This window comes from Nerophis lumbriciformis, linkage group LG10, assembly GCF_033978685.3.
Source record: "Nerophis lumbriciformis linkage group LG10, RoL_Nlum_v2.1, whole genome shotgun sequence".
Classification (NCBI taxonomy): Eukaryota; Metazoa; Chordata; class Actinopteri; order Syngnathiformes; family Syngnathidae; genus Nerophis; species Nerophis lumbriciformis.
In genome coordinates, this window is record NC_084557.2 from 36503854 (window position 1) to 36648032 (window position 144179).

The 144179-nt window shown below is 39.5% G+C and overlaps 4 protein-coding genes across 7 annotated transcripts in view; 2 read left to right on the forward strand and 2 right to left on the reverse strand.

Annotated features, from left to right (window-relative positions):
- Nucleotides 1-964: 964 nt before the first annotated feature.
- svip (small VCP interacting protein) lies at nucleotides 965-6818 on the forward strand. 2 transcript variants are annotated; one of them, XM_072913947.1, is made up of 5 exons: nucleotides 965-1079; nucleotides 1359-1422; nucleotides 1608-1658; nucleotides 5440-5486; nucleotides 5804-5898. In XM_072913947.1, the coding sequence occupies exons 1-5, from the start codon at nucleotides 1057-1059 to the stop codon at nucleotides 5883-5885; spliced, it is 267 nt and encodes an 88-aa protein (XP_072770048.1). In that variant the 5' UTR covers nucleotides 965-1056; the 3' UTR covers nucleotides 5886-5898. The 2 variants fall into 2 exon arrangements, with proteins under 2 accessions (XP_072770048.1, XP_061825666.1); XM_061969682.2 differs by lacking the exon at nucleotides 5440-5486 and adding an exon at nucleotides 6090-6818 and having other exon boundaries at nucleotides 986-1079; nucleotides 5804-5923.
- A 133-nt stretch (nucleotides 6819-6951) lies between these two features.
- Nucleotides 6952-73775, reverse strand: gas2a (growth arrest-specific 2a). Of its 2 annotated transcripts, none has more exons than XM_061969681.2 (8): nucleotides 73626-73775; nucleotides 60662-60823; nucleotides 57622-57749; nucleotides 39209-39350; nucleotides 25161-25224; nucleotides 22704-22902; nucleotides 22515-22622; nucleotides 6952-7812 (listed from the first exon to the last, which is right to left on the reverse strand). In XM_061969681.2, the coding sequence occupies exons 2-8, from the start codon at nucleotides 60804-60806 to the stop codon at nucleotides 7582-7584; spliced, it is 1017 nt and encodes a 338-aa protein (XP_061825665.1). In that variant the 5' UTR covers nucleotides 60807-60823; nucleotides 73626-73775; the 3' UTR covers nucleotides 6952-7581. The 2 variants fall into 2 exon arrangements, with proteins under 2 accessions (XP_061825665.1, XP_061825664.1); XM_061969680.2 differs by lacking the exon at nucleotides 73626-73775 and adding an exon at nucleotides 71409-71774.
- On the forward strand, nucleotides 72779-74903 carry fancf (FA complementation group F). Of its 2 annotated transcripts, none has more exons than XM_061969677.1 (3): nucleotides 72779-72810; nucleotides 73334-73453; nucleotides 73688-74903. In XM_061969677.1, the coding sequence occupies exons 1-3, from the start codon at nucleotides 72794-72796 to the stop codon at nucleotides 74766-74768; spliced, it is 1218 nt and encodes a 405-aa protein (XP_061825661.1). In that variant the 5' UTR covers nucleotides 72779-72793; the 3' UTR covers nucleotides 74769-74903. The 2 variants fall into 2 exon arrangements, with proteins under 2 accessions (XP_061825661.1, XP_061825663.1); XM_061969679.1 differs by having other exon boundaries at nucleotides 73691-74903.
- Nucleotides 74904-95151: 20248 nt separating this feature from the next.
- Nucleotides 95152-144179, reverse strand: part of slc17a6a (solute carrier family 17 member 6a) — a 51493-nt gene continuing 2465 nt past the window's right edge. The window contains exons 4-12 of the mRNA XM_061969684.2: nucleotides 135105-135219; nucleotides 129828-129915; nucleotides 129487-129573; nucleotides 120196-120338; nucleotides 119954-120103; nucleotides 116747-116879; nucleotides 116550-116660; nucleotides 116355-116482; nucleotides 95152-99466 (exon numbers count right to left, since the gene is read on the reverse strand). Coding sequence (XP_061825668.1) covers nucleotides 99137-99466; nucleotides 116355-116482; nucleotides 116550-116660; nucleotides 116747-116879; nucleotides 119954-120103; nucleotides 120196-120338; nucleotides 129487-129573; nucleotides 129828-129915; nucleotides 135105-135219 — 1285 coding nt within the window. The 3' untranslated portion in view covers nucleotides 95152-99136. The remainder of the gene's footprint in view (nucleotides 99467-116354; nucleotides 116483-116549; nucleotides 116661-116746; nucleotides 116880-119953; nucleotides 120104-120195; nucleotides 120339-129486; nucleotides 129574-129827; nucleotides 129916-135104; nucleotides 135220-144179) is intronic.

Consider the following 144179-nt stretch of genomic DNA (forward strand, 5'->3'; position numbering starts at 1 on the left):
AGCTCCCCCTGGTGTTGTGGTAATGGCGGTCATTTACGTTAAGGAAGTAGTTTGACATGTACTTTGGTATCAGGGAGGTGTAGCGGATTTTATAGACAAGGCTCAGTGCAAGTTGTTTTACTCTGTCCTCCACCCTGAGCCAGCCCACTTTGGAGAAGTGGGTAGGAGGTGGGATCTGGGGTGGAGGTCTAGAAGTAATCTGACTAGCTTGTTCTGGGATGTTTGGAGTTTAGATTTGAGGGTTTTGGAGGTGCTAGGGTACCAGGAGGTGCATGCGTAATCGAAAAAGGGTTGAACGAGAGTTCCCGCCAGAATCTTCATGGTGCTTTTGTTGACCAGAGAGGAGATTCTATAGAGAAATCTTGTTCGTTGGTTGACCTTTTTGATTACCTTGGTTGCCATTTTATCACAGGAAAGATTAGCCTCTAGAATGGAACCTAGGTAGGTGACCTCATCTTTCCTGGCGATAACAATGTCACCCACTTTTATAGTGAAGTCACTGACTTTCTTAAGGTTGATGTGGGACCCAAACAGGATGGATTCTGTTTTACCTAAGTGTATGGATAGCTTGTTGTCAGCTAGCCAGGTGCAAATTCTACAGAGTTCAGTAGTAGTAGTAGAAAATGGATGGGAAATACATAATAATTGGTTGAAGTAAGTTAGTTATATTTCATACGGTGAGATGAATACGATGATTGTTGCCACCAGGTGGTGCTACTACACAGGGGACTTCAAAAATGCATGTGCATGTGACCCCCTGAGTTGTGTTCAATACCAACTCGTTAAAACAACTGTTTAGTGGAAATACATTAACTATACACATTTTTTAAAGGAGAAATTAATGTACACTCTGGATATATTTTATAACACAAAATTAAAAGTGAATAACATTTTAAAGATTTCGGACATTTGCTATTCAAGCAAACGCGTTTTTGTTTTTTTCGCGTTCTTGAACGCCCCACAGTTTAACGTTCATCACTAACCAAAGCTAACTGGCACTGGGACGTATAACAGTTATCTTGGGTTTCTGGCGTTAAAAAAAAGATTGTTTGGCAAATGCCGGGGCGTCGAAACAAACGGTGTGAGGAGAATTTATTCACGATGCGGTTTCACTAGCCAGGCTAAGCTTCGTAGTTGTAGCTATTAGCTTGAATGCTAAAGTTGCCCGAAGCGAACGGTGACGCCATGCCAGAGGAGCCCTCCACTGCCTGTAGGAGTAGACGCTGCTTTTTCCTACTTCTCTTTTGACAACACCCGAACCCTGAACACTCAACCAACTTCTGTTTGTTAGCAATAGTTTAGTAAGAAAAAAAGACATTAAAACTAATTTGCTCCGTTGCTTTTTCACTGTTGTGAAGAATGGGGATGTGCTTACCGTGCCTTGGTGGAGCGGTCGAGGACGCTGTGGACACTCCAGATCCAGTATGTGACCATGGTTAAACTACACTACTTTTATCCACTTATTATGCATAAATAGTAGGGAATTGAGGTACGACACAGTCACGTTTTTGTTTGGCCTTAATTAAAATTGCTGGGCCCAGCTAAGTGGAATGCAAACTGCATTTTTGTTTACATTGTACATATTAAGAGTTGGGATTTCTTTCCAGGAGACGAGGAGGCGACAGTTGGCTGCAGCGGCAGAGAAGAGACAAACCGAGGTAAATCTTGTCGTAAAAGAAAAGAAAAACACAACAAACCGTGAACATAGCCCTACAATAACGGTATATACTACTAGCTTGATGGGCGGGGTCACGTCACTCTTCAGCGCCATGACAGCCAGTGTTTTTTACAGGTTTTTTTTTTTTTAATGTATAAACTTTTATTTACATTTGCATACAATCAAGAAATAATAATAATCAAAACAAGTACAGAAACAGTACAAAACTCAATAAAGTAACTAAAATAGAATGCAACATAGGGACGACGGAGAGTGGCCGTGCACAACCCGAGGGTCCCTGGTTCAATCCCCACCTAGTACCAACCTCGTTGTGTCCTGAGCAAGACACTTCACCCTTGCTCCTGATGGCTGCTGGTTAGCGCCTTGCATGGCAGCTCCCTCCATCAGTGTGTGAATGTTTGTGTGAATGGGTAAATGTGGAAGTAGTGTCAAAGCGCTTTGAGTACCTTGAAGGTAGAAAAGCGCTATACAAGTACAACCCATTTATCATTTATATATATATGTAACAAAATGTAAAGCCATAGGTTCTGTAAATAATCAAAATTTGAAACACAGCATTATAGTTTTCACAGCTATTTGGTTGTTAGAGGTGGAGAGCGTTTAAAAGTAGAGTTCTAATTCTTTTTTAGAATAACAAAAAACAGGTAGGGTATTGAGAAACTTACATACAACTTGGCCAATAGTATAATGAGGTTGCAAAGGTAAAATTCCTTTTCGATTTTTTTTTCATACAGTGTAAATCCAAATAGCACATCTTTTAAAACAAAGCACACATTGGTCATGAATATTGTCCAGGGGCCGTATTTATCAAGCGTCTTAGAGTGCCATTTTACACTTAAGTCCTGAGAATTTGCAAATTGTAATCCTACTCTCAAACTTAAGAATAAAAGCTATTTATCAACTTTCTTAAGTCTAAGAATCACTCCTACTCTCCACGTATTTAAGAGACCTTCAGAGGTGTCCTAAGTGGTTAGGAGTTGCCAGCGGGGGATGGCACTGAGGCGAGAGAGACGTGCGCGAACGTTCAGGGAGCGGAAGGATGTCCTGGCTTTGTTTGATGGCGAGCAGCTGATCAAACGGTATCGTTTAGACAGAGCGGGAATTATTTTTGTCACAGATTTAATAAGGGGCGTCATCTTATCAGCAACATCACGCAGCAGAGCTTTCACAGCAGAACTAAAGTTCATCACAATGCTTCGATATCTCGCCACTGGGAAAATGAATTGGAAAGAAAAGGAAACATTTATTTTTGATTCATTGCCAATATTGTTTGTTTGTTTTGTATTATTTAGTAGTTTATTGTCAAAATATACACTCCCATTGTCCACTTAAATATTTCTAAGATATTTCTTTATTCTTAGACAAGAGATTCCCTTCCGTGATTGGTCATTTCTATGGACACAGAAATTACGTCACCTAAAATTCCGTTTACGGCACATAGTAATGTCGTAATTCAGCTCTGAGTGTGACACTTAAGATTCAGTCCTACACTTCGCTGAAAGTGTGAGTAAGACGCTTGATAACTAACTTTTAAGTTCAGCTTTCAGCGAATAATTTCTTTACTCATAAGTCAACTCTTAGCAGACTTCTTAGGAGTAATTCTAAGACGCTTGTTAAATACGGCCCCAGGATGAAACCACAGATGCCCTGCCATAGTGATCGAGTGCTTTCACAAGTCAAAAACAGGTGGTAAACAGTCTCTGGATGTACTGTTCTTTATATAGCCAGTCATGTAAAACACTTGAATTGGATGCGTACAATTCCACAAATTATCCATACATATGTGAAATAAACAAGCACATAAGTTTGGACATCACTGAACACCATGGTAAGGTGTGTCCAAACTTCTGATTGGTACTGCATGTCTATATGAGGCATTGACGCTTAATGAACGTCTGTCTTGCAATACCTAAGAAAAAGCGAGAGGAATTCGTATTCATCGGTAATATTGAAAATAAAGATACTAAACTTCCTCAATAAAACTTAGCAAATTTAGAGTTGATTGTCAGTATCTCCTATAAGAGAGTACCGTATTTTTCGGACTATAAGTCACAGTTTTTTTCATAGTTTGGCCGGGGGTGCGACTTATACTCAGGAGCGACTTATGTGTGAAATTATTAACACATTACCGTAAAATATCAAATAATATTATTTAGCTCATTCACGTAAGAGACTAGACGTATAAGATGTCATGGGATTTAGCGATTAGGAGTGATAGATTGTTTGGTAAACGTATAGCATGTTCTATATGTTATAGTTATTTGAATGACTCTTACCATAATATGTTACGTTAACATACCAGGCACGTTCTCAGTTGGTTATTTATGCGTCATATAATGTACACTTATTCAGCCTGTTGTTCACTATTCTTTATTTATTTTAAATTGCCTTTCAAATGTCTATTCTTGGTGTTGGGTTTTATCAAATAAATTTCCCCAAAAAATGCGACTTATACTCCAGTGCGACTTATATATGTTTTTTTCCTTCTTTATTATGCATTTTCGGCCGGTGCGACTTATACTCCGGAGCAATTTATAGTCAGAAAAATACGGTATATTATTGGTAAGGCCTCGAGTAGTACAAATGCATTATTTGTAATACCATTAACCCTGAATATTAGGGCTGCAGCTAACAATTGTTTTAGTAATTTAATAACCTATGAATTAGTTTGTTTGGTTAATCAAGTAATTGGATAAAAAACACTATAGTCTCAAGGCGTATTTTAAGGAAAATAGTTAAAATCAACAAATATTTTCTGCTTACCAAAAACTTTTTTTTTTGCAAATAAATTCACATAATATTGAAATTGCTCTTTATACATTGTTTGCATTAAAAAAAATATATCCACTGTTTGCCGCCACACAGATCACAGCACACACACCAACGCTCTCGTGTGTGCTCTATTGCAGCGCCTGTGCAGAAACTGTTGCCGTATTTAAAGTACCGGGTAATTCATGCTGACTGGATTTTATCCATTTATACATTCATTAAGCAACAAAATATAAAGCAAAGCTTTGTTCTAACCAATTAATTGTTGCAGGGGTGCAGCCCTACTGAATTTAAGTTAACCCCATTTTTTAAGACCCGTTTTTGTGGAAAAAAGTAAAACATTTTAGATAAAATAAATGTTCTTTTTTTCATGTTTTAAATACCAGTTAAATCACATTGTCATCGTAGTTTAAGTTTATTATGTGGTTCACTTTGCAAGTGAACTCTTGTGAATTACACTAGCGAGCAGCACATAAACCTCTAGATCCCAAATACTGTAAAAGACAAAAACATTAACAACTTTATTTCAAATTCTTCTCCTGTCTTATATCTGGGTCGTACAGTAAATAATATTAATTTTAACATGTAGATCTCTGTTGCTGAAGGGTAGATCAGTCACTTAATATTCCTGGATGTTGACATGCTTTGCAGTCTTTTCTTCGAAATGCAGCAGCACTAAGTTTAAACTTTCTGTAAACTTCAGCTTTACAGATGCCATGTCAGCACTGCAGGTAGCTATTGTACATGGTATTTATTTGAATTTCCGCTTGGCTACTAATTAAGTATAACTGATTCTGATTTGTTATTTTTATTCTTGAGGTTGTCTACTCAAGTGGGCATTGAACCTGCAGCATCTATTAAAGTAGATGTAATAATTTAAGGTTTTTAAGTATCTATGAACATATTATGAGGGGTATAATTGTTTCTTAAAGTGAGCTGATACATTTTATTAATTTAAGGAGGTGCTTAGTGAGCAATGTTTTACTGTCCAGAAAAGCCGCTTGCGCATCCGTAAGAGCCACACAAAAGCTGTCGCAAGGTAAGTAGACACATAATTAAAATATTTCCTGGCCAGGTGACCCTTTGGATTGTGCCTTACCTCAACTACCACAACTTGCTGAGTCCCCTTTGAACCCAAAAAAATGTACTAGCACAAAGAAAACATGCTGGATTTTCTCCCACCCCCACATTCCATCACAACTGACTCACTGCCTTTTCTGGCAGTTACACCTGGCTGGCTGGTTGTGACGCACACCTTTTTTACTAAATACAAACAAGCACAATTGCATGTTCTTGTGCTGTGTAATCATGCAAAAAAGCAACACCTGCAGTTTTATATTCCATTCTCTTGATCAGACCGCACACAGGGGTGTCAAAAACCCGGCAGCTGTTGAAAGGAAAAGAAAAAAGCAAGAAGAGATTGAGAAACAGGAGATAAGTACGTCTGTGTCTGGCGGCGGAGGTGGCGGGTTGAGAGTAAGTACCGGTAGCTTCTACCTTTTATTTGCAATTTTTTGTTATTACAACATTAATGTGTAGTCATTTTGCCATTTTCTTCCATTTGTCTTTCTGATACTGACACAAAACTATCTGTACAGTTTGTATAGGATAAAAAACGTTTTTATTTATTTATGCTCTGCAGTGGCAGGTGGGCTGAAGACGGGCGAAAAAGGTCCAAAACAACACAAAAGGTTGCTGCAAGATGTTTTGAACTGCTGTCTGCATCATTATTATTTATGGTTTTTAGTTAGAGATAAGCAGCTTCAAGTGCCTAATGCTGATCAGATAGATGCAATTGGAGCAGGAGCACCCAAACTTGCAGCCTTGTTGCCAAGTTCTTTAAACTTGCTGCATGATTCCAGTGGGTCTCGGTATGTGCTATGAAGGCAAAAACTCCTCAACATCACAACACTTAGCATGTAGTACCTTGTAGTAGTAGTACACAAAGGTCATAATACTTCCATAAAGAGCATTATTGTATATTTTTGTGTTTTTCCCCCCTCAAATGTTGCCTCAGTAATGAAACGACAAGTTCCAATCGCATGATTCCCATCATCATTGTCCATCCTTTTACTTAGAGCACATTTTCACTTTGTTGCAGTGACTTTCATGTATGCAAACCACCTGCTTAATTTAAAATATGATCTGCATTGCCACATGTACACTTCTTTTTTATGCATGGCTGTGAGGGCACACTTGATTAATAAGAAAACAGCAATGTATCGGTTGGCATGAAGAGATGATGGTGATGAATTGAAGGATTTTTAATGAAGGTATTAACTTTTGACAACACTAAAGTGTACAGCTTTAACTTGATCTGTAACAATTATGCCAATATTATTTGCTGCAATAAATCACATTTCTGATATAACTTTTTTGTGAGATTTGTTGTACAATACTTAAAATACTGTAGAATAATTGATGTAATATGCAACTCATGCTAATTTTAAAATGTTTTGGTTTCACTTTTCAACTGTAAAAAATAGACAAAAAAATTTACGGACAAGGTTTCCAATATTTTATTTGTATTTAACACAAATCGAACCTCCTAAAAGTATGCATTTGTTGTCCTCAAACCCGTGAGGCAAATACTTTGGCAAAGCATGACAATGTTATTACTTATTTCGCCTGCAGGGGACAGCGAAGTAGAACAAATGAATAACCCCATAAAGAAACCCTGACTCCCATGATACATTTACATCCTTAACATGGGAACAGTATGTAAAATAAGTAATAACTGGTAAGATCAAAACGACTACAATTAATCCAAAAAGTTTCCAACCTGTAGAAATGAAATCAAAATGATAAAGTCTTGTCAGGACGCACTACTATAAACATTCTGGACTAGGCTTTGGAACTTTTTGACTTGCATCAATGGCAAACATATTTTGGTGTCCACAAGCATTAAACATCAAATAAGTGCTTTCCTGTAAAAGTGTAAAATTAAGTTTTACTAATAATAATAAAGATAAGCATACTGTAGTAATTAAAATTCTAAAGGTCCTACTAGAAAATAATGTACAAAATGTAAAAAAAAAAAAAAAAAGTTACAATTTTATGAATTACAATAAAGTAAAATGTAATTTCCATGTGTCACAAGTTGAGTCATATTGTAGTGATGACCTTCAAATCCGTCATGGCGACGTCTCCTGCGTGGGCTTTTTGCAACGATAGTTGGCCGCCACCACCAGGTAACTGTCAGGCGTCAGGTCCTTGATGTTGAGGCCTTTGCTGCCGACGGGGGACGTCTTCCCCTCCACGCGGGAGATTTGAAGCATACGGCAAGGGTCGTGCTTGAGTAGGTAGCTCTCGAACGTCTCCCAGCCTCCTCCTACGCGAACCATCACGTGCTTGTTGTGCAGCATCTGAACACACGCAAGCAGGATTTACACTTATAAACTTGAAGGAAGGACAGATGTCATTTGAGCTAGTCCTAAGCTTTGTGTGACCTTAAACAAGAATGGAATGTGAGTTTTAAAATCACATTGGATAGGAGAGCAGTTTATTGCCATTGCACTTAAAAAGTACAATACAATTACATTTTCAGCACAGACCTGTTCAAGAGCAGACATACACTATATTGCCAAATGATGAGAATCAGGTGTCCTAATCACTTGGTGTATAAAATCAAGCACTGAGGCATGGATACTGTTTCTACAAACATTTGTGAAAGAATGGGCCGCTCTCAGGAGCTCAGTGATTTCCAGCGTGGAACTGTCATAGGATGCCACCTGTGCAACAAATGCAGTCGTAAAATTTCTTTGCTCCTAAATATTCCAAAGTCAACTGTCGTCTTTATTATAAGAAAATGGAAGAGTTTGGGAACAACAGCAACTCAGCCACCAAGTGGTAGGCCACGTAAACTGACAGAGAGGGGTCAGCGGACGCTGAAGCGCATAGTGCAAAGAGGTTGCCGACTTTCTGCACAGTCAGTTGCTACCAAACAATCTGTCACTCCTAATCGCTAAATCCCATGAAATATTATACGTCTAGTCTCTTACGTGAATGAGCTAAATAATATTATTTGATATTTTACGCTAATGTGTTAATAATTTCACACATAAGTCGCTCCTGAGTATAAGTCGCACCCCTGGCCAAACTATGAAAAAAAACTGCGATTTATAGTCCGAAAAATGCGGTACTTTTATTTATCCCACAATGGAGAAATTACATTGTTGCAGTGCAGGTTTAAACCATTGTACATCGTTACAGGGGGTGTAGGTTGTGTTACACATTACACATTTGATTCAAACAACTGTATTATTGAACTTATACAGCAAATTGGTTTTGGTCATTGGTGACATTATCTTTTAATGAAGAAACAAAAACATTTGACAGATATTTTGCAGGTTTTGGACCACGTGGGTTAGATGCACCACTTTGATGCTAGAGATTACTGAATTGGGTTTTATGCAAAGTAAAAGCAGCAAAAAGCCCATACCAATAAATGCCACTGAACCCAGTAACTATCTCATGAGAATTCAGTAGGAAGTATGACGTACGGTAAGGTTATGTAGTATTAAGCGGGACTTAAGCTCAACAAACTCCACAAACATGTTGTTGAAACTATAACTTGACCCAAAAATGCAAAATGTTCCCATATGAAAGCAGTTGGTGTTAAGACGATGACATTTGCATTCGGGCAAGCGATAAAGTTTGCCATCAGAACCAGCAGAAAGAGTTATTTGTATTTTTTTTCCACAGAGTGAAATGTGCACAAACAAACTTGTGTCATCGTCCTAAAAGTGACTTTTCCTGGTCCTTTCTGGGCAGGCTAAGCATGTGCAAATAATCTCTCAAAAGAATGCAGCTGGTGAATTGGGACACAAATATAATGTAACTAGTAGTTTTACATTAAAAAAAAAACAACATTCTGCCAAGCAACAATCGACCACACTTTTGAATTTGACCCCCCCCCAAAATCAGTACCGTATTTTCCGCACTATAAGGCGCACCTAAAAACCACAAATTTTCTCAAAAGCTAACAGTGCGCCTTATAACCCGGTGCGCTTTATTACGATTCATTTTCATAAAGTTTCGATCTCGCAACTTCGGTAAACAGCCGCCATCTTTTTTCCCGGTAGAACAGGAAGCGCTTCTTCTTCTACGCAAGCAACCGCCAAGGTAAGCACCCGCCCCCATAGAACAGGAAGCGCTTCTTCTTCTACTGTAAGCTACCGCCCGCCCCCGGAAGAAGAAGAAAAAACGCGCGGATATCACCGTACGTTTCATTTCCTGTTTACATCTGTAAAGACCACAAAATGGCTCCTACTAAGCGAAAAGGATCCGGTTCATGAAAAGACGCAATCTCTCCATCCGCACACGGATTACTAACGTATTTCACAGCAACTGATATTCCTGTGAACCGCACTGTGGAACGGGAGCACGTACGGTGAATATTCGCACCACAGGGAATGAGAAGTCATCCTTCACTGTGGTTCTAGCTTGCCATGCTAACTTCCACCCATGGTGATATTCAAAAGCAAGACCTTGCCAAAAGAGACCTTTCCAGCCGGCGTCATCATAAAAGCTAACTCGAAGGGATGGATGGATGAAGAAAAGATGAGCGAGTGGTTAAGGGAAGTTTACGCGAAGAGGCCGGGTGGCTTTTTTCACACAGCTCCGAAGGCGAACACACCTTCACTAAGACGGGCAGACAGCGCCGGACGACATACGCCAACATTTGCCAGTGGATCGTAAATGCCTGGGCAGATATTTCGGTCACAACTGTGGTCCGAGCTTTCCGGAAGGCAGGATTCACAGAACTACTGGACAACAGCGACACTGACTCCGATGACTTCGACGAGACGGAACCGGCCATTTTGGATCCCACGCTTGCGCAACTTTTCAATTCGGACACCGAAGACGAAGAATTCGAAGGATTTACGAATGAAGAATAACTTCAGAAGGTGAGCGCTATGTTTATTTTGTGTGTTGTGACATTAACGTTCGAGCAACATTATGTTGCTATTGCTCTACACCATTTTGAATTTTACTATGTTTGTGATTGCACATTTGCGTACATTTTGGGACAGAGTTGTTAGAACGCTGGTTTTCAATATATTATTAAAGTTTGACTGAACTATCTGACTGTTTTTTTGACATTCCCTTTAGCGCAGCGTAGGCGCGGCTTATAATCCGGGGCGGCTTATTGGTGGACAAAGTTATGAAATATGTAATTCATTGAAGGTGCGGCTAATAATCCGGTGCGCCTTATAGTGCGGAAAATACGGTACATTTCTATTTAACAATGTTGATAAGAGGTGGGAATTTTTGGGTACCTCACGATTCAATCCGAATCTTAGGGTGACTATTCGATTCAAAATCGATTCTCTGGACAACATGATTCTTGATTCAAACTGATTCTTGCTTTGCTTGGTATAGTATTTATATTAAAACTTTTTCAAAACAGGTTACAAAACCTCTTTTTGGTTGCTGACGCATGACGTACACACGCAGCAAATAAGCCAGGATATAGTCAAAAATATATTTTGGAATAATTGATTCTTAAGTACTCCTCAGCCTTCCCGGTAAGGTCTATTCAGGTGTACTGGAGAGGAGGCTACGCCGGATAGTCGACCTGGGATTCAGTAGGACCAGTGTGGTTTTCGTCCTGGTCGTGGAACTGTGGACCAGCTTTATACTCTCGGCAGGGTCCTTGAGGGTGCATGGGAGTTTGCCCAACCAGTCTACATGTGCTTTGTGGACTTGGAGAAGGCATTCGATCGTGTCCCTCGGGAAGTTCTGTGGAGAGTGCTCAGAGAGTATGGGGTATCGGACTGTCTGATTTTGGCGGTCCGCTCCCTGTACGATCAGTGTCAGAGCTTGGTGCGCCATGCCGGCAGTAAGTCGGATACGTTTCCAGTGAGGGTTGGACTCCGCCAAGGCTGCCCTTTGTCACCGATTCTGTTCATAACTTTTATGGACAGAATTTCTAGGCGCAGTCAAGGCGTTGAGGGGATCCGGTTTGGTGGCTGCAGGATTAGGTCTCTGCTTTTTGCAGATGATGTGGTCCCGATGGCTTCATCTGGCCAGGATCTTCAGCTCTCACTGGATCGGTTTGCAACAGAGTGTGAAGCGACTGGGATGAGAATCAGCACCTCCAAGTCCGAGTCCATGGTTCTCGCCCGGAAAAGGATGGAGTGCCATCTCCGGGTTGGGGAGGAGACCCTGCCCTAAGTGGAGGAGTTCAAGTACCTTGGAGTCTTGTTCACGAGGGAGGGAAGAGTGGATCGTGAGATCGACAGGCGGATCGGTGCGGCGTCTTCAGTAATGCGGACGCTGTATCGATCCGTTGTGGTGAAGAAGGAGCTGAGCCCGAAGGCAAAGCTCTCAATTTACCGGTCGATCTACGTTCCCATCCTCACCTATGGTCATGAGCTTTGGGTTATGACCGAAAGGACAAGATCCCGGGTACAAGCGGCTGAAATGAGTTACCTCCGCCGGGTGGCGGGGCTCTCCCTTAGAGATAGGGTGAGAAGCTCTGCCATCCGGGAGGAGCTCAAAGTAAAGTCGCTGCTCCTCCACATCGAGAGGAGCCAGATGAGGTGGTTCGGGCATCTGGTCAGGATGCCACCCGAACGCCTCCCTAGGGAGGTGTTTAGGGCACGTCCAACCGGTAGGAGGCCACGGGGAAGACCCAGGACACGTTGGGAAGACTTTGTCTCCCGGCTGGCCTGGGAACGCCTCGGGATCCCCCGGGAAGAACTGGACGAAGTGGCTGGGGAGAGGAAAGTCTGGGCTTCCCTGCTTAGGCTGCTGCCCCCGCGAACCGACCTCGGATAAGCAGAAGAAGATGGATGGATGGATGGATTGATTCTTAAATACTTAAATTATGAATCGATTTAGAATTGGGATGAATAAGAATATATTTCTTTTAAGCACACCTAGAGTTGATTGCACCTATTGTCTAACTTTTTTGTAATGAATAACTTTTTTTAATGCGGATTGTGGTTTACTGTATTGTCCTTGGAAGACGAACTGAAGATTTAAAAAAATGCAGATAATGTACAAGCGAATACAATGCGGTTGGTCTCACTTTAAAAAAAAATTTTTTTTATAGTTTTTGTATAAAATAGGATACATTTCATTCAACATTCAATAACCAAAACTACTTTTAACTGCTTTATCAAGAGAAATTGCATACAGTTTTCCCGTCTTTGCGTCAACATTGTGATACTTGCCCACATCCGGGACACATTCTTACGCATGGCTACCATGGCAACCTGCTGAAAGAAATAGGAGGCTGACACGTTGTTCAAGGCCTTCAACATAAAAGTTTCTCACAATATAAGCATCAGCCAACAACCTCATCAACACATCATTATTACGGTGTAAGACAGAATTTCCTCCTCAGAATGAGGACTAAATGAACACTATAGAGCGCTGTGATGGTTAATTGGTTCCAAGATCCTGGATGTGGATTGTCACTTCAGTCTGAGATATTAGACTTCCTGCCCTGCAGCAAGCGGTGTAACATGCAACATTTATAAGCCTCTTAAAAGAATCCATCTAGAGGCCATAGGCAGGGCGGTGCTTCCAATCAGCTGCAACAGGCCTTCAGGCTGTGTGACTGTGGTTTTAATGGACAAGAATGTTTCAATCACGCTGCTTTGGGACACAACCCGTGCTGGAGAGACTTGGTCCCCAGCAAAATGGAGAACGATGGAAACCCGCGGGCGTGGAGTTGACAGCACCTCTCTTACAAACATGGTGGAGTCAGTGGAACAACAGCAATCTCATTTATTTAGTCCTAGAGCCTGACTATTGCGTCCTTCGCTTTTTAGGAAAAGCAGCTGCTGGCGTTTTTAATGAAAGCGTCTTTACTGAGTTGACGGACAGACAGAGGTCAAATGATGTAGCACACACACACTCTATTATCAAAAAATATATAATAAAGCTTACTTTTGACCGACTGGCACTATTAAAGAATTATATTAATTTCATAATGTGTTTTTTTGCAGTGGTGCAGAAATGCACTGCATTATACTGAGTACTGAGATGTGTTTCTAATATTTTGGACACTTTACTCAGCATCATGAGAGGAACAAACTGTAGGAAACATCTGGTTTTATATATATATATATATATATATATATAAAATGCAGTGTACTGTAAAGTTCAATACCTTGCCAGTTTACTTCCATTTGAGTCCGATTGTTTCATTTTGTAAATACTGACTACATAGATAGTATTGGAGATCAGAAAGGTAGTGATAATAATAACCCCGTTTGGGAAATTGTGTTAGATGTCAATATAAACGGAATACAATGATTTGCAAATCATTTTCAACCCATATTCAGTTGAATATGCTACAAAGACAACGTATTTGCTGTACAAACTGCTAAACATTTTTTTTTTTTTTTTGCAAATAATCATTAACTTTAGAATTTGATGCCAGCAACATGTGACAAAGAAGTTGGGAAAGGTGGCAATAAATACTGATAAAGTTGAGGAATGCTCATCAAACACTTATTTAGAACATCCCCTAAAAGTAGATTCCATGAAATGCTCAGTCATTCACAAACAAGGATGGGGCGAGGGTCACCACTTTGTCAACAAATGCGCGAGCAAATTGTTGAACAGTTTAAGAAAAACCTTTCTCAACCAGCTATTGCAAGGAATTTAGGGATTTCACCATCTACGGTCCGTAATATCATCAAAGGGTTCAGAGAATCTGGAGAAATCACTGCACGTAAGCAGCTAAGCCCGTGACATTCGATCCCTCAGGCTGTACTGCATCAACAAGCGACATCAGTGTGTAAAGGATATCACCACATGGGCTCAGGAACACTTCAGAAACCCACTGTCAGTATCTACAGTTGGTCGCTACATCTGTAAGTGCAAGTTAAAACTCTCCTATGCAAGGCGAAAACCGTTTATCAACAACACCCAGAAAAGCCGTCGGCTTCGCTGGGCCTGAGCTCATCTAAGCTGGTCTGTAAAGCACTTTGTATTACATGTATTTTATGTATGAAAAGCGCTTTATTAATAAAGATTGATTGATTGAGTACCCTAAAAAGAGTTAACCACTATTCTCAGGCTGTTAATCAAAACTTAGCATCATTATTTTTGAGGCTGCATGTTACAACTCTTGGATTGTGTACCTAATGATGTGACCAGTGAGTGGACACAGCAGTCCAAATGCATGTTTGTGAAAATCCTTTTGAGCTAAATTGATTTCAGAAATAATAAATATTCCTCTTACTGAACATGTAGTGTATACTGGTGCCTAGTGTGAGCGCAACACTCCTTGGCCTTGGTTGCCCAGCAACCAAACAAAGAGGACTGAGGTATTAAGTCATCCAAAAGGCTTTAGAAAATAATAAATAACAGCTTACGCAACATGTCGCGTTCCTCTGTAGAGATTTTTAGCAGATAAAATAATGGCTGTTTTATTTTCAGACCGACAGTATCTTTGATTCCATCCCAGTGTGATTGGGTTGTGTGTAGCTGCAATATAATATATTAACAGCAGAGGCCAACCAAGAGTGAATCGTCCCCTCTGTGGAGGCTCCATTGGTGTGAATTCAGCTTGTGGGTTGCCAAGTAACCAACATCCCATGAGGACCAACGATATATGAATCTAATTCTGTCCCAGCTGGAGAATGTATCTCCTCCTTCTACGCTCAGGGAAAGTTGAGTAACGTTCCCATCCAGACGGACAGAATCAATGAAAAGGCACAGAATCTGGTTCTTGATAACATATTTTGGAATAAGGAATAACTCGGTCATGAGATCAGATGATTATTACTTTTCCATAGTAGCTAATGAATCACATTATGCTAGGCGGGGGATGATGGGAAATGATCTGGTATTACATTTCCAGTAAAATATACGAACAAAGGACACAATGGTTGACTTCCATTCCTGACTGTGTTCTATCAGACAGCGAGAGACGTTTGCACAGTGCCTGTGTTTTCAAAAGGTGTAAATCTTTATTGTTTTACAGTTCTCTGTTATGCATTTTAAAATGTATGTCTTAACATATTACTTTTCTGTGACGTGCTGTTGACCTCTTGGCCAGGTCACCCTTGTGAATGAGATCTTGATCTCAATGGGTTTCTTATCTGGTTAAATAAAGGTTGTATTGTATATATATATATAGTATTATCTATGACATGAAGTCACCTGACACAACATTAACCCGTACAGATCCACATCAAGAGCTGTATTTAAGAAAAAAAAGACGACCAGATAGTTGGCAGAACTCTACGTTTTATTTTATGGTGCTTTGTTTCCGTTTATACAGGAGGGCTTCAACTAGGCAGTAACTATTCAACTGGCGGCCCGGGGGCCAAATCCAGCCTGGGTATAACTGTTATACTTCTCTGCTGGCCTAACATAACCAGGAATCATAATCAAAGATAAAAGTAATTTTTCATTTACTTTCCCTAAATATCTAAAAGTATTCATATTCTCTTCATGTCATATTATGCTCCTTCCAGTGCTGTGGTTTTTAGTTTTAGTTTGTATCCAATCAGAATTCAGATTATGTTGCCATGCTGTACCAAATCTGCCCGAGGCCTTCAGAATCAACACTAAGTGAACGGGCACAAACATTTGACAGACAGTTGCGATAGCCAATCAGATCACGAGTTGTTGTCAGTAAGGCCTTCTAGCTGGCCTAAGGCAAATAACACAAATATTGTGATGTTATGAGCTAGGTAACATAAGAACTCCATTACCCAGCATGCCACAGTAGTGAAGAGAATGCGCAGTAGCCCCGTTTAGGTTGTTGAATGTAGCCATGTTATTGACGAGCACGCTGTGGAGTAAACTTTAAGAAGTCAGCCAACACGCCTCGTCTGCATCTTTTATGATTAGACATATATTTGCAAGGCCATTTTCAAGAAGGATATTTAAAGAGAAACTACATCTTGTGAGACCATGTCGGCCAACCTCGGAAGCTAAAACTCAGCTGTCCCGGCGATGAAATGGGGAAATGCCCGCCACACAACGAGCGGCACCACTGGCTTATACAGTGTTGAATGGGTTCTACAAATTGTGAGTTCATATATTTAATTTTTTAATTTTTTCACGTTTAATATGTTTTTTGCAATTTTAATTTTGGCAGCACCACATAAGATATGTTTTAAAGGCCTACTGAAATGTGATTTTCTTATTCAAACAGGGATAGCAGGTCCATTCTATGTGTCATACTTGATCATTTCGCAATATTGCCATATTTTTGCTGAAAGGATTTAGTAGAGAACATCGATGATAAAGTTCGCAACTTTTGGTCGCTGATAAAAAAGCCTTGCCTGTACCGGAAGTAGCAGACGAGTAGCGTGACGTCACAGGTTGTGGAGCTCCTCACATCTGAACATTGTTTACAATCATGGCCACCAGCAGCGAGAACGATTCGGACCGAGAAAGCGACGATTTCCCCATGACTAAAGCAGTAAATAAACACAAGACATATATATATATATACTCTATTAGCCACAACACAACCAGGCTTGTATTTAATATGCCACAAATGAATCCCGCATAACAAACACCTCCCCCCTCCTGTCCATATAACCCGCCAATACAACTCAAACACCTGCACAACACACTCAATCCCACAGCCCAAAGTACCGTTCACCTCCCCAAAGTTCATACAGCACATATATTTCCCCAAAGTCCCCAAAGTTACGTACGTGACATGCACATAGCGGCACGCAGGTACGGGCAAGCGATCAAATGTTTGGAAGCCGCAACTGCATGCGTACTCACGGTACCGCGTCTGCGTATCCAACTCAAAGTCCTCCTGGTAAGAGTCTCTGTTGTCCCAGTTCTCCACAGGCCAATGGTAAAGCTTGACTGTCATCTTCCGGGAATGTAAACAATGAAACACCGGCTGTGTTATCCGGCACAACAGTCAGGGGGTGCATTCTACGGCGGGGGTGCGTTATATGGCACAACACCTGCCGCAATACACCGCTTCCCACCTACAGCTTTCTTCTTTGCTGTCTCCATTGTTCATTGAACAAATTGCAAAAGATTCACCAACACAGATGTCCAGAATACTGTGGAATTTTGCGATGAAAACAGACGACTTAATAGCTGGCCACCATGCTGTCCTCTACAATCCGTGACGTCACGTGCAGGTGTCATCATACCGAGACGTTTTCAGCAGGATATTTCGCGCGAAATTTAAAATAGCACTTTAGTAAGCTAACCCGGCCGTATTGGCATGTGTTGCAATGTTAAGATTTCATCATTGATATATAAACTATCAGACTGCGTGGTCGGTAGTAGTGGGTTTCTGTAGGCCTTTCATTGCTGATGCGGGTTTATTGATTTTTAAATGCGCCAGAAAGTAACCCGTTTTGTACACTGTTGATGTGGTTTAATGCGCAGTAAATGTGTTTCTGTATAGTATTTTTCCAACAATGATCATGTGGAGGTATAAATGATGGTATTTTGAGAGGTAATCATTGAAGTCGGACATCACTGAAGGCCTAGGTGGGAAACGCACGGCCCGCCACTGGTATAACACCATACTAGCCCCCGAGTTCAGTTCAAAACTTGGGACACAAACATTTTTGCAACACATTTCTAAAACACTAGAGTGCCCTGTTGTATAGAGTAACTTGGATCACTGTAAACACATTGGTAGATCATTGACATTTTAACCTTGCTAGCAAACAACACTGGGGTCCAAACTTGTGATTTACATAACTGAGGCGTTCCTCAAGGCACCCTTTTAAGTCCTCTCCTTATTTGACAGTTAAATGTTTTCATTGTATTGTGATTTATGTAACTATGTGTTGCTGTTGTTTGTTTACTGTAGATACAGTCAGTTTGTTCAACGTATTTAGTTATACTAGTAGTGTTCCTCCAGGTTTCATTTTTGGTTCTCTCTTTTTTAATCATTTGGGCTACTTAACTGGTGGCAAACAATTTTTTTGCAGAAGGTCCTTAAAACAACAGAGCATTCCTGTAACTCTGACAAAATAAATAGACCACTACTTTAGAGGACGCTGGTTCTTCGCCATGGTCCTCAGCTTTCTGGAAATGCCGGGAGGTTTATTTTTAATGGCATTATGAAAACCGGAAACTTTAAAACTGACTGTTGGAGTGCCTCTCTTCTCAAAAGTGAAGCAAACAAATATATACCTGTCAACATTTGCATTTGTAAATAAAGGATAATAAGGAAAAGTCTGGTCTTTCCTCAATAATTCCCACCTGCATCAAAATGCCTACTGAGTGCAACCATGTTTTAGTGGTGTGCTTTTACAAACCCTCGTTTCCATATGAGTTGGGAAATTGTGTTAGATGTAAATAAAAACGGAATACAATGATTTGCAAATCCTTTTCAACCCATATTCAATTGAATGCACTACAAAGACAACATATTTGATGTTCAAACTCATAAACTTCTTTTTTTTTTTGCAAATAATAATTAACTTAGAATTTCATGGCTGCAACACGTGCCAAAGTAGTTGGGAAAGGGCATGTTCACCACTGTGTTACATGGCCTTTCCTTTTAACAACACTCAGCAAATGTTTGGGAACTGAGGAGACACAGTGTTTAAGCTTCTCAGGTGGAATTATTTCCCATTCTTGTTTGATGTACAGCTTAAGTTGTTCAACAGTCCGGTAGTCTCCGTTGTGGTATTTTAGGCTTCATAATGCGCCACACATTTTCAATGGGAGACAGGTCTGGACTACAGGCAGGCCAGTCTAGTACCCGCACTCTTTTACTATGAAGCCACGTTGATGTAACACGTGGCTTGGCATTGTCTTGCTGAAATAAGCAGGGGCGTCCATGGTAACGTTGCTTAGATAAATAAATGATAAATGGGTTGTACTTGTATAGCGCTTTTCTACCTTCAAGGTACTCAAAGCGCTTTGACACTACTTCCACATTTACCCATTCACACACACATTCACACACTGATGGAGGGAGCTGCCATGCAAGGCGCTAACCAGCACCCATCAGGAGCAAGGGGTGAAGTGTCTTGCTCAGGACACAACGGACATGACGAGGTTGGTACTAGGTGGGGATTGAACCAGGGACCCTCGGGTTGCGCACGGCCACTCTCCCACTGCGCCACGCCGTCCCAGATGGCAACATATGTTGCTCCAAAACCTGTATGTACCTTTCAGCATTAATGGTGCCTTCACAGATGTGTAAGTTACCCATGTCTTGGGCACTAATACACCCCCATACCATCACAAATGCTGGCTTTTCAACTTTGCGCCTATAACAATCCGGATGGTTCTTTTCCTCTTTGGTCCGGAGGACACGACGTCCACAGTTTCCAAATACAATTTGAAATGTGGACTCGTCAGACCACAGAACACTTTTCCACTTTGTATCAGTCCATCTTAGATGAGCTCAGGCCCAGCGAAGCCGACGACGTTTCTGGGTGTTGTTGATAAACGGTTTTCGCCTTGCATAGGAGAGTTTTAACTTGCACTTACAGGTGTAGCGACCAACTGTAGTTACTGACAGTGGGCTTCTGAAGTGTTCCTGAGCCCATGTGGTGATATCCTTTACACACTGATGTCGCTTGTTGATGCAGACAGCCTGAGGGATCGAAGGTCACGGGCTTAGCTGCTTATGTGCAGTTCTCTGAACCCTTTGATGATATTACAGACCGTAGATGGTGAAATCCCTAAATTCCTTGCAATAGCTGGTTGAGAAAGGTTTTTCTTAAACTGTTCAACAATTTGCTCACGCATTTGTTGACAAAATGGTGACCCTCGCCCCGTCCTTGTTTGTGAATGACTGAGCATTTCATGGAATCTACTTTTATACCCAATCATGGCACCCACCTGTTCCCAATGTGCCTGTTCCCCTGTGGGATTTTCCAAATAAGTGTTTGATGAGCATTCCTCAACTTTATCAGTATTTATTGCCACCTTTCCCAACTTCTTTGTCACGTGTTGCTGGCATCAAATTCTAAAGTTAATAATTATTCGCCAAAAAAAATGTTTTTATCAGTTTGAACATCAAATATGTTGTCTTTGTAGCATATTCAACTGAATATGGGTTGAAAATGATTTGCAAATCATTGTACTCCGTTTTAATTTATATATAACACAATTTCCCAAGTCATATGGAAACGGGGTTTTTATTTTGAAGGCCTGACTTTACCAGTATATTACAGTGTGTTTCCCTAATGTTTACAAGCAGACCGGCAACTGCTGCTCCAAGATACGAGAGAATTATTTTCATTTCCTGTGTTTTTTAAATGGCAGATAAATATGGGGAAGCTATTAAAAAACAAGGGCAAAATATGTCAGCTTGCCATTGAAAAGGGAAGGGTTGACAGGTATGCAAGTGAGGGAGATGATACTGTAAATGTTTTCGTGTTTGGCTCTAGGGACACATACTACTGTTAAAACGTAATCAAAAAGGGAATTTTGCATAATACGGGACCTTTAAACCTGCTTAAAGATGAGTTTCTATTGTTATAATGTGGCACACTGAAATATATTTACTTGCATCCAGTCTTTTGTGTTGCATCTGCTCGCATATTAGTCTTTAAACATATTACAAAACCCAAAATCAGAGAAGTTGGCACTTTGTGTAAATCGTAAATAAAAACAGAATACATTAATTTGCAAATCCTTTTCAACTTATATTCAAGTCAATAGACTGCAAAGACAAGATATTTAATGTTTGAAGTGGAAAACGTTATTTTTTGCAAATATTAGCTCATTAGGAATTTGATGCCTGCAAAATGTGGTGAAAAAGCTGGCACAAGTGGCAAAAAAGACGGAGAAAGTTGAGGAACGCTCATCAAACACTTATTTGGAACATCCCACAGGTGTACAGGCTCATTGGGAACAGGTGGGTGCCATGGTTGGATATAAAAGCAGCTTCCATGAAATGCTCAGTCATTCACAAACAAGGATGGGGCGAGGGTCACCACGTTTTGAACAAATGCGTGAGCAAATTGTCAAACAGTTTAAGAATAACATTTCTCAACAAGCTATTGCAAGGTCCGTAATATCAAAAGGTTCAGAGAATCTGGAGAAATCACTGCGCGTAAGCGATCATATTATGGACCTTCGATCCCTTAAGCGGTACTGCATCAAAAAGCAACATCAGTGTGTAAAGGATATCACCACATGGGCTCAGGAATACTTCAGAAAATCACTGTCAGTAACTACAGTTTGTCGCTACATCTGTCATTGAAAGTTAAAACTACTATGCAAAGCAAAAGCCATTTGTCAACAACACCCAGAAATGCTGCCGGCTTCGCTGGGCCCGAGCTCATCTAAGATGGACTGATGCAAAGTGGAAAAGAGTTCTGTGGTCTGACGAGTCCACATTTCAAATTGTTTTTGGAAACTGTGGATGTCGTGTCCTCCAGAACAAAGAGTAAAAGAACCATCCGGACTGTTATAGGTGCAAAGTTGAAAAGCCAGCATCTGTGATGGTATGGGGTTACCCATGCCTAAGGCATGGGTAACTTACATATCTGTGAAGGCACCATTAATGCTGAAAGGTACATTCAGGTTTTGGAGCAACATATATTGCCATCCAAGCAACGTTATCATGGGCGCCCCTGCTTATTTCAGCAAGACAATGCCAAGCCACATGTTACAACAGTGTGGCTTCACAGTAAAAGAGTACGGGTACTAGACTGGCCTGCCTGTAGTCCAGACCTGTCTCCCATTGAAAATGTGTGGCGCAATATGAAACGACTGTTGAACAACTTAAGCTGTACATCAAGCAAGAATGGGAAAGAATTCCACCTGAAAAGCTTCAAAAATCGGTCTCCTCAGTTCCCAAACGTTTACTGAGTGTTGTTAAAAGGAAAGGCCATGTAACACAGTGGTAAAAATGCCCCTGTGCCAACTTTTTTGCAACGTGTGGCTGCCAATAAATTCAAAGTTAATGATTATTTGCAAAAAATAATTACGTTTCTCAGTTCGAACATTAAATATCTTGTGTTTGCAGTCTATTCATTTGAATATAAGTTGAAAAGGATTTGCAAATCATTGTATCCTGTTTTTATTTACGAATTACACAACGTGCCAACTTCACTGGTTTATACCAATTTGTAACGCTTATAAGACGCTGTTTAAGCTTCAACCAATGTGCTCAACATATACTCACGCGTATAAAAAGCATTTTCTCTCCAACACGATATCGACCCTGTGAGTGTCTCTCAACGTGGAATTGACTTGGACACCTGCAGGGTGGGTCGTCAGCGATGTTTCTTACCTGTAAGGCAAACACACGCACACACATACACTGTTATACATGTTTGCCCTCAGAGGTCAACGATCAGAAATGCTGACTTACAGCATCATCAAGCAGGTTCCCTGTGCTCTTCTTGCTCGACGTGACTTTAGCAGGTGTTGGGGACGGGGAAGGAGACCACGAGGGAGATGGAGGAAGGGGTTGAACGAGGGATGCGGGCGACGGAGGAGGTAGAGGTGCTTTTTCTTCCTGTTCAATCTCCTTTTCCAGTTTTATAAGGCCAGGAGGCTCCACGTTGTACCTGTAGGGGCAAATAGTCCTTACTGTAGTCAAAAGTTTACATACACTTGTAAAGAACATAATGTCATGGCTGTCTTGAGTTTCCAATTATTTCTACAACTCTTATTTTTTTGTGATAGAGTGATTGGAGTACATACTTGTTGGTCACAAAAAACATTCATGAATTTGGTTCTTTTATGAATTTATTATGGTTCTACTGAAAATGTGACCAAATCTGCTGGGTCAAAAGTATACATACAGCAATGTTAATATTTGGTTACCGTATTTTTCGGACTATAAGTCACTCCGGAGTATAAGTCGCACGGGCCGAAAAATGCATAATAAAGAATAAATGCGTTAAAATGTAATATCGGAAATTATCGGTATCTTTTTTTTTTGTTTTTTTTGTTGTTTTTTATTAAATCAACTTAAAAAACACAAGATACACTTACAATTAGTGCACCAACCCAAAAAACCTTCCTCCCCCATTTACACTTATTCACACTCATTCACACAAAAGGGTTGTTTCTTTCTGTTATTAATATTCTGGTTCCTACATTATATATCAATATATATCAATACAGTCTGCAAGGGATACAGTCCGTAAGCACACATGATTGTGCGTGCTGCTGGTCTACTAATAGTACTAACCTTTAACAGTTAATTTGACTAATTTTCATTAATTACTAGTTTCAATGTAACTGTTTTTATATTGTTTTACTTTCGTTTTTATTCAAGAAAATGTTTTTAATTTATTTATCTTATTTTATTGTATTAATTTTTTTTTAAAGTACCTTATCTTCACCATACCTGTTTGTCCAAATTAGGCATAATAATGTGTTAATTCCACGACGGTTGATATCGGTATCGGTTGATATCGGTATCGGTAATTAAAGAGTTGGACAATATCGGAATATCGTATATCGCCAAAAAGCCATTATCGGACATCCCTAATAAATAAGGAAAAAAACATATAAGTTGCACTGGAGTATAAGTCGCATTTTTGGGGGAAATGTATTTGATAAAACCCAACACCAAGATTAGACATTTGAAAGGCAATTTAAAATAAATAAAGAATAGTGAACAACAGGCTGAATAAGTGTACTTTATATGACGTATAAATAACCAACTGAGAACGTACCTGGTATGTTAACGTAACATATTATGGTAAGAGTCATTCAAATAACTATAACATATAGAACATGCTATACATTTACCAAACAATCTGTCACTCCTAATCGCTAAATCCCATGAAATCTTATACGTCTAGTCTCTTGCGTGAATGAGCTAAATATTATTATTTTATGGTAATGTGTTAATAATTTCACACATAAGTCGCTCCTGAGTATAAGTCGCACCCCCGGCCAAACTAAGAAAAAAACTGCGACTTATAGTCCGAAAAATACGGTACATGTCCCTTGGCAAGTTTCACTGCAATAAGGCTCTTTTGGTAGCCATCCACAAGCTTCTGGTTGAATTTTTGACCACTCCTCTTGACAAAATTGGTGCAGTTCAGCTAAATGTGTTGGTTTTCTGACATGAACTTGTTTCTTCAGCATTGTCCACATGTTCTCACTGGGGTTTAAGTCAGGACATTGGGAAGGCTATTCTAAAACCTTAATTTTAGAATGGCCTCCCAAAGTCTTGACTTAAACAAAGTCAGGACTTTGGGAAGGCTATTCTAAAACCTTAAATTTAGAATGGCCTTCCTAAAGTCTTGACTTAAACATGTGAACAATGCTGAAGAAACAAGTCCATGTCAGAAAACCAACAAATTTAGCTGAACTGCACCAATTTTGTCAAGAGGAGTGGTCAAAAATGCAACCAGAAGCTTGTGGATGGCTACCAAAAGCGCCTTATTGCAGTGAAACTTGCCAAGGGACATGTAACCAAATATTAACATTGCCGTATGTATACTTTTGACCCAGCAGATTTGGTCACATTTTCAGTAGATCTATAATAAATTCATAAAAGAACCAAACTTCATGAATGTTTTTTGTGACCAACAAGTATGTGCTCCAATCACTCAATCACAAAAAAATAAGAGTTGTAGAAATGATTGGAAACTCAAGACAGTCATGACATTATGTTCTTTACAAGTGTATGTAAGCTTTTGACCACGACTGTAAAAAGTACTGTATTCACAACATGCAAAAATACATTTACCAAATACATTTTGAGCCGTATTAAAAATGTGACCTTTATAACTACCGTAGTTTAATATGTGTACTTTTACTGTGAATGTGTATAAGTGTACCAATTGTGCATATTCACAATTACCTGGATGCTATCCGTCCCAACTGTAACAGGCAGAGACAAACTTCTCGTGGTTGCTTGTGAAGAACTTCAGAAGAACAAAAAAAAAACTGTTAAAAAGCCATGAGATAAAAAAAATAAAAATTTACAGCATGTTAACATGCTCACAAGACTAATGGTAACATATGATGCTATATATGTGCTAACATGCTAACAGTTGATCACTTGCACACAATCGAACACGTGGATGACAATGGTAAGACACTAAAAGTGTGTTGTTTTTAAGTTGTTTATGGGGCAGAACCAGCAGGAGTGGAATACAAATAGAAGTGGTAGTAGTACCCACAGCCCATTTGTTTAAAGAGGACCTATGTCGAATTGTCTTTTCTGGCTTGTAAATGTTGTTTCAATGTTGCATATTAGTGTTACACAATGTCAAAGCCTTAAACTATAAGGTTCCTGCATTAGGGCATTGGCTCGCACGCAGTTTTGGATGCCTCTAGTTTGCCTCTCTTTTTGAATCTGGCTACATGGTGATGTAACAGCGAGGTGGACGTAGTTATTTGGACATGGCGAGGAGCTTCAGGCTCTGAGGAGTCACTCAAAAAAAGGTACATTATTGTCATCTAATCTTGGCATGTGCTTAATCAGTGTTTTTCAACCACTGTGAACAGAAACAGCGGGAGGCAGTGTGCAGGTAAAAAGGTGTCTTATGCTTAAACCAAAAATAAACAAAAGGTGATTGCCCCTAAGAAAAGGCATTAAAGCTTAGGGAAGGCTACGCAGAACGAAACTAAAACTGAACTGGCTACAAAGTAAACAAAAACAGAATACTGGACGACAGCAAAGACTTACTGTGGAGCAAAGACGGCGTCCACAATGTACATCCGAACATGACATGACGATCAACAATGTCCCCACAAAGAAGGATAAAAACAACTGAAATATTCTTGATTGCTAAAGCAAAGTAGATGCGGGAAATATTGCTCAAAGGAAGGAATGAAACTGCTACAGGAAAATACCAAAAAAGCGAAAAAGCCACCAAAATAGGAGCGCAAGACAAGAACTAAAACACTACACACAGGAAAACACCAAAACACTCCAAATAAGTCATGGTGTGATGTGACAGGTGGTGATAGTACACCTACTTTGAGACAAGAGCTATAGTGATGCATGCCTGGTTATGGTTTGAAGTCATATCCAACAATTGCGACAACGACTTCTTACTGTCAACTGAGTTTATGATTTCTGCTGGTGGTGTGCCTCCAGATTTTTTCAACGCAAAAAATGTGCCTCGGCTCAAAAAAGGTTGAAAAACACTGTGCTTAATAACACGGACGTGCGACACGCAGTGACATAAATGCTGGAATAGGCACTTCTTTTGATGCAGAGTCTCAATCGACTGGTGACTGTGCAGGTGTAGCTAATGTTGTGGGTGAATCTATATAACGTTTATGAAGTTTATTTTTGACCGTTTCTGGAAAAATAATAGCGGTGACGACTTCAATATATACATTTAAACAGCGTACATTTTCAAAATAAAAATTATGATATGGAGCGTGGTTTCGTTAATAATCTGGGAACGCCTCTACAAACGAACACCTTGCAGGCAGACTCAAAATATGAGTTATAGATATGACTGTGGAGCGAAATTTATACAGAATGTACCTCAAAGCATACCAAATACATATTACCCGGACCTGTGTTTTTCAACCTTTTTTGAGCGAAGGCACATTTTTTGCGTTGAAAAAATCCGGAGGCACACCACCAGCAGAAATCATTAAAAAACGAAACTCAGTAGACAGTAAAAGTCGTTGTCGCAATTGTTGGATATGACTTGGATGGATGGGATGGATGGATTTTAAAGCATAACCAACCATGCATCACTATAGCTCTTGTCTCAAAGTAGGTGTGCTGTCACCACCTGTCACATCACGCCCTGACTTATTTGGAGTTTTTTGCTGTTTTCCTGTGCGTAGTGTTTTAGTTCTTGTCTTGCGCTCCTATTTTGATGGCTTTTTCTTTTGTTTTGGTATTTTCCTGTAGCAGTTTCATTTGAGCAATATTTCCCGCATCTACTTTGTTTTAGCAATCAAGAATATTTCCGTTGTTTTTATCTTTCTTTGTGGGCACATTGTTGAGTGTCATGTCATGTTCGGATGTACATTGTAGACGCTGTCTTTGCTCCACAGTAAGTCTTTGCTGTCGTCCAGCATTCTGTTTTTGTTTACTTTGTAGCCAGTTCAGTTTTAGTCTCGTTCTGCATAGCCACCACTAAGCTTCAATTCCTTTTCTTAGGGACACTCACCTTTTGTTTGTTTTTGGTTTAAGCATTAGACCCCTTTTTACCTGCACACTGCCTCCCGCTGTTTCCCACATCTACAAAGCAATTAGCTACTGGCTGCCACCTACTGATATGGAAGAGTATTACTCTGGACAACACCGACACTCAACAACAACACATAATTGGCAGACTATAATTACTGGTTTGCAAAAAATATTTTTAACCCAAATAGGTGAAATTAGATCATCTCCCACGGCACACCAGACTGTATCTCACGGCACCGCGGCAGAGTGGTTGAAAAACACTGACCTGGACCACAAGGAAGTGTTTTAAAAGTAGATTTAAATCATCATAAGCCCCCTTTAAAGGGGAACTGAACTTTTTTGGAACGTGGCCCATCATTCACAATCCTTATGCAAGACAAGAACACGTTTTTCTTTTTTTATGCATTTTAAATATTAAATAAATGCAATCAAAGTCTGCTTACAACGGAGCCTAGAGGAATTACTCTATTCTGCATATAAAGTCCTTAAAAAACATCTAAACACTTCCATTGAGGTTTTATATACATGCTGTAAGTATATATGTAATTTAGTAACAGGCACATTAATAATAACATGTAATATTTACATATTTTTGTCATTTAAGTGTATGCGGCACATTTTAAAAATTCATCACGACGTTTGCTTTTTTTTTTTTAACATTACTGATTAAAACTTACTGCAGACTTCATGAGAGCCTACAAATATAATAAAACATCACTTACTGTACAATGTTTGCTGTCATTAGGATGCCGACTAATAGAATCTTGTTATATTTCCGTTTTAGATATAAAATGACTTAAAATCCTCACGAAGAAAAGGGGCGTGAAACAAAGCGTTTTTCCGTGTTGTTCTCGCCATTTCCGGATCTAATTTGGCTGTCAAAGTGTACCAAAATGTTGGATTACATCCTTGTCCTTCTATTGTCCAGGCGAGAGGCATGATTTATGATGTACAATAACTTTTTACGCGCAGAGGAAGCAGATTACCACTCAATGATGTAAACATAGGCACCAATGTTCCCTCTAATTTTTCATGTGTGTGAGCAAACGCAAAAACTCCCTGAGCATTCAGTGGAGCCCATGTGAGCAACATCAAACGTGCACACTGTGGCTACACCAGCAGCACACCTGTCCCAAACCTGACTAAATAACAAGTTAAATCTCCATCCATCCATCCATTTACTACCGCTTGTCCCTTTCGGGGTCGCGGGGGGTGCTGGAGCCTATCTCAGCTGCATTTGGGCGGAAGGCGGGGTACACCCTGGACAAGTCCCCACTTCATCACAGGGCCAACACAGATAGACAGACAACATTCTCTTATTATTATAATCAAATGACAGCAGTCATTTCCATGAGGTTATTTTCTAATATAAGTGTTCAGGCCCACTTACAATGACAATAACAACAAATATTGTTTTTCATGAACTGTGTACTTGTATTGTTTGTCTGGGTGGAGGTTCTGCTTTGGAAATAACTTGTACCCCTTTCAGACATTGCATTTAGTTCCCATTAAAACATTCACATGTTGCACAATGAGATGTAAGCAGGGGATCATGTGTACATTCCTGCAACTTCCTGTTTGTAAAAAATATTTTTTTTTTAGTATTTATTTAATATACTAACAGCATTTCATGATTAATATTTATAAATTAAGATTCCTAATAAATGACACTAGAATAAGCACACATTTGAACGGTAAATCATAGTGTAACGACCTGGAATTACACTTTATGTGTGGTGTTGGAGTTGTCCGACTTTTTGTGTGGCTGTAAACGCATCGCTGGCTAAGTGCCATATGTGCATGTGTTGGTGCAAGTGAGAAAGAGGGAGTGGCTGCTGTTGATATAACAAAGTTGCTTTTGGTCTGGTTTGTACTGCAGAAAATGACCAGTTTTGCTAGATATAATTTTTTTTACTAATGTTTTGGTGATGTGTTTATGGCCGACAATAAAGAGTTTTGATCAGTAAGGTGATCGATGGAATTCATGTCCTCAAAGCGTCTCGATAGACGTTACAATATTTGAACAATGATGACGAAAACGGTTTTCTCTGTCGTGTCCGTGTCGTGTCGAAAATTTTTATGCGCTTATTGTTTTATTTGATATTGTGCGTGGCATAGATTTGCCGTGCGCAGAGGACGCTTGAGCAGTGCGCAATTGCACTGGCGCGCACCTTAGAGGAAACATTGATAGGCACACACGCTCGGGAATACGGTGCGGCTATAAATAGTTTGTCTGTGTTAGCGCTTGTAATAACAATACTACTAATACTTGGTTAATATAACACTTATTGTTAATATTTTTTTTAATAATTTTGATAATAACACCACAAGGGGTCTGCTAATATCCAACATCAGTGATCATCTGCCAGTGTTTATGACAGAAACTACAAGAAGAGGAACATGGATGACAAAAAGACATTTTGAAGAATATGTACAGAACAAATATGACAGCTTTTAAGAATGATCTGAGAGATCAAAGTTGGGACACTGTATACAGTGAAAATTATGATGCATATGTTTTGTTTTGTTTTTTATACTCTCACAGTACTTTATGACAAACACTGTCCATTGAAACAACTTAGTAAGAAGCAAAAGAAAAACAATCAACCATGGATGACAAAAGGACGGAAAAATGCTTGCATAAAGAATAATACATTATATAGAACATTTATAACACAAACATCTACAGAGGCAGAAAACAAGTACAAAATGTATAAGAACAAGCTAACTAGCATACTACGAACACGTAGGAAAGAATATAACAGTCAATTATTAAACCAGAACAAAAACAACATGAATACAAACCCTATATTTGATTAAAAAATATTGTAAATCAACGACTTCAGTTCAGTTCCCGTTTGCTTCGAACATGCATACAATACAATGCATCACATATTTCCAGTTGTTTCATTACAGCACGTCCAAAAAGGAGTAGGAAGAAGCAGATCTTATTTAATCCTACCCCACCATAGCATACCATTAGCCTTGTTTTCTGTTTGTAACAGAACAGTGAATAAATAAATAATAAATAATATACCATAGTAAGTAATCAAATATTAAATACAAAATAATCATTATCTCAAAAAAAAAAAAAAGGTTCAAGATGTTCATCATAATTGGTCTTCTTTGTACTTTGTGAACACTTGTAGTTTGAACAGTCTATTAAACTGAATCATATTGGTGCTTTGTTTGATTTATTTGGTTAATCCATTCCATAATTTAATTCCACATACTGATATACTAAAGGTCTTAAGTGTTGTACGTGCAAACACATGTTTCAAATCAGATTTTCCTCTAAGGTTATATTTCTCCTCTTTTGTTGAGAAGAATTGTTGTACATTCTTGGGTAGCAGCCGGTTTCTTCTCAACAAAAGAGGAGAAATATAACCTCAGAGGAAAATCCAATTTAAAACATTTGTAATTGTATTGTATGCATGTTCAAAATAAACTGAACTGAACTGAATATTCAAGTCACGAAATGTAAATAGAATATTGTTGGCGGTTTTTGGATGGGTTTTATAGGCGGACTTTTATTTACGTTTATTTACGAGTTAAAATGCATTAAAAAAAATACATCTTTCATAATGATTGTGAACGATAGACAAAATTCCAAAAAGTGCAGATCCCCTTTAAGTCTTCCTTTCTGACCTTTGCGTTGTGTGTGTATGGACAAACAGTTGTACGAAGCGACAAACAAGCATGAATACAATTGATTTCAGCATTTGGAAGATACACTTCGGCTCACTTACCAAGCAAGAGCAGGAAGTACAGTAACCTTAAAAGGTCAAAAAGCAAAGCCCTTATTATACAAATGCCAACAATGTGATGAATCAATTAAAACGGATGGATGTGTCGTGTTTATTTCTTGTAACTATGTAATAAGTCCACAAAGATAGATTTAACATGCCCTAATCCAGGGTTGTCAAACATGCGGCCCACGAGATGAGTTTGCTAAGTGTAAAATTAAGCTGCACTTTTAAATGAAAGAAACTGCTGTTCTAAATGTGTCCATTGAATGTTGCAATGGCAATTCTGTTAGGCAAGCAAATAGTTTATATCGGGCGAGCAAGTATACCAAACAAGAAGTACACGGTAAAGCGGGGCTGTGACTCCTCCCCCTCAGCCCAACGTAAAACAAACAGGAGTAAAATAAACAATTGGTAATTCCATTTAAACTGCTGGATGAGACACTGCACTTTGATATAGTTCTGTGAAAAAAATTTTCTTCTGTGCAAATTTAAAGAAAGTCAACAATGGAAATAACAAATGAGGTAGTTGATACTTAGAAGGTTTTTTTAAAAAAATGTTATGCTTCATTTTGTTTTTTGTTCAATCATAGATGGGCTGTGATTTAAAGTTTAATTGGTTTGTAGAAACACTGAGATTAAGTCTAATTTCATTGTGTTCTTCATGGTGTTTTTGAAACTGTTGTTTTTCCCCAGAATTTTGTACTACCTTGAAGTGTTTTGTCCAGAGGATTATTTGTGATATGTACATTTTCAGAATGTCCTTGTTCTATTTTGGGCCGAAATAAAACAAAGAAAACAGTCTGACGTTGTTGTAGTTGTATTTTTAAGTTATTATGAATGAATGAATAAATGAATTAAATGAGTTTTTTTCGGTCATACAATCAACCATTCCGTGTGATCAATTCAACAGCACAGACCATACGCATCATATGGGGCGGTATAGCTCGGTTGGTAGAGTGGCCGTGCCAGCAACTTGAGGGTTACAGGTTGGATCCCCGCTTCTGCCATCCTAGTCACTGCCGTTGTGTCCTTGGGCAAGACGCTTTACCCACCTGCTCCCAGTGCCACCCACACTGGTTTAAATGTAACTTAGATATTGGGTTTCACTATGTAAAAGCGCTTTGAGTCACTAGAGAAAAGCGCTATATAAATATAATTCACTTCACTTCATCAACAATCATTCACATTTACACACAAAAAGTGAAGAAAAAGAATGACCGAAAAAGGAATAGGCTGAAGCCAAGGCTTATATTTGCCTGTCCTATACATTCACTGAAAATTAGATTGCTTGGAACATCAACGTTAAAAAAATCAATGGGATGAAAGTAATTGTTGCTATATTTTATAATTTTCTATTATTTCACCTTTGAATGTTCTCTTAAACCTTAAAGAACGACATGTCTTCAACTCATCACTGAGCTTGTTCCACCATTTAACTCCACCCAAATAAATTTGTATTTTATATTAATTCTTACTTTACCTTTTTCAAAAATCAATACACACCGTAAATGATAGTTTTCTCCTCTTAATTTTAATAAGCTGGAAGTCTGTTTCCATTGTCTTTAGAAACACAATATCTGAAAATTTTAACACATTAGAATTTATAAATAATGGATTGGTGTGTTCATAGTAGCACGCTTTGTGTATTATTCTAATTAACCTTTTTTGAAGTTTAATTATTGGGTCTATGTTTGTTTTACAAACATTTCCTCAAACATCAACACAATGTTAAATATGGGAAAATAAAAGAATAATATAACATATGCAGACATTTCTTATTCAGCATGTGTCTTACTTTATAAAGAATAGCAATGGATTTGGATATGTTCCCCTTTTTATAAGCAATATGCGGTTTCCAACATCATTTATGATCAATTATTATTCCCAAGAGTTTAGTTTCATATACTCTATCAATTGCCACTTGATTTAATTTGAATTTTGCTTCACAATTATGCTAGGATTTTACTCGTCCGGCCCACGTGGGAATAGATTTGCCTCCATGCGGCCCCTGAGCTAAAATGAGTTTGACACCCCTGCCCTAATCACTGGCAACCTATACGTAACCGTGGCATGTGACACACCTCACCGTGATTATACACACTACATCCGTTGCACGGCACTGACAGGGAAAAGGGGAAAAGCTTGGAGGAGAAGGAAAGAAAGAAACAGTTGTCAGCTGCTAAAGTGTTTTTGAAGGTGTTCATTGAGGAATGGCTTACTCAGTGTGAAAACATGGCCTTCAAAAATTATTTGCATAGCTTGAATCGCTTGGCGGTGGTCCACCACCATTTTTATGGGGGGAAAACAAATTCCATAACTATTCTTCATATTTCTGTTACTTCAAGACTCACATGGGGTGCATCTGACTGCAGTAAAAAGCATTTCATGGCTAACATCGACATACAGTAAGACAACACAAGCATGGAGAACAGTGCCTACTCTTGGCTGACAGAAACATTTGCAGCGTTGGCCTACTTTCCTCACACTCTCCTGCCCGGGATTTTGTTTTAATGTGCCACTGCTGAGAGAGCCAAGCATTCACACTCACGTTAGTATGCAGCCTGACTAAATATTTGTATCATTACTACTACCCCTGCCCAGTGTGGAAGCAAGGTACCGAACAACTTCACTACCGATTTTAATAAGGGTAATCAAGAACCCAAGAAATTTTGGCAAAGATTTAATTTCCCCCGAAAATCCCCTACTTGGTTGCGACGGAACGAGGACTGTTTGGCCTTGGCAGAGGTCTACATCGTTAGTACAGTAGTTTTACATTTAAGCGTGTTATCGCCAACATTTCTCAGTCAATGAGAAATCCGACAGACATCTGCATCTTATCTGGAATGTTCCATAGCGGGGGTCCGCAACCTGTGGCTCTAGAGTGGCTCCCTGGGCCTCTTTCAGAGATGTGTGAAAATGGAAAAAATATATTTTTTGTTTTAATATATTTTCTGTAGGAGAACAAACATGACACAAATCTTATTCATTGTTAGAAATCCCACTGTTTATACTAAATATGCTTCACTGATGAGAGTATTTGGCGAGTAGGGAGGATGTTTGATAAGAAATTATCGAGTTTGAGCCTATTATCGAATCCTCTTATCGAACCGATTCCTGATCGATTCTCTTATCGAGTCCAGATAGGTTGTTGTATATGGAAAAAAAAACACAATATTTGGTTTAACAAAAGCTCACTTTTATTATAAAAGAAAAAAAAAATCTAATAAATAAATAATTATTGACTGTTACCCCCCTAAAAAAAAAATTAAAAAAAAATAAATATTGACTGTTGTTACCCAAAGTATATTAAGTGGGATTTTTCAGAAAAACAAATATATACAGTAACACAAAAACAACCTGTCTCTGTGATCACTATAGGTGTATAAATAATAATATAGTGTTAAAGTAGAAGCATTTAAGTCCCATCTTAAAACTCATTTGTATACTCTAGCCTTTAAATAGCCCCCCTGTTAGACCAGTTGATCTGCCGTTTCTTTTCTTTTCTCCTCTGCTCCCCTTTTCCTTGAGGGGGGGGGGGGGGCACAGGTCCGGTGGCCATGGATGAAGTGCTGGCTGTCCAGAGTCGGGACCCAGGGTGGACCGCTCGCCTGTGCATCGGCTGGGAACATCTCTACGCTGCTGACCCGTCTCCGCTCGGGATGGTGTCCTGCTGGCCCCACTATGGACTGGACTCTTACTATTATGTTGGATCCACTATGGACTGGACTCTCACAATATTATGTCAGACCCACTCGACATCCATTGCTTTCGGTCTCCCCTAGAGGGGGGGGGGTTACCCACATATGCGGTCCTCTCCAAGGTTTCTCATAGTCATTCACATCGACGTCCCACTGGGGTGAGTTTTTCCTTGCCCGTATGTGGGCTTTGTACCGAGGATGTCGTTGTGGCTTGTGCAGCCCTTTGAGACACTTGTGATTTAGGGCTATATAAATAAAGATTGATTGATTGATAAAGATTGAAATAAAATCAGTCCCTTGGGCACAAAACTGAAAATAATACAGCTCTCCAAAAAGTGTACTTCTGCTGCTATTTGACATAACTGTTTGTTATGATGCTTTGACATTTTTGCACTTTATTTCTCTATTGAAAGAAAATTCTATGAAGAGAAAAGTTGTTTGCAAATGTGGTTACAATGCTAAAAAATAAAGTTAAAGCTAAAAAAAGAAATACACTTTATTGAGTTAACATTATTTCTTTATAGGGGGAAAGATGTGATGTTATGAGCTAGGGAATATAACAACTACACTACCCAGCATGCAACGGGAGTGACAAGCATGCGTGGTGGCCCCGAAAAGTGTTGTTGCATGTCGCCACCCGGCAGCTAAGAATGAGGTTATGAGCATGCTGTGAAAGTAAACGTGAAGAACTCAGCCAACACGCCTCGTCTGCATTATTTATAATTAGACAGACAACACATATACAGTGTGATTTTGTTTTGTTTACAAGGAAAGAAAAACAAAAGTTAAAAAAGGGAGATCATGTCATACAGTATATGTTGTATATATATGTATGTGCTGCGGTTGCTTTAAGAACGTTGCAACAGCTGCCGTAAAGGAGGTGCGTTGCTAGCCTGGTTGTTATGTTTCCGGTTGGTCGTAAAAGTGTTTGTCATGTGTTTGTACCCTGCTCAAATCTCTCAGTAAAGTTATTCATTGGATTATACCTTTTGTTTTGAACTTTATCACACCTTGGAGAGCTTTTTCCGGTCCATTTTTTTCCTGCTTTCGCTATCTGCACCTAATGACTGAGCTACGTGACGTAATTTCTTGTGATGTCACACAGAGCATTTCTGGTCGGGACAGGATTCGTTCCGAGGGATTTGAATAAAGAACCAACTCTTTTTCTTTACTATAGTGGGTCTCGATAACGGGTACCGGTTCTCAAAAAGGGATTTGAGTCCGAGGACTCGGTTCTTTTCTTATCGAACAACCGGGAAAACCGGTTTCGAGTATCATCCCTATTAGCGAGTACCGTTTTGTCCTGCTACGTTCAACGATCCTTGAACTCATCGTAGTTTGTTTAGATGTCCAACTTTCTCCGACATTGCCACAGAAAGACATGTTTTATGTCACTCCTCGTTGTCTCATTTTGTCCACCAAACGTTGTATGCTGTGCGTGAATGCACCAAAGTGAGCTTTGTTGATTTTATTGATTTGCCTGAGTGCTTATCGGGCATATTTGGTCAATTCATGACTGCAAGCTAATCGATGCTAACATGCTATTTAGGCTAGCTGCATGTACATATTGCATCATTATGCCTTGTTTGTGGGTATATTTGAGCTCATTTAATTTCCTTTACTTATGTCCTCTTGTGTATTTAGTTTATATTTGTATGTCTCATGACACATTATCTGTGTGCAATATTGGCTGCATTTGTCATAGTTGTTTGTGTGCCATGTTGTTCCAGACCACAGCAAACCTTACTCAGCTTGCAAAGATTGTAAAAAAACCATTAGAAGAACACAGCCTGCCGTTTCCTTAAACTTGGACACACACATCTATACCTTTGGCCATTCTAAGACAGTCATTTCCAGAAGTTATCTAATCCTGTGAGAAGCCTCCGTTTACTAATGATTTCCAATGTTGCAAAAATGTGTAGAATAAAAATTAAAATCCAACATTTCTGTCAACGAAGATTTGCGTCAGCCTTTGATAGTAGGCTAATATAGCTAATGTAGACACTTACATCATGTATCATAACACTTATATAAGACTTAGAATTTTTTGCGGCTCAAGACAGGTTTTTTTTTTGGTTTTTTTGGTCCAATATGGCTCTTTCAACATTTTGAGTTGCCGATCCCTGTTCTCTAGCATGCTGTTTTGTACCGTAAATGTTTTTCTATGGCATTTCTGCCTGGCAAGACCATCAGCATGATTTTAGAAATACAATGGTGCCTCAATTTACGAATATCTCAACATACCAGTATTTTGAGATACGAGATGTCTCTCTGCTTCTTGTTATGCTTTAAATTGCGAGCATGATTTAAGTAACGAACTTCCGAGCCACTAGCTGGCGTAGCCAATGCCACAATTAAAGGCTGTTAGATCTTACTTGCTCACAGGAGCGTAGAATCAAAATCCAACGTCACCACTACAGTGGTATGTTTACATCCACTAAGATACAAATTATTGCATGAATTTGATTGAAACACGCTTTTTAAAACACATGTTAAACCTTATTGAGGCTTTTTACTTTTTAAAGATGTGATTAACATATTTAAAACACATCTAGATCAGGGGTCTGCAACCCATGGCTCTGTAGCCGCATCGGCTCTTTCATGCCTTCACCCTGGCTTCCCTTTGCTTGTGTCAATAAATAATGGCTATTTCATTTTGATTGATTTTATTTTATTATTTAGTTTGTTTTAATAACAGTTATTTTGGAGAGTGATCTTGTAATATAAAAGTGCAACTTATTTTAATACAAACCCCGTTTCCATATGAGTTGGGAAATTGTGTTAGATGTAAATATAAACGGAATACAATGATTTGCAAATCCTTTTCAACCCATATTCAGTTGAATGCACTACAAAGACAAGATATTTGATGTTCAAACTCATAAACTTTTTTTTTTTTTGCAAATAATAATTAATTTGGAATTTCATGGCTGCAACACGTGCCAAAGTAGTTGGGAAAGGGCATGTTCACCACTGTGTTAAATCTCTGCACTGCTGACTTGTCTACACTCAAGATGATCCCCTGCTGGCCCCACTATGGACTGGACTCTCACATTATTAACCGTATCCACTCGGCATCCATTTGCGATCCCCTCCAAGATTTCTCGTTGTTCCCATTTGGTTGAGTTTTTTCTTGCCCTGATGTGGGATCGAAGCCGAGGATGTCGTTGTGGCTTGTGCAGCCCTTTGAGACACTCGTGATTAAGGGCTATATAAATGATAAATGGGTTATACTTGTATAGCGCTTTTCTACCTTCAAGGTACTCTTTGACAGTATTTCCACATTCACCCATTCACACACACATTCAAACACTGATGGCGGGAGCTGTCATGCAAGGCGCTAACCAGCACCCATCAGGACTAAGGGTGAAGTGTCTTGCCCAAGGACACAACGGACATGACTAGGATGGTAGAAGGTGGGGATTGAACCCCAGTAACCAGCAACCCTCCGATTGCTGGCACGGCCACTCTACCAACTTCGCCACGCTGTCCCCAATATATGAATAAACTTTGATTGATTGATTGAAATCTTCCAAGTTAGGTTTGTTGCTATGCAGGTGGAACGAACCATTTTGTATTTTTCAGAGGGAGATTTTGTTTCACCGATATGCTAAATTAATATGAATTTTTATGACATGTTTTGAATAAATTACACATTTAAACGCATGTGTTTTGGCCCCAACACAAAGTCCCCACTTCGACGCCATTGCTTGCTTGCATTAGCTTTCAGCTAAAGATACAAAAAAATAAAAATTCCAGCCATTGGAGCCAAACCTTTAGCAGTGGTCCAGCTACTGAGACTTGCTCCTCTGCCCACAACTGTGCTTAATACGCATGCCCGAAACTGTTCTGGGTGTCCCGGGGGTTCTGTTGCTCCGCTGCACTACGAATCAGCGATGTCCTCGCCGCTCTCGCTATTGATTAGTAACTCTCCCTGCAAATCCCTTTTTACTCGCTGCTATCTCAGTTTTCTTGACCAGCCTTCTCTCTTCTGTAACTTGACTCATTGTACACTTTGGATCTAATGGGACGGGAAAACGCCAATCAGAACAGACTAAAAAGGATTTCAAAGTTCTCTTCAGTCTGCTGAAAGGGGTAAATGCTGTACTGTACTTATTTGTATTGCTATTGTGTTGTTTTTCAAACATTTCTTATCTATAAGTTACGATTTTATTTTTAAAAGGCAAGTTACGTTTTAAAATGGTGCTGTTTTGGGAGGGCCAAGCACGGATTAAATTGATTAAGACTCATTCTAATGGGCGGGGGTGCTTTAAGAGACGCGTGGTACAGTACTCACCTAAACCCTCCGACTCAAACAAACACGTTTCCCCAACTCCAACCTCGCGACACCAGGACAGGAAGTTGGCTGTGTTGTCCCGTGCGAAGAAAGAGCCAGAGGGCGCACTGCGCCGGCATGGAATCCTTCTGTTAGGAAGAACCTGTGAGAAATGAGCATTATATGAAAAGCCATATCAAAATCTCATGTATCAAACATCACAATGCACAGCTTGCAGAACCAACATGAATATGTTCCAGAACCTTTATGTCCACCACTTCATTCTCCATTTGGTGAGAGGCTCTTGTTTCATCTCTGGGTTGTGTTGTACAGATCAATATTGGAGATGACGTCTCAGAATAGTAGGGCTACTTTACTGAGGCTCACTATAGTGATTAGGGATCAGATGACATACTCACAGCTTCCCACACCCTCTCCGCTCGGGAGATTTATGCGCCTAACTGTGTTTTTTATGCAGGATATGCGTGTGTCTCTGCTACGGGAAAGGTGAAATGAGCTCATTGGAGAAATACGCAGACTTTTGTGGGTATTTTTCTTTTCTTTCCAGAGCTCTCCTACTGGCAGTTTTTGTCTGGGGGTCCATACTGTCAATGAATGACTTTCCAGGAAAAATAACCTTGGCCACAATTCCATTAACTGTGCGATCTAACAATCAGTGTACTTCTTCCTGCTGTTACTTTCTGAATTAGCCAGACACTAGCAGGTTGCAGTAATGTGACCTCGAGACATTTCCGGTTCTGGCACTGAGGGACACGTATTCAATATAGTTCCATCTTAAAACTAATTTGTATACACTGGCCTTTAAATAGACCCTCCTTTTAGACCAGTTGATCTACCGTCTCTTTTCTGCTCTGACCCCCTCTCCTGCAAGGAGAGGTTATTAGGTGACCACAGATGATGCCCTAGCTGTTCAAAGTCGGGACCACTCATCTGTGCATCGGTTGGGGACGTCTCTGCGCTGCTGACTTTTCTCCACTCAAGATGATCCCCTGCTGGCCCCACTATGGACTGGACTATTATTTAGATCCACTCGACGTCCATCGCACCGTTCGCCCAGGGGTCGGGTCCCCACATCTGCGGTCCCCTTCAAGGTTTCTCATTGTATCCCATTGGGTTGAGTTTTTTCTTGCCCTGATGTGCGATCTGAGCCGAGGATGTTGTTGTGGCTTGTGCAGCCCTTTGAGACACTTGTGATTAAGGGCTATATAAATAAACTTTGATTGATTGATTGATTGAATATAGCTAGCGTACATTTGTACATCTGTTTCACCGCTTCACTTTCAGCTCGCGAAGCTAAGCTAGTCCAGGTCCGAAGCCCTCGCTCCGAAGAGAGCAAGAACTCGACTCGGTGAAAGAAATAACGTAAGTATGGCTTCCTGTTCTTCATGCACTCTTCTTATGGATAGTTCGTCCCTGCGAGAGGGCTGTGTCCACTAGTTAGAGCAGAGTAACTTCATAAAAAACTCACAACCCAGTGGGTTGTGAGTTTTTCCTTGCCCTTATGTGGGATCTGAACCGAGGATGTCGTTGTGGATTGTGCAGCCCTTTGAGACATTTGTGATTTAGGGCTATATAAATAAACATTGATTGATTGATTGATATCTTTAGACTCTGCGGACATGTTTGCTAGCGTTTGCCGTAGCAAGCTAACCAGCCCAGTTCGTAGCAACCTTAAACGGCCTACAAACTATGGTGATCTGGTTATGACACATAACAGATCCAGCCCTTTAGTTAGTCCTACACAATAATCTGTATTTCCGGGGGGACATGTTTGCTAGCATTTGCCGTAGCAAGCTAACCAGCCCAGTTTGTAGCAACCCTAAACGGCCTACAAACGCTAGTCCTACACAATAATCTGTATTTCCGGGGGGCCGAGCATCCAACATTGAAGCTAATCTTAAAGAGATGACTCGCAACAGGTCTAGTAAACACATACGACAGGCTATTCGCACCACTAGCTACTGGAACATAGTTGTACACATCAGCTCCAATGACACTAGGATGAGACAATCAGAGATTACAAAAAGGAACATAGCGAGGACTTGTAATCTCGCCAGAAAGATGACTTGGCATTGAGTACTTGTCTCGGGCCCCCTGCCTGTGAGAGGCAATGATTAGAGATATAGCAGATTAGTCTCGCTTAACAGGTGGCTGGCTAGTTTTTGTTGAGAACGTAAGGACTAACATTTATTGATAAATAGCCTTCCTTCTGAGGCAAACCGGGCTTGCAGCCTTCAAATAGACCCTTTTTAGACCAGTTGATCTACCGCTTCTCTTTTCTGCTCTTCCCTCCTCTCCTGCGTGGTGAGGTTATCAATTATTTATTTTTTTATTTTTTTTATGTTTTTTAAATATCGTGCTTTTTAAACAGCTCAACACAAAAAGGACAAACACGATTTAATGACAATTTAAAAAAAAAATGTGCCTGCTGTGTGTTGGTGTCTTGCCAGATTTTGTATTTTGTAGAAATACAATATTTGCATTTCTGCTTTAGGATTACTTGCATTCAGAGGAGGAGCTACACTTTCATTTTTAGATACCAGTTTCACTCATAAATAACACAAAATGTGGATATTCCTCAACTGATGTACAAGCATTTTTTTAGGTGGAAATATCACAGAATAACATTACAAAGAATCTCTAAAAATAAGGGATGGGTACGTTAACATTTTAATTGATACGGTACCGGTTTCCGGTACCTGGGAATCGATACAGGTACTCAACGGTACAAATGTTCGGTACTTTTGTGTGTGTTTATGTGGTAAAAAATGTGTATTTATGTCAAATTTGACAGTTGTGCGTCCTGGCAAATTTTACTCCAAAATACAGCCTGAAAGAACTTTAGATAAAACTATTACCAACTTGTGTGCATTTAAATGACATGCATTAGAGTAAAACATTTAAAATGTTCCCGGATTACATTCTGACAATAAATTTGCATTTGTGTACAAATATTGGAGACTTTTTTTAAAACAAGTTTAATTACGCAAATTTTAATTATACAAGCAAGTAATCACCTGTCATTAATCCAACTTCCAGACTGTGAGATATATATATATATATATATATATATATATATATATATATATATATATATATATATATATATATATATATATATATATATATATATATATATAAATAAATAAATAAATAAATAAATAAATAAATAGGGCTTCACGGTGGCAGAGGGGTTAGTGCATCTGCCTCACAATACGAAGGTCCTGAGTAGTCTTGGGTTCAATCCCGGGCTCGGGATCTTTCTGTGTGGAGTTTGCATGTTCTCCCCGTGACTGCGTGGGTTCCCTCCGGGTACTCCGGCTTCCTCCCACCTCCAAAGACATGCACCTGGGGATAGGTTGATTGGCAACACTAAATTGGCCCTAGTGTGTGGATGTGAGTGTGAATGTTGTCTGTCTATCTGTGTAGGCCCTGCGATGAGGTGGCGACTTGTCCAGGGTGTACCCCGCCTTCCGCCCGATTGTAGCTGAGATAGGCTCCAGTGCCCCCCGCGACCCCAAAAGGGAATAAGCGGTAGAAAATGGATGGATGGATGGAATAAATAAATAAATATATATATATATATATATATATATATATATATATATATATATATATATATATATATATATATATATATATATATATATATATATATATATACTCATTCATATACACATATAATCATTCATATACACATATAATCATTCATATATGTATATATGTATGTATATATACATATTATCTCACATATATACAAATACATATACATACAGTGCAGGCCAAAGGTTTGGACACACCTTCTCATTCAATGGGTTTTCTTTATTTTCATGACTATTTACATTGTAGATTGTCACTGAAGGCATCAAAACTATGAATGAACACATGTGGAGTTATGTACTCAACAAAAAAAGGTGAAATAACTGAAAACATGTTTTATGTTCTAGTTTCTTCAAAATAGCCACCCTTTACTCTGATTATTGCTTTGCACACTCTTGGCATTCTCTTGATGAGCTTCAAGAGGTAGTCACCTGAAATGGTTTTCACTTCACATGTGTCATAGTTTTGATGCCTTCAGTGACACTCTGCAATGTAAATAGTCATGAAAATAAAGAAAACGCATTGAAATGAGATAGTGTGTCCAAACTTTTGGCCTGTACTGTATATCCATCCATCCATCCATTTTCTACCGCTTGTCCCTTTCGGGGTCGCGGGGGGTGCCGGTACCTATCACAGCTGCACACGGGCGGAAGGCGGGGTACACCCTGGACAAGTCGCCACCTCATCACAGACAGACAGACAACATTCACACTCACATTCACACACTAGGGCCAATTTAGTGTTGCCAATATAAACTGTAATATATATACACACACAAATGTGTATGTATGTATACATATACATAAACACACGCACACACAGACATAGATTTACAGTAGTAATGTTTAGTTACATTTTGAAGTTGCTTCCCTGTGGTCCAGCAATGTTCACTTCCAACAATATTGAACAATATCAATAAACAGTAGGTCATTGTATTGGAGATGTATTCATTTAGTTTATAATTACTATTTTGCAAGGTTTTATTGATGCTAAACATTGCATTATACACCAACAACGCACAAATCCATTAAATGTTTAAGTTTATGAACAATCAAAAAAGTAAATAAATCATAAACAGGCGTTCAAATTGTATTAAAGGTTAATACAGACGTTGAAAAAGTGGTCACTGAAAACGTGATTGTGTTCAACTGGATGAGAATGACAGACATAACACAGCAGCAACCTTTTTCTGTTTTTTGTTTAACTTTTTTTTTAATCACTTTATGACGGACTATCTTAGGAACTCTGAAACCTTAAAGCCAAAATCCCTATTGGAATCATTTCCACAGGCGAGAACATTGCCTGCATTCACTCCACTTCCTGCTATGAATATTCTGGTTTTCCCCACCAGGCTTGAGCCCAGAGCGACAGTAACCCAGCAATTTGCTTATTTCAAAATAAAAGCGTCCAAGACATTTAGTGTCCGTTTAAGCGAGACCATTTAAACTAAAATAATGGTGGTGTGGCGGATAATTTTAGGATGACATTGTTTCTGTGACAGTAAGGGTACTTTTAGACTTTTGTTTCTCTTTAATTGCATGCACATACATATATATACGTTGTTAGATGATCCCCATTCACACAGAGCTGCAAAAACACCAGGCCAGCATCCACTGTTTACCATCTCTTTGCTCAGCTTATATCTGTGTTGAGAATTTGAGCTATGTAGTAATGTGTCTCCACTTGTATGTATATTTCACTTCGGGATTATCAAACAACCCTGTGTTCGGGAATTGGTTGATAAAAGTGACATACCTGTACTTGCACATGTCTACATCCTTCATTTTCAAAAAGATGTTCAGCAATGTTTTATTGCAAGTTTTTTGTCTCCTAAACACTGTTATTATATGAGTGAGCAGTTTAAGGAACTCTCGGTCAATCCTGTGTAAAGATATCCTAAACATTAGGAAGTAAACATACTAATTTTACAAAACTAGAACGGGACTCAACAAAATTTGTAAACCCCATTTGATCAGAATGTCAAAGTAATTATGTTAGGAATGATCACACATTGGCATCAAGATGATAAATGTACTGTATTTTCCTGACTATAAGGCGCACTAAAAATCTTTTTTTTTCTCAAAACTCGACAGTGCGCCTTATAACCCGGTGTGCCTATTGTACGGAATAATTGTGGTTTTGCTTACTGACCTTGAAGCTATTTTATTTGGTACATGGTGTAATGATAAGTGTGACCTGTAGATGGCAGTCAAACATAAGAGATACATGTAGACTTTAATATGATGGCAGTCACACATAAGAGACACATGTAGACTGCAATATGACTCAAGTAAACAACACCAACATTTTATATGTTCCATTGAAAATATAGAACATTACACACGGCGCTCAAAAATCTATCAAAATGTTTTAGTATGACTTTGGTAAGCTATGAAGCCACACCGCTTGATGGATTGTACTGTGCTTCAATATACGAGTATTATTATGGTGTGCCTATAAAGTAAGACATATTATCTGGCATTTTGTTTCGCAATATTATGCAAATGCAACTTTTCTTACCTTCTGGTACCTGCTGATCTGTATTTGGGATCTGCATAAATCCTGAAAAATTGTGCACATCCGCCTTTGTAGCCCGTGCCGACACCGTAGTCGATAAGCTTCTTCTTTTTCTCTATCTTCTTGTTATGAGACATTCATCCTCCGCTGTTGCCATTTCTAATATAAAGTAGTGTAAAGTTCTTACTTATACTGTATCTGCCATGAAAGCGCTAAAACATAGTGATTTTACATTATTCACCCAAGGAACTTTAGTTATTAGAGAGTTCCGGTCAGACGGTTTTTCACGGGACACATGATGATGAGATGCTGCTCCGTTATTGATTTAAGTAAAGTCTGAATGTCATTAAAACAGTTAGCTCCATCTTTTGACACTTCTTCCACTCCCGTCCTTGCACGCTACACCGCTACAACAAAGATGACGGGGAGAAGACGCTGCCGAAGGTGAGCCACGTAAATAAGACCGCCCACAAAAGGGCGCATCCTGAAGCGACTGTCAGTTAAGCGGCTTGAAGATGATCTGTAAAACATAATCTATGCAACATTTTGACCAAAGAACCACCATTACATGTTATGTAGACCACAAGGAAGTGCTTTCAATTTAGAAAACAAAAAACAAATATGACTCCTTTAATGCGCCCTAAAATCCCGTATGCCTTATATATGAAAAAAAATTGAAAATAGACCATTCATCGACAGTGCGCCTTATAATCAGGTGCGCCCTATGGTCCGGAAAATACGGGTAGAAACATTATTTATATATGGAGCAACCCAGACAACCATGTTGCAGTTAAAAACAAGACATAAACAGCATAAGTCAACACACACGTTCCACACCAAGTAACAAACCCCATGTGAACATTGTAAAAAAATGTCCAAGTACAATGCACATGTCAAAATTACATCTATTTAATGCCACTACAAAGCATGATGAGTAATATGCAAAACGCTCTCTTCCCACACTCGGCCATGTTTCGCAAATAATGGTTGTTTGATGTTTCTGATTGACTGCAAAACGTCGCGGAGGTCTGATGGTGGTGGGGGCGCTTAAATAACAAAGTTATGTGTTGTTCAGGCTTAGTTGCTATAGTGTACTCAAATTAAAGCTTGAGCAAACTGAAGTGTCGAATGATTTTCTGATAATATTATAAATCTTGCATTCTTTTTTCATGTGCACTTTATTGTAGTTTCAGTACAATCCCTGCCCTGCATGGCGGAGGGAAAAGGTGTCATGTACATGAATTTTCATGTTTGGCAAACGTCCCTCTTCAATTTGGTATGAAATCAGACTTAAATCACAGTGATCGCGCGTGTCAACGGCGGTGTAAACTTTATCAGCACGGCACACACACGCTCTCATAGTATTAAAGAGCACACTGAGTCAGAGTAAATAACAAAGATAAAGACTATTGTCTTAAAATTGTAACTAAGTTACTGTAACTTTCTTCATACAGTTCTGAAGTTATGGTGAGTTATCTATTTAACTTAAGTAGCTAAATTATCTAATGATATTACAGGCATGATTTTACATAACACATCTCATAAATGTGTACCATACCAAAATTAATAATAATAATAATAATAACACATTCACTAAATCGCAGATTTCTAGGGTTTTTTTCAGCACATTCTACGTATTTTCTAGCAAAAGAAAAGACTAAATGAACTAAAAAACCATCAATACTACACAAGTATTGGCCACTAGATGAGACTGAACCAATCAGAGTGCGCTGTTCAGTATCGTGGCCACTGATTGGCTCAGCTTCAGGTCGAATGACTTGACTAAACAAGTGTAAAAGGTGACTAAGTGGGTGTTATTTCATGTCTAGATGGTTCTTATAATGTTAAAAACAGTATTTGGAAGGTAGTAAACCGTTTTTTATGTTCTAGCTATGAAAATATTCGACTAATAATTCCTACTTCGTCGGAAATTAATTTATCACGTTCAGGCTTGGAACCATTTAACAGCTATAAACGAGTGTTTACCGTAATGATAATGTCAAAAGCCTTGCCCCTGGCAAACTCTTGTTGGCCTTGCCCCACAAGTCTTCTTTAATGTACAAACCCCGTTTCCATATGAGTTGGGAAATTGTGTTAGATGTAAATATAAACGGAATACAATGATTTGCAAATCATTTTCAACCCATATTCAGTTGAATATGCTACAAAAACAACATATTTGATGTTCAAACTGATAAAAAAAAATTTTTGTGAAAATAATCATTAACTTTAGCATTTGATGCCAGCAACACGTGACAAAGAAGTTGGGAAAGGTGGCAATAAATACTGATAAAGTTGAGGAATGCTCATCAAACACTTATTTGGAACATCCCACAGGTGAACAGGCAAATTGGAAACAAGTGGGTGCCATGATTGGGTATAAAAGTAGATTCCATGAAATGCTCAGTCATTCACAAACAAGGATGGGGCGAGGGTCACCACTTTGTCAACAAATGCATGAGCAAATTGTTGAACAGTTTAAGAAAAACCTTTCTCAACCAGCTATTGCAAGGAATTTAGGGATTTCACCATCTACGGTCCGTAACATCATCAAAGGGTTCAGAGAATCTGGAGAAATCACTGCATGTAAGCAGCTAAGCCCGTGACCTTCGATCTCTCAGGCTGTACTGCATCAACAAGCGACATCAGTGTGTAAAGGATATCACCACATGGGCTCAGGAACACTTCAGAAACCCACTGTCAGTAACTACAGTTGGTCGCTACATCTGTAAGTGCAAGTTAAAACTCTCCTATGCAAGGTGAAAACCGTTTATCAACAACACCCAGAAACGCCGTCGGCTTCGCTGGGCCTGAGCTCATCTAAGATGGACTGATACAAAGTGGAAAAGTGTTCTGTGGTCTGACGAGTCCACATTTCAAATTGTTTTTGGAAACTGTGGACGTCGTGTCCTCCGGACCAAAGAGGAAAAGAACCATCCGGATTGTTATAGGCGCAAAGTTGAAAAGCCAGCATCTGTGATGGTATGGGGGTGTATTAGTGCCCAAGACATGGGTAACTTACACATCTGTGAAGGCGCCATTAATGCTGAAAGGTACATACAGGTTTTGGAGCAACATATGTTGCCATCCAAGCAACGTTACCATGGACGCCCCTGCTTATTTCAGCAAGACAATGCCAAGCCACGTGTTACATCAACATGGCTTCATAGTAAAAGAGTGCGGGTACTAGACTGGCCTGCCTGTAGTCCAGACCTGTCTCCCATTGAAATTGTGTGGCGCATTATGAAGCCTTAAATACTACAACGGAGACCCCCGGACTGTTGAACAACTTAAGCTGTACATCAAGCAAGAATGGGAAATAATTCCACCTGAGAAGCTTAAAAAATGTGTCTCCTCAGTTCCCAAACATTTACTGAGTGTTGTTAAAAGGAAAGGCCATGTAACACGGTGGTGAACATGCCCTTTCCCAACTACTTTGGCACGTGTTGCAGCCATGAAATTCTAAGTTAATTATCAGTTGCAAAAAAATAAATTAAGTTTATGAGTTTGAACATCAAATATCTTGTCTTTGTAGTGTATTCAATTGAATATGGGTTGAAAAGGATTTGCAAATCATTGTATTCCGTTTATATTTACATCCAACACAATTTCCCAACTCATAAGGAAACGGGGTTTGTATAAGGAGGAACATGCATTATTTTAGACCTGCTTGTGGAGAGTGCCTTCAGATGACTTCTGCTATATAGATAAAAGAACAAGGGGGTAAATGACATTGACTATTTTTTATTTTATTTTACAAAAATGATCAATTAGAATAATACATAATGTTGGATGTAGAGAACATACAAACCCTTTATTTATTAAATCACAATTATTGAAATTCAACGATTTGGTGCATTTGCAAACAGCTCAAATGATGTACAAAGCAAACTCTAACCTGCTACCCAAGAATGTTAAAGTTAAAGTTAAAGTACCAATTATTGTCACACACACACACACTAGGTGTGGCGAAATTATTGTACAACAATTATTCTCAACAAAAGAAGAAACATATAACATTAGAGGAAAATGTAATTTAAAACATTTGTATGATCGTACAACACTTAAAACCTTTAACATATCAGTACGTGGAATTAAATTATGGAATGGATTAAGCAAATAAATCAAACAAAGCACCAATATGATTCAGTTTAAGAGACTGTTCCAAACTACAAGTGTTCACAAAGTACACAGAACAAGAATTATGATGAACATCTTGAACCCTTTTTTTTCTTAGTTTTTTTTATTGAGACAAAGATTATATATGTATTTAATATTTGTTTGCTTACATGTTATTTATTTATTATTTACTTGTTCACTGTTCTGTTACAGAGAACAAGGAAATTGGATAAAATAGCTATGGTATGAAAAGGGGTAGGATTAAATAAGCTCTGCTTCTTCCTACTCCTTTTCAGACGTGCTGTAATGAAACAACTGGAAATGTGTGATGAATTACATTGAATCGTATGCAGGTTCGAAATAAACTGAAACTGAACTGAACTGAATTTGACCCTTATGTTAAAACACAATACAAGTCCAAAATACAAAAAATAACAAGCAACAGTGTTTGGCACATGAAAGAAGATAGAAGATAATGGGACTGCACTATTCCTGATTAATTTGTGGAGGGAACGGTTTTATTTGAACAAAAAGAGAAAATACATTAAAAAAAACTAAAATAAATTAACATTTTCGTGCTTTTTTTGTTACTTTGGGATGTTGGAATTAGTTTGATTGTGACTCATACGGCAAAAATAGAAAATATTTTCATCTGGATTTGCATCGACTTTGAATATATTGCTTGTCACATGAACGTTTCTGAAAAAATTGTTTTTGCGTAACGGAGAACACAATCCCTCTTTGTGCCTTTGTGCAGGTAATAACTGCTGCATATTCCCAAGTCGTCTCCCTTTACATCTGTACGTACTCAACTCTCAGCCCCTCAGACGCCGATAAAATAGATGAGATAATGATGTGGTTGCACTGCACGGACCCCGTGGTGGTAATATGACAAGAAAGAAATATCATCCTCCTCTATCGTGATACAGAAGCAGGACACATGGGGAGGATGGCGAGACAGCAACCACAAAGCGTAGTTTATCATTTCTCCTCTGCTGGAATCACTTAGTCCCACATCCCCTAAGATTATTAGGCAGCTTGAACGCAGATGGACATATTGCTTTATTGCGGGAAGGTATAACGATTAGTCCGGCGTCCTTTTATGACTTGAATGAAACCTAAATATGTGCAGGAATAGCTGATGTCATTCTTTGTTCATGGCTCTCAGTGTGGAAGAGCACTTAACATGTTCCCTGTACGACAACAATATAATGCACACTTTTGTTCACTTAATCAAGGATGTCTGACACGACCTCCTGAGGACATTCCTGCTTTTCTGTTCGGACATGTTGGACGTGATCAATAGCCCTTCTATTCCTGGAGGCCCTGTGTCCTCCTACTCTCATTGACCTCAAGCATTTCCTCACATGTGTGCAAAATCAGGAGACCCACCGTCATCACCACAGCCGTGGACCACCGCAAACATCAACAACTTGCACCAAAGCGCCAACAAAGGAGTCTTGTGTTTCCCATTTGCACTTTAAACAGAAACTCGAGCAGATATTTTTTTTTCTTCCTCAAACAGAAGCATGTAATGAGCACCACATATCTGCTCAAATGTCACAACTAACTAGTTGAAACATGCAAAAGATAGCCTTTATAAAGAGGGCTTGCAGTATAGCCCCCTTTAAACCTGCCATGAAAAAGTGAAAAATATAGAGATTTTTTTATAATAATAATACAATAAATATATAATATTTCTAAAAATATAAAAATACGAATTATAGTAAACAATAAATTAAATAATTTTTTATTGAAGAAACATTAATAAAGTAATTAGATACTTCATTAGAAGCAGTGCTGCACCAGATGTTTTTTTCCCCCTAGAATGCTTATTATAGTTGTCTATTGTTAAATTCGTGTGTATAAAACAGTTACCTCATTGTCATTTTTGAGTGTTCTGTTCCTGCAGGCTGGCTGTGTAGGGTCATAGAGCCCTCAGTTTCTAGTTTTTCGTGCAAACAACCGAGTGCGTGTTAATTATAATAATTACAATGGAGCACTAAACATTGTGTGTATAGGAACAAGTAGCTGAGCAAATTTGACCCAAAAAAAACACAAATCGGTGCGATTAGTCGTTCCTCGCTACATCGCGCTTCTCTAAATCCCATTTTTTTTGTGTGTGGGGGGGGGGGGATTACAATATTTTACATGTTTTTGGCCAAAAGTACGTGTAAAATTAAGTTTTTGTCTTTCATCGCGCTACTCTATCTTCACCGCGACAATCAAGTTGACCAACATTTGACAGAACAACTTTTTGATGGACTTCATCTTCAACTCCTGCTTCATCAATAACACATCTCCACTTTGTTAAGCGCGGCACCTCAGACTAACTGAGACTGCTATGAACTATCAACAGCTGTCTGGCCAAAGTAGAGAGGAAGTATTTTGATGCGCTTCATCATCAACATCAATAACACTGCTTGGGCTTGAGCGATGTGGAATGCCCATAAAGAGACGCAATAATAACACAAAATGCTAATATAAAAGCTAACACGCTGGTGGTTTTAGCAGGTGGAAACCAGGATGTGACAAATAGTAGTGGCCGGGCGATGGCCGTAGCAATGGCATCATCCGGGCTTCCAGTAAATACAGTACTATCTACAATAGAACACACACAAGGCTACTGTATTGGAAACTAATGTAAAGGTTACTAAACAGGTATTATTTCAGGTTTAAAACTAATTTGGAAGGTCATAAACATTTTTTTATGCTCCAACTATAGAAATGATTGATTTATTAATAATCCTACTTCGTGGAAATCCATTATTGTTGTCATGTCTGGTCCCGATCAATTGCAATAAATAAGGGATGACTATGCTGATGTAGCTCTATAGTTGAGTGCCACTAATTGTTTTTCCATGTAAACAATGCTACAAAAATGGCTTAGGTGAAATTGAATAATGGGCAACATATTTTTTTCAAAGGATGTCGTGCTCACTTTTGTAAAGCGTGGTGTGTAATTTAGTACAATTTCCAGCTGAGTTTTCCAAGTGTGGAGCACAAAAGTGAGCAAAATGTGATCCTATATGCGTTAACATTGGGAGTTCGTTTAAAGGAGGATCAGTTCTTGTTCTGAACTATGATCTCCAGGAATGATTCTGTTTCATTTGGAGTGATCACATAGCCATGAAACGTTTAAAAAAAGACCTAATTTAATCGTAATTTAAGATCAATCTATAAAAAGAGCAACACATTAATAATATATAAGTGTAAAAAAAAAACAAGACATTTTTACTGTCAAACATCCTTAGTGTTGTTTTGTTTTCTTTTGTGCTTCAATGAATTGTCTTTGGGTATTTTGAAAAGCACCATATAAGCATACTTGCCAACCTTGAGACCTCCAAATTTGAGAGATTTGGGGGGCGGAGGGTTGAGGTGGGCGGGGTCAGGGTGGGCGGGGCCGGGGGCGGGGTTAAGGGGGGAGGAGTATATTTATAGCTAGAATTCACTGAAATTCAAGTATTTCTTATATATATATATATATATATATATATATATATATATATATATAAAATAAATACTTGACTTTCAGTGAATTCTAGCTATATATATGTATATATATATATATTTTTTTTTTTTTTTTGGATAACCTTATTAAGACATACACTCCGCTCCAAATTGACATTTGTTGAGCACTGTACGACGATCAGAAATGGAAAAATTCAACATCGACTACTCCACGAAGAACATTCCCATACCCGCGCAGAATGACTACAAGCTAAGGCTCATAGAAAAGACGGAACACTTCCTAAGAAGGATGCGGTGGAAAGCACATTTTTTCCTCCACCCTGAAACAAAAGGAATGCAAAAGGAAACTTACGGATTCAAATCTACCAAGAACCCACCCACAGTTGAGGAACTAAAGGATTTTGAGAACGACATGCTCAAAATGATACAATCAGTCAAATTCAAGCCAATCCGCAACCCACTCCTCACCAAGCTGAAAAATGACGAGGAGCGCATCAAGAAAGTAAACAACCTCATCATAGCTGCCGATAAAACCACAAACTTCTACAGAATGGACATACCAGAACACCACACCTTACTGGACAGAAGCATCACCAAATCATACAAAAAAGCGCAACCCAACACCTTACAGAACATCCACCTGGAAAATAAAAGGATCGCGGCTGAACTGGACATTGAGGACAGGGTGGACGCCACAGCCAACAAGGAAGCCTTCATCACATTGAAGGACCACAAACCCAACTTCGCAAATAACCCAACATGCCGACTAATAAACCCAACTAAATCTGAAATAGGAAAAATCAGCAAAATAATCCTGGACAGAGTCAACACAAAAATCAAGGACAAAACACCACTCAACCAATGGAGAAATACAGCAGCAGTAATCAAATGGTTCAACAACATCCAAGACAAACAACAGCACAACTTTATCTCCTTTGATATCGAGGAATTTTACCCTTCCATCACGCAAGACCTACTGACTCAAGCACTAGACTTCGCCTCAGACTACGACTCAATCACAGGCAACGAAAGAAACATCATCATCCACGCAAAAAACTCCATTCTCATCCACAACAGTACACCAAAAAAGAACAATGCAACATTTGACGTCACTATGGGAAGTTTTGACGGAGCAGAAACGTGTGAACTCGTTGGGAGTTTCCTCCTCTCCCAGCTCGCTAGCCTCAATCTGAACCTTGGTATTTACCGTGATGACGGACTGGCAGTGTGTCGCGCCTCGCCAAGGAGCAGCGAGAATACCAAGAAGCGCATATGCCAAATTTTCAAAGAGAACGGCCTACGGATCACGATTGAAGCCAACAAGCAAACCGTCAACTTCCTTGACGTCACTTTCAACCTGAGAAATAACAGCTACCAACCATTCACGAAACCCAACACAACACTCCAATACGTGCACCATGACAGCAACCACCCACCCACCACCACGAAAAGAATACCTACCGGAATCAATAAAAGGCTATCGATGCTGTCATCTAGCAAAGCTGAATTTGAACAAACAACCCCCCCGTACCAAAAAGCCCTTGATGAAAGCGGATACAATTTCACCCTCACCTATGAACCCACGCCAGGAAACCAGCCAAAAAAGAACAGAAAACGGAACGACATCATCTGGTACAACCCCCCATACAGCAAAAACGTCTCAACGAACATTGGACACAAATTCCTCAATCTGATTGACAAACACTTTCCCAAAGACAACATCCTAAGAAAAGTATTCAACAAGAACAACATTAAATTGAGCTACAGCTGCATGAACAATATACGACAAATCATCTCAAACCACAACAAAACAATTGCAAATGAGCCGTCGGCCCTCAGACAGAACGACTCCAAAACCAACAAAGGATGTAATTGTCGAAAGAAACCTGATTGCCCTCTCAACGGGGGGTGCTTACAAACATCAGTTGTCTACCAATCTAAGGTAATACGCAAGGACATTAACACATCCGACACATATGTAGGATTAACCGAGGGAGAATTCAAAACCAGATGGAACAATCACAAGGCTTCTTTCAGGAACAAAAACCTGCGAAATACCACAGAACTCAGCAAACACATTTGGGACCTCAAAGACAATAATGTTGAATATTCAATAACATGGCAAATTCTTGCATCCAGCACACCTTACAATAGTGGTAATAAAAGATGCAACCTATGCTTGAAAGAGAAACTGTTTATTATTTACCGTCCAGACCTGTCATCCCTCAACAAGCGCAGCGAAATTGTAACAGCATGCCGCCATAGACGGAAACACCTCCTAGGTAACACATGAGCCAATCACCACGCCCCTAGGCCAGCCTGTACCCACCCACTCTGTGCCCTATATAAACCATGGTATGCGAATGCTCCCATTAAAATCTCCTGACGATTGAGGGTACCCCCCCTCATGAAACAGGCCTGTAGAGATGAAATAGTCTTGTGATTTTTTTCCCACACATACATATATATATATATATATATATATATATATATATATATATATATATATATATATATATGTGTGTATTTTATTATATATATATATATATACATATAAATAAAATAAATACTTTAATTTTAGTGTTCATTTATTTACACATATACACACATAACACTCCTCTCTAGTCATTGTTGTATTTGAAAGTGCAATGCTTTGCAACCAGTAGCACAGTCTTTGAAGGAGCATAGGTATGGGCAGTGTAATATTCTGGGTTGGAGTCAATAACCAGGCGAGGTGCCAAAGTTACGTCTCTTTACTTCATACTTCAGAACCGACTCCCACCCTTGCCGTCAGGGTGCGCAATACAACGTAAACCATTGGCCAACCAAAGAAGTAACCACAAAACACTATAGTGTTCTGTGTTTACTTTTTGGTAGGCCAAGCTGACGTGTCGACAGGCTGTCCTCACTCAGGACCTGGAGGGGGCGTGCCTTAAGTCCGGCTGGAAATCGGGAGAAATTCGGGAGAATGGTTGTCCCGGGAGATTTTCGGGAGAGGCACTGAAATTCGGGAGTCTCCCGGAAAATTCGGGAGGGTTGGCAAGTATGCATATAAGTCCAAAATATTATGATCATTATAAGAAACTCATGTTGTCGTACAGATATTCAAGACCCTCTATTACGGTGGTCAGCAACCCGCGGCTCTCGGGCCGCTTGCGGCTCTTTAGCACCGCCCTAGTGGCTCCCTGGAGCTTTTTTAAAAAATTGAATAAGATGGGGGAAAATATATTTGTTGCTTTAATAATGTTTCTGTAGGAGGACAAACATGACACAAAACTTCCTTATTGTTAGAAAGCCCACTGTTTAATATGTTTGTGTGTATGCTTCACTGATGACAGTATTTGGTCAGCGCCGTTTGTCCTACTAATTTTGGCGGTCCTTGAACTCACCGTAGTTGGTTTGCGTGTACAACTTTCTCCGTCGCTGCCACAGAAAGACGTGTTTAATGCCAATCCTTCTTTGTCTCATTTTGTCCACCAAACATTGTATGCTGTGCGTGAATGCACAAAGGTGAGCTTTGTTGATGTTATTAACTTTTTGGAGTGCTAATAATCCACGCTAACATGCTATTTAGGCCAGCTGTGTGTACATATTGCATCATTATGCCTCGTTTGTAGGTATATTTGAGTTAATTTAATTTCCTTTACTTATGTCCTATGTGTATTTAATTTATTTTTGCCTGTCTCATGGCACATTATCCGTATGTAATATTGGCTGCATTTCTGATTTTGTGCCATTTTGTTCCAGACCACAGCAAACATTACCATGTTGTTCCAGACCACAGCAAACGTTACCCAGCTTGCAAAGATTGTAATAAATCCATTAGAAGAATACGGCCTGTCCTTTTCTTTAACTTGGGCACACACATCTATACCTTTGGCAGTTTAGAGCCAGTAATTTCCAGGAGTTATCTAACCCTCTGAGACACTTACTTAATGTGTTGCCTTCATTGTAACACTTATATAAGGCTTTTACCTTTTTGCGGCTCCAGACAGATTTGTTTTTTGTATTTTTGGTCCAATATGGCTCTTTCAACATGTTGGGTTGCTGACCCCTGGTCTATTGGGTTAGTTAGCTTATTGAGCATACGGACCAATGCTAAGAAACAAAAAAGGGCCCTGTGTTCATAAATGCTATTACCGGTATGTCACCTTTCACAGGGGAAGTAGGTTTCCATCTTTTAAGTGTCCCTGCCAGACGTATTTTTTCATTATCGCATGCCACAAGCTGCTGCCCACCTCCCCCATACCAATTTCCCAGTCTTTTTCCCACTGCAATGTTTAAATGCAGAGTTGTTGCAGCAGAGAGTACGGTTTAATTGACCTTCATTGTTTTCCTCTGCCGGATACCATATGGACATTTATTGAGCGTGAGGTTCAATATGAAAAGTCTCTATTGATCTAATTGAATGAAACCTAATATTAGCCTGTATCTGTCTTTGAACTAGATGGGAGTCAATAAAACCTGACTGCTGTCGTGCAGAAGCAATCTGTCCCCAGTCAATTAGATTAAAAAAGGAGTTGTACGTTCATGACAGTTGTTTGGGGGGTTGCTTTGTCTGCTAAACGAATGGCAAGGGTTTGCACGGCAGACAAAATGCATCATATATCTGGATTGCCACAAATGAATTGGTTTGAAAGTGATTTTGTGTCTTAGTCAATTTTGGCATTGCTGAATCATGTGATAGTCAAGGTGCACTACTGTACCTTTCTGTCATTGAGAGGCAGGTATCCACTGCTTTCCCTGAACTTCTCCTGTAGAGTCTCAGCCAGCTGGCACAGGAGGACGCCGTTGTCTAAGCGTTCCATGAAGCTCTCTGCGGTGATTTCCAGGCCTGACCAGGAGACGCATAAAGTAAAGAAAGGCGGACCATCCAACAGCGTAGGAAATTCACCATGAAAAATGTGACTAGCGATGAAATATCCAGTCCGTTCCCAATGGAAGCAGTGTGCGATGCGAGTAATGGCTCTCGAGACTATACACACCTGATGGAGCTTGGCTCGGGTTAATCTGCACATGTTCACTGTGTTTTTACATGAAGGCACCTTCAGGTGTTTCATTATGAGGTTGGCAAAGATGGACAGATCAAAGTGGGCATCTAAACCTGCACAGTTAAGCCTCATTATCCTGTACTGTAGATTGGCAATCAACATGTGGTTGCAAATTGACTGACTTCCAGACGTGCATTCTTTCCCAGTGAGATCATCGTGAAATAGGAGGTGGTGGCAAGGGGGTGTCTGTGGAATTTTTTTTTTTTTATCCTTTCTGTTTCTTATAGTGGGGATTTGGGGGTTCACAGCATTTAATGAGTTCCAAATGTTGTATCCACCCAGAAAAAGAGATTGCAGTCTTGAGAAATACTCAGCGAGCTCCTGACTTACAGTATATGCACATGCTCCCGTCAACTCCTGCTGTGAGAGGATATAATTTATCCCAGAGAGGTTGAGAAGAAGCATTTCATTTTGGCTCCTCAGTCTTATAAATGTCTCTGCCTCCCATCGCCACATGACTCATCAATATGACCGAGTGTCCTGCTCCCACTCAAACGCTAGATTTTTTTTTCCCTCACCACTACTCCAACCTAAATGCTGCTTAGCATAACAGCACCTCTTGGAGCTTTACATGCACTTAAGCTTCAGAAGGCAGCTTAAACTAATATCACTTATTTAATGGCAACACTGGGATGCCTTCAGCTGGTTCCAATGCACCTGCAGATACAAGGCAGGCAGCATTTTTGTCCCAAACAAACACACACACTCACACATTTCTACAATCTTCTAGTGAAATCAGAGAATTTCAAAAGGTACAGTACAGGCCAAAAGTTTGGACACACTGTCTCATTTCAATGTGTTTTCTTTATTTTCGTGACTATTTACATTGTAGATTGTCACTGGAGGCATCAAAACTATGACACCTGTGAAGAGAAAACCATTTCAGGTGACTACCTCTTGAAGCTCATCGAGAGAATGCCAAGAGTATGCACAGCAGTAATCAGAGCAAAGGGTGGCTATTTTGAAGAAACTAGAATATAAAACATGTTTTCAGTTATTTCACCTTTTTTTGTTAAGTACATAACTCCACATGTGTTCATTCATAGTTTTGATGCCTTCATTGACAATCTACAATATAAATAGTCATGAAAATAAAGAAAACCCATTGAATGAGGTCTGTCCAGACTTTTGGCCTGTACTGTATATTGATGCTGTGCCACTACACATCAGCATCCTTAAAAATTCTCACATTTCCCATCTCTTGTCTACAAGCGCTGCATATGAACAAGGAAAAAAAGCTTTAATGTAAAGTCCACATGCTGAACTCACTCAAAAAAGCTATACTGAGAGCCAGTATTTCAACAGAGGCAATGGGCATTGAATGTTGAATATTGTTACACATAGATTTGATATTAAAAGGGGACCTATCTTTTTTGATACTCGTGTTAAACAATGCCGAAGCGTCAATTCATAAGATTCAAGCATTTTGGCGTGAACTTGCAGGCAGTTTTGGAGGCCTCTTTTTGCAGGGTTTTGCAGTCTGGCTACGTTGTGACGTAACTGCGAGGTGGAAGCACCTATTTAGACATTAAGACTTAGACTTAGACTTCCTTTTAATGTCATTCAAATTTGAACTTTACAGTACAGATAAGAACGCAATTTTGTTGCATTAGCGCGTTCTAGTGCAGGATAAAAGAGCAATAAGGTGCAGATATAAATAGATTTACTGTACAGATACATATATTGCACTTTTGCATATGCATCCATTTATGGATATATGTTATATTGTCTTTATATTCCAGCAAGTTAATCAGTTTTTGGGAGGAATTATTATGATGCGTTCAAGAGTCTTTTGGCCTGAGGGAAGAAGCTGTTACAGAACCTGGAGGTTCTGCTACTGAGGCTGCGGAACCTCTTTCTAGAGTCCAGCAGTGAAAACAGTCCTTGGTGGGGGTGGGAGGAGTCTCTACAGATTTTCTGAGCCCTGGTCAGGCAGCGGCTTTTTTGCGATTTCCCAGATAGGAGGAAGAAGAGTCCTGATTAAGTAAAGCTCTCTGCTTCGGACTTTAAGGAAACATAATTAAAGATAAACTAAAGTATTATTCTCATCTAATCTTATCATTGCATGTGCATAATAACACCGACATGCAACATGTAGTGACAGTAATGTGCCTAAAAGAATCTGAATCGATTGCCGACCCTGAAGGTCTACTTATTGAATCTTTCTAATGTTTATGAAGTTTATTTTTGACCTTGTCTGGAAAAAAACGATAGCGCCTTCAAGATATAAGTGTACATTTTAAAACGATATATTATGATACTTTAGGAGAAAATGGTGTGTGGTTTCATTTGCAACCTGGGAACGCTTCCAGAATCGAACATCTTGCAGATTTAAAAAAAAAAAAACGGGTTATGAAAGTAATTGTGGCGCAAAATTTAAACCATAGCATATCCAATGCATATTATCTGGACCACAATTAAGTGTTTCAAATGTAGAATAAAATCGCCACAGGTCCCCTTTAAATTAGTGCCACTGAGTTATTCATGCATACATTTGTCAATGCCTTGCCGCTTAACAGGAGTGAACAGTAGAAAGTACAACACAAGAGCAAGAATGATTACTCCATTACTCCAAATTGATCCCCTGCAAATTAGCTCACATTAATACTACTGGTTAAAATGCTAATTTTACAGATTTTGATGAAAACCAATAACCGGTAAAAAAATAAAATGGTCAAAAATGTGAAGCACTCACCGAGCATACTAGTGAGCCACAGCCCAAGGTCTTCCTTCATGGGCAACAGGCTGGCTTCGTGTCGACTGGCCAGCCACTGGTGGTACTGCTGCATGTCTGTCAGGCCGGGGCTGCTTGGATGTTTGGGACTAAGGGAGCTGCACATGGTTCCCTATGGAAAACCTGAGGAAGAAAACACAATGGAAGTGCATGCTCCCAAAACAATAAATGCAATTTCCTAATTACTGTACAGTATGTATGAAGAGCAACGATAACACCCAAATTTTCCCCCAGGGATTAATAAAGTATTTCTGATTCTGATTCAGTTGGACTTATGTTGCACAAACAACACGGAAGAACAAATGGATCCTTCCAGTCAGTCCACCATGTGTACTTTAAGTCAATTCAACAAACTGAACAAGGCAGCAGACCTTGTTAATGCAGCCTGGTAAAGGAATACACTTCCAATCAATATTCACAGAACTATTTAACTTCTCCTCAGCGACTGTAATGTAATTTAATTGACTGGAGGAGGCGACTCTCACGGCTTTTCAATAATATCCAGCCTTGCCAAGTGTTGAGTATAACGTAAAAATCTTTCGCCCCTATTCACGCTGGGGCTTCAAGCTAGGAATTCCACCACTAAAACTCCTGGCCTGCATTTGAAGGCAACAGGGTTGTGCAGACGTTGCAAAGCAAATTCGCTGTTTGTTTATTTAAACTTTACCTGGTGTTAGGATTACTACACATTTGTACATGCTTGCATACTAATCACAGCATGTTGTGTATGAATACATTGCTACTATACAGTATATTAGCATAGTGCTGTTTTCCTTCGTGTGTATGTCTGTCTGAATTTGCCAACTCTCCTGGTCCTTTTCTTGCAGAGTGGTACAGCAGGTCCTTTTTGCCAAGGAAACGTGTAAGTGAAGATGCCCTGTGAGATTTTTTTAGCACCAGTTTTGCAGGGTGGCCATGCTAAGACTTTTCTGTTAATTAAAGCATGATTTTTGCTAGCTAGCTAGCATTCCTTGGTGCAATTTTGGAAGCTTCATCATACATTGGCTTGCATTGAATAATTATTTGTAAAATATTTAGGCCACGGTTTTTTATTTTAATTTTTTTTAATTTTTTTTAATCTGTCCTTTCTAATCCATTTTCTACCGCTTGTTACTCTCTGTGTCTCCTAGCCGCTCAGGCAATTTATATTGTCAAAAATGCATTTTCCCATCGATATTGTGACATCATCGGGCTTGGAATATATATGTATATACATATATATATATAAAATATATACAAAATCCGGCCCGCAGGAAGTCCCAAGTTTTTTATTATTATTTTTTTATATCTGTCCTTTTACCGCTTGTTACTCTCAGTGTCTGCTAGCCGCTCAGGCAATTCATATTGTCTAAATATGCATTTTCCCCATTGATAACGTGAGACACACAACAGCTAACACCACACAGTCTCTCACACACACACACTTTGGATTTGTCACACTCCATTTCCCTTGGTTTATTATATTATTATTTGTTTTGTATATATATATATATATATATATATATTAATATATATCCATCCATCCATTTTCTACCGCTTATTCCCTTTGGGGTCGCGGGGGGCGCTGGAGCCTATCTCAGCTACAATCGGGTGGAAGGCGGGGTACACCCTGGACAAGTCGCCACCTCATCGCAGGGCCAACACAGATAGACAGACAACATTCACACTCACATCCACACACTAGGGCCAATTTAGTGTTGCCAATCAACTTATCCCCAGGTGCATGTCTTTGGAAGTGGGAGGAAGCCGGAGTACCCGGAGGGAACCCACGCAGTCACGGGGAGGACATGCAAACTCCACACAGAAAGATCCCGAGCCCGGGATTGAACCCAAGACTACTCAGGACCTTCGTATTGTGAGGCAGATGCACTAACCCCTCTGCCACCGTGAAGCCCTATATATATATATATATATATATATATATATATATATATATTAGGGCTGCAAATCTTTGGGTCTCCCACGATTCAATTCAATATCGATTCTTGGGGTCACGATTCGATTCAAAATCTTTTCTTTTTTTTTCTCGATTCAACGCAATTCCCGATTCAAAACGATTCGCTATACATTCAACACATAGGATTTCAGCAGGATCTACCCCAGTCTGCTGACATGCAAAAAGAGTAGTAGATTTTTGTAAAAAGCTTTTATAATTGTAAAGGACAATGTTTTATCAACTGATTGCAATAATGTAAATGTGTTTTAACTATTAAATGAACCAAAAATATGACTTATTTTATCTTTGTGAAAATATTGGACACAGTGTGTTGTCAAGCTTATGAGATGCAATGCAAGTGTAAGCCACTGTGACACTACGGTTCTTTTTCTTTTCTTATATATATAAATGTCTAATGATAATGTCAATGAGGGATTTTTAATCACTGCTATGTTGAAATTGTAACTAATATTGATACTGTTGTTGATAATATTAATTTTTGTTTCACTACTTTTGGTTTGTTCTGTGTCGTGTTTGTGTCTCCTCTCAATTGCTCTGTTTATTGCAGTTCTGAGTGTTGCTGGGTCGGGTTTGGTTTTGGAATTGGATTGCATTGTTATGGTATTGCTGTGTATTGTTTTGTTGGATTGATTAATAAAAAATAAAAAGAATAAAAATGAATAAATAAATAAATAAATAAAAATCGATTTTTTAAAAATGAGAATCGATTCTGAATTGCACAACGGTGAGAATAGCGATTCGAATTCGAATAGATTTTTTCCCACACCCCTAATATATATATATATATATATATATATATATAGCCTGGCCCCCGCAAAAAATGTTTAACTGAAAGCGGCCCCCGAGACAAAAAGTTTGGGGACCCCTGAGTTAGGCTGTCAAATAACTAAACCTTTTTGGTATCTTTAAGCAATATTACATTTTACCACATTAGTAAATGCTCTAGTTAGTTTGATTTCACTCAAAAAACCAACATCCCATTGTGGTCTTCTTTCAAATAATTATTTCCTGCAGAATGGATGTCACTGTTCACTCTTTGCTCACACATACAGGTATTAACCTAGTAGGCAAATAGTATGCAAAGTTCATGAGGAAGCACATCATCCACCTAAGCTTGTTTGAAGAATGCTTTGGCTGAAAATGACCTCAAAATACAGAGGCTTTTAGTGACAAAATGTAAGGAATCTGACCTTTAAAGCAGTCTAACATTTCATGGTCATTCAGGATTTGGATGACACCGAATCACACTGCAGAGCAATAGTGGTCGACGAAGGTCATGTCGCCTTCCTGGAGACAAGCACAACCTGACCTGCCTTCACATCCTAGAGCAGCACACAGGCGTTACATTCCCACCAGCACTGACTGGCAGACAGAATGAAGGCATTGGGACAAGTTTTCATGTCTCACAGCCTCGCTCATACAAGAACATTCTTAGCACTTCTGTTTCATTTAACAACGGGGCAAGTGTCCTCTTATAAGTAAGCTTGTTTATTTTGCAAAGTAAGGCTGCAAAAATGCATCGAATAATTCCATTAGAAAAAAGCTTTGATTTGTATTGTGTTGCTTTAATGATTTGTTTAATGAGTTTAATTGATAAAAAATGATTAAATCCAGACAGCATGTACTGTAGGTTGCGCTGTGGCTGATGCGACCTTTGCATGTGTGGCAGGTACAGCGAAGTGCCAAGAAAGATAGCTCATAGAAGAGAGAGAAAGAGCGCAATGGGCCCAAAGAAGGCAAAATTAGCGGTCAAAGGTTTTGCAATCATTTAAAACTGAAAAAGACAGACATCATGGTGAAATGTGTCTACGAAGGTTCTCATTCATCCAGGTCATTGTCATCTAAAGGCATTCAATCGATCGCAACTGGACTGTTTGGTTTGTCTTAGAAAACGTTTCGCCGCTCATCCGAGTTGGCTTCTTCTTCAGTCTACTACCAGTCCAAAATAGTTGGTTAAGTGGGGGATTCCGATTATTTTGGACTGGTAGTAGTCGATCCACAGCGATGGTTCTGCCACACAATACCTCAATACTGACAAGGAAAAATTACACTTCAACGACTGTCGTTGGCTTTGACAGTTAGATTGCTCGATTGCATCAAAACTGTTGTTTTTCTCACTACGACAGGGCAAAAATATCCTTACCCAGGCACACCCTGTTGGTTTGTGAGTATACATATTTGGGGTTTTGGCATCAGCCGCTGGACGAGATCTGACCAATCTAAGTCTATGAGTACGAACTGAAGAAGCCTACTGGGATGAGCGGCGAAACGTCTTCTAAAACAAACCAAACAGTCCAGTTGTAATTGATTGAATGCCCTGAGATCATAGTGAAATGTTAGCACTGTCAAACTGAGCTGGCATTTCACGATATCGCTACGTACATAATGCAGAACATTACTAGAAAGCATTATGCATATTTAAGAGCAGCAGAAATAAGATAAAAGTGTATTTTGGCAGCCAATGCCATCTTATATTTTTGACTTGCACAACAATTTTTTTATTCAAACACATGTCAGGACATATTAGCATCTACAGTTTCTATGTTAAATGTGACAAGTTGTTTGTCCAAAAATCAAACACCACTCCTCTCAAATGCGCATGAGTTAAACACATTGTCACTCAATTTCTCAAAATGTATCAGAGTCTTTTTGTTTAGGTTGGTCTGTTATCTATTATGTATTACCTAGTTTAGGCTACACCATTTAAACATTTTTTTTTTAAATATAAATAAATGATAAATGGGTTGTACTTGTATAGCGCTTTTCTACCTTCAAGGTACTCAAAGCGCTTTGACACTACTTCCACATTTACCCATTCACACACACATTCACACACTGATGGAGGGAGCTGCCATGCAAGGCGCTAACCAGCACCCATCACGAGCAAGGGTGAAGTGTCTTGCTCAGGACACAACGGACATGACGAGGTTGGTACTAGGTGGGGATTGAACCAGGGACCCTCGGGTCGCGCACGGCCACTTTTCCACCGCGCCACGCCGTCCCCACTATAAGTAATATATAGTGATGCTAATTTGGTAAAAGTTCAATTTCAATGTTATGTGCATTTACAAGAAGAAAGAACGAAGGTCATCAGAAAATCTTCTTTTCTTTAAACTATTTTCCATAAAAGGAAGAATTAAGGCTCTAAAATGTGTTTTATTAGATTAGTCGAACAAATTCATTGATAGATTACTCAATTACTAAAATAATCGATAGCTGCAGCCCTATTAAAGTGGTGATTACATTGCTAAATGTGTACACGTTCATAATTAGTGCTGTCTAATGTAACAAGTTAACATGTGAATAATCACAAAACAATATAGAATTAATCGTGTATAAACACAGATTAATCACACTATTTATTATGACCTCAGATGCACTTAAATGGCACGTGGGTTGTTATACGGTCAGTGATGAGGTCAATGCATACGCCAGTGCAAAGATGAGTGAGAAGTCTGCGACCGGTGGCAAGTTTTAATTCAAAATACACCCTGACGGGACTTTCGCTTAAACCAAGCTCATTTGAATATATTGCAGCAGTGAATTCTCTTATCCAAGGACAACAAAATGAAAACACCATTGAAAAGCAATTATATTTTTAGGCAACCACTAGCAAGAACGCAACTATAATACAACAAGCAGTGGAAGACAGAGTATACTCGCGACAATGTTGTCAACAACAACAGCTTTTGTAGCATCTGTGATTAATCGTGATTAATTTAAATTCACAAGTGTGATTAATCAGATTCAAAAATGTATCGTTTGACAGCACAACTCATAATCCTTTGGAGTAATTTCCTTATTTTGTGCTTTTTTTAAATTTGGCCTGACTCTCAACTCTCCCTGTCCTTTTGCAGCTCTGTGAGGCAGAGGCCTCGGCTGCCAAAGAAACAGCACAGTGGGCCTAATCATATATGTAAACACTTGCATTTCAAAATGTGATACATTTCCAGAGAAATAAGGAATTTTCATTTGATCAATGTCCTACAGCAGGGGTGTCAAACTCATTTTAGCTCAGGGGCCGCATTGAGGGAAATTTGTGCACACCTGGGCCGGACTATTAAAATCATGGCATTAAAAAAAATAAAAATAAAGACAACTTCAGATTGTTTTCTTTGTCTTACTTTGGCCAAAAATAGAACAAACACATTCTGAAAATATGATAAAAATATAGAAAAAAAATACTGGCAGCTGTAAAGTTTAGATCCATGAAGGAAAGAAGAAAGTGAATGGATGTTTATAACTGAATACATATGCATTAAAATGTATTTTCTTTTGTATTATTTTTTTTAATGAATTAATTAAGTAACGGGCAGCACGGTGGAACAGGGGTTAGTGCATGTGCCTCACAATACGAAGGTCCTGAGTAGTCCTGGGTTCAATCCCGGGCTCGGGATATTTCTGTGTGGAGTTTGCATGTTCTCCCCGTGACTGCGTGGGTTCCCTCCGGGTACTCCGGCTTCCTCCCACCGCCAAAACCATGCACCTGGGGATAGGTTGATTGGCAACACTAAATTGGCCCTAGTGTGTGAATGTGAGTGTGAATGTTGTCTGTCTATCTGTGTTGGCACTGTGATGAGGTGGCGACTTGTCCAGGGTGTACCCCGCCGTCCGCCCAAATGCAGCTGAGATAGGCTCCAGCACCCCCCGCGGCCCCAAAAGGGACAAGCGGTAGAAAATGGATAGAGGGATGGATAATTAAGTAACGTTTATGACAACCTTTTTCCAAAACACAATATAGAATGTGAGATATAACAGGATAATGCATACATTTATCATTTGTTTTCAAATTGGTTACAAAAAAAATGTGACCCCAAAAATTTACTGTGGGACCCCATTTTTATGACTTGATGGGGTTCCTGGGACCCAATTTTGAAAATTCCTAGCGCCAACACTGATGGAGTATTGGTGCGTGCAAAACAGCAGCAGGCGGCTATGGCCTGCGTGCCGGTTCTAATACTAATCAAATATCATCCCAGGGGCCCATAGATAATCCATTCGCGGGCTGGATTCGGCCCACAGGCCTTGACTTTGACACACAGGTCCTACTGTGTCTTGCTGTTGCTATGAAGAAAGTAGAATAGGAAAACTGGTAGTTAAAAAAAAACACTCCAGATATGTAGCCTATACCGGGAGTTCAATCATAACCCACAATGTAAAATGCCACTGACCTTTCTGAGCAATATCACATCTTTTAATATTGTCCTTCATTCAATTTGTGTCCATAGATTTTGTTCAAAAGCTACATTGTCCTTGAGAAATGTGACTGAACATTCCACTTGTGGTTAACCCACATATTCCTCCAGATCTATCTGTAAAAGAAACAACCAATTGTTGATCTGACTCGGCACCTCACTGTTGCCTGACCTCCTCAAGTGCAGGTCAAAAAACATTCCCAACCTTGCCGCTCCTCTGGAGTTTTAGTATATGCATACATCCCCCTAAACCTGCCAGCTACAGATGTACTTCTCAACAGTCAGATTCCAGACACAGATGTTGACTCAGAGTTAGGAACAGAAGAACCTGCACAATAATAGTCAAGTATATAGAAAGAATACAAAACCAGTGAAGTTGGCATGTTGTGTAAATGGTAAATAAAAACAAAATACAATGATTTGCAAATCCTTTTCAACTTATATTCAATTGAATAGACTGCAAAGACAAGATACTTAACGTTCGAACAGGAAAACGTTGTTATTTTTTGAAAATATTAGCTCATTTGGAATGTGATGCCTGTAACGTGTTTCAAAAAAGCTGGCACAAGTGGCAAAAAAGACTGAGAAAGTTGAGGAATGCTCATCCAACACTTATTTGGAACATCCCACAGGTGAACAGGCTAATTGGGAACAGGTGGGTGCCATGATTGGGTATAAAATCAGCTTCCATGAAATGCTCAGTCATTCACACAAGGATGGGGTGAGGGTGACCACATTGTGAACAAATGCCTGAGCAAATTGTTCAAGAAAAACATTTCTCAATCAGTTATTGCAAGGAATTTAGGGATTTCACGATCTACGGTCCGTAATATCATCAAAAGGTTCAGAGAATCTGGAGAAATCACTGCACGTAAGCAGCGAGGCCGAACACCAACATTGAATGCCAGTGACCTTTGATCCCTCAGACTGTACTGCATCAAAAACCAACATCGTTGTGTAAAGGATATCACCACATGGAATCAGGAACACTTCAGAAAACCACTGTCAGTAACTACAGTCCGTTGCTACATCTGTAAGTGCAAGTTAAAACGGTAGGTACTATGCAAAGCCAAAGCCATTTATCAACAACACCCAGAAACACCGCCGGCTTCGCTGGGCCCGAGCTAATCAAAGATGGACTGATGCAAAGTGGAAAAGTGTTCTGTGGTCTGACGAGCCCACATTTCGAATAGGTTTTGGGAACTGTGGACGTCGTTGTCCTCCGGAACAAAGAGTAAAAGAACCATCCGGATTATTCTAGGCACAAAGTTCAAAAGCCAGCATCTGTGATGGTAGGAGGGTGTATGAGTGCCCAAGACATGGGTAACTTACACATCTATGAAGTAACCATTAATTCTGAAGGGTACATACAGGTTTTGGAGCAACATATGTTGCAATCCAAGCAATGTTATAATGCTTATTTCAGCTTGACAAAGCCAAGCCACGTGTTACAACAGCATGGCTTCAAAGTAAAAGAGTGCGGGTACTAGACTGGCCTGCCTGTAGTCCAGACCTGTCTCCCATTGAAAATGTGTGGCGCAATATGAAGCCTAAAATACCACAACGGAGACCCTGGACTTAAGCTGTACATCAAGCAAGAATGGGAAATAATTCCACCTGAAAAGCTTCAAAAATGTGTCTCCTCAGTTCCCAAACGTTTACTGAGTGTTGTTAAAAGGAAAGGCCATGTAACACTAACTTTTTTGCAATGTGTTGCTGCCATTCAATTCTAAGTTAATGAATATTTGCAAAAAAAATGTACGTTTCTCAGTTCGAACATTAAATATCTTGTCTTTGCAGTCTATTCAATTGAATATAAGTTGAAAAGGATTTGCAAATCATTGTATTCTGTTTTTATTTACGAATTACACAACGTACCAACTTTACTGGTTTTGGGTTTTGTATAAAAGTAAACATTGCTCAGATTGAAAGGCCACGTGACTGCCGTGAAGGCACCATAACATACCACGGCTGACTGCAGATTGCTGCGGGAAAGACGGGAATGGGAACTTCAGCAGCTGAATCACATCAATTTAGAAAACAAATCAAGGGTTGCCCTGTTGTCCTAACCAGCTCCGCATGTCACACAATCCGTTCCTTGCGCAACAGATCTGAACTGAAGATTTGTCCATTCAAACAGAAGTAAAAGTTGACTATGTTCACAGGTAAACATACTGCGTATCAGATTATATCACTTAAAGATTTGAACTGAAACTGAACAGAAATTACCACCATGAACGCAGTCATAAAAGCACATCTGTGATCTTGTGCAGCTTACCCTGGCCTTTAATAACCCATATGCCACATTAGTGTTGTCCCGATACCAAAATGTATTTCGATACTTTTCGGTACTTTTCTAAATAAAGGGGACCACAAAAAATGGCATTATTGGCTTTATTTTGACGGCAAATCTTACAGTAGATTAAACATGTGTTTCTTATTGCAATTTTGTTCATAAATAAAATAGTGAACATACAAGACAACTTGTCTTTTAGTAGTAGTAACCAAACAAAGGCTCCTAATTTAGCTGCTGACATATGCAGTAACATATTGTGTCATTTTCCATTCTATTATTTTGTCAAAATGATTAAGGACAAGTGGTAGAAAATGAATTATTAATCTACTTCTTCATTTACTTTTAATATATGGTTATTTTCTGTTTCAACATGTTCTATCTACACTTCTGTTAAAATTTAACAATCACTTATTCTTCTGTGTTTGGATACTTTACATTAGTTTTGGATGATACCACAAATTTGGGTATCAATCCGATACCAAGTCGTTACAGGATCATACATTGGTCATATTCAAAGTCCTCATGTGTCCAGGGACATATTTCCTGAGTTTATAAATAGAATAAACATTTTAAGAAAATGAAAGAAGATTTTGTGATGCTAAAAAATATCAATGTAATCAAAGTAGTATCGACTACGCTATTGTACTTGGTATCAATACATTTGATGTTAGGTGTAGATCCACCCATAATGACGCCGGTGAGCTACGGTGTGTAGTGAAGCATGTTTAGCTATTCCTCGTTCTGCAGGGATGATACTGACCGGTACTTTTTAGAGGCGGTACAGTACCGAATATGATTCATTAGTCTGGCGGTACTATACTAATACCGGTATACTGTACAACCCTATGCCACATACACTATCAACAAATAACACATCTTATGGATGCATTGTGACAGAAAACCGCACACACTCTTTGTTGTCATGCCTGAATGTGTTTAAATACATGAGTTTAGTTATTTTCTGCTATAGCTTATTATTAGATTATTGTTGTTGTAACGTTACATCTGAAAGCGGTCTATTCGTTTAACAGTGGGAGTAAATATTAAAAAAAAAAAAAATGCTAACCACAACTGGTGACTTGTGACACAAATCACACCCCATAATTGAAAACATCTCCTGAGTCACAAGTCACCATTTGCATCAATGTACACACCAACTGTCATCAAGTGACAATTTAGTTAGGCTTCTGCTCAGTTTACAGCAACTTCCAGGGAAACTGTACACAAAAGTCAAACAATTTTAAGGCAAATGTTGCTCACCCTCAGGGAACAGCTGCTGGGTGCACACCTTCTTCTCACTCCTTCCTCTGAGTTGCATGCAAAGTCCCACTTTTCATGCTTTTTCACTGCCTTGCATCCACCTACAGGGTGAACTGCACAACTCCCAGCTCCACACCACACGTTCTCATGATCTGGCTCCACACGCACTCCCAGCTGATGGGGAGGGAAGTTTGATCTCCCCACCTCCCTTCAACAATATATTGTTGACTCATTATGACATATTTGGACTACATCCAATAGAAACAGCTCGATACATTCGCCCATGCCCTTGTTACGTCCACCCTTCTGACAGACTACGTAAAATGTTATGTTGTAAGGTAGTTGTAAATAAGTTACAAACCCAATGTCACCATGAAGTGGAAATAACGTGAAATACAAGTAATATCCGAATCTGAAACGCTAACATCCTAAAACGCAACCCCATAGCCAAAGGGCCGCTTTTATTTTGAAGGGACGATGCGGAAGAGAGTTATTTTCTGTTCAGAACCATTTCCGGGTTCCAAGATGAGGAAACGTCAAGTTTTTTGTTTTGTTTTTTAACAACGAACATACAATTATAATGCACACAAAAGTCAAGGCACTTTCAACACAACCAACAATCTCCACATCAGATTGAGCACATCACAACATCTGCAAAACATGTCAAGAAAAGAAAACAAAAGCAAATACAGATAGAGTATTAAATATTAATGAATAATAATAATAAAAAATATGAAAATAAATAAATCACTTTAAATGTTTTTAACAAAGATATCAATTTAAGGGCTTTTGTAATCTTCTTAATCATCCTCCAAAATTTGATAACATCAAGTAATAATGAACAGAATTAGGATTGGGCATAGCTATTTAAATGATAAATACTTTTTAATTGGAAAACACCCTACAGCAGGGGTCGGGAACCTATTTGGCTGAGAGAGCCATGAAAGCCAAACATTTTAAAATGTATTTCCGTGAGAGCCACATCATATTTTTTAACACTGAATACAACTAAATGCGGGCAGCGCGGTGGCGGAGGGGATAGTGCATCTGCCTCACAATACGAAGGTCCGGGGTTCAATCCTGCGCTCGGGATCTTTCTGTGTGGAGTTTGCATGTTCTCTCCCTGACTGCGTGAGTTCCCTCCGGGTACTCCGGCTTCCTCCCACCTCCAAAGACATGCACCTGGGGATAGGTTGATTGGCAACACTAAATTGGCCTTAGTGTGAGAATGTGAGTGTGAATGTTGTCTGTCTGTGTTGGACCTGTGATGAGGTGGCGACTTGTCCAGGGTGTACCCCGCCTACCGCCCGACTGCAGCTGAGATAGGTTCCAGCGACCCCAGAAAGGGACAAGCGGTAGAAATGGATGGATGGATGGACAACTAAATGCATGCATTTTTTAAGTAAGACCAACATTTTTAGAGCATAATAAGTCTCTAATTATTTTTATAACATTGTTATTTCTTGAACAGGTGCGGTAGAAAACGGATGGATGGATTAAAATGCATGAGAATGTTTTATATTTTGAACGTTATTTTTAACATTGTGATTACCAGCGGAATTATTCATTACTTATCGTGTTTGTCAGCTAAGATTTATCTGAGAGCCAGATGCAGTCATCAAAAGAGCCACATCTGGCTCTCGAGCCATAGGTTCCCTACCCCTGCCCTACAGGAATGTGTGAACAATGTAGGGTATTAGAAACAGTAATCCATGTTTTTTTTTAAATATGTACAAAATATAATATAGAAAGACTGACTATGACTGAAAAACTGAGGGTACTGGGACGCTGAAGAGCATGATAAATCTTGCGGACACTGAAAATGGAAGGGAAATACTATGGGAATTTTTGAACAATACTGGACTCAATGAGAGATTGTAATTCAATTATAAAATGAAACTGAAGATGGCAGTAATGCAACACAGATGGATTCCAGCTGCCGTAAAACTGAAAAGAAGAAGAAGAGACAGGACGATAGTGGGCCATGACTGCGCACGCGCAGCTTCCCGAGCGGCACAAACAAAGGCGAACGTGGCAAATGGAACGTGAGTTTATGGTTTTTGCTCTCCTAACTCTAACGTATGAAGCATTTTTTCCTCATGTACATTGTATTCGTCACACATTGGAAGCGTTTTAAAGCGTGTGCTTGCTTCCGTTAACAACGGTTAGCCAAGGGCTAGCAAGCCGGCTATAGCCACCTAGCTAGCCAGCATGTACCTTCCACGGTGTTCGGGCGGTCGTCACAAGAGAACATTCTGCGTGTTGTTTGTCTTCTTCAGCAGGACTCATAGCACCGAGAGAGAGCGCCGCATGGAGGCGGTGCTGAAGAACTTATCGAGCACGGTCGAGTTGCTGGCGGCGGCGGCGAGGAGCGGTGACGTCATTCACTGGGACGCGCACACTCTCTCCCGCGCTTTTCACTGGGCCTGCTACTGCGAACACCTTTTTTCCAGGTATCACCACAACCCCAAAATAAGGGAGGTCATGGAGGTGCAATTACAGCGCACTAATAGCACTTTGCGAGCCGTCTACGGCGAATACGCTGATCTGTCCTTTCTGGACCTGTCCCAATGCCAGCACTTGTTACTAAAAGGGCTCTTAAACAACCCTAAACTTCCTCTCGCCATCATGAAGATACTTTTTGACACAAAAGCACCAGAACACGGTAAACCAGGAGACTATCCAGATGTCACCGGCCTTGGCAGCCACATCATTCAGTGCAAGTCTGCTGGCCAAATCTTAAATCTGCTCTCAGACCAGTCAGCTGTTGGAGCCGATGCAGAAGTGCAGGCGTCCATGTTGATGGAGAACCTGCACGCAATGCTTGGTTGCGGCGTCCATACTTGCTGGGCGCAGCGTTTTCTCGACTCGCTCCTCCAGGGATGCAAAGAAGCAGAACATTTATGTCTGGTCCTCTCTGCCGCTTTGCTGACAGGAGGAAACACACATGCACAGACTACCTCAGTGGATTTTCTCCTAGACTGGATCCAGCAAAAACACAGCTTGCTGCGACACATTTGCTTTAAGCTGCCCCTTTCGCTCGTTAAAGACCTGGCTAAAAGACACGTCAAGTTCAGAGACGCTTACTGCGCCGTTCTTAAAGAGCAGGCCGGTGGTATGGAGTACTGCATCAATGCTGGCGAATGGGTGCAACGCAGTGCAAATCCTAAAGTGTCTTTTCAGGAAGTTACTGAACACTTTGTGACGTTGCTTAAGGCATGTCCATCCTGGAGGAGCACTGTAGAAAAAGAGCTGAATGAATTGAAAATATCTGCTGGAGACTTTGATGTCAGAGGACTGAGTGTTTGGGGAGACCTGTTAGAAGAAATACACAAAGTTCAGTCAGATGCAGATGGATAATATTAAAATTTTCTACACATTGAGTCAATATTTTAATGCCTTTCTGTAGCAGAAAGTGACAAAATCTTATTAAATTAACACCAATGTACTCTATTAGTTCAAATGAAGGTGAAATAAACCTGTTTTTAAAATGTTTACAGGTCTCTGTCTGAAAATAAAATGAGGTATTTCTTCACATAAGACACTGGTGTCAAACTCAAGGCCCGGGGGCCAGATCTCGCACGCCACATCATTTTATTTGGCCCTCGAAAGCCTGGAAATGATATGCACCATTAAAGTACTTTATATTTTCTTACTAAATGTATTAGTTTCTTCAATTTTGACAGGAAACATGTATGGTATTTAAAAAAAAAAAAAAAAAAAAATTGTCATAAAAAGATGCAATCATGTGTGCTTACGGACTGTACCCCTGCTGACTGTATTGATATATAATGTAGGAACCAGAAATATTAATAACAGAAAGAAACAACCCTATTGTGCGAATGAGTGTAAATGGGGGAGGGAGGTTTTTTGGGTTGGTGCACTAATTGTAAGTGTATCTTGTGTTTTTTATGTTTTAATTAAAAAAAAAAATGTATATATATTTTTTATTTCTTGTGCGGCCCGGTGGTTGGGGACCACTGGTCTACATAACATGTAATGGTGGTTCTTTGGTCAAAATGTTGCATAGATTTTGTTTTACAGATCACCTTCAAGACGCTTTCTGACAGTCTTTTCCGGATGCGCAGTTTTGTGGGCGGTTTTATTGACATGGTTCACCTTCGGCAGCGTCTTCTCCCCGTCATCTTTGTTGTAGCGGTGTAGCGTACAAGGACGGGAGTGGAAGAAGTGTCCAAAGATGGAGCTAACGGTTTTAATGACATTCAGACTTTACTTAAATCAATAACGGAGCAGTATCTCCTCATCTGGAAACAACAACAAGGCCGGAATTGTGTCCCGTGAAAAAACGTCCGACCGGAACTCTAATAACTTAAGTTCCTTGGGTGAATAATATAAACTCACTACACTGGTATGTTTTAGCGCTTTCATGGTGAGATTACTGACAGATATAAGTAAGATTTTTATACTACTTTAAATTACAAATGGCAACAGCGGAGGATGAATGTCCCATAACAAGAAGACAAGAGAAAAAGAAGAAGCTTATCGACTACGGTTGTCGGTACAGACCACAAAGGCGGATGCGCGCAATTTTTCAGGATTTATGAAGATCCCAAATACAGATCAGCAGGTTCCAGAAGGTAAGCAAAGTTGCCTTTGCATAATATTGCGAAACAAAACGCCAGATAATGTTTTACCTTATACACACACCATAATAATACTTGTATGTTTAATGTGCCGACAATCCACCAAGTGGTGTGGCTTCATAGCTTACCAAAGTCGCACTAAAATGTTTTGATATATTTTTGACCGCCGTCTATAATGTTCTATATTTTCAATGGAACATAAAATGTTGGTGTTGTTTACTTGAGTCAAATTGCAGTCCTTACATATATCTTATGTGTGACTGCCATCTATAGGTCACACCTATCATTACACCATGTACCAAATAAGATTGCTTCGAGGTTGGTGAGCAAAACCAGAATTATTCCGTGCATTAGGCGCACCGGAATATAAGGTGCACTGTCGAGTTTTGAGGGGGGGGAAAGGATTTTAAGTGCGCTTTATAGTCCAGAAAATTCGGTGTATATAAAAAAATAATGGAGTATAAACATGTGTTTAAAATATTTTCCCTAAAATACGCCTTGAGTCTATAATTTGTTTTATCTGATTACTCATTACTACTACTCAAACAATTTAATTGATAGCTGCAGCCCTAATCCACAATACTATTACTGTATAGTGTTAAATGAATACACCTACATGTCAATTACAACTAAGCTCTTTATAAGGGCAGAATACATACATCCACATTTGTACAGCATCTCATTAGATTGTGCTTGTGTACCTAATGTCGTGACCGGTGACAAAGCTATATCTGCTCTAATCTTGTGATTTATTCAATTGCACAACGCCTGCGTAGGAGAGCCTAGATTGTAGCATCACATAGCCTCATTCTTCTTCCACACAAACTGCTGCTTCGTTTTTCCAAACAACTCACAGCTCTTGATTTATTACATCCTGAAATAAAAGGTGTCATACAAACCTGTGAAAACAAGGCTGTGTAAGGAATTACAATTTCCATTTGTTCACCACGTGTGCATTTTGATTGGCTGCTCAGTCAGCTGACCCGAATACCAAATCGCACATGGTATTCACTCTGTGGCTGGGGATCAATTAACCACATCCTGTGTGTTCAATCAAAGGCTGCACAATAACTGGTGTTTGGCACACAGCGTATTAGGGCCGCGCCGCCATGTGCATGCAAACACCAACATGTCCACGGCTGGTTTAACACGCCGTGAAAGCAATTCACGCGGTGACAGACAAGGGTCACTGAACAACGACCTGTGTGTACACAGCCAATTTATTTCCGAGGAGGGAAGAACATATGTGTGTGACAAGAAGGGACGCAGCCATGATTGAAGGGATCTCACCTGCTCCTCTGTTGTTTGGAACATGCAAATTCATCTTAACTGGATTTGTTGTTTTACCAAAACCTAGAACAAATATGATGCAGGGTTTCTAAGCACTCATCAACTTTTAGCCTTTGGGACTAAACAAAGATTTTTATTGTGAGCACTGTCTTTTTCACAGTCACACACATGCAGTATATGACGTCTGCCCTCAAGTTAGAAGCTCATCTGAAAAGCAACACAATATCTTTAGAGCCTTCCTTTCTATATGAATTCCAAACATGTTAAATCAGTGTTAACTAAAGTTACTTAACATGACTAAAACAGAAAAATGGTCAAAAAATAACCATGTGTCTATTTTCTAACTTATTTAGATTCGTTTTCAGTAATTGTTGACTTAAATTATATTTTATATATATCAGTCTATAGTTACACTGGAGATAAAAGTAACCTGTGATAAATATTGCATTCTAATAGTAATAGTACTGTGCTGTAAATGATTTTAAATGCCCCCTAACGGTAGATGTCAGTACTTGCATCCAAATAAATAAAAAAAATCTCCAAATTAAGTTAAAGTACCAATGATTGTCACACACACACTAGGTGTGGTGAAAGTTGTCCTCTGCATTTGACCCATCCCCTTGATCACCACCTGGGAGGTGAGGGGAGCAGTGGGCAGCAGCGGTGCCGCGCCCGGGAATCATTTTGGTGATTTAACCCCCAATTCCATTATATTATATTGTATTATAATTCAATTTTGTTGTTGCTGAATATTATTTAAAAATGGAAATTCGTGTGTTTTAATGCTATATTGTCAATGTTATTTTTTCTTTTTCTATTAATTAAGACATTTTATAACATTTTATTTACTTTTGGCTATTCCCTGTGGTGTTACATATTTAAATCTAATAGTCAAAGCATTGTATGTAAATTATTTTAAACGCCCCCTTTTTGTAAATGACACTACGTGCAATTCATTTACATAAGATTATTTAAAAATGGAAATTCATGTATTTGTTGTTGTTTTTTTTTTTACATGAATTAGGATATCTAATCACAATTGGTGACATACTTTTCATTGTAGTGATGATAAACAAACATGTACATTTTAGTCTACTATGTTAAAATAAAAAAGAGACTGTGGAGCTGCAGTAGTCATATAACCCCAAGAGGTGCAAAGTGTAGTAGAAAATAGAGATATTAATTTAACGATGTGTTTGTTATTGAGTTTGCAGTGGTGTGTCATGCATTTAGCTTTTCATTGCACCCAATGAGGCGTGGCGTTAGTGAGGGTCTTCCTAATCCACTTGTGTGTGTGTGTGTGTGTGTGTGTGTGTGTGTGTGGGGGGGTGGGGGGGGCAAGGGGCGTCTGTTGTACCTTCTCAAGAGTGTTGAAGGATAGCCTTCATTAAAAATCAGATCTAGCCCCCATCTGGTGGTTTGAATAGGGGTGTGGTGGTAATTGGGGGTGTGGGGGGTTAGAGCCCTCCCTTGGCACGTGCCTTAAGCCGCTCCAGCGTGGCCCTTGTCTAGCCCCAGCAGTGACGGATCACAGAGGCGGAGTGGAAAGGGGGGGATAGCGGTCCACGCTTCACACCTGTGTCCCACACGAGCTTCACATGCAGAGAGATGGTTTATTTTGGTCTTTTTTGACTGACTCATCTGTTTCACTTGCAGAAACACTGTTTTTGCAATATGTATAAATGCCCATAGTGGACTTCTTCTTTCTAGAGCTAGAAATTGTCATGGTTTAACAGAACATATATATTTTTTAAAAGCGTCTATTTTTCACGATTACAAATAATGTTGAATAAAAATAGCTTGTCAGGAGGAAGAATTTGTCTGGTGTTCAGGCTGTTACTCACCACGGTTTCATACACACATATACTGTACACAAAGAAAGGCAGTCCAAAAGATGATGTCGTTGTTATGATAGAATATGCACTCACTCACTAGATATGTGCACATGCACACATTTAATCGGATTAAAAGCCTAACCGGAATACAAAATACTTCTTGTGAACACGCCATTCGGAATATTCTGACCCGATCACACACGTTCGGATCAAAATGTAATTCCGATCAAGACGGGTGGTTTCTTAGTCATTCGGATTGTAGCGCATGAAAACACATCTTCCAAAATTCGGGTTATATTTGTCTTTACTGTGCATGTCAGCTATACTTTGGTGATGGAGAGGGAACTAAATTGAATAATATCGGAATTAAGTGATTGTCTTGCTGCTGTCTCCCTCCCCATTCAACATGTACAGAAGTAACGTTTTATACTGTTGTTTAGTTTGTTGCTTTAAAAAACCGAGACTAGCAAAAACAAAAGTATGGTCTGGAGTGTCATCTGTTTAAGTAACAATAAAAAAGGGATCCAGTTGTCGTCTTAACGAGCTGTTTTATTCACGACATTACAGCTACTCCAAGTGGGTGACATTGTTATCACCTAGGTTCCATTCTAGAGGCTAATCTTTCCTGTGATAAAATGGCAACCAAAGTAATCAGAAAGGTCAACCAACGAACGAGATTTCTCTACAGAATCTTCTCTCTGGTTAACAAAAGCACCTTGAAGATTCTAGCCGGAATTCTCGTTCAACCCTTTTTCGATTACGCATGCACCTCCTGGTATCCTAGCACCTCCAAAACCCTCAAATCTAGACTCCAAACATCCCAGAACAAGCTAGTCAGGTTACTTCTAGACCTCCACCCCAGATCACACCTCACTCCAACCCACTTCTCCAAAGTGGGCTGGCTCAGGGTGGAGGACAGAGTAAAACAACTTGCACTGAGCCTAGTCTATAAAATCCGCTACACCTCCCTGATACCGAAGTACATGTCAAACTACTTCCTTAACGTAAATGACCGCCATAACCACAACACCAGGGGGAGTTCCACAAACCACGTTAAATCCAGATCCCGATCTAACAAAGGTCTAAACTCATTCTCCTTCTATGCCACATCAATATGGAATGCACTCCCAACAGGCGTTAAAGAAAGTGCATCTCTATCCTCCTTCAAAACCGCACTAAAAGAACACCTCCAGGCAACTTCAACCCTTGACTAACACCCTCCCCCCTCCACATCCCACCTCCCCGGATTGTAAATAACCAAATGTAAATAATCAAATGTATTTCTAATGTATATACTTGTTCTTATGCTATCTGAACTCACTATGTTCTCTGCTCGCTGTACATATCCTACCAAGTCAGTCCTACACTGTTTCAATGCCCATTTCTCTGATGATGCAATTGTTGATGACTAAAGTGCTGATATCAACCAAACCCTCCTCACTCCACCCCCCGGATTGTAAATAATGTAAATAATTCAATGTATATACTCTGATGATTAACTTGTGTGATTACTGTATTATGATGATAGTATATATTTGTACCATGAATTGATTTACGTGGACCCCGACTTAAACAAGTTGAAAAACGTATTCGGGTGTTACCATTTAGTGGTCAATTGTACGGAATATGTACTGTACTGTGCAATCTACTAATGAAAGTTTCAATCAATCAATCAATCAATCAATCAATCAATGCTAACTGCTAGCCTCAAACACGTACACAAAAAGTCGTAATATGAAGACGCACTGCAACCCGTACATAATCACAACATAAAAAGCACAGAACTGCTCTATTACAAAAAGAGAGGTAAAACAAAAGTAGTGAACAGGAGAAAATGATAGACAAATATCGTGATAGCGTCGAACAAGCAGAAACCCACAATTCATGTTTGTTTACAGTGGAAGTCTACTGTTTCTTCAGCACCTGCAGTGAGCAAACCTGTCCAAAAGAATAACAACACACTTTTCCGTTTGTTAGGTTCTGCGCATGTCAAAGTAAAGTATTAAGATTTAAGGTGGGATGCAAGAAAATGCACGTCATAATCAGATCATTTTTTTCAGGGTCCATGTACACAGTGATATTCTAATCCAAATGATGATCAGATTAAATAAATGTTGTCCATGTACACGTGGCTAATGATAGCAAACTTAGTAACTAAACTTGGCTATATTGCTGTCATTACCTAACCACACAAAAAGCTCATGCATGCGTGTTATATTTGGTATAGTCACATGTGCTAAAACCCGTAAGAGGGGGAGATATAATGCTTGAAACTATAGGGCTGTCGAAAATAGCAAGTTAACTCTTGTGATTAATCACACTAAATTATCGCATTAATCACGCTAATTTTGACCGTACATGCTCCTTTACCTTAACCGCAAATGGTCACCTGAAAGACTGAGGGTTGTTATACAGTCAGTGAACAGGTCTTTGTTGCAAGATAAGTGCGAATGGTGTGCTCGCCGGAAAATTTCTCTTCCAAACACACAGACTCAACTTTGGCTAAAATTGTTTGCAAGTTTGGAACAAATAAACATAGTGCATCCAAGTGAAACAGTTAAAAATGTTCCTGTTATGACATTCTGACAATAAAATTGCATTTGTGTCCAAATATTAGGCTCTTTTTTTGAAGTTATTTTAAATAATACAAGTGAGTAATAACCTGTGATTAATCAGGGTTAATCCGAATTCAAAAGTTTGCTTAATCGTATTTAAAAAATAATCATTTGACAGCGCTTCTTATCAAAACACCTTGGAAAATTAGCGCCCTCTCGTTGCAAACTGCCCCTTTAACGCTACTCATGCAATTACTGTATATCATACAAAAAATTAAAATTTAGTTGATTTGAGTTAGAGTTTATTTGGAACATGCATGCATCCAACATGATACATCACAATTTCCAGTTTCTCTATTCAACATGTTCAAAAAGGAGTAGGAAGAAGCAGAGCTTATTTAATACTACCCCCTTTCCTTTACATAGCAGATGCTAAAACTTTTGTTGACTTCCTGTTCTCAATTTATTCACAATATACTCCATAAGTATTAACAATAACATAAATAATAATTAGTGAAGTATCTTATATTTCATATGGTGAGATGAGTAAGATTATCTAGAAATTTGATGGATGGATGAAATAAATTTAGAATGTTTTATCATGGTTCTTCTTCTTTCTACTTTGTAAACACTTTAAGTTTGAAGAGTTTCTTGAAGTGGATCATATTAGTACATTGTTTGATTTATTTGCTTAATTCATTCCATAATTTAATTCCACATACAGATATACTGAAGGTCTTAAGTGTTGTACGTGCGTACAAATGTTTTAAACTAAATTTTTCGAAGATTATATTTCTCCTCTTTTGTTGAGAAGAATTGTTGTATATTATTGGGTAGCAGATTATAGTTTGCTTTGTGTCTAATTTTAGCTGTTTGCAAATTCACTATGTCGTGGAATTTCAGTATTTTTGATTCAATAAATAAAGGGTTTGTATGTTTTCTATATCCAACATTATGTATTATTCTAACTACTTTTGTAATTATTTCCCCATATTTCTACGCAATATTTTCATGACGTAATAATAAATGAAATATAAATGCAACCTTTGTGTGTCATATTTTGCTGCTCGTCATGTTGTGTTAATTAAAGGCAATATTTTAAAGGTAAACAGTTGGACACATATAGTATTTTTTAACAATGAAGTGTTAAATAATGTCAGAGATTGTATTCTTAGAGTGCATATGTTTACCTAAAACAAAAATTCCTCTATTCTGTCAAGTCCCCTGATCCTTTTATCCACATTGTAATCAAAAGACTTTCACCGGTGCAAAGCGAATAATCTTGTCAAAATCTTATCAGCCTCTCTTCCCTTTGTCTGTGTGTGGGTGCATGTGTGTGTGCGTGTGTGTGCGTGTATGTGTGTGTGTGTTAGCAATAAGAAGATGTAGCGAGAGCAGAGCGATGGAGCCGTGGTCATGATAATGTGATGTGGGGGAGGGGAAGTGGAGCAACTTGTGATAGATGGATGGGCTCACGTGCAAACTACAGCATACGTGTCAGATCTGTGGAGGAAGGAAGGAAAAGAACATTGCATGGAATGCAAATGTAACTGTTGCATTGTGGGTATCAAGTTTTGGTATCTATTAATCTTTCAGTAGGAGCACAGATGAAATAAGATTTGCATATCATTCAAAATCTCTTTCTGGCTCAAATGAGCGTCATTAGGGAGAACAAATTTGCAAATGTTGAGCGCATGCATGACCGTGGAACACAAGCCGCTTTATTGATTTGGCCGCCAAGCAGCCATCACTGTTTTATTCATGCTTGGAGGTGGAGTAACACCACGTGTGATAGGGTCATGAAACATCAATTACTCCTATACTACATTTGGAATTTGGGCTTCTAATTACAGCCTTTAACGTGATGTTGGATTATTGGGAAATGAATGGCCATAGCAAGTGTGTAGAGGGGATACCATTTGGCAAGGAGAGCCCAAGCAGGGGGATAATTGCATGCAGGAAGGGTCCCAGGAGATGAGTGCAAGCCCGTCATCAAACACTCATTCTGCGGGGGCCTCATCCCATTACGGTCCCTCAGGAGCCAAAGTGCACCTGCCCCACAGACTGTCTCCCCCATCCTGTAGTCGCCCTCCGGCTCCTATTTGGCACCAGCAACACGAGCATGAAGCTGCACAAACCTCTCCAGGCTTCTATGAATGAACGTCTGGTCTGTGGATTCCACCCAATTACAGAGCAGCTTACTTATTAACCAGCCTGTCACTGGTGGGTGCAGCAGCCATGACCGCTCTGGCTGGCGTGGCAGGAGGGAAAACATGTTCCACATGACCGCTGACACAATTGGGGTTTCTGTCAAATTAACATGTACTCCGAGGAGGCGGGCAGCGGTGAGTGGTGATGGTTTTTACCCTCCTCCTCCTTTTCCTGAGATTTATTGTGATAACTTGCATGCTTGGAGCTGCTTCTGGTGATGGGACACTGCATTAAACACCAACATGATCTCAGCCATCCGTCCCTCCTGTCCTACTCATGCCTGTGAAGCTTAAGGAAAAAATGCTAGTTCCGTTCAGTTCAGTTCATTTTACTCCGGACATGCACACCAGATTACATTTGTGCACAAACTAAGGTTAACAGTTTAGTAATTAACTAGATTGTTCTGGGGGCATACTTGCCAACCCTCCCGATTTTTCCGGGAGACTCCCGAATTTCAGTGGCCCTCCCGGGGCAACCATTCTCCCGATTTTCACCCAGACAACAATATTAAGGGCATGCCGTGATGACGCTGCCTTTAGCGTCCTCTACAGCCTGTCGACGCGTCCGCTTTTTCACCATACAAACAGCGTGCCGGCCCAGTCACATGTTGTATGCGGCTTCTGCATACACACGAAAGTGACTGCAAGACATACTTGATCAACAGCCATACAGGTCACACTGAGGGTGGCCGTATAAACAACTTTAACACTGTTACAAATATGCGCCACACTGTGAACCCACACCAAACAAGAATGACAAACAGATTTCGGGAGAACATCCGCACCGTAACACAACAGAACAAATACCCAGAATCCCTTGCATCCCTAACTCTTCCGGGCTACAATATACACCCCCGCTACCACCAACCCCCCCCCCCCCCCCCCCCCACACCCCCTCTCACCCCCCAATCTCCTGAATTCGAAGGTCTCAAGGTTGGCAAGTATGTCTGGGGGACACAATGTTTTTTTTACTGTCCTACAGTAAGGACTTGTGCCAATCAGCGGTGTTCAAACGCCACACCACAATTTTTCAGAGTCCTGTATTTCAGCTGAAGTTATTTGTGGATTTTTTTTTTTTGCATCTCGAACAATTTTCCTGGCTGTTGTGGCTGAAATCTTTGCTGGTCTACCTGAATCCCTCATTTTCCACTTCTTAATCAGCGTTTGAACACTGCTGATTGGCATTCTCAATTCCTTGGATATCTTTTTATACCCCTTTCCTATTTTATGCAGTTCAATTACCTTTTCTCGCAGATCCTTTGACAATTGTTTTGCCTTCCCCATGACTCAGAATCCAGAAACATCTGTGCAGCACTGGATGAAAGATGCAATGGTCTGTCAGAAGCCCAGAAACTCACTGACCTTTTATACACACACATTAATTACAAACAAACAGGTCACAGGTGAGGATCGGAACCTTGATTAGCCATTCAAACCTGTTTGTGTCAACCTTTGTGCATGTTATCAGATCAAAGTCACTGGGGTATGTAAACTTTTGATCAGAGTCATTTGGGTACTTTCTTTTGTATTTTGATTTAAAAAGAGTAAACATGGTTGTTTGCCAATAAATAGCTTCTCACAACCATTAAGCATGAGTGGAAGAAGGGTTTTCGTGTTGTCATTCATATTCTTTGAAGAATGGCCAAGAAATCATAAATTCTCCCAGGGTATGTAAACTTATGAGCACAACTGTATATATGTATATATATATATATATATACATATATATATACATACATATACATACATATATATATATATATATATATATATATATATATATATATATATATATACATATATATATACATATACATATATATATACATATATATATATATGTGTTATCATTCATATTCTCTGAAGAATGGCCAAGAAATTTATAAATTCTCCCAGGGTATGTAAACTTATGAGCACAACTGTGTATGTATGTATATATATATATATATATATATATATATATATATATATACTAGAAGATGTTGTAGATCATGTTGACTTTTGGTCTTCCTAAATGTCAATCATTCTGGTGATGTTACGTAAGGACATTGTTGTAATTCTGTAGCACTTTGAGATTTGGATTCAAATGTAAAGTAGATTACAAATACAATCTATTATATATATATATATATATATATATATATATATATATATATATATATATATATATATATATATGTATGTGTCCTTATGTAACATCACCAGAATGATTGACAATTAGGAGGACCAATAGTCAACATGATCCACCAATAGTCAACATGATCCACCCATGATCTATTTTAGGGGGTGCTTGAGCCCCCCTAAAATAGGCCTTACAACGCCATTGCTTCTTCCACTCCCGTCCTTGCACGGCCCACAAAACGGCGTATCCTGAAGCGACTGTCAGAAAGCGGCTTGAAGATGATCTGTAAAACATAATCTATGCAACATTTTGACCAAAGAATCACCATTACATGTTATGTAGACCACAAGGAAGTGTTTTACATTTAGAAAAAAAAAAATAATAATAATATGACTCCTTTAATGGGCGTTATGTATGAAAAAAGATCGAAAATAAACCATTCATCGGCAGTGCGCCTTATAATCCGGTGCACCAAATACGGTAATCATGTCAATACAGTTGCTGACATTAGACATAAGCACTATTTAAGTAGCTACTATCTAAAAAAGAATGCTCGTCAAATATCCTTTGTATGATAGGAAAAGTGCTTTACTGTTTTTAAGAATGATATTGTAAAAACACTAGTTAAAAAAATCTTCTATAAAAAGGTGTGCTCTGCTGATTTTAGGGACTTATTGGGGGGAAAAACACACCGCTTTAGTCTAAAATCATCTAAGTGACAGGAGTGATTTGCTGTGTTAAGGATATTACTGTAAAAAAAAAACGCTCGTCAAAGATACTTTATATTAGTGGTGCCCAATCACCGGTCCGTGACGCAATGGCCACCAGGCCGCACAGAAACATTACAAAAGAGTGCAAAGCTGATTTTAGGACCTCCAATTGACAGGAGTACTTTGCTGTTTTTAGGAATGTACTGTAAAAAAAAAACCTAGTCAAAGATCCACAAGTTGGCAGAAGTGCATTGCTTTTTTTTTAGGAATTTACTGTAAAAACAAAGATCCTCAGGTTGACAGGAGCATGCTGCTATATGTAGGACTTTACTGTAACAAATCTTTCCAGAGATCCTCAATGTGTCAGGAGACAGCTGTTTGTAGGACTGTGTTGTAAAAAAACAAAAAAACTAGTCAAAGATCCTGAGGTTGACAGGAGTGTGCTGCTGTTTTTAGGAATTTAATGTAACAAAAACAAAAACGCTAATCAAAAATCCTCAAGTTCAAAGGAGCGTGCTGCTGTTTTTAGGACTTTACTGATTACTTTTAATGATCCTTGTACTGCACAAACACTAGTCAAAGACCCTCAAGTTGACATTAGTGCTCTGCTGTTTTAGACATTCATTGTAAACAAGCCAGTCCAAGATCCCCGAGTTGACAGGAGCACTTTGCTGTTTTAGGAATGTACCATATATATATAAAAAAAAAAAAAAAAAACCTAGTCAAAGATCCACAAGTTGGCATGAGTGCATTGGTTTTTTTTTTATAGGAATTTACTGTAAAAACAAAGATCCTCAGGTTGACAGAAGCATGCTGCTATATTTAGGACTTTACTGTAAAAAAGCTTTCCAGAGATCCTCAATGTGTCAAGAGACAGCTCTTTTTAGGAACGTGTTGTAAAAAACAAACAAAAACAAAAAAAAACTAGTCAAAGATCCTGAAGTTCACAGGCTGTGAATTGTTGAAGTGCTGCTGTTTTTAGGAATTTACTGTAAAAAAAAAAAAACGCTCATCAAAAATCCTCAAGTTCAAAGGAGCGTGCTGCTGTTTTTAGGACTTTACTGTTTACTTTTAATGATCCTTGTACTGCACAAACACTAGTCAAAGACCCTCAAGTTGATATTAGTGCTCTGCTGTTTTAGACATTCATTGTAAACAAGCCAGTCCAAGATCCCCGAGTTGACAGGAGCACTTTGCTGTTTTAGGAATGTACTATAAAAATGTTTTTTAAAAACCTAGTCAAAGATCCACAAGTTGGCACAAGTGCATTGCTTTTTTTTTTTTTTTAGGAATTTACTGTAAAAACAAAGATCCTCAGGTTGACAGCAGTGTGCTGCTACATTTAGGACTTTACTGTAAAATGGCTTTCCAGAGATTCTCAAGGTGTCAGGAGACAGCTGTTTTTAGTTTAAAAAAAAATAGTCAAAAATCCTGAAGTTGACGGGAGTGTGCTGCTGGTTTTAGGAATTAACTGTTTTTTTAAGGATCCTTATACTGTCAAAGACCCTCAAGTTGACGTTAGAATTTAATTGTAAACAAGCCAGTCAAAGATCCCCAAGTTGACCGGAGCGCTCTTCTGTTTAAAGAGTCTACTGTAAAAATCCTTGTCAAATATAACGTGTATGAAAGTAGTGATGTGCTGTTTTTAATAGAGATGTCCGATAATGGCTTTTTTGCCGATATCCGATATTCCGATATTGTCCAACTCTTAATTACCGATTCCGATATCAATCGATACCGATATATACAGTCGTGGAAATAACACATTATTATGCCTAATTTTGTTGTGATGCCCCACTGGATGCATTAAACAATGTAACAAGGTTTTCTAAAATAAATCAACTCAAGTTATGGAAAAAAATGCCAACATGGCACTGCCATATTTATTATTGAAGTCACAAAGTGCATTATTTTTTTTAACATGCCTCAAAACAGCAGCTTGGAATTTGGGACATGCTCTCCCTGAGAGAGCATGAGGAGATTGAGGTGGGCGGGGTTGGGGCGGGGGTGATGTGGGGGTATAGAGGTTAGCTGGGGGGTGTATATTGTAGCGTCCCGGAAGAGTTAGTGCTGCAAGGGGTTCTGGGTATTTGTTCTGTTGTGTTTTATGTTGTGTTTTGGTGCGGATGTTCTCCCGAAATGTGTTTGTCATTATTGTTTGGTGTGGGTTCACAGTGTGGCGCATATTTGTAACAGTGTTAAAGTTGTTTATACGGCCACCCTCAGTGTGACCTGTATGGCTTTTGACCAAGTATGACTTGCATTCACGTGTGTGTGTGAAAAGCTGTAGATATTATGTGACTGGGCTGGCACGCAAAGGCAGTGCCTTTAAGGTTTATTGGGGCTCTGTACTTCTCCCTACGTCCGTGTACAGCAGCGGCGTTTTAAAAAGTCATACATTTTACTTTTTGAAACCGATACTGATAATTTTGATACCGATAATTTCCGATATCACATTTTAAAGCATTTATCGGCAATCCCTAGTTTTTAAAGATCTATTTACTGCAAAAACGCTAGTCAAAGATCATCTATTTGACAGAAGTGAACGCTTGATTTTAAGAATCGGCTGCAAAAAAAGGTTAGTCGCTGTAAATCATTGAACTGAACTTGTGGGCTGTCCTGATGCCCCTCATGTGCTGGATTTGGCCCACAAACCACCAGGTGAATATATATATATATAACAGTGTGTGCAGCCAATCAATAATAAGGATCTTAAATACCTCTCTCTTTTCTCACAGTGTCAGCTGAAATGAATATTATTGTCCAAGCAAACATGTCATTGATAAATACAGCTCCTAATGTTTATTTTCCACCATATAAATCCCTGTGGCTGCAGGCTGGCTGGTGTGTATGGACGGCAGCCACGTTTTCTCTGAATTATTTACTGCCTCAGAGGCGTTGCAGTTAATGGTAGACTAGACCGTAGTGTGACACACAACACTGCGGAGTAGTACAACAACCATTTAGATATTAGTTCTGTTTAACATTCTCATGCAAACATGCTGCTCTCTGATCCATTCTCATTTTTATTTCTATTTATTATTTGACCTAATAAAAGCTGTCTATTGCTAATTAAATAAGGATCAAACAATTGCACTCATTATTACTAAAGAAATTATGTTTTATGTATCTTAACTATCAGATTTGTTATTCTTCGTTTACCAAAATGAGGAAATAATGGCGACAACAGCAACTTCATTTCCACGTGTATTGATACACTTCATTGTGTGTAATCTGCTGTCTGCACTGAGGAGGTATTGATTTCTCTCCTGTGACTGGATTTAATTTTGGAGCTGGCAGCGGGAATGTGCTGCATGTCGCACAAATTTAGCTCTGAGGTGTGGGGTAAAGCACGCTGAGGTGTGGAACACTTCACCGTATATCCACACTCACACACTTGAATATCTTTATCTTCAGTGCGCATCATTTAACTGTAAGGTACAATGAAATGATGTTAAATTCAAAGAACAACAGCAGTTTATTAATGAAAATGTATACTGTACATACCTTGGCAAAAACTATGGAATCACCAGCCTCGGAGGGTGTTCATTCAGTTGTTCCATTTTGTAGAAAAAAGCAGATAACAATTTAAGGAACACTAAAATAAATCAAGAATATAAATTAGGTAGTCCGTAACAGTTTCATTTCAGAAAAAATATGGAATCAACCAATTCTGAGGATATATTTATGGAATCACCTAGACAATTTTCATTTCCAAAGCTAACACTTGCATCACATTACATCTGTTCAATAGTCAGCAGTTCAAAAGGAGTGTTCACACTTTGGAGAGCTGTTGCACCAGGTGGGTTGACATGAATCATGCCTCCGACACAAGAGATGTCAATTGAAAGAAAGGAGAGGAATATCAAACTTCTTAAAGGCCTACTGAAATGCGATTTTCTTATTTAAATGGGGATAGCAGGTCCATTCTATGTGTCATACTTGATCATTTCGCGATATTGCCATATTTTTGCTGAAAGGATTTAGTAGAGAACATCGACGATAAAGTTCGCAACTTTTGGTCGCTCATAAAAAAGCCTTGCCTGTACCGGAAGTAGCAGACGAGTAGCGTGACGTCACAGGTTGTGGAGCTCCTCACATCCGCACATTGTTTACAATCATGGCCACCAGCAGCGAGAGCGATTCGGACCGAGAAAGCGACGATTTCCCCATTAATTTGAGCGAGGATGAAAGATTCGTGGATGAGGAAAGTGAGAGTGAAGGACTAGAGGGCAGTGGGAGCGATTCAGATAGGGAAGATGCTGTGAGAGGCGGATGTGACCTGATATTCAGCTGGGAATGACTAAAACAGTAAATAAACACAAGACATATATATACTCTATTAGCCACAACACAACCAGGCTTATATTTAATATGCCACAAATGAATCCCGCATAACAAACACCTCCCCCCTCCCATCTATATAACCCGCCAATACAACTCAAACACCTGCACAACACACTCAATCCCACAGCCCAAAGTATTGTTCACCTCCCCAAAGTTCATACAGCACATATATTTCCCCAAACTCCCCAAAGTTACATACGTAACATGCACATAGCGGCACGCACGGGCAAGCGATCAAATGTTTGGAAACCGCAGCTGCATGCGTACTCACGGTATCGTGTCTGCGTATCCAACTCAAAGTCCTCCTGGTAAGAGTCTCTGTTGTCCCAGTTCTCCACAGGCCAATGGTAAAGCTTGACTGTCATCTTTCGGGAATGTAAACAATGAAACACCGGCTGTGTTATCCGGCACAACAGTCAGGGGGTGCATTCTACGGCGGGGGTGCGTTATCCGGCACAACACCTGCCGCAATACACCGCTTCCCACCTACAGCTTTCTTCTTGGCTGTCTCCATTGTTCATTGAACAAATTGCAAAAGATTCACCAACACAGATGTCCAGAATACTGTGGAATTGTGCGATGAAAACAGACGACTTAATAGCTGGCCACTATGCTGTCCCAAAATGTCCTCCACAATCCGTGACGTCACGCGCTGACATCATCATACCGAGACGTTTTCAGCAGGATATTTCGCGCAAAATTTTAAATGGCACTTTAGTAAGCTAACCCGCCGGCCGTATTGGCATGTGTTGCAATGTTAAGATTTCATCATTGATATATAAACTATCAGACTGCGTGGTCGGTAGTAGTGGGTTTCAGTAGGCCTTTAAAGAAGGTAAATCATCCCGCAATGTTGCAAAATATGCCGATTGTTCACAGTCTAAAATCTCGACCAAGTACAAACAACATTAAGTTAAGTTAAAGTTCCAATGATTGTCACACACACACTAGGTGTGGTGAAATTTGTCCTCTCCATTTGACCCATCCCCTTGTTCACAACCCTGGGAGGTGAGGGGAGCAGTGGGTAGCAACGGTGGCCGCGCCCGGGAATCATTTTTGGTGATTTAACCCCCAATTCCAACCCTTGATGCTGAGTGCCAAGCAGGGAGGTAATGGGTCCCATTTTTATAGTCTTTAGTATGACTCGGCCGTGAACTCACGACCTACCGATCTCAGGCCGGACACTCTAACTACAAGGCCATTGAGTAGGTGGGAACATGGGAAGGTTGTAAAATACAAACATGTTGGTTAACCAAGGAAAACATCACAGCGTCAAGACAGGAAATGTAAAGCAATATGCCCTGAAAACTGATAATGCACAGCAAAACAAATGAAGAATAAGTGGGCGGAACCTGGAGTCACCGTGACCAAACTGTAAGAAACCGGCAAAAAGAAATGGGATTTAAAAACAGAAAAGCTTAACAAAAGCAATCATTTAGGTCTAAACATAAAAAACAAGGTTATAATGGGCTAAGGAAAAGCAATCGTGGACTATGAATGACTGGATGAAAGTCATATTCAGTGAGGAATCTGCATTGGGCAAAGTGATGACGCGGCAACTTTTGTTAGGTGAGATTTATGAAGACGACTGCCTGAAGAAAACATGCACATTTCCACAGTCATTGATGATTGTGGTGCAACAAAGTGGTGTGTTGTAGTGTTTCCAACACACCATACTCTTATTTCACTGTAATCTAAAAATGAAACTGTTACTGACTACCACAATTTATATTCTTGATTTATTTTAGTGGTTCTTAAAGCCAGGAAATTGCCATTTGAAATGACCACAGTTTTGTGTCATGTTGCTTTTCTACAAAATGACACTGAATAATGATCATGTTTGCCATGTTTGATGTTCTATCAACCACATTTTCTATCCATCCATCCACTTTCTACCGATTGTCCTCCTAATAATTTTTAGACTATTACCAAACAATATATGGATTTGTTTGCTACAATATTTGTCAAGTGATACCGAGAAATACTGAGAACTCTTACCCAAACATGATGCACACAACATTGCAGAGCAAGCACTTTGGAATCTACCGGAATGGTTACACAATGTAAGATTAGATTTAACACTGCGCAAGAAAACTCAAGGCAGAAAGACACCCCTCTTTAATTTTACAGGTGCTGCTGTTTTGGTTAGCGTGACAGTTTTGACTTTGTTTGCTATTTTCCTGTGTTTTGTATCATTTCCTGTCCTGGTGCTCCTATGTAGTTTCTACTTCCTGTTGGATTATTTGTTTTGCCGCACCTTCACTTTCTGTTGTATTTTATGCCAGCACAACTGTTTTTCATTAGTTCATCAGCGCAGTGGTGTCCAAAAAGTTTTCACTGAGGGCCACATCGCAGTTATGTTTGGCCCCCGAGGGCCGCTTCTAACGGTGAATACTATTATTACACCTTTTTTTTTTTGCATTTTATTAGTAGATTTTTTTTAAACTAAAATGTAAAAAAAATAAATGGTAAATTGCAATAATTTCACCTCAACATTTTGTGTATATTACTGTAAATGGAAAAACAGTACTGCTGTTTTTATGGTAAAAAAAAAAAAAAAAAAAAGCAGCTCAGTTGCCAGAATTTTACTGTAAAATGTACTCTTGTTTTTTTAATGTAAATAAATAAAACTGCAATTTAACATGAAAATTTGGGCACCCGAGCTGCCTGTTTGTTTGTTTTTAGCTGTAGATTTTCCTGTGTAAAGGTTTTGTTTGTTTTTTTACCAGCACTTTGCCTTCCTTTCTCTGCACACAGAGAAAGTAAAAAAATCTGTGTTTTAACATTAACATTTATGAAGTGGGATCCTACTTCGGTTCTTAAGTAACACTTAACACACAAACGACAAATATTTGGAACATGGCCTCTTTAATAATGTTTAGAAATTAAATGTTGCTCTGTAATTTCACAATTAAAACCAAGTTTTTATTGTAAAATTCAAAAAAAAAAATTTTACAGTAAATTAAAAAAAACTGCAATTTTACAGTAAAATTGTGGCACCTGAGCTGCCAGTTTGTTTTTGTTTTTTAACCGCAAATCAAGAACTGTAGATTTTTCAGTGTATTACTGTAAATGCCAAAACGGCACCACAGTTTAATACAGTAAAAAAAAAATCCTGTTTTTTTTCATTTAGAAAAAAATGCTGTAAATTTCACAATTTTACCATGAAATCTATTGCTACTTTTACATTTACCAATTTGATGGATAACTTGCTTCGAAGTAATTATTAGTAGTATTTATTTCTATTTAAAAAATGTTTTGAATGTTTGATAATATATTTTTGCATAATTAGACAATATTTAAGTTAACATAATTTGCCATTACATGGAGTAAATTTTTTTTCTCCCACAATAGAAAGAATACATTTAGTAAGAAACGTTACAGTACTTGTATTGATACATATTATTTCCAGGCTTTCGAGGGCCAAATAAAATGAAGTGGCGGGCCACATCTGGCCTCCGGGCTTTGAGTTTGACACCTGTGATCTAGTGTATTTAGTTTCCCCTGTTGTTCCTTGCCGGTACTGGATCAGTGTGCTTTGTACGTTGACAATGTTTGTCTTCTGTGCACTTCAATGCTCCACTAAATGTGTTTAGCCGTGCTTTGTTTTGTTTTTTTACCATCACTTTGCCTTCCTTTCTCTGCACCCTGGAGTCCAGATCAGAAAAGGTAACAATCTTTGTTTTAACAATAACATTTATGAACTGGGATCCTACTTCTGTTCTTAAGTGACACTTAACACACATCCGGCACGTGGCCTCTTTAATAATATTTAGAAATGAAATGTTGCTCTGTAATTTCACATTTGAAACCAAGTTTTTCCAATGAGTGGGCAGATAACGATCGGTGTTGGGATGAAAACTCCAGTCGTGCCATTAACATTGCTGTTCCTCTCTCCTTTTGACAATTACCAAGCTACCGAGTCCAATACTCTCCTTTGGGACCCCTGAGACCTCAGCTATTGATCTACTAATGAGAAACATGGAGAGAATGGAAAGTACAACACACTAATTGGAAAAAGGTCCTTAACTGGTTTAGGTGCTTAACACCTGAAGAATCATTAAACAGACCACAGAAGCATTTTTTATATAAATTGAGCATTTTTATAGCACTTTTTCAACATCAACATACCTCTTCGTTAAACACAATATTTGATCCATAAAACCACATTTATCTGTGTACATCGACTTCAGGCACCACGCCATCGTAATATATTTTGGTCATCTTAAACATTCTTAAATATTCATATATCTTAAACATCCTTCGTACAGCAAATAAGGGGTGGAGGCGTAGCAAATGGAAGAGCCTTTTTATGAGTGGAAACCGATCCATAAAAGTAGCGTGAAGCAAGAAACACCAAAAGGAGTTGTCCACACCACACACAGTACTGCATTCCCCACACGGTCAAAAGTCGTCACCAGTAGCACTAAAGCTGTATTCTTGGGGATACGGGTAAATGTTTTCAAAACACACATCTTGTCGTTGAGCATCACATGACTCCAAAACAATAACAACGGATAGATACAGCAAGCCGGGGTTACGTTACGAAAACAGAAGGTGATGGCGGGTAGCAGCCGTTACACAGGGTTTATTGCAGTGCACACCCAACTTCAATGATTCGTCTCAGATCGCCGTCTGATTCCGGGAAGTTTATTTTCTCGTCCACCAAGCGGGAGGCTCGACATCGATCAGAGCAAAGTCATGCAACGGACACACACAACGATCCCGAGGCTGCGTTCACACTTGCTGCACAGCAAACGCCACACGCGGAAAAAGCTGGAACTCAAATAATAGAAACCAAAATGTTACATTCTGGCTTGAACAGGTTTTGTGTTCTTTAGGCTTTCAAAAAGTACCGTTTCGGTAACACTTTAGTATGGGGAACATATTCTAAGTAACAAAGACTTAATTTAGAGTTATTTGGACACGAGGGGAACATATTTTAAGTAACAATAAAGACTTAATTTTTTATTAATTGGTTAGGGTTAGGGTTAGGGTTGGTAATGGTGAACATGTTCCCCATACTAAAGTGTTACCGGCTTACTGGTTGTATAATAAGGCCATGCAGAATAAGGCATTAATAAGTACTTAATAATGACTACCGTATTTTTCGGACTATAAGTCGCAATTTTTTTCATAGTTTGGCTGGGGGTGCGACTTATACTTAGGAGCGACTTATGTGTGAAATTATTAACACATTACCGTAAAATATTAAATAATATTATTTAGCTCATTCACGTAAGAGACTAGACGTATAAGATTTCATTGGATTTAGCGATTAGGAGTGACAGATTGTTTGGTAAACGTATAGCATGTTCTATATGTTATAGTTATTTGAATGACTCTTACCATAATATGTTATGTTAACATACCAGGCACCTTCTCAGTTGGTTATTTATGTGTCATATAACGTACACTTATTCAGCCTGTTGTTCACTATTCTTTATTTATTTTAAATTGCCTTTCAAATGTATGTTCTTGGTGTTGGGTTTTATCAAATAAATTTCCCCCAAAAATGCGACTTATACTCCAGTGCGACTTATATATGTTTTTTTCCTTCTTTATTATGCATTTTCGGCCGGTGCGACTTATTCTCCGGAGCGACTTATACTCCGAAAAATACGGTAATTAAGATCCAATATGTTACTAATTTGCATGTCAATAAGCAACTAATTAATGGTGAATATGTTCCCCATACTAAAGTGTTAATGGCTTACTGGTTGTATAATAAGGCCAGGCAGAATAAGGCATTAATAAGTACTTAATAATGACTACCGTATTTTCGGACTCTAAGTCGCAGTTTTTTTCATAGTTTGGCTGGGGGTGCGACTTATACTCAGGAGCGACTTATGTGTGAAATTATTAACACATTACCGTAAAATATTAAATAATATTATTTAGCTCATTCACGTAAGAGACTAGACGTATAAGATTTCATGGGATTTAGCGATTAGGAGTGACAGATTGTTTGGTAAACGTATAGCATGTTCTATATGTTATAGTTATTTGAATGACTCTTACCATAATATGTTACGTTAACATACCAGGCACCTTCTCAGTTGGTTATTTATGCCTCATATAACGTACACTTATTCAGCCTGTTGTTCACTATTCTTTATTTATTTTAAATTGCCTTTCAAATGTATGTTCTTGGTGTTGGGTTTTATCAAATACATTTCCCCCAAAAAAGCGACTTATACTCCAGTGCGACTTATATATGTTTTTTTCCTTCTTTATTATGCATTTTCGGCCAGTGCGACTTATACTCCGAAAAATACGGTAATTAAGATCCAATATGTTACTAATTTGCATGTTAATAAGCAACTAATTAATGGTGAATATGTTCCCCATACTAAAGTGTTAATGGCTTACTGGTTGTATAATAAGGCCATGCAGAATAAGGCATTAATAAGTACTTAATAATGACTAATTAAGAGCCAATATGTTACTAAATTGCATGTTAATAAGAAACTAATTAATGGTGAATATGTTCCCCATACTAAAGTGTTACCAAAGTTTCTCAAATATATGTTTAAAGAGCGCCTGGTCTGAGTCCCTTTTTGAATGAGCTAAGAACTAGCTTTAACCCAACCAAACATGACAAGTGTAAACGCACCCTAAGGTTCACTCGCCCTTAGGAGTATTACTCGCCTCGCTCTAGGACGAGGAAGAGACCTTTTTTTTTTTTTTTTTTGCAAGCAGACATCTCCCTGAAAAGGTACTGTCCATGAAAAATATGGCCTTTTTATATCAATGATAAACACAGATCAACGACCCAAATCCACAATAGTCTCACAGAAACAGTATACAGGTATATACAGTACATACAACACAATGTAATCTGCTTTTTTTTTTTTTTTTAAATACTTCAGTGCAATCGGAGAGAGAGAGACCTTGAGTGAGGGTCTACTGCAAGGTCATGTGGCTCATGTTGTTCAAGTAAACTGATGAGGTTTGGGTGCCTAAGAACCTTTGTACAACATTGGCCTGCATCTTGCTTTGCAACATCTCTAGTGCAGTGTTTTTCAACCACTGTGCCGCCGCACACTAGTGTGTCGTGAGATACAGTCTGGTGTGCCGTGGGAGATTATGTAATTTCACCTAATTGGGTTAAAAATATTTTTTTCAAACCAGTAATTATAATCCGCAAATGTGCCGTTATTGAGCGTATGTGCTGTCTAGAGCTCGGCAGAGTAACCATGTAATACTCTTCCATATCAGTAGGTGGCAGCCGGTAGCTAATTGCTTTGTAGATGTTTTGTCGTGATCACAATATGCAGAAGACAGCGGGAGGCAGTGTGCAGGTAAAAAGGTATCTAACGCTTAAACAAAAGGCGAATGCCGCTAAGAAAAGGCATTGAAGCTTAGGTATGGCTATGCAAAACGAAACTAAAACTGAACTGGCTGCAAAGTAAACAAAAACAGAATGCTGGACGACAGCAAAGACTTACAGCGTGTGGAGCAGATGGCGTCCATAAAGTACATCCGTACACGACATGACAATCAACAATGTCCCCACAAAGAAGGATAGTGTTCGCACAACTTAAATAGTCTTGATTGCGAAAACAAAGCAAGTGCAAGGAAGACATGAAACTACTACAGGAAAATACCAAAAAACAGGAAAAGCCACCAAAATAGGAGCGCAAGACAAGAACTAAAACACTACACACAGGAAAACACCAAACAACTCAAAATAAGTCACGGCGCGATGTGACAGGCGGTGACAGTACACCTACTTTGAGACAAGAGCTATAGTGATGCATGCTTGGTTAAGGTTTAAATTCATATCCAACACTTGCGAAAACGTCTTTTTAATTGTCAATATCGGCTGCTGAGTTGAATTTTTCAATGATTTCTGCTGGTGGTGTGCCTCGGGATTTTTTCAATGAAAAAAATATGCCTTGGCTCAGAAAAGGTTGAAAAACACTGCACTTCTGTGCGCTGACTGTAGATGTGATGAGTGTGTGGACTCTGTTGGAAAACTACACTATGTGGAATACACAGAATGGATTCATCTATCTAAAGTTATTTTGTGCAACGTAGGATTCATCTGCTCTAAGAGTAGCCTCGCTCTGAGTACATCTTCCCAGCTGGTTCCTGCACGTACTCCTCCGTCTTATCCCAGTCCTGCACCCAACCGCCATTGAGCTGCGCTGTGGCGCCGTAGCTTTTAGCCGGGCCGCCCATGGCGCCGTAACCCTGCGTGATGTCACCTGTCTCTTCGGCCAGCTCGTCCTCGTCGATGAAGCCGCACTTTTCTTCGCTGGTCTCCTCCGGGTCGGCCCATGGTTGTTTTTCCCCGGAGGCAAAGATGCCGTAGAACACCACGCCCCCGTAATGCACCAGTGAGGCAATTAGGAAGACGTACTGCCACTCCTCCCGAGTCTGGGATCAGATAATGGGAGAAGAGCGGGTTAGTTAAGCCACTTTTTATTTAAAAGTCATTACAATTGGATAGACCCATCGTTGGGACAATAGTTGGGTTAGTTGAGCCAGTCTTAACCACTAAACAATGCTGCACATTTGCATATAGGACTAATGTGTCATCAAATACAAACCCCGTTTCCATATGAGTTGGGAAATTGTGTTAGATGTAAATATAAACGGAATACAATGATTTGCAAATCATTTTCAACACATATTCAATTGAATATGCTACAAAGACAACATATTTGATGTTCAAACTGATAAACATTTTTTTTTTTTTTGCAAATAATCATTAACTTTAGAATTTGATGCCAGCAACACGTGACAAAGAAGTTGGGAAAGGTGGCAATAAATACTGATAAAGTTGAAGAATGCTCATCAAACACTTATTTGGAACATCCCACAGGTGAACAGGCTAATTGGGAACAGGTGGGTGCCATGATTGGGTATAAAAGTAGATTCCATGAAATGCTCAGTCATTCACAAACAAGGATGGGGCGAGGGTCACCACTTTGTCAACAAATGCGTGAGCAAATTGTTGAACAGTTTAAGAAAAACCTTTCTCAACCAGCTATTGCAAGGAATTTAGGGATTTCACCATCTACGGTCTGTAAAATCATCAAAGGGTTCAGAGAATCTGGAGAAATCACTGCACGTAAGCAGCTAAGCCCGTGACCTTCGATCCCTCAGACTGTACTGCATCAACAAGCGACATCAGTGTGTAAAGGATATCACCACATGGGCTCAGGAACACTTCAGAAATCCCCTGTCAGTAACTACAGTTGGTCGCTACATCTGTAAGTGCAAGTTAAAACTCTACTATGCAAGGCGAAAACCGTTAATCAACAACACCCAGAAACGACATCGACTTCGCTGGGCTTGAGCTCATCTAAGATGGACAGATGCAAAGTGGAAAAGTGTTCTGTGGCCTGACGAGTCCACATTTCAAATTGTTTTTAGAAACTGTGGACGTCGTGTCCTCCGGACCAAAGAGGAAAAGAACCATCCGGATTGTGATAGTCGCAAAGTTGAAAAGCCAGCATCTGTGATGGTATGGGGGTGTATTAGTGCCCAAGACATGTGTAACTTACACATCTGTGAAGGCGCCATTAATGCTGAAAGGTACATACAGGTTTTGGAGCAACATATGTTGCCATCCAAGCAACTTTACCATGGACGCCCCTGCTTATTTCAGCAAGACAATGCCAAGCCACGTGTTACATCAACGTGGCTTCATAGTAAAAGAGTGCGGGTACTAGACTGGCCTGCCTGTAGTCCAGACCTGTCTCCCATTGAAAATGTGTGGCGCATTATGAAGCCTAAAATACCACAACGGAGACCCCCGGACTGTTGAACAACTTAAGCTGTACATCAAGCAAGAATGGGAAAGAATTCCACCTGAGAAGCTTAAAAAATGTGTCTCCTCAGTTCCCAAACGTTTACTGAGTGTTGTTAAAAGGAAAGGCCATGTAACACAGTGGTGAACATGCCCTTTCCCAACTACTTTGGCACGTGTTGCAGCCATGAAATTTTAAGTTAATTATTTGCAAACAAAAAATAAAGTTTATGAGTTTGAACATCAAATATCTTGTCTTTGTAGTGCATTCAACTGAATATGGGTTGAAAAGTATTTGCAAATCATTGTGTTCAGTTTATATTTACATCCAACACAATTTCCCAACTCATATGGAAACGGGGTTTGTACATGTAGTACCAGTAATTCCAGTCCGATCTGTAGCAACTTGCAGTCTTCCAGGTGTTTTTAATTGAACATATTGTAGTTGTGCAGGCAAGTCAAGTACATAAATACACCTGAAGCATTATTGTATGAAACCAAAATTAAAGTAATGGAATAGATGAACACATTGTGAATGTGATTAGAAATTTACTGTACAACGTCCCTTTATTTGGAAAATGTATCACTTCAATCAGAGTGAGAAAAAGGAACAATATAACACTGAGGTTCCACTGAATGTGTGGAAAATGTTTAGTCTTAAGGGAACACTGCACTTTCATTATCGTATTTCGCCCATCATCCACTATGTGGGACAGGAATATTGTAGACAAGAAGAGTATACGATATCATCACTGCCAAATTTTAACCATATACAATATTTTAAGTTTTACCAATTGTATTTTGTTACACACAGTCAAACTGGTTTTTAAATGCTTGGATAACTCTGCCCCCCAATTGCTCTGCAAGGCATTTACAAGACTGCAAAGTGGTACCAGATCTACCACCCAAGCAATGTCAAAAGGCAACTGTTGCGTTCCATTCCGTAGAACACCTTTTGTCCAGACTGCCTTTTCAATAAAAGGACCACAACTATGGAACTCTCTACCTGACACTTTGAAAAGTACACCTGCACTTGTCACTTTCAGAAAACAAACAAAATTGTGGCTAGTTGAGCAACAATCGTGTTCCCATGTTTAGTTTTTACAAATTTTTACTAATTGGTTTTTATCTAGTCTGCACTTTGTCTGTATTATTTCTATTATCGACTCATCTTTGCCTTATTCTTTTTATTTTCCTATTTTAATGATGTTGGATCTGTGTTGTTGTTGTTGGGGACAAGTGTTGTAAATGAGCTTTGGCTACAAACACTATGATGCATACATTGGATAACTGCTTCAGATGTCTATGTTTCTGTATCTGTCCCTATTTCAAATAAACCTCTATATATATATAGACATGTTTTCCTTTTTCTGTGCATTCTAAATAGTGAAAAACTGTTAGCAGGCAATAGGGATTCATCTATTCCGCCTATAAACCCCTTTAAAGAACATCCAAAAAACCACAACAATGCTCCATTTACATATAGCCTGACCTGCATCCTAACCAAGCTATAGCAACATCGTTAATGGTAGGAGCTAACACAGAGGAACTACTTTTCTGGCGTAGTAACACAGCACCATTCTCACATCGCTCCTCCGAACATTGGCGAGGGGTTGCTGGACGACTTGGCTCGGTTGTTAGAGCGGTCGTGCCAGCAACCTGAGAGTTCCTGGTTCGATCCCCGGCTTCCGCCATCCTAGTCACGTCCGTTGTGTCCTTCAGAAAAAGACACTTCACCCTTGCCACTGACGGGTCGTGGTTAGAGCCTGAATGTGTGTGTGAATGGGTGAGTGTGGTTTGAGTACCTTGAAGGTACAAGTATAACCCATTTACTGCTAGCTACTTGAGCTGCTGCTGTTCTATTGCCTTTTCATTTAGAAAAGTTAGTGCTAGGTTATAAATCAGGACTCTCACCTGTACAGTAGAAGGCTGTGGTGACAAGTTGGTCAACTATCAAATTCCACACGCTACGCCAAAAATCTAGGTCGACTAAAGCAGTGGCTACTGGCTCTCGACATCGTGATAAAGACTCAGCTTTTCTTTTTTACTATTCAAAGAGCAACAGTCTCTTGTGCTGAAAGATACAACCAGTCCATCAGTTAGCATCCAAACTGTTTTTACGTTCCTATTTCGTCCCCAAAAAATTCGCACTCAGCGTTAAGTGCTACAATCTGTAACAGATTCTTCCCTCTGGCCGAAAGACTCTTGAACGCATCATAATGGAAATGTGCTGCACTGGTTCTCCTGGACCTCGATACTATAGACCATACTGATCTCCTGGACCGCCTCCAACATGGGGTCGGCATCACTAACACAGCCCTGTCCTGGTTTACGTCCTACCTTAAAAACAGAACCTTCTCTGTGAACATAGCAAACCATTCCTCCCGCTGTGCCAACCTCACCTGTGGGGTCCCTCAGGGCTCAATACTGGGTCCCATCCTGTTCTCCATCTACATGGTCCCCCTCAGCCAAGTCATTCATCGCCATAAAATTTTCTTTCACTGCTACGCTGACGATACTCAAATCTATCTTCCACTCAAGACAGACGATCCCTCTGGGCTGGACCTTTTGAAAGACTGCTTGCGGGACATAAAGGAGTGGATGTCACAAAGCTTCCTGCAGCTCAATGACACCAAGAATGAAATTCTTCTGTTTGGCAACTCCACCTCGATCAGTCAGGTCAGAAAGAATTTGGGAAGTTTGGCCACTCTTGGAAAAACCCCATGTCAAAAACCTTGGGGTCATATTCGACCCAGACCTCAAGTTTGGCAAGCAAGATAATCTGTGGTGAAATCCTGTTTTTTCCAACTACGCACCATAGCCAAGATCAAGTCTTTCCTCTCCCCCAGTGACCTACGGAGGGTCGTGTTGATGCTCATCTTTTCTAGACTGGACTATTGCAATGCCCTTTATGCTGGGGTCACCAACAAGACCATCCATAGCATGCAGCTAGTACAAAATGCAGCTGCCAGGCTGGTGACAGGCGCAAAAATGAGGGAACATATTTCTCCCATCCTCTCCTCCCTTCACTGGCCCCCAGTGAAGAGTAGAGTGAAATTTAAGATCGTCACGTATGTCTTCAAAGTGCTCAATGGTCTCGCCCCAGCTTACATTAAATATCTCCTGGACCAACCCACCAGCTCCAGGCTTGGTCTTTGCCTTAGATCGGACAACCAGATGACCCTGAAGGTCCCACGTTCAAACCTGGTGACAAAGGGAGACCGTGCTTTCTCAGTGATGGCACCTAGGTTATGGAATAAACTCCCCCTGAATATCAAGTCCGCCACCACTCTGGACTCTTTTAGAGCACAGCTTAAAACTCACCTTTTTACCGCAGATGACTTTTGATTTATGTGTTCATTGTGAGTCTTAAATGTTTAGTTTAGATTCCTTTGTTTGTCTCAGTCTCTGTTTCTGTTTTTTTGTTTCTCCACTCGGGCTGCGCCCCGGGCTGATGTAACAGTTGGTTGAGGGGCGCATAATAAATGAAAATAACATAACATAATAATCCCCTCAATTTCCCCCAAAAATGGATTAACTCGCTGGAATATAAAGACAATACGACATACATCCATAAACGTGGATGCATATGCAAAAGTGCAATATATTTATCTGTACAGTAATCTATTTATTTATATCTGCACCTTATTGCTTTTTTATCCTGCACTACCATGAGCTAATGCAACGAAATTTCGTTCTTATCTGTGCTGTAAAGTTCAAATTTGAATGTCAATAAAAAGGAAGTCTAAGTCTAAGTCTAAGTCTACATGATAACATTCAAAGGCTCTCACCAAGTCTTCAATGATTAGTGAAAGCAAACATAGAATGCGCTCTCTTTGCGCTCTGTGAAATCAATGCACCCAGGTAAGAAGTTCCGGTAATGCTTAAAGGCCTACTGAAACCCACTATTACCGACCACGCAGTCTGATAGTTTATATATCAATGGTGAAATCTTAACATTGCAACACATGTCAATACGGCCGGGTTAGCTTACGAAAGTGCAATTTTAAATTCCGCGCGGAATATCCTGCTGAAAACGTCTCGGTATGATGACGCCTGCGCGTGACGTCACGGATTGTAGAGGACATTTTGGGACATCATGGTGGCCAGCTATTAAGTCGTCTGTTTTCATCGCAAAATTCCACAGTATTCTGGACATCTGTGTTGGTGAATCTTTTGCAATTTGTTCAATGAACAATGGAGACAGCAAAGAAGAAAGCTGGAGGTGGGAAGCGGTGTATTGCGGCAGGTGTTGTGCCGGATAACGCACCCCCGCCGTAGAATGCACCTCCTCACTGTTGTGCCGGATAACACAGCCGGTGTTTCATTGTTTACATTCCCGAAAGATGACAGTCAATGGATACGCAGACGCGGTACCGTGAGTACGCATGCAGCTGCGGCTTCCAAACATTTGATCGCTTGCCCGTACGTGCGTGCCGCTATGTGCATGTCACGTACATAATTTTGGGGACTTTGGGGAAATATATGTGCTGTATGAACTTTGGGGAGGTGAACGGTACTTTGGGCTGTGGGATTGAGTGTGTTGTGCAGGTGTTTTGAGTTGTATTGGCGGGTTATATGGACGGGAGGGGGGAGGTGTTTGTTATGCGGGATTAATTTGTGGCATATTAAATATAAGCCTGGTTGTGTTGTGGCTAATAGAGTATATATATGTCTTGTGTTTATTTACTGTTTTAGATATTCCCAGCTGAATATCAGGTCCCACCCGCCTCTCACAGCATCTTCCCTATCTGAATCGCTCCCACTGCCCTCTAGTCCTTCACTCTCACTTTCCTCATCCACGAATCTTTCATCCTCGCTCAAATTAATGGGGAAATCGTTGCTTTCTTGGTCCGAATCGTTCTCGCTGCTGGTGGCCATGATTGTAAACAATGTGCAGATGTGAGGAGCTCCACAACCTGTGACGTCACGCTACTCGTCTGCTACTTCCGGTACAGGCAAGGCTTTTTTATCAGCGACCAAAAGTTGCGAACTTTATCGTCGATGTTCTCTACTAAATCCTTTCAGCAAAAATATGGCAATATCGCGAAATGATCAAGTATGACACATAGAATGGATCTGCTATCCCCGTTTAAATAAGAAAATCACATTTCAGTAGGCCTTTAAAATGACCAAAATACTGTATATATTACATGGTATTATGAATGTGCCTGTTACTACATTATATACATATTTACTGCATGTATATAAAACGTTTTGCTTTATAGACGGAATTGCTCGTATTCCGTCAGGTGACTTCTTTCCGAAAGTGAAAAACAGTGGTGGTCAACCAAGCCAAGGCTGCTGTTGTGCAGCAAGCAGCACGCAAACTGAGTACGCAAGGGGCCTAGATCTTCCTGCAAAAAAAAAAAAATGCGAGCAAAAAAATCTAATCATGCAATGAAATAGATCTCTATATTTTATCAAAAAAGGATTTGTCAAGCGATATCAAGGATTATCCGTCGGTCGCGTTCCCAGACATGTCAAACTATCGTGTGCTTCAGACATTATTCTACACGACAAAACCGATGAAAACTTGGAAAAGTACGGAGGTCTACAACTTCTTTTTGTGTGGCTGGGTCAAGGACATTGGTATCAAGACTAAATATGCATCCTTTTTGCTCAGCTGAGGTTGCATTTCATGGTTTAACTTTGCATCTACAGACACCTCAATGATGGACGCTTTTGACCTCCCTCCCTCCTCAACGACACCTGGAGTGGAACTTTTGCTTGCATGCCTATGAACATTACATCATCACACCCAAGACAATGGGCACATACACACACACACACCCTCCCGCACCCCACGCCTTCACCACCGCTTGTTTCCCCCCGGGGTGATGGGCGGCTGGCAGCGCTTCATAGCAGCAGTCGCCCTCCAGGGCCCCAACTCCCCGCCCCTCTGTTGCGAGTTGTCGTGATTAAATGTAACGTGTTTATGTGTGCATGGCATGGAGGTTTTCTCCCACTCCAGACTAGGCCCCCTTAGGAGCCCAGTCTAGATTGTATTTTCAATCATAGAGACAAGACTTAACTCCGACCCAATCTGCGCAAAAAGATGCCTTCATTCTAATTAAAAGTTATGAAGAGGAAGAGGTGTTGGTTGATCCATATTGGGTTGGTTGTGAGTCATGGTTCAGTCAGAAATAGCTGCCAAAAACTTGCAAAAGAAGAAGAAGTAGCCATGTGACACTGTGAGGATCATGTTATTTGATTTCTCCAGTGCCTTTAACACCATCCAGTCCATTCTGATGAGTGACAAGTTGCTCCGGATGGGTGTCAGTCTCCTGGATCAATGACTATTTGTCTGATAAGTCCCAGTTTGTGCGACTAGGGAGTTCCCTGTCAGATACTCCTGTCCCCATTCCTGTTCACCCTGCACACCTCAGACTTCCAGTATAGCTCCAGGTCCTGCCACCTTCAGAAATACTCTGATGACTCTGCTGTGTATCGGGGAGGGATGGGAAGTGCAGTACAGGACACTGATCGCTGACTTTGCGGAGTGGTCTCAGTCATTAGGCCAAATTTATGGGTCTGAAGCCCCCCTAAAATATTCTTAAGCCCCCCCTAAATAATTTGGTGTGATTTGGAATATGACTTTAAATAAATGATAGTATAATTTGTCATTATTCACTATGGTTATAAATCATTTAAAGACCCTTTGTCAGCGCTTATCCAATTCAATCCGTTCCATTAGTAGCGCCTGCATTACTATACTGAAAATCCAGTCCACGTTTTCACCGTTACCTTAGCAATGTGGAGCCAGAGCGCAGCAGAATGAAGGCGACGTTCAGTGTGTTCACAACACTGCAGGGTAGGATGTCCAAATCAGATTTTTTGTTTTTTGGCAAATCTGGTCTTTTTATGTAGGCGCTCACATTACAAAAAAAAATGTGTCAAGGCTCAAATGTGAATGCAAACTGACCCGAATACAGACATGACATTGCACGTCCTGCAGGGTAAACTTTAAAGTATACACGTTTCAATTCTAGTCGTCTCAGTACTGGCACATTTGTGATAGTTTCAAGGATTTGTGAGAATTTCAAGTTCCTCACTCGGGAATTTGCCAGACTTAAAGGAGAACTGCAATTTGTTTAGGAATTTTTCCTATCGTTCAAAATCTTTATGAAAGACGTGAAGAAGGATTTATTTTTATTTTTTTAATGCATTCTAACTCGTAAAGAAACGTCAACACAAGTCTGCTTACAGCAGAGCCAATGGGAGGTAGGGATGATGCTCGAAACCGGTTTTCCCGGTTGTTCGATAAGAAAAGAACTGAGTCCTCAGACTCTAATATCTTTTTGAGAACTGGTACCCGTTATCGAGACCACTATAGTAAAGAAAAAGAGTTGATTCTTTATTCGAATACCTGAGAACAAATCCCTTCCCACAGGAAATGCCCTGTGACACAATGTTATGCCCATTTGATTGTAGACTCTTACTGACACCTTGTGGCGATATGAAAATACTACGCGTCATTAGTTTGGGCACTTCCGGGTTGGCGAGTCAGTTCAGTTCATGAGACAATTGAGAAGTAGACAAGTTGTGTTAGCTCCTACAAGCCTTGGAAAAGATAAGTCTGTAAGTAAACTGTTTAACTTGTTTATCCATCCATCCATCCAATTTCTACCGCTTATTCCCTTTGGGATGGCGGGGGGCGCTGGAGCCTATTTCAGCTACAATCGGGCGGAAGGCGGGGTACACCCTGGACAAGTCGCCACCTCATCGCAGGGCCAACACAGATAGACAGACAACATTCACACTCACGTTCACACACTAGGGCCAATTTAGTGTTGCCAATCAACCTATCCCCAGGTGCATGTCTTTAGAGGTGGGAGGAAGCCGGAGTACCCGGAGGGAACCCACACAGTCACGGGGAGAACATGCAAACTCCACACAGAAAGATCCAGAGCCCGGGATTGAACCCAAGACTACTCAGGACCTTCGTATTGTGAGGCAGACGCACTAACCCCTCTGCCACCGTGCTGCCCTAACTTGTTTATATAACTCAATATTAAGGTGGAAAGTGTTTCAATTTGATAGTAAGATGTCTATTGAAAAACGATTTTTCTGCACTGTTTCAATGGATGTTTTGAGGACTTAAAATGGCTGCCAGTCGTGTATTTCCACCATCGAAATAGTTTCAACACTCAAAAGTATTTGTTTGATGATAGTACTGTATATTTGTGTGAAGCTAATATTTACATATTGTGTATTACAATTCAGTATGTTAATTGAATCACGTAGCTTATACATTTGTCATTGTGTGTATTTCAGTTTAAAAAAATAATAATAATAACAGTCCAGTGCAAGACAAAAGTAAAGATAGGAATAGACAAAGCAAGATCAACAACAATAAAGAGCCTAAATGGATTAATCTGCTTTGGAACTTTATTAGACGTATTGGATTGTTTGTTAGCTGTCTGCCAAGCTGTATAACCTCAACACGTATAGTGAGGGCAGAACAGGCAATATGCAATTATTGCCAGGCTTCGCTCTCATGTAAGGGAATAAGAATTGTTGATTGATGACTGTGGTGTTCTTAGTGTCATAGTGTGTGTAGTTAGTATGTTCCAATAGCAGCAGAAGTGCATTTTTTGGAGAGCTGTATTATTTTCAGTTTTGTGCCCAAGGGACTGCTTTTATTTAACACTATATTATTATTTATACACCTATAGTGATCACAGAGACAGGTTGTTTTTGTGTTACTGTATTTATTTGTTTTTCTGAAAAATCCCACTTAATATACTTTGGGTAACAACAGTCAATTTAAAAAAAAAACAGTCAATATTTATTTATCTATTTAATTTTATTTTTTTCTTATAAAATAAAAGTGAGCTTTTGTTAAACCAAATATTGTGTTTTTTTCCATATACAACAACCTATCTGGAATCGATAAGAGAATCGATAAGGAATCAGTTCGATAAGAGGATTCGATAATGGGCTCGAACTCGATAATTTATTATCAAACATCATCCCTAATGGGAGGTCCTTTATTCCGCCCATGAAACTCAATAAATAATCATCCAAAAAGTACCAACATAATTCTGTTTACATTTCCTGTCTTGAATATTAACCAAGTATTAGTGATATTGTTATTATAAGCGCTAACGCGGACAATCTATTTATAGCGACGCCATGATCACGAGCTTGCGTGCCAATGTCGGCATGATCGACTGATCAGCTGCTTCCTCGTTTCCTTGCTCGTCAAACTTTATTGTAGATCATTAATCATGCCTCTCACCTGGACGTACTGAGGACGTATTCCAACAAGTTAGTACACTCTGACAGCCAATTTATGTCCAGAAATGGCAAGGACGACACAAAAAGACGTGTGTTTTCTTCACGTGGATTATGAGTCATTCATCATCTAAATGGGAATACATGAACATCCTAGCAGTCGGCATTCCAGTGAGAGCAGACATTACACAGTAAGTGATTGTGTTTGTAGTCTTTCATAAAGTCTACAGTGACAAGTAATCAGTGGTGTTGTTAAAAATTTTGTGTTTTTTAAATGAATGCGCCGCATATACTTAAAAATATAAAAAAATATGTAAATATTAAATGTTATTATTAATGTAGCTGTTACTATATTATATTTATACTTACATCATGTATATAAAACATAAATGGAGGTGTTTTGGTGTTTAAAGGCTTTAAAGGCAGAATGGAGCGGCTCCCATTGGTTCCATTGTAAGCAGACTTTTGATCGCATTTATTTACTATTTAGAATGCATTAAAAAAAATACATGGTACGTCTTTCAAAATGATTGTGAACGATCAAAAAAAAAAGTGCAGTTCCCCTTTTATGTTTTTTGTTTTTTTTTTGCATATGACCTGTTGATACATCTTTTTATGCACTTCTGTTTAAAAAGGTCCTGACTTGATTGTGAGTTAAGTCATGTACACATGCACCTCTGCCTACATGTTCAATATTGCAGTGCAACTTTGTTTGTCAATGCTTTATTTAGCCATTTAGTTTATTGTTTATATTTGAGGGCCCCCCACCCTCTCCTTAACATATTGTATTGCTTTTGGTTGTGATTTTTATGCAAGTGTAAAAAAACAGACAAAGTGTATTTTATTGTTATTGTTTGTTTCTTTTTGGAGATTTAAAAGTTCACATTCCAATTACAATGTTAAAATACACGAGAAATACAAGTTTATTTGAAAGCATATACATGCATTATTATTATGTATTATCATTACATATAATTTCATTTATCTGCATCAATTTGTAGGTCAATATATCATCGAGCAAAATGTGTTATCGGCCCAGGCCTCATCGTGAATTAACCAAAATGGAGGTAGAAGGTTAAATTATTTATTATGATTTAGATTTTTGCCTAGCCCTAACTGTTAGGCAAAACACAAAGAGGTTGCTGGTTCTCAGAAGGATATAGAATGACTGAAATAAGAGGTTTTCTTTGCTTTTGGCTTCAGGACTCAAACTTTTAAAGGGGAACTGCACTTTTTTCACCATCATTATGAGAGACAAGAACACAGGTCTTAATTTTTTTAAGATTTTAAAGATGATAAAAAAAAAGCTCGGAAGACACGGCTAATGGGAGTCACCGTTGTAGCCTTCAAAGCGCTCTAAAACAACTTCAAAACCCTCCAGCAACGTTTTATATACATGCTGCAATGTACATATATATATATATATATATATATATATATATATATATATATATATATATATACATATATATATATGTATATATATATATATATATATATATATAATGTAGTAACAGAAACATTTATAACAATAAGTAATATGTACAAACCCCGTTTCCATATGAGTTGGGAAATTGTGTTAGATGTAAATATAAACGGAATACAATGATTTGCAAATCATTTTCAACCCATATTCAGTTGAATATGCTACAAAGACAACATATTTGATGTTCAAACTGATAAACTTTTTTTTCTTTGCAAATAATCATTAACTTTAGAATTTGATGCCAGCAACACGTGACAAAGAAGTTGGGAAAGGTGGCAATAAATACTGATAAAGTTGAGGGATGCTCATCAAACACTTATTTGGAACATCCCACAGGTGTGCAGGCTAATTGGGAACAGGTGGGTGTCATGATTGGGTATAAAAACAGCTTCCCAAAAAATGCTCAGTCTTTCACAAGAAAGGATGGGGCGAGGTACACCCCTTTGTTCACAACTGCGTGAGCAAATAGTCAAAGTGCAATTGCAAGAAATTTAGGGATTTCAACATCTACGGTCCATAATATCATCAAAAGGTTCAGAGAATCTGGAGAAATCACTCCACGTAAGCGGCATGGCCGGAAACCAACATTGAATGACCGTGACCTTCGATCCCTCAGACGGCACTGTATCAAAAACCGACATCAATCTCTAAAGGATATCACCACATGGGCTCAGGAACACTTCAGAAAACCACTATCACTAAATCCAGTTTGTCGCTACATCTGTAAGTGCAAGTTAAAGCTCTACTATGCAAAGCGAAAGCCATTTATCAACAACACCCAGAAACGCCGCCGGCTTCTCTGGGCCCGAGATCATCTAAGATGGACTGATGCAAAGTGGAAAAGTGTTCTGTGGTCTGACGAGTCCACATTTTAATTGTTTTTAGAAATATTCGACATCGTGTCATCCGGACCAAAGGGGAAGCGAACCATCCAGACTGTTATCGACGCAAAGTTCAAAAGCCAGCATCTGTGATGGTATGGGGGTGCATTAGTGCCCAAGGCATGGGTAACTTACACATCTGTGAAGGCACCATTAATGCTGAAAGGTTAATGCAGGTTTTGGAACAACATATGCTGCCATTTAAGCGCCGTCTTTTTCATGGACACCCCTGCTTATTTCAGCAAGACAATGCCAAGCCACATTCAGCACGTGTTACAACAGCGTGGCTTCGTAAAAAAAGAGTGCGGGTACTTTCCTGGCTCGCCTGCAGTCCAGACCTGTCTCCCATCGAAAATGTGTGGCGCATTATGAAGCGTAAAATACGACAGCGGAGACCCTGGACTGTTGAACGATTGAAGCTCTACATAAAACAAGAATGGGAAAGAGTTCCACTTTCAAAGCTTCAACAATTAGTTTAATCAGTTCCCAATCGTTTATTGAGTGTTGTTAAAAGAAAAGGTGATGTAACACAGTGGTGAACATGCCCTTTCCCGACTACTTTGGTACGTGTTGCAGCCATGAAATTCTAAGTTAATAAAAAATAAAATAAAGTTTATGAGTTTGAACATCAAATATCTTGTCTTTGTCGTGAATTCAATTGAATATGGGTTGAAAAGGATTTGCAAATCATTGTATTCCGTTTATATTTACATCTAACACAATTTCCCAACTCATATGGAAACGGGGTTTGTACAATATTTACTGTATTTTGGTCATTTTATGCATTTCCAGAACTTATTTCCTCAGCGCATTTATTTTCGTTTCCATAGCAATGCACAGCAACGAACGTACAGTATTCCTACTTCCGGAAACAAACACAAGTGTGTTCTAATAATGGCAGACTTGGTAACAGACAGAGGTGGGTAGAGTAGCCAGAAATTGTACTCAAGTAAGAGTACTGTTACTTTAGAGATTTATTACTCAAGTAAAAGTAAGGAGTAGTCACCCAAATATTTACTTGAGTAAAAGTAAAAAGTATGTTGTGAAAAAACTACTCAAGTACTGAGTAACTGATGAGTAACATACACACACATATCATATATATATATATATATATATATATATATATATATATATATATATATATACACACACACATTTATATATATATATATATATATATATATATATATATATATATATATATATATATGTATATATACAGTATATCATTTATATTTATTTATTTTGCCGTTTTTGTTTATATGTTAAAGGTGTTTTAATGAATATACATGCATGTTTAACACATATAGATTCCTTTCTTTCATGAAGACAAGAATATAAGTTGGTGTATTACCTGATTCTGATGACTTGCATTGATTGGAATCAGACAGTAGTGCTGATAGCGTCCACGTTTTCAAATGGAGGAGAAAAAAGTTCCTCCTTTCTGTCTAATACCACATGAAAGTGGTTGATTTTTGGCATCTTATTTGTCCAGCTTCCATATTCGTTTTTATACACTTTACAAGAAATACATTGGCGGCAAACTCCGTAGCTTGCTAGCTTGTTTGCGCTGGCTTTCGGAGACTCTTGTTTTGAAAGCGCAGGCGCGATGGAGCGGCACTTTTATTGTGAAGACAGGAACTGTGCAGTCAGTCTTTAGGCTTATGACGGGATGTACGGTTGAAATAAAAGGGTCTTTTTTCCTTCACACTTTTGATTGATTGATTGAAACTTTTATTAGTAGATTGCACAGTACAGTATATATTCCGTACAATTGACCACTAAATGGTAACACCCCAATCATTTTTTCAACTTGTTTAAGTCAGGTCATGTGACCGCCTGGCTCTGTTTGATTGGTCCAACGTCACCAGTGACTGCATCTGATTGGTGGAACGGAGTGAACGTCACCAGTGACTGTATTTGTTGAAACGCAGGCACTATGAAGGTCTGTCTGACAGACCAAAACAAACAAAGCGTGCATTAACAGATCGATAAAAAATAGTAGCGAGTAGCGAGCTGTATGTAGATAAAAGTAGCGGAGTAAAAGTAGCGTTTCTTCTCTATAAATATACTCAAGTAAAAGTAAAAGTATGTTGCATTAAAACTACTCTTAGAAGTACAATTTATCCCAAAAGTTACTCAAGTAGATGTAACGGAGTAAATGTAGCGCGTTACTACCCACCTCTGGTAACAGACAACGAAGACAACTATTTTTGGACAAATGAAGATTCCCAACCTTATCTTTTTAAAGCTGAATGTATGCGGAGGATGAACTGCTGCTTTTACCAAGAAAGAGTGAAACGTTGGAGCAGACGGAAGCCGCAAGAGTGAGGTCGGCGTGACTTTGACGCTACAAACGTGGAACTTGGAGCCGAGTTATGCTGACTTAAATGTAGTGTTTACCCAAAATCAACTGGAAACTTGCCTGAGATGATTTTTGCAAGTTAGAATGCAAAATAAAAAACATGTCTTCTTGTTTCTCATAAGGATTGTGAACGATTCCCCCCAAAAAGTGCAGTTCCCCTTTAAAGGCCTACTGAAATGCGATTTTCTTATTCAAACGGGGATAGCAGGTCCATTCTATGTGTCATACTTGATCATTTCGCGATATTGCCATATTTTTGCTGAAAGGATTTAGTGGAGAACATCGACGATAAAGTTTGCAACTTTTGGTCACTGATAAAAAAGCCTTGCCTGTACCGGAAGTAGCAGACGAGTAGCGTGACGTCACAGGTTGTGGAGCTCCTCACATCTGCACATTGTTTACAATCATGGCCACCAGCAGCGAGAGCGATTCGGACCGAGAAAACGACGATTTCCCCATTAATTTGAGCGAGGATGAAAGATTCGTGGATGAGGAAAGTGAGAGTGAAGGACTAGAGGGCAGTGGGAGCAATTCAGATAGGGAAGACGCTGTGAGAGGCGGGTGGGACCTGATATTCAGCTGGGAATCACTAAAGCAGTAAATAAACACAAGACATATATATACTCTATTAGCCACAACACAACCAGCCTTATATTTAATATGCCACAAATTAATCCAGCATAACAAACACCTCCCCCCTCCCGTCCATATAACCCGCCAATACAACTCAAACACCTGCACAACACACTCAATCCCACAGCCCAAAGTACCGTTCACCTCCCCAAAGTTCATACAGCACATATATTTCCCCAAAGTCCCCAAAGTTACGTACGTGACATGCACATAGCGGCACGCACGTACGGGCAAGCGATCAAATGTTTGGAAGCCGCAGCTGCATGCGTACTCACGGTACCGTGTCTGCGTATCCAACTCAAAGTCCTCCTGGTAAGAGTCTCTGTTGTCCCAGTTCTCCACAGGCCAATGGTAAAGCTTGACTGTCATCTTTCGGGAATGTAAACAATGAAACACCGGCTGTGTTATCCGGCACAACAGTCAGGGGGTGCATTCTACGGCGGGGGTGCGTTATCCGGCACAACACCTGCTGCAATACACCGCTTCCCACCTACAGCTTTCTTCTTGGCTGTCTCCATTGTTCATTGAACAAATTGCAAAAGATTCACCAACACAGATGTCCAGAATACTGTGGAATTTTGCGATGAAAACAGACGACTTAATAGCTGGCCACCATGCTGTCCCAAAATGTCCTCTACAATCCGTGACGTCACGCGCAGGCGTCATCATACCGAGACGTTTTTAGCAGGATATTTCGCACAAAATTTAAAATTGCACTTTAGTAAGCTAACCCGGCCGTATTGGCATGTGTTGCAATGTTAAGATTTCATCATTGATATATAAACTATCAGACTGCGTGGTCGGTAGTAGTGGGTTTCAGTAGGTCTTTAAGCATTCTAAAATGCAAATATTGTCTTAGTATTTCTATCTCTACATGTCGAACAACAACGAGAATGACTCACCTTATTCTTTGTCATGGCTCCCACGATTAGAGGACAGACCATCCCTGACAGGGTGCCAACGCCATTGGAGATGCCCATGAGGATGCTGGCATAACGTGGAGCGATGTCTAAATGGTTGACATTGAAACCTGCAACCAGCCAAGCAAAGGTTTTTGCATCCATCATACAAACGAGGGGAGTTTTTTCAAGTCTCACCTGATATTGCAAACCCACTAAAGCCCACAGCCAGCACCAAGAAGGAGATGGCCATCCCCTTACTGTGAGAGTAACCCACCACCAGTAGGAGGGTGGCCTCCATACCGAACCCTAAAAACGAGCAAAGTCAACATTTGCACAGTTGTCTTGACTTCAGAGTGCACACACACTTCCACACAAACGCACTGCTAACCCACCTCCACAGTTCATGATCTTGCGCACCGTGGTGGTGGACATGATGTTGTGTGTACGCAGGTAGTCGGCTAACTGGCCTCCTAAGGGCACAATGATGGTCATGACCAAGTGGGGGAGCGCTGACACCATTCCGACCTGGGAAGCACATGTGAAGGCGACAAAGATGAATCTGTCAGGGTGTTTATGTTGACTCTGGGCTAATGTCTGGGTCGTATATCACACTCCGTAATCACACGCTCTCCTCCTGAGCCCGGCTCACAAATGCCAGACAAGCTTGATTCATGCTTCTCTCTCATGAAGGAGACGAGATTATTTGGTTTGAAGATGACATGTTCACTGATTACAACGCGACAAATCTCACAAGCAACTCGACCCCAAATCCGATTGTTTCTGTTTTGGCAGCACAGAGCCAACGTGGTTAGCATGTCTGCTTCGTAGCCAGGAGATTTTGGGTTGGAATCTCGGCTATATTGGGACCTATTATGAATTACGTCTTTTCTGTCTGATGAATGTTGTTACAATGTTGGCTACTCGTGTTTAGCAATGTCAAATCATAAAGGTCATGCATTTTGATGTGAGCTTACACGCAGTTTTGGAAGTCTATGTTGGTGGGGTTTTGTAGTCTGGCTATGTTCTGACATAACGGTTTATAAAAGTGACTGTTAAAGTTAAAGTACCACTGATAGTCACACACACACTTGGTGGGGTGAAATTACTCTCTGCATTTGACCCATCCCCTTGTTCCACCCCCTGGGAGGTGAGGGGAGCAGTGAGCAGGAGCGGTGGCTACGCTCGGGAATCATATTGGTGACACCAAAGTATATCAATACATACAAACCCCGTTTCCGTATGAGTTGGGAAATTGTGTTAGATGTAAATATAAACGGAATACAATGATTTGCAAATCATTTTCAACCCATTTTCAGTTGAATATGCTACAAAGACAACATATTTGATGTTCAAACTGATAAACATTTATTTTTTTGTTGCAAATAATCATTAACTATAGAATTTGATGCCAGCAACATGTGACAAAGAAGTTGGAAAAGGTGGCAATAAATACTGATAAAGTTGAGGAATGCTCATCAAACACTTATTTGGAACATCCCACAGGTGAACAGGCAAATTGGGAACAGGTGGGTGCCATGATTGGGTATAAAAGTAGATTCTATGAAATGCTCAGTCATTCACAAACAAGGATGGGGCGAGGGTCACCACTTTGTCAACAAATGCGTGAGCAAATTGTTGAACAGTTTAAGAAAAACCTTTCTCAACCAGCTATTGCAAGGAATTTAGGGATTTCACCATCTATGGTCCGTAATATCATCAAAGCGTTCAGAGAATCTGGAGAAATCACTGCACGTAAGCAGCTAAGCCCGTGACATTCGATCCCTCAGGCTGTACTGCATCAACAAGCGACATCAGTGTGTAAAGGATATCACCACATGGGCTCAGGAACACATCAGAAACCCACTGTCAGTAACTACAGTTGGTCGCTACATCTGTAAGTGCAAGTTAAAACTCTCCTATGCAAGGCAAAAACCGTTTATCAACAACACCCAGAAACGCCGTCGGTTTCGCTGGGCCTGAGCTTATCTAAGATGGACTGATACAAAGTGGAAAAGTGTTCTGTGGCCTGACGAGCCCACATTTCAAATTGTTTTTGGAAACTGTGGACGTCGTGTCCTCCGGACCAAAGAGGAAAAGAACCATCCGGATTGTTATAGGCGCAAAGTTGAAAAGCCGGCATCTGTGATGGTATGGGGGTGTATTAGTGCCCAAGACATGGGTAACTTACACATCTGTGAAGGCACCATTAATGCTGAAAGGTACATACAGGTTTTGGAGCAACATATGTTGCCATCCAAGCAACGTTACCATGGACGCCCCTGCTTATTTCAGCAAGACAATGCCAAGCCACGTGTTGCATCAACGTGGCTTCATAGTAAAAGAGTGCGGGTACTAGACTGGCCTGCCTGTAGTCCAGACCTGTCTCCCATTGAAAATGTGTGGCGCATTATGAAGCCTAAAATACCATAACGGAGACCCCCGGACTGTTGAACAACTTAAGCTGTACATCAAGCAAGAATAGGAAAGAATTCCACCTGAGAAGCTTAAAAAATGTGTCTCCTCAGTTCCCAAACGTTTACTGAGTGTTGTTAAAAGGAAAGGCTATGTAACACAGTGGTGAACATGCCCTTTCCCAACTACTTTGGCATGTGTTGCAGCCATGAAATTCTAAGTTAATTATTATTTGCAAAAAAATAAAATAAAGTTTAAGAGTTAGAACATCAAATATCTTGTCTTTGTAGTGCATTCAATTGAATATGGGCTGAAAATGATTTGCAAATCATTGTATTCCGTTTATGTTTACATCTAACACAATTTCCCAACTCATATGGAAACGGGGTTTGTATTATCCAGACCACAAATAAGTGTTTTAAATCATCATAGGTCCCTTTCAACATTTTTACGCATTTCACAGGGAATGTGAAGTGTTCCCAAATGGTGGAAGAGGGTCTCTATGCCCTGGTTTCTCTTCAGCACTATTGATAGCTATGGTTCTCCTTAGCCTGGGCTGCACTATATTCATGTACCGGGTAGACATGAACACTAGGCACACTTCCAGTACCAGGGTCTCTGCAGGTTTCAACAAGCCAAATTTAAGACTTTTTTAAGACCATAATGAATACAATTTAAGACCCATTTCACATCGATACAGGCAAAAAAGTACAAAAGACGAAGGAAAACACCAGAAACCTCTCTGTTGTAAACCAAGATTTGTTTGGAAGTCAGCAATAGCTGGTGGTGTTCGATAAATTCTGACAGGGCAGCACAGTTAGTTCCGCTGTGTAGTTACGTTATAGCGTCCTCAAAAATGGAAACATTTCAAAGCGAGACTAAAGTTTATGCATGTTTTAAATAAAAGTAACGTCAATAGATTTTTAAGACCTTTCAACATCGTATTTAAGATCTTTAATGCGATTTTTGGAGAATTTTAGACATTTTAAGGCCTTAAATTCAAATTATTGGATTTAAGACTTTTTAAGACTCCGCGGATACCCTGAGTACATCAGTCAGTGTGTACAGAGTGGAAGATCAGTATGCCGCTGCACCTGAGAATATTACAAAACTAAAGGTTCAGTCCCAAAAAATCTGATTACAAATACATGTAGAGTTAGACCAGTCATTCTAAAGGATTTGCTGACCTTGCTTATCTCAAAGCCAAACACCTCTTCAAAGTATGCGGGCTGACTGATGAGTAGCAGATAAAATGTCCAACTCCTGCAGAAGTTGGCCACAATTATTGCATAGACGGGCATGGAAGTGAAGAACTTCCTCCAGGGAGTCTTGAATTTCTAAAACATAAAATAATTTTGCATGAAGAAACTGCATGTTGTAGGGGTGGTGTTACACAAATGGAGGGAGGAATGACGGACAGAGGACTGACCTCCATGGCGCTCAACATCTGGGCGGTTTCACCGATGCTCTCTTCGATGTAACGACGCTCCTCCTCGCTGATGGTCGGGTGCTCGGCCGGGCTCTCGTAGGACACCAAGATCCAGAACATGTACCAAATTAAGCCAAAGGTTCCTGCATATGCATGTTACAATGTGTACATCTTCAGTTTTTCAAAACAAACTCAAATATTAAGCAATTGTCTCTTATTATGTACTTACTTACAGACTACGGGCCTGTTCTACTAAGATACAAATAACACGTGCAAACTGTTGCCAGGTGATCTACTAAGACTCAGTGTACAATTGATAACCTATACAGATAATGTCTATGAATGTTCTCATTCATCCAGGTCATTGTCATCTCAGGGCATTCAATCCACCTCACCGTCAAAGTCAACGACAGTCGTTGAAGTGTAATTTCTTCTTGTTAGGATTGAAGTATTGTGTGGCAGTGTGTAGTCGGAATCCCCCGCGTAAGCATTCCATTCAGTTGTAAACAAATGGCATACTGGCCACCTTCTGTGACCAGAATGTTTTTAACTCCTGTTATTTGTTGGAGGCTAAATTGCAGAGTCTTTTAAGAATGGCTGAAAGGACAGTGTTGTATGTGGGAGACAGGTGGTGTCGTAGACCACCTCCACAGTTCAGGGATGGTTTTTTAAGCTTGACATAGATGGCTTCCCTCACTCCTCTTTCGTACCAGCCATCCTCTCTGTCCAGAATTTGTAAATTTTTGTTCTCAAGGGAGTGCTGTTTCTCCCAGAGGTGCAGGAGTCTTGACTTGCCCGTCTATGCTGTGCCATGTGTCGGCTTAGTGGTTGTTTTGTTTCCCCAATATATGAATCAGTGCATTCATCATTACAATGGATAGCATACACCAGATTGTTTTTGTGGGTGTGGGGTGTCCGGTCTTTGTCTCAGTTAGTTGCCTGGTTTGAAGTGTACTGGGATGTTGTGTTGGTTAAACCAAACAGTCCAGTTGCGATCGATTGAATGCCCTGAGATATATAAATAATATACTGTATATACACTATTCAGTGTTTCCCCCCAAAAATGTCTTAGTTAAGGTGGTGACTCTACAGGGTGAGGGGACCAGGGAAGGGGGTGGGTGGGTGTAAGGATCGGTGTTACTCGGCCTGTCGCCATCGCGTCTCCACCTCGTCGCTGCCACCACAGCCTGGGGGGGGGCAATAGACTACAGACTGCGGTGAAGTAGGCCGGCTTCGTCGCGTGAAGAAGCCTACAACTTTTGGTTGTGTTTTCCGCTCCATTTGCTGAATGGCGATATACTATATATATCTCGATATTTTTTCCGTAAAGTAAAAACAAAATAGTCCTAGTTACCTGAGATACTATGTACGTCATTATTATGACTTAGTAATTTACTAAGTCAAAATATTGACTAAATAATGGCTTACTATGTCAAAATAATGACTTACAAAGTCAAATCAATGACTTACTGTAAGTAAGCGTTTGCAATAAGTGTTTGAAAAAAAGAGTTAAAAGTGGGGCCACATGCTGACATATGTTCAACTCATCATGATTAATTTATTACAGCCTTTGGGAAGCCTGCAGTTGATTTCTATTATGTAAATGTTATATTTTTATCAACATGTGATAGCAGGGACCCTGCCATTCAAAACTAAGCTGCTACATTACTAATGATTAATGTAACTATAGCTGAAAAAATAGTACAATAGCAATAGGAGAGACTATTCATCCCTAAACACCATGGAGTTCATGTAGGCTTTATGATGCAGTTACATTATTATATCAACTATCAGAGACAGAAACTCTTCATTTAACATAATGTCCTTTTTTGCTGCTTCACACAGCTCAATCAACACAGAAAAAGGTAGAGAGAAATAACTTAGTTGTTAACTGTAGGTCAATAGTGCTTGTCTTTCTCTCAGACAGACAGGGCTTTGCTGTCCGTAACACACGCACGCACGCACACAAAGACACCGCACAGTGAGCTAACGTTACGCTAAAAGCTAATTAGCCTTCACCTCAAGGACTGCGAGCGAGCTGAGCTGCCGCTTAGGACGTCAACGGGCTCATAGTGATGTTAGTAGTAGTTGACTGGGAGGTGTTTATTATAATTATGCTTACCTGCTAAACATCTTTCTGCTCACCAGACCGCAGGAGCACTGACTACATGCGCTCTGAATACGCACTGCTGATTGGCTGTTACATGCGCTCTGAATACGCATACGCACTGCTGATTGGCTGTTACCGCTCTGTGTGTAACCAATCAGATGGTTCTGTGGGTGGGACAATGCTGGGTGCTGCAGAGAGTACTGACAGAGGCAGAGGCTGAACTAAGCGGAGCAGCTTGTTAAGACTTTAGTTTAGGCGGTGGCTCTTTGTTGTTAAGGCGGCCGCCTTAACAAAGCGCTGCGGGAAACCCTGCTATTACTGAGCTAGTTGCGCGACCCTGAGAGGGACGAGTGGTAGAAAATGGATAGATGAGTGGATGGATGAACGTGTTGCGGATGATCTATTAAGACTCTGTACAATTGATACACCCTTGGTGTATCAAGCTAACCAATTGCAAATCTGTGAATGATGGATTTGTTTTCTCTTTTTGCCTTTGACTCTTAATGCAAGCGTTCCTGACCCCAGAATAAACAATTATATATATTTCCGTCCTTTTATGTCATCCATGCTTTGTAATAAAGCTGCTGTATGTCACAGATAAGCGCCTCTCTAAGAGGCACTCGCTCTCAAACGAGTTGCAAACCCACTTTCTTCCTGGTCCAACCATGTACCGGTAAGTACACCCCACTAATACACAAGCACGAAACAAAAGGGTAACGTTATGTTACAAAAAGCAGTGTTAAGAAAAGTGTCATTGAATATTCTCATGTATTCAAGTCATGGAATTCTCAGGGCATTAAATCGACTGTTCAGCTCTAGTCCAAGGGCATGGTGCAGAATCTAAAGTATTTCTCCTCTCCAAGCGGGGAGATGCAGAGACAAGTATGGTTTCGCTCCTTTAAGTGTTGTTGGAAAAGGGTATGATTTTTTTCATTGGTTCAACAAGAATATAGCAACCACAATATCATCCGTTTAAATCCTTTCATTTTCAAATACCTCTTTCGTGTGAGTGCACAAGACAGTTTTGATTGGCAGCCTGAGCTTTATTTGTTAAACCAGTTCTCTGAAACCACTATTGGTAACATATGCTAGTGTGTTCTTTTATTTCTTTTGTTTATTTGTTTATTTATATTTTGCAATGGTGATCAGATTGAGTTAAAATGTGTTGTTTATGTTGACCATGTACTGCCTCTTTATTGTTAGAGCGCACACTGCTTTATGCAGAAACTGCTGCTTGCCAAAATAATGCGGTTGCATTGTTCTCTAATAGCATGTACCCAATACTGTAGGTCTCTCTTCATAATAAACCCGTTGAGGCAAATGGCCACCCCCACACACATTTGATATGGCCCCTATTATGCAAAATGTAATTTCTCACCCTCAAGATGCTTAAAGGGGAACATTATCACAATTTCAGAATGGTTAAAACCATTAAAAATCAGTTCCCAGTGGCTTATTATATTTTTCGAAGTTTTTTTCAAAATTTTACCCATCACGCAATATCCCTAAAAAAAGCTTCAAAGTGCCTGATTTTAACCATCGTTATAAACACCCGTCCATTTTCCTGTGACGTCACATAGTGAATACAAAAAAACATGGCGGAAAGAACAGCAAGATATAGCAACATTAGCTCGGATTCAGACTCGGATTTCAGCGGTTTAAGCGATTCAACAGATTACGCATGTATTGAAACGGATGGTTGTAGTGTGGAGGCTGAAGCTATTGAGCCATATCGGTTTGAACCGTATGCAAGCGAAACCGACGAAAACGACACGACAGCCAGCGACACGGGAGAAAGCGAGGACGAATTCGGCGATCGCCTTCTAACCAACGATTGATATGTGTTTGTTTGGCATTAAAGGAAACTAACAACTATGAACTAAGTTTACAGCATATGAAATACATTTGGCAACTACATTCACTTTGAGAGTGCAGACAGCCCAATTTTCATCAATTAATATATTCTGTAGACATACCCTCATGTTAGCAGGCCAGGGAAGCTAGGGTCGACATTCTTCTCTTGATCATCTTCGGTGGCATAAGGGACGGTGTGAGCCAAGACATCCAGGGGTTTTAGCTCGCTCGTCTGCGGGAACAAACTGCCGCCATTGCTTGCCGTGCTAGCGAGGCCCTTTGTCCCTGAATTGCTCACACACTCCGGCAGATTCAATGGGGGTCTGGCGGCAGATTTCTTTGACTTTATCGTTGGAAATGCATCTGCTTTGTGTGTCGCAGGATATCCACACATTCTTGCCATCTCTGTCGTGGCATAGCTTTCGTCGGTAAAGTGTGCGGAACAAACGTCCAATTTCTTGCCACTTTCGCATCTTTGGGCCACTGGTGCAACTTGAATCCGTCCCTGTTCGTGTTGTTACACCCTCCGACAACACACCGACGAGGCATGATGTCTCCAAGGTACGGAAAACAGTCGAAAAAACGGAAAATAACAGAGCTGATTTGACTCTGTGTTTGAGAAAATGGCGGATTGCTTCCCGATGTGACGTCACATCAAAATTCACCTATTTAGAGTTCGGAAATCGGTTAAAAAAATATATGGTCTTTTTTCTGCAACATCAAGGTATATATTGACGCTTACATAGGTCTGGTGATAATGTTCCCCTTTAAACAATCATTATTGATATTCCAGGATTTCATGACATCATGAAGGAAATCGTCCTTCCTCATGGACATGATGACCTCACTCTTTGTATACACGCACCCCTGCAGGGAGGACAGCGGTCTAAAGATACAGGCTTTGCTACACATCTTAAAGTAAAGTGAAGCTCTGTCCGTCAGCTCCAGACTTGTGCAAGTGTTATATTTTCGTTTTTATGTCAGCAAATAGGCTAACTTAGCATGATGTTGATGTTAAAAGATGATATGACTGAGTGCAAATATACTTTGTGTGGGACATTGTGTGCGCTGTGCATCACCATGCGGTAAACCATCCTTTCTCAAAATACTTGGGCATGCACAACTGAACCCGCGACAGCTCCAGATAACAACATAACACAATAAAGTCCACATTTACTGCAAACATCATCCCATCGGAAATGTGCTGTCAACATAACAATAACATTAAATTGTACTGACATGACTAATGCTGATTTCACCTGAATGAAACTGATGTGAAACGCTGTCAGTATAATATGAAAGTTAAAGTGCCAATGATTGTCACACACACACTAGGTATGGAAAAATGAAATTATTCTCTGCATTTGACCCATCACCCTAGATCACCCCCTGGGAGGTGAGGGGAGCAGTGAGCAGCAGCGGTGGCCGCGCCCAGGAATCATTTTTGGTGATTAAACCCCCAATTCCAACCCTTGGTGCTGAGTGCCAAGCAGGGAGGTAATGGGTCCCATTTTTATAGTCTTTGGTATGACTCGGCCGGGGTTTGAACTCACAACCTACCGATCTCAGGGCGGACACTGTAACTGAGTAGTTATCATGTGTGTCAGGTGCTGTGCGTGTCAAATTATTCATATTAAGTTTTACCCTAAACCAGTGGTTCTTAACCTGGGTTCGATCGAACCCCAAGGGTTCGGTGAGTCGGCCTCAGGGGTTCGGCGGAGCCTCCGCCGCGGAGGTCAAGACACACCCGACTCATCGTGTACATAAAAACTTCTCCCTATTGGCGTATTATGAATACCCCCAAACGATGTTCCTTCTAATTTTCCATCTGATTTGCAGGTGTGTAATTTGTTGTGAGTTCATGCACTGTGTTGGTTTTGTTCTTTGAACAAGGTGATGTAGGGACGGCGTGGCGAAGTTGGGAGAGTGGCCGTGCCAGCAATCTGAGGGTTACTGCAGGGGTCACCAACCTTTTTGAAACCAAGAGCTACTTCTTGGGTACTGATTAATGCGAAGGGCTACCAGTTTGATACACACTTAAATAAATTGCCAGAAATAGCCAATTTGCTCAATTTACCTTTAACTCTATGTTATTATTAATAATTAATGATATTTATCTTTGTGGAAACACTGATCATCTTATTGATTTCTCACAATAAATATATATAGAAACAGATAAATATCAATATGCAACACTTTATTTTTATATTTTCTCTAAGTGCACATTTTTCAAATTGAACATTTTCAAATGATCATTTCTAAGACAGTCTTGTGAAATCACAATATCCCATTTTAACTAGCTAGCCACTAACATTTTTTAACAAATCATGAATTACTTTGCACCATGTTTGTACAAATAATAACTCATGTAAAATACAAAAGTCAACTCTCAAATGTTTAAATAACTCATGTCACACTTTGAACAGGACACCAAATCTGTTATCTGTTTCTTTGTCAGTTAGTGAAGACCAAGTCTTTAAAATGTTTTCTTGGATTTTCAAATTCTATTTGAGTTTTGTCTCTCTTAGAATTAAAAATGTCGATCAAAGCGAGACCAGCTTGCTAGTAAATAAATAAAATTAAAAAAATAGAGGCAGCTCACTGGAAAGTGCTGCTATTTGAGCTATTTTTAGAACAGGCCAGCGGGCTACTCATCTGGTCCTTACGGGCGACCTGGTGCCCGCGGGCACCGCATTGGTGACCCCTGGTTACTGGTTCAATCCCCACCTTCTACCATCCTAGTCACGTCCGTTGTGTCCTTGAGCAAGACACTTCACCCTTGCTCCTGATGGGTCCTGGTTAGAGCCTTGCATGGCAGCTCCCGCCATCAGTGTGTGAATGTGTGTGTGAATGGGTGAATGTGGAAATAGTGTCAAAGCGCTTTGAGTTCCTTAAAAAGGTAGAAAAGCGCTATACAAGTATAACCCATTTACCATTTACCATAACTCATGTTCATGCACGGTTCATTTTATGCACCAGTAAAAAAACATATAACTTTGTCTTGAATTTGAATGTTTTATTTTTATTTTTTCACTAAAGAACCACTGCCCTAAGGGGTTCGGCGGAGCCTCCGCCGCGGAGGTCAAGACACACCCGACTCATCATGTACATAAAAACTTCTCCCATTGGCGTATTATGAATACCCCCAAACGATATTCCCTCTAATTTTCCATCTGATTTGCATGTGTGTAGTTTATTGTGAGTTCATGCACTGTGTTGGCTTTGTTCTTTGAACAAGGTGATGTTCATACACGGTTCATTTTGTGCACCAGTAAAAAAACATATAACTTTGTCTTGAATTTGAATTTTTTTTTTTTTTAAATCACTAAAGAAGGGTTCGGTGAATGGGCATATGAAACTGGTGGGGTTCGGTACCTCCAAAAAGATTAAGAACCACTGCCCTAAACGTATTCCTGGACTTGTCATGTTCTGTCACTTATTGGAATATTAACAGAAATGTAATTCCCTCCTTCTGATGACACATGTGACTCAGACATGTGCTTAAGAGCAGAAAGTTGTGAGGTCAATTACATTTTTAAATAAAGTTTTTAAATGTATGTTTTAATGATGTTAAAATGGTTTAATACGCCTAACTTCAGCATGGTAATTAACACAGTGGATTGTTTTGTGTTGCTCTAGGTAATATTTAAATGCCATGATTTCAGCCTTTCAAAACTCCTCTTGGATCACCATTTTTTGACGTCGGCATTTGTCAAATCCTGGTTACGGCCCTGGTTACAGTGTATATGTACAAAGTGGATAAAGTGCAAAATAGCGTGTCTCGGAGACAGCTCATTAGCATTAAAGCTACAGACACACACAATTACAAGTGTCGCTCGGGCTTAATAAAAGCACTTTGAAAAAGTCTAAATTCCTGCATCGAGGCTACATTTTCACCAATAAACTGTGGGACGTCTGAAACGTTTATAATTGTTTAAAAATTCTGTAATATTAGACCTTTTAACAAGTTTGTTGGTAAGAGGTTTTGTTGTCCCAAACACAAAATAACCGGACTGCACCAAACAACAAGACAACAAGGCCATATACAACAATAAAACAATAATAATAGAAAGTACAGTAGGACTAAAAAATGGAACAATAAACCAAATGACAAATGACAGACTAGCAATTAAATGACCATAGAAAGTAGGATTTAAGTGTAAGAGTGCTTAAGTGCAAAAAAGTTATACAAGAAGGGAATTGCACATTGCCCGTTAAAAAGTGCTAATTCACAAGTTTGTAAATGCTGGTGTAAATTTGCCATATTGCACGTATTTTGCACACACTGAATCACATATTGAATCGATTGCAACTGGACTGTTCAGATTGTTTTGAAGACTTTTCTCCTTTCATTCCATCAGGCTTCGTCAGCTCATGCTCACAGACTTACAGCAGGTCTGAGAGCCTGGTGCAGGATCCAAAGTATCTATCCTGCACAAAAGGGGACATGCCCAGGCAGGGATAGTTTTTATCGGAAACTAAATAAAGATCATAGATTAAAAAAAGTTCATTTTAATCTACTTTCCGTTAAGTATTAATCATATTCTCCTCATGTCTTATTAGGCTCCAGTGTTGCTTGTTTTTACGATAGAGCTTTTATCCAATCAGAATTCAGCTAGCTTGTTGCCAGCGCTGTATGAATTCTGCCGGATAGACAGTTGATAGACAGTTGCGATAGCCAATCAGATCACGAATTGTTGACAGTAGCCCATCTAGGTAGCCTTACGCTAAACGTGACTGTTATTGGATCTTGACTTGTCACTCCCAAGTGAGAATCCAATCACAAGTTGTAATTTGCGAAAAGCAGGATGGGACACCAGAGCCATACCCGGCCAACGGAGTAATCATCGGTTCTCACTTTTTTAACTCACAAAGAAAAAGTTCAAATATTGTATTTATTTATTTTTCCACATTTAATGTGTTCTTTACAATTATTAAAATTTTGACAGTACCACGTAAGGTTTGTTTTAAGTGCTGATGCGGGTTCATTGATTTTTAAATGTGCCGAAATATAGCCTGTTTTGTACACTGTTGAGGTCCTTCAATGCTCAGTAGTGCACAAGTGTGTTTTCTGTATAGTATTTCTCCAGCCGTGGTCATGTGGTGACATAAATGATGGTATTTTGAGGGGTATTTATTAAAGTCGGACTAAGTAGGACATCACTGAAGGCCTAGGTGGGAAACGCGCTGGTAATTACCCTTGTTTATAATAATGACCCTTTGCAGTTTGGATACCAGAAAGAGACGTAAGCTGGTGAAGATAGAGATACTGAATAAAGATAGTGTGAGGTATGCAAGTTGAATGATGAGATGAGAGGTTTGCTTACCGTACACATAGAAGACAGACGACCACCCGGTGTACTGGACCAAGATTCCAGCCAGAGGCATGGCTATGACCGCTCCAGCGTAGGAGCCTACACAGGACAAACACAATGACTCAGCAGAATATGACGCTCAACGCTGTACTCACAAAGGAAGCCTTGGCCACAATGTGAAGTGGCCAGAAGTCATCATAGTACACATTACAGAGCTATAGATCCTCCTGCAGAACCATCGTCCTCTACAGTAGACTTTTTGTTTTAAACAATAGAGCAACAATTAATGTTCACTGCAGAGGATGAGGGTGCTTAAGTGGAATTCAATGACAGTCGAGCACAAAAATAAGTACCACAGAAAGAGATGGTTGCCAGTCGACTTCTCTCCAATGGAGGAGCCCATTTACTCCAGATGCCATGACAGGCTGGATAAGTCACGCCCTGTAAACACACAAATGACCTTAGAATCACACTTTCTAACACAAACACAAGCTTTTCCTGATAACTTCAACATGGTTTATGTTTTATTTTTTTTTTGGACATGCCAAAAATCTGGGTACTTTATAAGGCAGTGTTTTTTAACCTTTTTTGAGCCAAGGCATATTTTTTTCATTGAAAAAATCCAAAGGCACACCACCAGCAGAAATCATTATAAAATGTAACTCGATATTGATAATAAAAAGTTGTTGAATATGAATTTAAACCATAAGCAACCATGCATCAATATACTTGTCTCAAAGTATTGTCACAACCTGTGACATCACGCCGTGACTTATTTTGAGTTGTTGGTGTTTTCCTGTGTGTAGTGTCTTGCGCTCCTATTTTGGTGGCTTTTCCTGTTTTGTTGGTATTTTCCTGTAGCAGTTTCATGTCTTCATTTGAGCGCTATTCCCCGCACCTGCTTTGTTTTAGCAATCAAGACTATTTCAGTTGTTGCTATCCTTCTTTGTGTGGACATTGTTGTCATGTCATGTACGGATGTACTTTGTGGACGCCATCTCTGCTCCACACGCTGTAAGTCTTTGCTGTCGTCCAGCATTATGTTTTTCTTTACTTTGTAGCCAGTTCATTTGTAGTTTTGTTCTGCATAGCCTTCCCTAAGCTTCAATGCCTTTTGTTAGGGACACTCACCTTTTGTTTATTTTTGGTTTAAGCTTTAGATACCTTTTTACCTGCACACAGCCTCCCGCTGTCATCTGCATATTGTGATCACGACAAACCATGTTCCCAATGTCTACAAAGCAATTAGCTACCTGCTGCCACCTACTGATATGGAAGAGTATTACACGATTACTCTGCCGAGCTCTCGACAGCACTGACACTCAACAACGGCACATTATTTGCGGATTATAATTACTGGTTTGCAAAAAATATTTTTAACCCAAATAGCTGAAATGACAATCTCCCTCAGCACACCAGACTGTATATCACGGCACAGTGGTTGAAAAACACTGTTATAAGGTATACAAGAGCTGTATCAAAAAGTCAAGCGATACAAAAATATGAGGTAGTAATCTAACAATAGAATACTAAATGTTTAATATTGTGACAGTCTACACTGCATCTTAAAGTACCTGTTGATAATATCACAAAGACCTGCTTGAACGGCAATTTGAGAGCTCTCAAGACGGGCGAAATATAATGTCTCTTTCCTGGGATACATTGTGGTTGTCTACAGCTGGGCTTTCTAGTTTTCTTCATAAAACTAGATTTTTTTATGCAGATGTTGTATATGTGAACATGTACCTAATGTTAACTCAACTTCTAATACTCTATGGATTTGTATAATTAATACAGAGCAGTGGTTCAATTACAATGTAAATATACTGAACAGAAATATAAACACAACACTTGTTTTTGCTCCCATTTTTCATGATATCTAAAACCTTTACTATATACACAAAATACGTATTACTCTCAAATATTGTTCATAAATCTGTGTTCGTGAGCATTTCTTCTTTGCCAAGATATTCCATCCCACCTCACAGGTGAGACATATCAAGATGCTGATTAAACAGCATGATTATTGCACAGGTGAGCCTTAAGCTGCCCACAATAAAAGGTCACGCTGAAATGTGTTGTTTTGCTTTATTGAGGGTCTGGGGGGTCAGAAAATCAGTCAGTAATGATTCCCGGGCGCGGCCACCGCTGCTGCTCACTGCTCTCCTCACCTCCCAGGGGGTGATCAAGGGTGATGGGTCAAATGCAGAGAATCATTTCGCCACACCTAGTGTGTGTGTGACAATCATTGGCACTTTAACTTTATCTTATTTGCCTCACGCAGTGCAACACATCTCCTTGGCATAGAGTTGATCAGGTTGTTGACTGGTGGTCTGTGGACTGTTGGTCCACTCCTCTTTAATGGCTGTGTGAAGTTGCTGGAAATTGGCAGGAACTGGAACACGCTGTCGTATACGCCGATCCACAGCATCCCAAACATGCTCAATGGGTGACATGTCCAGTGAGTATGCTGGCCATGCAAGAACTGGGATGTTTTCAGCTTCCAGGAATGGTGTACAGATCCTTGCAACATGGGGCTGTGCATTGTCATGCTGCAACATGAGGTGATGGTCTCGGGTGAATGGCACAACAATGGGCCTCAGGATCTCCTCACGGTATCTCTGTGCATTCAAAATGCCATCAATAAAATGCCCTTGCGTTCGTTGTACCATGTACCTGTACCATAACTCCACCCCCACCGTGGAGGTGATTCACAACCCTGACATCGGCAAACCGCTCTCCCAAACGACACCACACACTGAACCGTGAAAACCAGGATTCTTTTCCGAGAAGGGAACACCTCTCCAACGTGCCAGACACTATCGAATTTGAGCATTTGCTCACTCAAGTCGGTTACAATGAAGAACTGCAGTCAGGTCCAGACCCCGATGAGGACGACGAGCATGCAGATGAGCTTCTCTGAGACGGTTTCTCACAGTTTGTGCAGAAATTATTTGGTTGTGCAAACCAATTGTTGCAGCAGCTGTTCAAGTGGCTAGTCTCTGACGATCATGGAGGTGCACCTGCTGGATGTGGAGGTCCTGGACTGGTGTGATCACATGTGGTCTGTGGTTGTGAGGCCGGTTGGATGTACTGCCAAATTCTCTGAAACGCCTTTGGAGACGGCGTATGGTAGAGAAATGAACAGCTCTGGTGGACATTCCTGCAGCCAGCATGCCAACTGCACGCTCCCACAAAACTTGGAACATCTGTGGCATTGTGCTGTGTGATAAAACTGCACATTCCAGAGTTGCCTGTTATTGTGGGCAGCCTAAGGCACACCTGTGCAATAATCATGCTCTTTAATCAGCATCTTGATATGCCACACCTGTGAGGTGGGATGGAATATCTTGGCAAAGAGGACATGCTCACTAACACAAATTTAGACTCATTGGTTAACAATATTTGAGAGGAAAATGTATTTTGTGCGTATAGTAAACGTTTTAGATCTTTGAGTTCAACTCATGAAAAATAGATGCAAAAACATAAGTGTTGAGTTTATATTTTTGTTCAGTGTACACAAACTTGTATTGCAATGTTTATTGTACTGATTTATTTTTCATGAATTCTGTGCTGGCCTGGCCTTCTGGATCGAAATATAGAATGCTATTTTATTTGTGGGGTTTTGCACAGTGTAGGGGCATCACTGGCAAATTTCTGGAAACTAATAATGTAAACTAACGGAAAATAACTGGAAAATGTGTGTTATTTTAGAAAATATACCAACTATAATCAACATTCAGTTATGTAATAAGCTAGCATGCATGAAAACTATAGATGGACAATTGGACCAGGAAAATGAACGGTTATCCTGTCGTTTTTGTATAATATTATCACAAAATTGTATATTTTAGCATCTCAACTTCCCATAGCTAATGTTGTATTGTTCTTCTTTTGACAACACACTAGATGAGACTGAATCAACAGCGCCTCTGCTGGTTGAAGCTAAGTAGCACAGTTTATTTTACAGTTTTGCATCAATTATCAAATATTAAAGATGAGTACTCAATCAAATGAAATAATATGTATATCTTTATGTAAACGTATAAGAATAATTATCAACTGAAGTGGATTTTAACTGTAAATATTGGGGATGTCTCGATCAAGGTTTTATGCTGTCGATTCTGATACCGATCATCCATGACAGAGATCGGCCGATATCAATACCGATCACATTTGTGAAGTCTACATTTTTATGCTTTTATGGTGAGTGCTATTGACAGTTTAACAGTATCAACACAATATTAAACTAGTTCCTTATTCTCTTTTATTACATACAATTGTTTGAGCAAAACAAAGTCAATAGTACACAATAGCTTAACAAAACAAAAAATACCGTCTACCACTTTTTCAATTCATTTGGTTTTTGCCCTCCAAGTCCTCCGGAGTTCGTAAACATTAACAAAAACAACAACAACAAAAATGATATTGAGAAACTAAAAATATTGATATGATAACTCTAGTGTCGATCATATATTGATCGATACTACCCTTAACCTTAATATTGCTCCTGGCTTGCTCTCAGCGTGTAACACGTTGAGCCTTGTCCTCCAGTTATAATAATACTTGATAATGATACTTACGATACTGAGAAATGCAAGATTATTTGCTGTAATGGAGGTGATTTTTTTATTAGTTTAGGGGAGCAGCTTCACACTCTGTATAGACACACATATTAGTTACTAGCCGCTTGTCGGCCATAAAAGATTGACCGATTGCATACTTTTTTACGAAAATCATCCGAGACTAATCGATCGGCACATCCTTAGTAATTATATTTTACTGTAATATAATAGCTAAACTATAAAGTTTATAGCCTAGTTTTTTAAGGAACACAGCAAGCTGTGTTTAGTAAGATTTAGGTTTTATTACTGGATAAACCTGAAATTCTGCCAATTGCCACTTTATCCCTGCATAATTATTCCCATATACTCTTGTTAAAAATCGGACTTTAAAAGAGGCAAGAGACCGCTCACGATTAAGCCTAATGTAAAATATCGCAACCGTGTGAGTGTGCAAATAGACGAATTGTAATTGAAAACAAACAGAGTGACACTTTGGTAGCTGACCTCTCTAATGCAGACTAATAGTGCAAATTCAAACAGACTGCCACTTGATGGAAAAAAATCATTAAATCTTCATTAGTGGCTAAGTGGCATACAATCAACTATTGTAGATACAAATTACTGGGGCTTGCAAAGGGAGATGGGCTGAAATGTGGATTTTTTTTTTTTTTGCAGTGTTACGTGTATGTGTGCTGGGCACAGGCGTATTCTTGTCTCATGGTCACGAGGCGCCATTGAAGCGACAGTATGCAGCCAAACAAATAACAAAAGAACGTAACCTTCAGTCTTAATAGCATGTGAACCGTTCTATTGAGACGCCTGCATCAAGTGTTTAGGAGCAGGACGCCACAAATGCCCTGCTATTCACGCTCTGTGTATTGCCCGCATGACAACTGTATGCATGACGGTGAGAGGATCCATCCATAATGGAGACAAATAGGAGGAAAAAACGTGATTAAACACAAAATGTCAGCACCCTCATCACGGGCAGGGCTTTTACGCTCGCTGTTGTTTCGGGGCTACGCTAAAAGGTCAAGATGTGACGGGCAAAGTGTGCATCAATACCTCCACCAAGCCTTGCAATATCCTCACGAAGATGACGCACCCGTAGTGGGAGCGGGCGGCGGAGGGGATGAACATGTTGAGGGTGGATGTCAGTACGATGGCGGCACCGAAAACCCTGCATAAACATGACAACATCATCATCAAGCACGTCAAATTTGCAACAGTGAAACTTGTCTGTTTGAACGCCCTAAAGGTCTGATTCACGCTTCGAAAAGTATTTAGTTGTTTAACATCGTATGCTATGTTAGTGATTCACTTATTTTTACACTTGCATGACAGTTCATGGCATTCATCATTAAAGTTGGGCCTGTTTAAGATACAATTGTGTCACAAATAAAGGTGTTTTCATGATAACAAATCATTTGATAATGTTGTATTATGATTAAAAAAATACAATTAAAAAACGGCTAACAATAAAAGCAAATTAATTCAATAAAATTATATATATATATATATATATATATATATATATATATATATATATATATATATGTCTTAATAAGGTTATCCAAAAAATAGTGCTCGATACCGTAGTAGAGCGCAATATATGTATGTGTGGGGGAAAAAAATCACAAGACTATTTCATCTCTACAGGCCTGTTTCATGAGGGGGGTACCCTCAATCGTCAGGAGATTTTAATGGGAGCATTCGCATACCATGGTTTGTATAGGGCACAGAGTGGGTGGGTACAGGCTGGCCTAAGGGCGTGGTGATTGGTTCATGTGTTACCTAGGAGGTGTTTCCGTCTATGGCGGCATGTTGTTACAATTTCGCTGCGCTTGTTGAGGGATGACAGGTCTGGACGGTAGATAATAAACAGTTTCTCTTTCAAGCATAGGTTGCATCTTTTATTACCACTATTGTAAGGTGTGCTGGATGCAAGAATTTGCCATGTTATTGAATATTCAACATTATTGTCTTTGAGGTCCCAAATGTGTTTGCTGAGTTCTGTGGTATTTCGCAGGTTTTTGTTCCTGAAAGAAGCCTTGTGGTTGTTCCATCTGGTTTTGAATTCACCCTCGGTTAATCCTACATATGTGTCGGATGTGTTAATGTCCTTGCGTATTACCTTAGATTGGTAGACAACTGATGTTTGTAAGCATCCCCCGTTGAGGGGGCAATCAGGTTTCTTTCGACAGTTACATGCTTTGTTGGTTTTGGAGTCGTTCTGACTGGGGGTCGACGGCTCATTTGCAATTGTTTTGTTGTGGTTTGAGATGATTTGTCGTATATTGTTCATGCAGCTGTAGCTCAATTTGATGTTGTTCTTGTTGAATACTTTTCTTAGGTTGTTGTCTTTGGGGAAGTGTTTGTCAATCAGGTTGAGGAATTTGTGTCCAATGTTCGTTGAGACGTTTTTGCTGTATGGGGGGTTGTACCAGATGATGCCGTTTCGTTTTCTGTTCTTTTTTGGCTGGTTTCCTGGCGTGGGTTCATAGGTGAGGGTGAAATTGTATCCGCTTTCATCAAGGGCTTATGGTCACTATGGGAAGTTTTGACGGAGCAGAAACATGTGAACTCGTTGGGAGTTTCCTCCTCTCCCAGCTCGCTAGCCTCAATCTGAACCTTGGTATTTACCGTGATGACGGACTGGCAGTGTGTCGCGCCTCGCCAAGGAGCAGCGAGAATACCAAGAAGCGCATATGCCAAATTTTCAAAGAGAACGGCCTACGGATCACGATTGAAGCCAACAAGCAAACCGTCAACTTTCTTGACGTCACTTTCAACCTGAGAAATAACAGCTACCAACCATTCACGAAACCCAACACAACACTCCAATACGTGCACCATGACAGCAACCATCCACCCACCACCACGAAAAGAATACCTACCGGAATCAATAAAAGGCTATCGATGCTGTCATCTAGCAAAGCTGAATTTGACCAAGCAACCCCCCCGTACCAAAAAGCCCTTGATGAAAGCGGATACAATTTCACCCTCACCTATGAACCCACGCCAGGAAACCAGCCAAAAAAGAACAGAAAACGAAACGGCATCATCTGGTACAACCCCCCATACAGCAAAAACGTCTCAACGAACATTGGACACAAATTCCTCAACCTGATTGACAAACACTTTCCCAAAGACAACAACCTAAGAAAAGTATTCAACAAGAACAACATCAAATTGAGCTACAGCTGCATGAACAATATACGACAAATCATCTCAAACCACAACAAAACAATTGCAAATGAGCCGTCGACCCCCAGTCAGAACGACTCCAAAACCAACAAAGCATGTAACTGTCGAAAGAAACCTGATTGCCCCCTCAACGGGGGATGCTTACAAACATCAGTTGTCTACCAATCTAAGGTAATACGCAAGGACATTAACACATCCGACACATATGTAGGATTAACCGAGGGTGAATTCAAAACCAGATGGAACAACCACAAGACTTCTTTCAGGAACAAAAACCTGCGAAATACCACAGAACTCAGCAAACACATTTGGGACCTCAAAGACAATAATGTTGAATATTCAATAACATGGCAAATTCTTGCATCCAGCACACCTTACAATAGTGGTAATAAAAGATGCAACCTATGCTTGAAAGAGAAACTGTTTATTATCTACCGTCCAGACCTGTCATCCCTCAACAAGCGCAGCGAAATTGTAACAACATGCCGCCATAGACGGTAACACCTCCTAGGTAACACATGAACCAATCACCACGCCCCTAGGCCAGCCTGTACCCACCCACTCTGTGCCCTATATAAACCATGGTATGCGAATGCTCCCATTAAAATCTCCTGACGATTGAGGGTACCCCCCTCATGAAACAGGCCTGTAGAGATGAAATAGTCTTGTGATTTTTTTCCCCCACACATACATATATATATATATATATATATATATATATATATATATATATATATATATATACTTGATACTTCTACCATAACTACTGGGACTTATTGTGCAACTTATTGTCTTGTAATTAATGTACATCAGAGCTATATAAATTGTTGTATTTTTTTGTATTTAGTGTATTAGATTCAGCAATTAGATTCAACCTACTCAGTGGCCTAGTGGTTAGAGTGTCCGCCCTGAGATCGGTAGGTTGTGAGTTCAAACCCCGGCCGAGTCATACCAAAGACTATAAAACTGGGACCCATTACCTCCCTGCTTGGCACTCAGCATCAAGGGTTGGAATTGGGGGTTAAATCACCAAAAATGATTCCCGGGCGCAGCCACCGCTGCTGCTCACTGCTCCCCTCACCTCCCAGGGGGTGATCAAGGGTGATGGGTCAAATGCACAGAATAATTTCACCACACCTAGTGTGTGTGTGACAATCATTGGTACTTTAACTTTTAACTTTAGTGTTTGGATCCCACTGTACGCAATATCTGAAGAGCATGGAAAAAAGCATTTCACTGTGGTGTACTCTGCATGTGACGAATAAAACCCTTGAACTTTGAACCTTGATATGTATATATATATATATATATACATATATATATATATATATATATATACATATATATATATATATATATATATATATATGTGTGCACGTACAACACTTAGAACCTTTAGCATATCAGTATGTGGAATTAAATGATGGAATGGATTAAGTAAAGAAGTTAAACATTGTACTGATATGATCCAGAGGTTGTTCAAATTAATAGTGCTTACAAAGTACAAGGAAGAAGAATTATGAGAAAAAGTTTCAACCTTATTGAAAATAAGATATTCTTCATTTTAGTATGTTAATAATGACTGAATTAATTAATTACATATTACAAAACTGTTGTGTATACTAATTCACAGATGTTATTTTATTAAATAAAAAGGTGAGTAAATGATTCTATATAGTTGTAAACGCTCTGAAGTGGGAAAGGGGTAGGATTAAATAAGCTTTGCTTCTTCCTACTCCTTTTCGGACATGATGTAAAATGAAATGATATGAAATTGTGTGATGCATTATACTGTAAGTGTGTTCATGTTCGAAATAAACTAAAGAAAGAATGTTTAATTGTATTTTTTATAGTGTTCTGCTTTTATTTTTATTATATACCATACATAGTTGAAAATGTAACTTTTAAACAGATTTGTGTTCAATTACTGTCCCTTTAATCATCACGGTTTTTTTCCCCAACACTTTTTCTTTTTTTTTTAAGAGTACTCTACAATTTTTTTGGGGTCTAAAGTTAGCATTCGCAAGCATAAAAATACCTGAATAAACTAAAAAGTAACATGACTATGGTAGTGTTGGACACTAGGGGAGACCAAACCAATCAGATCATGCCGTCCAGTAATGTGGCCACTGATTGGCCCAGCCTCAGGCAGCATTACTGTATTGGATTAAAGGAGTGCAAAGGTGACTAAATGGTGTTGTTTCACATCTAGAGGGCTCTCATAATGTTTAAAAACGTATTTAGAAGGTAGTTTTCTCATGCTCTAGTGCTGAAAATATTTAATTTATAATTAATGCAGTCCTGCATCGCGAAAATCTATTTATCGCGGAACCAATTAACAGCGATAAATGAGGGACGACTGTTACTTCTTTTTACACTTGCATGACAGTTAATGTCATTTATAAAGCTTTCTGCATTCATCACTAAAGTTGGGCCTTTTGACAATTTGTTTTTGTTTGTATTGTAATAAATCATTTGATAATATTGTATTATGATAGAACAAAAAGTAGCTAATTAATTAAACGAGAATTATATAATTTACAATTGTGCTTTTTATTCTTACAAACCCCATTTCCATATGAGTTGGGAAATTGTGTTGGATGTAAATATAAACGGAATACAATGATTTGCAAATCCTTTTCAACCCATATTCAATTGAATGCATTACAAAGACAAGAAATTTGATGTTCAAACTCATAAACTTAATTTTTTTTTTGCAAATAATAATTAACTTAGAATTTCATGGCTTCAACACGTGCCAAAGTAGTTGGGAAAGGGCATGTTCACCACTGTGTTACATGGCCTTTCCTTTTAACAACACTCAGTAAACGTTTGGGAACTGAGGAGACACATTTTGTAAGCTTTTCAGGTGGAATTCTTTCCCATTCTTGCTTGATGTACAGCTTAAGTTGTTCAACAGTCCGGGGGTCTCCGTTGTGGTATTTTAGGGTTCATAATGCGCCACACATTTTCAATGGGAGACAGGTCTGGACTACAGGCAGGCCAGTCTAGTACCCGCACTCTTTTACTATGAAGCCACGTTGATGTAACACATGACTTGGCATTGTCTTGCTGAAATAAGCAGGGGCGTCCATGGTAACGTTGCTTGGATGGCAACATATGTTGCTCCAAAACCTGTATGTACCTTTCAGCATTAATGACGCTTTCACAGATGTGTAAGTTACCCATGTCTTGGGCACCAATACACCCCCATACCATCACAGATGCTGACTTTTCAACTTTGCGCCTATAACAATCCGGATGGTTCTTTTCCTCTTTGGTCCAAAGGACACAATGTCCACAGTTTCCAAAAACAATTTGAAATGTGGACTTGTCAGACCACAGAACACTTTTCCACTTTGTATCAGTCCATTTTAGATGAGCTCAGGCCCAGTGAAGCCGACAGCGTTTCTGGGTGTTGTTGATAAACGGTTTTCGCCTTGCAGAGGAGAGTTTTAACTTGCACTTACAGATGTAGCGACCAACTGTAGTTACTGACAGTGGGTTTCTGAAGTGTTCCTGAGCCCATGTGGTGATATCCTTTACACACTGATGTTGCTTGTTGATGCAGTACAGCCTGAGGGATCGAAGGTCACGGGCATAGCTGCTTACATGCAGTGATTTCTCCAGATTCTCTGAACCCTTTGATGATATTACAGACCGTAGATTGTGAAATCCCTAAATTCCTTGCAATAGCTGGTTGAGAAAGGTTTTTCTTAAACTCTTCAACAATTTGCTCACGCATTTGTTGACAAAGTGACCCTCGCCCCATCCTTGTTTGTGAATGACTGAGCATTTCATGGAATCTACTTTTATACCCAATCATGGCACCCACCTGTTCCCAATTAGCCTGTTCACCTGTGGGATGTTCCAAATAAGTGTTTGATGAGCATTCCTCAACTTTATCAGTATTTATTGCCACCTTTCCCAACTTCTTTGTCACGTGTTGCTGGCATCAAATTCTAAAGTTAATGATTATTTACAAAAAAAAAAATGTTTATCAGTTTGAACATCAAATATGTTGTCTTTGTAGCATATTCAACTGAATATGGGTTGAAAATGATTTATAAATCATTGTATTCCGTTTATATTTACATCCAACACAATTTCCCAACTCATATGGAAACGGGGTTTGTACTTGTTATTATATGAATACAAATGTATATATAAATATACATTTATATAAATATAAAAACGCTCAGTGGCCTTGTGGTTAGAGTGTCCACCCTGAGATTGGTAGGTTGTGAGTTCAAACCCCGGCCGAGTCATACCAAAGACTATAAAAATGGGACCCATTACCCCCCTGCTTGGCACCCAGCATCAAGGGTTGGAATTGGGGGTTAAATCACCAAAAATGAATACTGGGCGTGGCCGTCGCTGCTGCTCACTGCTCCCCTCACCTCCCAGGGAGTGATCAAAGGTGATGGGTCAAATGCAGAGAATAATTTCGCCACACATAGTGTGTGTGTGTGACAATCATTGGTACTTTAACTTAGCTTTAAAATACATAATTGAAAATTATACTTTAAAAACATGTATTTACTTAAAGAGTGTTGTATAGTTAATGTATTTACATTACAGTGGTTAACTTATTTTTAGGGATGTCCGATAATGGCTTTTTGCCGAAATCCGATATTCCGATATTGTCCAACTCTTTAATTACCGATACCGATATCAACCGATATATGCAGTCGTGGAATTAACACATTATTATGCCTAATTTGGACAACCAGGTATGGTGAAGATAAGGTACTTTTAAAAAAAATTCATAAAATAAGATAAATAAATTAAAAACATTTTCTTGAATAAAAAAGAAAGTAAAACAATATAAAAACAGTTACATAGAAACTAGTAATTAATGAAAATTAGCAGCACGCACAATTATGTGTGCTTACGGACTGTATCCCTTGCAGACTGTATTGACATATATATTGATATATAATGTAGGAACCAGAATATTAATAACAGAAAGAAACAACCCTTTTGTGTGAATGAGTGTGAATGGGGGAGGGAGGTTTTTTGGGTTGGTGCACTAATTGTAAGTGTATCTTGTGTTTTTTTATGTTGATTTAATTAAAAAAACAAAAAAACAACAACAACAAAAACGATACCGATAATAAAAAATAAGATACCGATAATTCCCGATATTACATTTTAACGCATTTATCGGCCGATAATATCGGCCGGCCGATATTATCGGACACCTCTACTTATTTTTACACTTGAATGACAGCTACAAACGTAAAATCTTGCAGGTATGGTTCACAATGGTGACGGTTTGACTTGGGAACCGATGAATTCATTTTACATCGTTATGGTCAAGAATGGAGGTCCCACTAATAAATAAAAAAAACATGCTACTTTAAAATAAGAGCACAAATCAGACCTAATTGGATGCTCGCCTCACATAAGGTGTCTGATGGACCGAGCTGACTTGACAACATAATGATGCTCCTAAAACACCTTCATCTTTTTTCAAACACAAGACTCCTTGTTTGATGTTGCATTCCCCACTTGCTCCTCTAAATGAGCCGTGCTCATCATTATCGTGTTAGCTTCACTTTATTGGGTATCAGCTTCCCAATCTTCTGTCCGCCGTCTTTCACCCTGCAACGTTTCTGTTGCTCTCCCCCAATTGTCCCTTCATTGAATGAGTTGTTGAAATCATGGATGGAAATCCTCATTATTACCCGCAGCCACATTTCACACAGGGCTTTGGCTAATGTGCGGTCGCCATGCCGACATGTGAACATAAAGGATTGGACACGGTGTCTCCCATAGGAGCTCATTAACACGAGGAGGCACGCCTGGCGGGCATCAGCAAACATTCTATCAGCTGGGAGTTTTGGTGCAGCGTTTCCCTCCATAAAGATGACCTCACTTCCTCATGGCTGGTATTTTATTGCAAGGAATTGCACACCTGCATATTAACGCTAAAAGGTGCATCCATGCACAATTATGTCTTTACAAAGATAATAATGTCAGTCTCAATGTAACCATGTTTATTTTTGTGGGTTCTCCACTGTAGAAAACAATGGTTTTTTTATTTAACTGTTAAAAAATGGCAGCTCAATCACCAGAATTTTACAGTAAAAATGACTGTGGTTTTTATGCCAAATGAAAAAGGATACCATGGTTATTTTTACGTTAAAATTCTGCTGGCTGAACTGCATATGATTGTTGTCCTGACATTAAATAGCTTCTACTTATTCTGACAGTGCATTACTGTAAATGGAAAAAAACAGTGCCACTGTTATTTTTACTGGAAAATGATTGTGACTGAGCTACTTTTTTCTTTTTCTTTTTTACCGTAACAGCTATGGTCATTGTTTTTACAGTGCATTACTGTAGTAAATGGAAAAAACGGTGCCACTGTTAGTTTTACGGTAAAATTCTAGTGAATTCAGTTCCGTAAATAAAAAAATAAAAACGGTATCAGTAAATATACTGACTTTTTAAAAATATAGTCTAGGGCCATATTATACATGTATGGGACAAGCGGTAGAAAATGGATGGATGAGATGGGGGATGGCCTTTGTTCTTACTGTAAAATGATTGTGACTGAGCTACTTTTTTTTTTTACTGTAAAAGCTATGTTCATTGTTTTTACAGTGCATTACTGTAAATGGAAGAAAAAAAATGGTGCCACTGTTAGTTTTACGGTAAAATTCTAGTGACTGAGCTTCTTTCTTTTTTTCCAATTGTGAAATCTACTGTCATTGTCAATGTTAGCACTGTTTGGTAAAATTCTACTGAATAAGCTGCCAATTTGTTTCACAATAAAATATAAAGTCTCATTTTATAGAGTAAATATAAAACAGAACTTTCTATGGTTAAATTCTAGTGAAAAAGCTGCCAATTTTTTTTTACTCTAAAATCTATGGTAATTTTTTTTACTGTACATTGCAATAAATGGTGCCACTGTTTTTTTCC

Coding starts and splice junctions, on each gene's coding strand:
- svip (XM_061969682.2), top strand. CDS start 1,057: ATGCCGGGGCGTCGAAACAAACG. Junction 1,080..1,358: donor CCGGGGCGTCGAAACAAACG/GTGTGAGGAGAA, acceptor ACTGTTGTGAAG/AATGGGGATGTGCTTACCGT. Junction 1,659..5,803: donor CAGAGAAGAGACAAACCGAG/GTAAATCTTGTC, acceptor TCTCTTGATCAG/ACCGCACACAGGGGTGTCAA.
- gas2a (XM_061969681.2), bottom strand. CDS start 60,806: ATGTGCAGCTCCCTTAGTCCCAAACATCCAAGCAGCCCCGGCCTGACA. Junction 25,225..39,208: donor GTTTGAGTCGGAGGGTTTAG/GTGAGTACTGTA, acceptor GTTCTTCTGAAG/TTCTTCACAAGCAACCACGA. Junction 22,623..22,703: donor GGAACCTGCTTGATGATGCT/GTAAGTCAGCAT, acceptor TTTGCCTTACAG/GTAAGAAACATCGCTGACGA.
- fancf (XM_061969677.1), top strand. Junction 73,454..73,687: donor GCGAACGTGGCAAATGGAAC/GTGAGTTTATGG, acceptor TGTCTTCTTCAG/CAGGACTCATAGCACCGAGA.